The following is a 144,179-nucleotide window of genomic DNA, read 5'->3' on the forward strand; positions in this document are numbered from 1 at the left end:
TCTTGAGGCGCACGCTGTTGAAGCGCTGGATGTACTTATGCAAGGTCTCTCCCGGCTGTTGCTTGATGCAACGCAGGTCACCCACCGCCGGTGGGCGGTCGCGAGTGCCCTAGAAATTGGCGACGAAGCTGTCGCACATCTGATCCCAGGACGAGATCGAGCCCGGGGCAGGTTCAGGAGCCATGAGCGGGCGCCATCCTTGAGCGCCAAGGGAAACCAGTTCACCATGACCTTTTCGTCGTCGTTGGCCGCCTCGATGCTCAGCTCGTAGAGCTGCAAGAACTCCATAGGGTCGGGGGTGCCATAGTAGCGAGGAGGCAGATCCGTCTTGAACTTGCCTAGCCAGACAACGTTATGCAACTCAGGAGTGAAGGCGCGGCAGCCTGCCGTGGCCACCGGGGCCCATCATGGAGGCGGAGCTTGATCTTGGTGTCCCTGCGCTGCCACGGCAAGTGGCGCATGGCCCTGCAGTGGCAAGCGATCCTGACATGGCGGTGCTGGGAGCGGTGGAGCATTTTCTTGCAGATGGGGAATCTCTTGGCAGCTTCTTTCTTCGTGCGCGGGCACACGACGCGGTGGATCACGCCGCAGGACCGCACATCTTGGAGCGAGGATGCTGTCTTGACGCGGAGGAGGCGGAGGCGCTCTATGAGCCGCACGTCTCAGCATGAGGGCGCCATCTTGGTGCGGAGGGGGCGGAGGCGCTCCGTGAGCCACATCGCCCGTAGCCGGGGGCGGGCGAGGCAGCGAGAGGGATGGTGTAGGAGAGCCCCCCGCGGCGCTGACGAGCTCGGCAATGTGGTCCAACTAGTCCTTGTAGAGGTCGTCGACCGGGCGGTAAAGCAGGAGCTCGCGTGCCATGAGCAGCACGGCATGCGCATCCGTTTGTGCGCCGCGAGCGTGAGACGATGAGCTGGCCGGAGTCAGCGACGGGGTGGCGGTGCGGCCATCTCGCCGCACAGAGGGGTGCAGTGAGGAAGCTTGCTGCTCGTTTTCCGCCAGGACGGTGGCGGCGTTGGCGGCGGGTGATGGAGAACGGCGGGGAGGTCCGCCAACAGGGGTTTTCTGAGCGATGCGGGTGGCGAGAGCGGCCCGACGCTCAGTGCGGACCCGGCGAGCATCGGCCATGAACTTGGGGAGTGACGAAGTGCGGATTAACGAAGGGGAAAGCTTAAGCGCACCCCTACCTGGCACGCCAAATGTCGGATTTTGGGTTCCGACAAAACCCTTGAGGTTCGAACACTGTGGTGCACACGAAGATCTCTCCCCCTCTCTAGCTCACACACATCATGATCTCACGGCCTAGCTCGACGAACCCAAAGAACAAGAGACACAAGAGTTTATACTAGTTCGGGCCACCGATGTGGTGTAATACCCTACTCCAGTGTTGTGTGGTGGATTGCCTCTTGGGCTGAGGATGAACAGTTACAAGGGAAGAACAGCCTCCTGAGGAGAGGTGTTCTTGTGCTTGGTGAGTTGATGCGGTCGGGAATTCTCTCTAGATGAGCTGCTATCAGATGAGATCGATCTACTCTCTACGGTGGTGGCTAGTCCTATATATAGAGGCGCTGGTCCTCTTCCCAAATATTAGGCGGGAAGGGATCCCACAACGGCCAATTTGAAGGGGGCAGCTAGTACAAGCTATCCTGACAAAAGTAGTCTTCGCCTGCCAAAGGTCCTGGTGGTGACACCGCCTTGGGCTCCATGGTGACCTTCGTCCTACTGTCCGGCTAGTCTTGGTCTTGTTGCACCGATATGGAAACCTTTGCATGATGCCTCAGGACTCCTCGCTTGCGCTTGCCTCTTTAGCACCAAAGAGGAAACGAGGACTGATACGTCTCCGTCGTATCTATAATTTTTGATTGTTCCATGCCAATATTCTACAACTTTCATATACTTTTGGCAACTTTTTATACTATTTTTCGGACTAACATATTGATTCAGTGCCCAATGCCAGTTCCTGTTTGTTGCAAGTTTTTTGTTTCGCAGAATATCCATATCAAACGGAGTCCAAGAAGGATAAAAACAGACGGATATTTTTTTGGAATATATATGATTTTTGGGAACAAAAATCCACGCGAGACGATGCCCGAGGGGGCCACGAGGCAAGGGGGCGCGCCCCTGACCCTCGTGGCCACCCTGTAAGGAGGTTGATGCCCTTCTTTCGCCGCAAGAAAGCTAATATCCGGATAGATATCGTGTTAAAATTTCAGCCCAATCGGAGTTACGGATCTCTAGGAATATAAGAAACTGTGAAAGGGAAGAATCTGAGAACGCAGAAACAGAGAGACAGAGAGACAGATCCAATCTCGGAGGGGCTCTCGCCCCTCCCATGCCATGGAGAACAAGGACCATAGGGGAAACCCTTCTCCCATCTAGGGAGAAGGTCAAGGAAGAAGAAGACGAAGGGCCCCCCTCTCCCCTTCTCTTCCGGCGGTGAGGGAATGCTGCCGTGGCCATCATCATCATCACCGCGATCTACACCAACACATCCGCCATCTTCACCAACATCTCCATCACCTTCCCCCCTCTATCTACAGCGGTCCACTCTCCTACAACCCACTGTACCCTCTACTTGAACATGGTGCTTTATGCTTCATACTATTACTCAATGATGTGTTGCCATCCTATGATGTCTGAGTAGATTTTCGTTGTCCTATCGGTGGTTGATGAATTGCTATGATTGATTTAATTTGCTTGTGGTTATGTTGTTGTCCTTTGGTGCCCATAATATGAGCGCGCGCGTGGACCACACCATAGGGTTAGTTGTATGTTGATAGGACTATGTATTGGAGGGCAAGAGTGACAGAAGCTTCGGCCTAGCATAGAAATTGATGCATACGGGATTGAAGGGGGACCAATATATCTTAATGCTATGGTTTGGTTTTACCTTAATGAACGTTAGTAGTTGTGGAAACTTGCTAATAGTTCCAATCATAAGTGCATAGAATTCCAAGTCAGGGATGACATGCTAGTAGTGGCCTCTCCCACATAATACTTGCTATCGGTCTAGTAAAGTAGTCAATTGCTTAGGGATAATTTCGCAACTCCTACCACCACTTTTCCACACTCTCTATATTTACTTTATTGCTTTTTTACTCACAACAGCCCCTACTTTTTATTTACTTGCTCTTTATTATCTTGCAAACCTATCCAACAACACCTACAAAGTACTTCTAGTTTCATACTTGTTCTAGGTAAAGCGAACATCAAGCGTGCGTAGAGTTGTATCAGTGGTCGATAGAACTTGAGGGAATATTTGTTCTGCCTTTAGCTCCTCGTTGGGTTCGACACTCTTACTTATCAAAAACTGTTGCGATCCCCTATACTTGTGGGTTATCAAGACCTTTTTCTGGCGCCGTTGCCGGGGAGCAATAGCATGGGGTGAATATTCTCGTGTGTGCTTGTTTGCCTTATCACTAAGTAATTTTTATTTGCTGTTGTTAGTTGTTCTTTATCTCTAAGTTATGGATATGGAAGACGAAATACCAAAAAAATTAGGTATACTTTCTGCTCATGGAGATGGGGAACCTCCTAAAACCCTCGATGCTGGTTATGTGAAAGATATTATGTACTACTTTAATAATCCTGAGAAAACCCCATTCAATTATGTAATGGGAGTAATGTTGGATCAACGTGAATACTTTAGGGATTACCGCTTGACACAAAAAGGGAAACTATTATGGGATCAAATTCATATATTGAAGTGGTATGCTAGGAAACTATGCTTGAGATATGATTATACTTGTTGCTCGAGGATGAAGGCTCCACACCTTCCCTTTTTATGCGAATTTAATGATAATAAAACCTTAGCTTCTTATGCTAATGGTATATATGATTACTATGATGTGGAACAAATAGAAGAATTTGTTGCTTTTATGGGTGCTTATGAAATTGAATCTATGTTTAAAGAGTTTGAAGATTTTGACGATTCAGTTTATAGACCTGAAAATTTAGCTATCCTTAAATATTGCTATGAGAATTATGAATACAATTACGATATTAATGCACTTATTGAGAAAGTATCCAGTGTCCAAGAAGAGACTAATATTTTGCAGGAGTCTATGGAAGAAGAAATTGATGAAACTGTGAGCTCATTGGATGAAAAAGATGAAGAGGAGAGCGAAGAACAAAAGGAGGAAGAGCGGATTGATCACCCGTGCCCACCTTCTAATGAGAGTAACTCTTCAACTCATACATTGTTTAATTACCCTTCATGCTTACCGAAGGATGAATTCTATGATAATTGCTATGATCTCGTTGATTCTTTTGAAATATCCCTTTTTGATGATGCTTGCTATGCTTGTGGCCAAGATGCCAATATGAATGATGCTTATGGAGATGAACTTGCTATAGTTCCTTATGTTAAACATGAAATTGTTGCTATTGCACCCACGCATGATAGTCCTATTATATTTTTGAATTCTCCCAACTACACTATATCAGAGAAGTTTGCTTTTATTAAGGATTATATTGATGGGTTGCATTTTACTGTTGCACATGATGATTTAGATGAATATAATATGCATGTGCTTGCTGCTCCTACTTGCAATTATTATGAGAGAGGAACTATATCTCCACCTCTCTATGTTTCCAATATGATAAAATTGCAAGAAACTGCTTATGCTATGCATTGGTCTTTACTATGTGTGCATGAATTGTTCTTTTATGACATGCCGATGCATAGGAAGAGAGTTAGACTTCGTTTTTATATAATATATGTTACTTTGTGCTCACTACTAAATTACAAATCATTGTTAATTAAAATTGGCTTTGATATACCTTGGGATCCGGGTGGATCCATTACTTGAGCACTATATGCCTAGCTTAATGGCTTTAAAGAAAGCGCTGCCAGGGAGACAACCCGGAAGTTTTAGAGAGTCATTTGTTTCTGTTGAGTGCTTTTATATATTTTAAAAACAATAAAAATAAAGAGGGGAACCCAAAACTTTTTTAAAAAGGAAAGTGAAAGTGAGAAAGACAAGCATTGTTGAAGTGGGAGAGCTCCTTGAGCTTTTTTCATGCTCACAGAAACTTTGTGAATCTTGATTACAGAAACTTTTCAACAAAAATAATTATCCCCTTGTACAATTCCATTGTATTATAAAAATAATGTGCCAAGGTTTGCCTTTAGGATGTTTACATTTGCTTGATGGTTTGTACGGTGCAGGACAGAAACTTTGGCTGTAATGCACGATTTTACATTTTTAGCTGGAACACCAAACGGTTCTGATTCATTTTGCACTGTCTTCCTATACAAATTGTTTATTTTTCCTAATTTTTGCAGAATTTTTTCAAGTATCAGAAGTATGGTGAATGTTCAGATTATTACAGACTGTTCTGTTTTAGACAGATTCTGTTTTTGATGCATAGTTTGCTTGTTTTGATGAAACTATCAATTCATATCTGTGGATTAAGCCATGAAAAAGTTATATTACTGTAGAAACAATGCAAAAACAAAATATGAATTGGTTTGCAATAGTACTTAGAGTAGTAATTTGCTTTATTATACTAACAGATATTACCGAGTTTTCTGTTGAAGTTTTGTGTGGATGAAGTGTTCGATGATCGAGAAGGTCTCGATGTGAGAAGAAGAAAGAGAGGCAAGAGCTCAAGCTTGAGGATGCCCGAGTAAACCCAAGTAAATATTCAAGGAGACTCAAGCGTCTAGGCTTGGGGATGCCCCGAAAGGCATCCCTTCTTTCTTCAACAAGTATCAGTATGTTTTTGTATTCGTTTTGTTCATGCGATATGTGCAATCTTGGAGCGTCTTTTGTATTTAGTTTTCATTTTTCTTTTATGCACCATGCTGGTATGAGATAGTCCTTGGTTGATTTATAGAATGCTCTATGCACTTCACTTATATCTATTGAGTATGGCTTTATAGAATGCTTCATGTGCTTCACTTGTATCATTTGAAGCTTGGATTGCCTGTTTCTCTTTACATAGAAAACCGCCATTTGTAGAATGCTCTTTTGCTTCACTTATATTTGTTAGAGCGTGGGAATATCTTTTGTAGAAAGAACGAAACTCTCTTGCTTCACTTATATCTATTTAGAGAGATGACAGGAACTGGTCATTCACATGGCTAGTCATAAAATCCTACATAAAACTTGTAGATCACTGAATATGATATGTTTGATTCCTTGCAATAGTTTTGCGATATAAAGATGGTGATAGTAGAGTCATGCTAGTGGGTAGTTGTGGATTAGTAGAAATACTAGTGTTGAGGTTTGTGATTCCCGTAGCATGCACGATGGTGAACCGTTATGTAACGAAGTCGGAGCATGAGGTATTTATTGATTGTCTTCCTTATGAGTGGCGGTCGAGGATGAGCGATGGTCTTTTCCTACCAATCTATCCCCCTAGGGGCATGCGTAGTAGTACTTTGCTTCGAGGGCTAATAAACTTTTGCAATAAGTATGTGAGTTCTTTATGACTAATGTTGAGTCCATGGATTATACGCACTCTCACCATTCCATCATTGCTAGCCTCTCTAGTATCGCGCAACTTTCGCCGGTACCATAAACCCACCATATACCTTCCTCCAAACAGCCACCATACCTACCTATCATGGCATTTCCATAGCCATTCTGAGATATATTGTCATGCAACTTCCATCATCATCATATACATGACTTGAGCATTCATTGTCATATTGCTTTGCATGATCGTAAGATAGCTAGCATGATGTTTTCATGGCTTGTCCGTTTTTTGATGCCATTGCTACGCTAGATCATTGCACATCCCAGTACACCACCGGAGGCATTCATATAGAGTCATATCTTTGTTCTAGTACCAAGTTGTAATATCGAGTTGTAAGTAAATAAATGTGTGACGATCATCATTATTAGAGCATTGCCCCAGTGAGGAAAGGATGATGGAGACTATGATTCCCCCACAAGTCGGGATGAGACTCCGGACGAAAAAATAAAAAATAAATAAAAAAGAGAAAGGCCAAAAAAAGAGAAGGCCCAAAAATAATAAAAATAAAAATAATGAGAGAAAAAGAGAGAAGGGGCAATGTTATTATCCTTTTACCACACTTGTGCTTCAAAGTAGCACCATGTTCTTCATATAGAGAGTCTCTTGAGTTATCACTTTCATATACTAGTGGGAATTTTCATTATAGAACTTGGCTTGTATATTCCGATGATGGGCTTCCTCAAATGCCCGAGGTCTTCATGAGCAAGCAAGTTGGATGCACACCCACTTAGTTTTCAGTATGAGCTTTCATACACTTATAGCTCTTAATGCATCCGTTGCATGGCAATCCCTACTCCCTCACATTGATATCTATTGATGGGCATCTCCATATCCCGTTGATACGCCTAGTTGATGTGAGACTATCTTCTCCTTTTTGTCTTCTCCACAACCACCATTCTATTCCACCTACAGTGCTATATCCATGGCTCACGCTCATGTATTGCATGAGGGTTGAAAATGTTGAAGCGCGTTAAAAAGTATGAACCAATTGCTCGGCTTGTCATCGAGGTTTTGCATGATGTGAATATTTTGTGTGGTGAAGATGGAGCATAGCCAGACTATATGATTTTGTAGGGATAACTTTCTTTGGCCTTGTTATTTTGAAAAGACATGATTGCTTTATTAGTGGGCTTGAAGTATTATTGTTTTTATGTCAAATGATAGACTATTGCTCTGAATCACTCATATCTTAATATTCATGCCATGATTAGATTACATGATCAAGATTATGCTAGGTAGCATCCCACATCAAAAATATCTTTTTTTATCATTTACCAGCTCGAGGACGAGCAGGAATTAAGTTTGGGGATGCTGATACGTCTCTGTCGTATCTATAATTTTTTATTGTTCCATGCCAATATTCTACAACTTTCATATACTTTTGGCAACTTTTTATACTATTTTTGGGACTAGCATATTGATCCAGTGCCCAGTGCCAGTTCCTATTTGTTGCAGATAGAGATCGTGTTAAAATTTCAGCCCAATCGGAGTTACGGATCTCTGGGAATATAAGAAACGGTGAAAGGGAAGAATCTGAGAACACAGAAACAAAGAGAGATAGAGGGACAGATCCAATCTCGGAGGGGCTCTCGCCCCTCCCATTCCATGGAGGCCAAGGACCAGAGGGGAAACCCTTCTGCCATCTAGGGAGGAGGTCAAGGAAGAAGAAGATGAAGGGCCCCCCTCTCCCCTTCTCTTCTGGCGGCGCCGGAACGCTGCCGTGGCCATCATCATCATCACCGCGATCTACACCAACACCTCCGCCATCTTCACCAACATCTACATCACCTTCACCCCTCCATCTACATCGGTCCACTCTCCCGCAACTCGCTGTACCCTCTACTTGAACATGGTGCTTTATGCTTCATACTATTACTCAATGATGTGTTGCCATCCTATGATGTTTGAGTAGATTTTCGTTGTCCTATTGGTGGTTGATGAATTGCTATGATTGATTTAATTTGCTTGTGGTTATGTTGCTGTCCTTTGGTGCCCATCATATGAGCGCACGCGTGGATCACACCATAGGGTTAGTTGTATGTTGATAGGACTATGTATTGGAGGGCAAGAGTGACAGAAGCTTCAGCCTAGCATAGAAATTGATGCATACGGGATTGAAGGGGAACCAATATATCTTAATGCTATGGTTGGGTTTTACCTTAATGAATGTTAGTAGTTGTGGACGCTTGCTAATAGTTCCAATCATAAGTGCATAGAATTCCAAGTCAGGGATGGCATGCTAGCAGTGGCCTCTCCCACATAATACTTGCTATCGGTCTAGTAAAGTAGTCAATTGCTTAGGGATAATTTCACAACTCCTACCACCACTTTTCCACACTCGCTATATTTACTTTATTGCTTCTTTACTCACAACAGCCCCTACTTTTTATTTACTTGCTCTTTATTATCTTGCAAACCTATCCAACAACACCTACAAAGTACTTCTAGTTTCATACTTGTTCTAGGTAAAGCGAACATCAAGCGTGCGTAGAGTTGTATCGGTGGTCGATAGAACTTGAGGGAATATTTGTTCTGCCTTTAGCTCCTCGTTGGGTTCAACACTCTTACTTATCAAAAACTGTTGCGATCCCCTATACTTGTGGGCTATCAAGGACACTGCATGCTGGCACCCGCCTGGCGCCAATAGTCATGGCTTGCGTCACAGGAACCTCGCAAGGTGCCCCTTGCCTTGATCTCTCTGCCCCTCACGAGCCAACCTGGTGAGGCCGCCCCTGAGGAGGTCTTGCATCATCCGCCTCGCGAGGCTTGGCCCCTCGCAAGGGTCTTGAGTGTTTGCTGGTGAAGATGGCTCGTACGGGGCCGCTGGTGGAGGCACGCTGTGGGCCGCAGGCAGGCAAGTCTGGGGACCCCCGTTCCCAGAACGACGACAATTTGACCTAGAAAAAAATGAGGAGAGGACTTTAGGGATGGAGCACCACCGCCTCGAGGCGGAACTTGGGCAGGAGCACTTTTGCCCTCCGGTGGAGCGATTCCGCCGGGGGAACTTCCTCCCGAAGGGGGAAATCATCGTCATCATCGTCACCAACAACTCTCCCATCTTGGGGAGGGCAATCTCCATCAACATCTTCAACAGAACCATCTCCTCTCAAACCCTAGTTCATCTCTTGTGTTCAATCTTGTTACCGGAACTATAGATTGGTGCTTGTGGGTGACTAGTAGTGTTGATTACATCTTGTAGTTGATTAATGTATGGTTTATTTGGTGGAAGATTATATGTTCAGATCCATTATGCTAATTAATACACCTCTGATCATGACCATGTTTATCATTTGTGAGTAGTTACCTTTGTTCTTGAGGTCGCGGGAGAAATCATGTTGCAAGTAATCATGTGAAGTTGATATGTGTTCGATATTCTGATAGTATGTATGTTGTGATTCCCTTAGTGGTGTCATGTGAACGTCGACTACATGAAACTTCACCATATTTGGGCCTAAGGGAATTCATTGTGGAGTAGAAATTAGATGATGGGTTGCGTGAGTGACAGAAGCTTAAACCCTAGTTTATGCGCTATTCCGTAAGGGACCGACTGGACCCAAAAGTTTAATGCTATGGTTAGAATTTATTCTTAATACTTTTCTTATAGTTGCGGGTGCTTGCGGGAGGGTTAACCATAAGTAGGAGGTTTGTTCAAGTAAGAACAATACCTAAGCACCGGTCCACCCACATATCAAATTATCAAAGTATCGAACACGAATTAAACCAACATGATGAAAGTGACTAGATGAAATTCCCGTGTACCCTCAAGAACGCTTTGCTTATTATAAGAGACCGTTTTGGCCTGTCCTTTGCCTCAAAAGGATTGGGCTACCTTCCTGCACTTTTGTTACTACTATTGTTACTTGCTCGTTACAAATTATCCTGTTATCAAGCTACTCCACTAATTACAATTTCAGCACTTGCAGACACTACCTTACTGAAAACTACTTGTCATTTCCTTCTGCTCCGTGTTGGGTTCGACACTCTTGCTTATCTAAAAGAGCTACAATTTATACCCTATACTTGTGGGTCACCAATCCTCAACTACGAGAAAAGTATTAAGAATAAATTCTAACCATAGGATTAAACTTTTGGATCCAATCGCTCCCTTACGAAATAGGGCATAAACTGGGGTTTAAGCTTCTGTCACTCTCGTAACCCATCATCTAATTGCTACTCCACAATGCATTCCCTTAGGCCCAAATATGGTGAAGTGTCATGTAGTCGACGTTCACATGACACCACTAAGGGAATCGCAACATACATACTATCAAAATACCGAACACATATCAAGTTCACATGAATACTTGCAACATGATTTCTCCCATGACCTCAAGAACAAAAGTAACTACTCACAAATAATAATCATGCTCAAGATAAGAGGGGTATTAAATAGCATATTGGATCTGAACATATAATCTTCCACCAAATAAACCATACAGTAATCAACTACAAGATGTAATTAACACTACTAGTCACCCACAAGCACCAATCTATAGTTTCGGTAACAAGATTGAACACAAGAGATGAACTAGGGTTTGAGATGAGATGGTGATGTTGAAGATGTTGATGGAGACTGCCCTCCCCAAGATGGGAGAGCTGTTGGTCATGATGATGACGATGATTTCCCCCTCCGGGACGGAAATTCGCCCGGCGGAATCACTCCACCGGATGGCAAAAGTGCTCCTGCCCAAGTTCCTCCTCGAGAGGGTGGCGCTCCATCCCGAAAGTCCTCCCTTTATTTTTTTCTAGGTCAAAATGACTTATATACCAGAAGATGGGCACCGGAGGTGGGCCTGGGTGAGCACAACCCACCAGGGCGCGCCTGGGCTCCCTGGCGCGCCCAGGTGGGTTGTGCCCACCTGATGTACCCCCTCTGGTAGTTATTTGCTCCAATATTCTTCAAATATTTGATAAAAAAATTCCATGGAGTTTTAGCTTATTTGGGGTTGTGCAGAATAGGTGGCCTAACATAGCTTTTCGAGGTCCAGATTTCCAGCTGCCGGAATTCTCCCTCTTTGTGTATACCTTGCACATTATGAGAGAAAAGGCATTAGAATTACTCCAAAAGCATTATTATGGATAAAAACATCATAAATAAAAGTAAGAAAACATGATGCAAAATGGACGTGTCAAGTATGAGGGTTGACTGGTATGGCTGCGGTATGAGGCTGCCATCATGCAGAATAACAACGGGTGTGGGTGAGTAGAAGGATGGCATGGCCAGCGGTGGGAGTAGTAGGGGGCAGTGAGGCCTCCGCGGCAGCACAGCCGGCCACGGGAGGCAGGAGCTGGCGGCACGACCGATGCTGGTTTGGGCGGCTAGAGCAAGAAGACCATAGGTTGAAGAAGCACTACGGTCGTTGGATGGACATCGTACGGTCACTGGAGCTAGAATCATTCATATTGACTAAGTTGACAAATCTCTCCATCCGCGTCAGTAGGCCCACAAGTCAGCCTCCAACTATGGTGGGTCCCAGCTAGCAGGGGAGTATTCATTTTTTTGTGCGTAATAAGGAGGCACTTCCTTGTGTGCGAAGATATAGATGGTGGGTCTGAGCTGTCAGCGAGGGGAACTTTTTCACGAAATACAGAGGCCCTTTCGGTGGGTCCCAGCTGTCAGGTGGAGGAATCATTATTTTGCGCGTAATAAGGAGGCATTTCCTTGCGTGTGGCCGTGGACCCAGTTGTTAGCCTCTCCACTCATAGTCCACTTTCGATGGATGTCGTTCGTTGACCATGTTGACCATGCTGCGCCGAGAGCACCTGGGCGGTGGACGACGGCGAGGCTTAGGAAGGGAACGACAGGAGCCAGGGAAGACTCGGCAGTTGTTTCCCATGTGGAGGGGAGTATGAGGGTTTACTGGTTTGCCTGCTGTTGCCGGAGAATAACAGCAGGTGTGGGTGAGTAGAGGGATGGCTAGGCCAGCGACGGGAGTACGATGGGGTGGTGAGGCCTGCGTGGCAGCACAGCCGGCCGCGGGAGGAGAGAGCAGGCAGTCCACCGGCGCTTGTTTGAGCGGTTGTAGCAGGAAGAGCAGAGATTCAAGAAGCACGACGGTTGTTGGATGTACATACAATAGTCACTACTCTCGTGTGTTGACTAAGTTTACACGGCATTGCATGTGCGTCAACCTTTTTTTGGAAAGCGTACGCATCAACCTATAGTAGGCGCACAAGTCAGCCTCAAATGTGTGGAAAATAGCATACAACCCATCTGCCATTATTTCTAATAATTTACAACCATTTGCTAATTCTTAAGGATTTTTTGGAGCCCATCTTCTTTTTGTTAGCATTACACTACAGCCCATATTGTGGCCACGGTTAAAAATTATATGGAATTTTGCATATTTCAGTGCGGTCAACTGTTTTTAATCACGAAATTTCGAGTCCGAATCCCTCCCCTTCCTTCTCTCTTCCCCTCTTTCCTTCCCCTTCTGGTTTGGCCTATATGGGGGGCGCAACAGCCCATGTTGGCTGCTGCGTTTCCCCTCTTGGCCTGTAGGATCGAAAGTATGTCTAGAGGGGGGTGATTGGACTACTTGACCAAATAAAAATCTAGCCTTTTCCCAATTTTAAGTATTGGCAGATTTTAACAACTTAGCACAAGTCAAGCAATCAACATACACAAGCAAGTCTAAGAGTATAGCAGCGGAATGTAAAACATTGCACATGAAGGTAAAGGGAGGAGTTTGGAGGGAGCAAACGCAATGTAGACACGGAGATTTTTGGCGTGGTTCTGATAGGTGGTGCTATCGTACATCCACGTTGATGGAGACTTCAACCCATGAAGGGTAACGCTTGCGTTAGTCCATGGAGGGCTCCACCCATGAAGGGTACACAAAGAAGCAACCTTGTGTATCCCACCATGGCCATCGCCCACGAAGGACTTGCCTCACTAGGGTAGATCTTCACGAAGTAGGCGATCTCCTTGCCCATACAAAATCCTTGGTTCAACTCCACAATCTTGACGGAGGCTCCCAAATGACACCTAACCAATCTAGGAGACACCACTCTCCAAAAGGTAATATACGATGTGTTGATGATGAACTCCTTGCTCTTGTGCTTCAAATGATAGTCTCCCCAATACTCAACTCTCTCTCACAGATTTCGATTTGGTGGAAAGATGATTTGAGTGGAAAGCAACTTGGGGAAGGCTAGAGATCAAGATTCAAATGGTTGGAATGGAATATCTTGGTCTCAACACATGAGTAGGTGGTTCTCTCTTTGAAAATGAATGCTGAAGTGTAGGCACATTCTGATGGCTCTCCTCTTTAATGAAGGAAGGGTGGAGGGGTATATATAGCCTCCACACAAAATCTAACCATTACACACAATTCACCAAACTCGGTGGGACCAAATCAGAAAACTCGGTGGGACTGAAACATTACGAAAGGGAGACAGAGAGTTTGCATTGCGAACTCGGTGGGACCGATCGCTCATCTCGGTTGGACCGAAATGTTACGAAGGGAAATAGAGAGTTTGCAATCCCATCTCGGTGAGACCGAGATCCCTATCGGTGAGACCGATATGACTAGGGTTTCTGGCAGTGGCTATGTCAAGTGAACTCGGTGGCGCCAGATAGAACTTTCCGGTGCGGCCGACTTTGACTTTTTGGTTTGGGACATATGTGGATATGAGAAAGTGGTTGAGGGTTTTTGGAGCATATCACTAAGCATTTGAGAAAGCAAGCCATTAAGAAACACCTCATCCCCTTTTAATAGTATTGGATTTTCCTATGGACTCAATGTGATCTTGGATTACTAAAATTAAAATGTAGAGTCTTGAGCTTGAGCCAATATGTGTCCTTAGCATATTGATGGGTCCACATTCCTAATCCATGCCATGCCAATCATTGAACTATCTGAAATGATCATCTTGAAATAGTATTAGTTTAATGAGCTATATGTTGTTAGTAATTACCAAAACCACCCAGGGATAGTTGCACTTTCAATCTCCCCCTTTTTGGTAATTGATTACAACATATAGATCAAAGCTTCGACAAATGATAATAAGATTGAAATGCATCATCTCTTTGAGAAGTATGTGATAAGCAAGAGCTTCCCCTGAATTTGTGCACTATTTATGATTTGCTTTTGAATGGAAATGCACAATCGATTAGGATCATGGGTCACTCTTCCATGTCACACACATCTTGGTGGAGCTCTCAAAATGATATGAATTAAAACATGCACTCATCACCGAGCAAAGTGAACGATCATATAAGGATATAAAGGATAATGTCATCCAAGAAAACATTAAAGTAGCATATGATCAAACACATGATCACACAAGTATCTCACACATGCATAGAGTATCAACCAAGCACACAATAAAGTTCAACCAAAAACAAGAGAGACAAAGAAGCAAAACACTCTTTCTCGAAGCCTACAATCTATACATTTCTCCCCCTTTGGCAACAAGTTGCCAAAAAGATCAAAAATGCATAGTGCTATGAGTCTCTCAGGCTTGGTCTTCGGGAGGTGGTGTAGAGAGAACTCCAAGGATGAAGGCATCAGTGGATGATGTTGGAGCTGGTGGAGCAGGTGCTGGAGGTGGTACTGAAGCTGTCGCTGGTGCAGATGAAGTAGCTCTTGTGTCTGTTACTGGCACTGCAGTTGACCTCTAGCTCCTTGGCACATGCTGAAAAGCATCCGTAGTTGCCCTTCCTCTCCTCTCCTCGGCTTCCTCCTAGAGCTGCTCAACTGCAGTCTGTATCTCAGTCACCTTGAGCTCAAGATCATAGAACTTGGTCACTACGATCCTCTCCAAGCTCTCCTGATTCTGAGTCAGGGTGGCCAAGCCCTTCTCAATCCTCAATGTAGCTTGAATCAGATAACCCAATTGATCTTGTTTGCTCTTTAGGAACACCTGAGATGCTTCCTCAGCAGTTGGCATCCTAGCAGCCTTTTCTGCCTTTGCCTTGGCTCTCTTCTCTTGTTCTTGTGCTTGTGCTGATGAAGGTTCATTCTCATTCATTACAACTTCATTGTCTTCAAAATCTGGTACAAGGGTAAATGCTCCTTATCCAACAAGTAAGTACATGTGCCCATCTTTGAGTTGATGAGCACCTGAATGTGTGGAGCATACCCACAAGATCTCTTCTGGTCAGCAGCTGTCCTCTTGACTGTCTCAACAATCAGACTCATGACCTTGAATTTTTGTGGTACATCAAAGATGTGCAGCAAGTTGATGGAATGTCCCCTTATCATCTTGTGATCTCCAGATTTGGGTAACAGAGTATGCCTTAAGATGGTGTTGATAGTAGGCAGACCAAACAGCAAATAGTGCACAGATCCAAGCTTGTGTGTCTCCAAAGCTTTATCGTGGATCTCCTTGTACATATTTGCCATTGATTTTTGGTCCTTTTTCTTCTTGGCATACACATCCAAATCGTCCTCATGTTCCTCTAGGGCATTGATCAACTTGGCCCATTCATCAACAGTTGATTGGTACCTTGTACCTTTAGACATCCACACTATCCTCCTATCTAGATAGAAATGAGCAGTGGAGTAAAATTGCTTGATTAGCTCATCATTCCATTTTGTGAGCTTCTATTCAACAAATTTGTCAACTCCACAAGCTTTTAAGCTTTCATGTACACCTGGGAAGTGATCTTCATTCTCATCGATAAATTCCCTATCGACCCATCTCATATCAGTGACAATTGGCTTCTTGTCAAGCAAAATGGTCTCATAGAAGTCTTATTGTTATTTGGTGTGGAACCTATATAGTCCACTGCAGTTCTCCTTCTTATAGCATATGGATCAGACTGCCTCCAAAGTCTCAATCCTGCATCCTTTCTGATGTTCATGTCCTCAGCCACTGGATGAGCGTCATTATGATCTGGAATCTTGGGTCTCAGTTTTCTCACCACTTGGTCTTCATCATCTTCTTCTTCAACTTCAGGCACTGGGGCCTTGTTCTTCTCTTCAGCAGGAATGTTTCTGGTGCTTCTCTTGGGCTTAGAAGGCTTCTGAGCTTGAGCTTGTTCTTTGGGAGCAGTTTTGGGCTTTGATGTTGCAGCCCCTGACTTGATTGCATCTCCCATGAGCTTCTGAGACTTGGGAGCTGGAGCAGCATCCTCTTCCTCTTCATCTTCTTCTGGCTCTCTCATGATGGAGGATCTACCAAGCACTCTGGCAGTGGTCTTCTTGACCCTCTCCTTCCTCTTCTTTCCCTCTCCAGCAGCCTCTCCAGTTGGCTTAGAGGTTTCAGCAGTTGAGGCTCTGACTTTTAAGGTTGGCACCCTCTTGGCAGGGGCCTTCTTGTGCAAACTAGACTTTGTACTTGCAGCAGTACCATGCTCTTTCTTCAACACCTTCTTCTTGGAGCTAACTTCCTCTTCAGTGGCCACATAGTCCTCATCTTCAGAATCTGAGGTTTTATTCTTCCTTGACCTGGTGGTTGCTTTGGCAAATTACTGGGAGTGCTCCTGCTGCCATCATCTGAGGTACTTGAGGGACTAGTGCCCTCACTCAATTACACTGGCTCTTCAGATCTGTTTTGGCTGTCACTTTGGTCAGACATCTTGGCAATCACACTGACAGCAAACCTTGTGAATAGATGTAGATGAGGTAGAATGGATGAGCATCACAAAGTGCAGAGTTTTTGCAAAACAAATGAGTCAAAAACTTAGTTTTAGTTCTCCACAGAAAGTATTTCGAAGCTACCGATTTGTTAAACTCGATGATACCGAAGCAACTTTTGGAACCTAAACTAGTGAACTTGGTCAAACCGAGTCACAGTTTGGTGGCACCGAGATTGCTAGGGTTTCACAGAGAGTCAAACTCGGTCGCACCGATTTGCAATTTTCGATCAGACCGAAAACACATGTGCAATGGCCTAAGCCAAATCGGTGAGACCTATTTCTACAACTCGGTCGCTCTGAGATGAGTTCGGCGGAGATCTTACCCTAAATTTTTGAATCAAATCTAACCTAAAGGATGTTTTCTCTGGATAGATTGTTTTCATACATGGAAAAGATCATGGCAAAGCAATGTGCTAGGAATCGGAGTAAGGAAATAGCAGAAAGTATCAAACCTATACCCTATTTCGGCGGGAGTTCGCTACGGCGACAACGGTGGAGAAAAATTCCGTTGACGGCAGTGGAAACCAGCGGTGGGGGGTCGCTGGTGGCGAGGAGATGATCCTGAGACCCGAGGCGGTAGAGCAGGACACACGTGGGATGAAGGGTTTTGGAGGAATTTCCAAAATTCAACCCGTCGGTATATATATCCCGACCCTGTCGGTGTGACTGAGTGGAACAACTCGGTGGCACTGAGATGCAGAATCGCGAGCGGTTACTGCAACTCGGTGTGACCGAAAATTTCAAATCGGTTGAACCGAGATGGAAAACCTAGATCAACTTGATGAACTCGGTGTGACCGAAGTGGACGACTCGGTCATACCGAAATGCACGAAGAGGTTTTGGAAATTTAAGCCTATGATGAATCAGGAACTCCGAGTGCTCCTCAAACAGAGTGGTTCGAATCTGACTTGATCAAACTTTGTGATGTAGCATGAATAGAGTTTGAGACGAGAAAAGCATAAATAGCTAGAGGAGGTTCTTAGGCATTCTCGTCCATCCATTTGGCAAAAGGGAAATAGCCAAACAATCAAAGCAACAAATGGATGTCCTTGAATGAGTAAAATATGCAATCAACATGCTCACTCAATAAAATGGCAAATGAAATATGTGACAAAGCATGTACAAACATTCTAGCATCTATCAAGTAATTGTCTCTGACTAGGTCATCAATTTATGAGTATATTGACTCAGGAGTCAAATGAGAACATTTGATCATAGGTCATACTCATCGTTTAAGCAAAAGTGGGGTTACCACTTTTACATAAAGCATTGTTGTGTTCACACTATTAGAGTTGCTTTAGCTCGATTGATTAGAGTAAAGCTCCCCTAGATGTGATGTCCCCCCTAAGAGGGACGAACTAACCTTGGGTATTGTCGATGATGACTTCATGTAGATGTTGAAGATGTGGATGCTCAATGTTGATGTAGATCATTTGAAGCAATCCATTGGAGTGAGTTGCACTTTCTATACCTACATGAGTTAGTCATGTTGGAAATATGACCTAGAGGCGATAATAAAATGGTTATTATTATATTTCTTTGTTCCCGGCCATGAGCTTGGAAAACCATTTTCAGCTCTTCGAACATCTCATATGCTCCGTGTCTCTCAAAACGGTTTTGGAGCCACAGATTGATTGAATCGTCGACATCGTGGTTCATCCGATGAGATCATCAAGGAGCATGTGGGAGCCAACACGTGTATCTAGATCCGCTGTTGGTTATTGACCGGAGAGTACGTGTAAGGTCGGTCCGGGCCGCTTCATCCCATGATGCCGCCGAATCAAGATAAGACTAGTAACGGCAAGCAAATTGACAATATCCACGCCCACAACTGCTTTGTGTTCTACTCGTGCATAGAAACTACGCATAGGCCTAGCTCCGTTCTCAGGAACAATGGAGCGAGCAACCAACTTATTGGAAATCATACATACTGATGTGTGCGGTCCAATAAGTGTGGAGGCTCGCGGTGGCTATCGTTATGTTCTCACCCTCACTGATGACTTGAGTAGATATGGGTATGTCTACTTAATGAAACACAAGTCTGAGACCTTTGAAAAGTTCAAGGAATTTCAGAGCGAGGTTGAGAATTAACATGACAGGAAAATCAAGTTCTTGCGATCAGATCGTGGGGGAGAATACTTGAGTCACGAATTTGGCACACACTTAAGAAAATGTGGAATAGTTTCACAACTCACGCCGCCTGGAACACCTCAGCGTAATGGTGTGTCCGAACATCGTAATCGCACTCTATTGGATATGGTGCGATCTATGATGTCTCTTACCGATCTACCACTGTCATTTTGGGGCTATGCTTTAGAGACTGCCGCATTCACTTTAAATAGGGCTCCGTCGAAATCCGTTGAGACGACACCGTATGAATTATGGTTTGAGAAGAAACCTAAGCTATCGTTTCTAAAAGTTTGGGGATGCGATGCTTATGTCAAGAAACTTCAACCTGAAAAGCTCGAACCCAAATCGGAAAAATGCGTCTTCATAGGATACCCTAAAGAAACTATTAGGTATACCTTCTACCTCAGATCCGAAGGCAAGATCTTTGTTGCCAAGAATGGGTCCTTTCTAGAGAAAGAGTTTCTCTCGAAAGAAATAAGTGGGAGGAAAGTAGAACTTGATGAAGTATTACCTATTGAACCGGTAAGTGGCGCAGCTCAAGAAAATGTTCCTGAGGTGCCTGCACCGACTAGAGCGGAAGTTGATGATGATGATCATGAAACTTCATATCAAGTTGCTACTGAACTTCGTAGGTCCATGAGGACACGTTCCGCACCAGAGTGGTACGGCAATCCTGTCTTGGAAATCATGTTGTTAGACAACGGTGAACCTTCGAACTATGAAGAAGCGATGGCGGGCCCGGATTCCGACAAATGGCTGGAAGCCATGAAATCCGAGATAGGATCCATGTATGAAAACGAAGTATGGACTTTGACTAACTTGCCCGATGATCGGCAAGCCATAGAAAATAAATGGATCTTTAAGAAGAAGACAGACGCGGATGGTAACGTAACCATCTATAAAGCTCGGCTTGTCGCTAAGGGTTATCGACAAGTTCAAGGGGTTGACTACAATGAGACTTTCTCACCCGTAGCGAAGCTGAAGTCCGTCCGAATCATGTTAGCAATTGCCGCATTCTATGATTATGAGATATGGCAAATGGACGTCAAAACGGCATTCCTTAATGGTTTCCTTAAGGAAGAATTGTATATGATGCAGCTGGAAGGTTTTGTCGATCCTAAGAATGCTGACAAGGTGTGCAAGCTCCAACGCTCGATTTATGGGCTGGTGCAAGCATCTCGGAGTTGGAACATTCATTTTGATGAGATGATCAAAACATTTGGGTTTATGCAGACTTATGGAGAAGCCTCCATTTACAAGAAAGTGAGTGGGAGCTCTGTAGCATTTCTCATATTGTATGTGAATGACATACTGTTGACGGGAAATGATATAGAATTCTTGGAAAGCATAAAGGCCTACTTGAACAAGTGTTTTTCAATGAAGGATCTTGGAGAAGCTGCTTATATATTAGGCATCAAGATCTATAGAGATAGATCGAGACGCCTCATTGGTCTTTCACAGAGTACGTACCTTGACAAGATATTGAAGAAGTTCAAAATGGATCAATCAAAGAAGGGGTTTTTGCCTATATTGCAAGGTACGAGATTGAGCACGGCTCAATGCCCGACCACGGCAGAAGATAGAGAAAAGATGAGTGTCGTCCCCTATGCCTCGACCATATAGTCTATCATGTATGCTATGCTGTGTACCAGACCTGATGTAAACCTTGCCGTAAGTTTGGTAGGAAGGTACCAAAGTAATCCCGGCATGGAACACTGGACAACGGTCAAGAATATCCTGAAGTACCTGAAAAGGACTAAGGATATGTTTCTCGTTTATGGAGGTGACGAAGAGCTCGTCGTAAAGGGTTACGTCGATGCTAGCTTCGACACAGATCTGGATGACTCTAAGTCACAAACCGGATACGTGTATATTTTGAATGGTGGGGCAGTAAGCTGGTGCAGTTGCAAGCAAAGCGTTGTCACGGGATCTACATGTGAAGCGGAGTACATGGCAGCCTCGGAGGCAGCACAAGAGGCAATCTGGGTGAAGGAGTTCATTACCGACCTAGGAGTCATACCCAATGCGTCGGGCCCGATGACTCTCTTCTGTGACAACACTGGATCTATTGCCCTTGCCAAGGAGCCCAGGTTTCACAGGAAGGCCAGGCATATCAAGCGTCACTTCAACTCCATTCGTGAAAGTGTTCAAAATGGAGACATAGATATTTGTAAAGTACATATGGACCTGAATGTGGCAGATCCGTTGACTAAACCTCTCCCTAGAGCAAAACATGATCAACACCAGAACTGCATGGGTGTTCGATTCATCACAATGTAACTAGACTATTGACTCTAGTGCAAGTGGGAGACTGTTGGAAATATGCCCTAGAGGCAATAATAAAATGGTTATTATTATATTTCTTTGTTCATGATAATTGTCTATTGTTCATGCTATAATTGTGTTATCCGAAAATCGTAATACATGTGTGAATACATAGACCACAACACGTCCCTAGTGAGCCTCTAGTTGACTAGCTCGTTGATCAAAAGATAGTCATGGTTTCCTGACTATGGACATTGGATGTCATTGATAACGGGATCACATCATTAGGAGAATGATGTGATGGACAAGACCCAATCCTAAGCATAGCTCAAAGATCATGTAGTTCGTTTGCTATAGCTTTTCCGAATGTCAAGTATCATTTCCTTAGACCATGAGATTGTGCAACTCCCGGATACCGTAGGAGTGCCTTGGGTGTGCCAAACGTCACAACGTAACTTGGTGACTATAAAGGTACACTACAGCTATCTCCGAAAGTGTCTGTTGGGTTGGCACGAATCGAGACTGGGATTTGTCACTCCGTATGATGGAGAGGTATCTCTGGGCCCAATCGGTAACGCATCATCATAATGAGCTCAATGTGACCAAGTGGTTGATCACGGGATCATGCATTACGGTACGAGTAAAGTGACTTGCCGGTAACGAGATTGAACGAGGTATTGGGATACCGACGATCGAGTCTCGGACAAGTAACATACTGATTGACAAAGGGAATTATATACGGATTGATTGAATCCTCGACATCGTGGTTCATCCGATGAGATCATTGAGGAGCATGTGGGAGCCAACATGGGTATCCAGATCCCGCTGTTGGTTATTGACCGGAGAGTCATCTCGGTCATGTCTGCGTGTCTCCCGAACCCGTAGGGTCTACACACTTAAGGTTCGGTGACGCTAGGGTTGTTGAGATATTAGTATACGGTAACCCGAAAGTTTTTCGGAGTCCCGGATGAGATCCCGGACGTCACGAGGAGTTCCGGAATGGTCCGGAGGTGAAGATTTATATATAGGAAGTCAAGTTTCGGCCATCGGGAAAGTTCCGGGGGTAATCGGTATTGTACCGGGACCACCAGAAGGGTCCCGGGGGTCCACCGGGTGGGGCCACCTATCCCGGAGGGCCCCATGGGCTGAAGTGGGAAGGGAACCAGCCCCTAGTGGGCTGGTGCGCCCCCCTTGGGCCTCCCCCTGCGCCTAGGGTTGGAAACCCTAGGGGTGGGGGCGTCCCACTTGGCTTGGAGGGCAAGCCACCCCCTTGGCCGCCGCCCCCCCTTGGAGATTGGATCTCCTAGGGCCGGCGCCCCCCTAGGGACCCTATATATAGTGGGGGGAGGGAGGGCAGCCGTACCCTAGCCCCTGGCCTCTCCCTCTCCCTCCCGTGACACTCCTCCCTCTCCCTGTGCTTGGCGAAGCCCTGCCGAGATCAACGTTGCTTCCACCACCACGCCGTCATGCTGCTGGATCTTCATCAACCTCTCCTTCCCCCTTGCTGGATCAAGTTGGAGGAGACGTCTTCCCAACCGTACGTGTGTTGAATGCAGAGGTGCCGTCCGTTTGGTGCTAGGTCATCGGTGATTTGGATCATGACGAGTACGACTCCATCAACCCCGTTCTCTTGAACACTTCCGCACGCGATCTACAAGGGTATGTAGATGCACTCCTCTCTCCCTCGTTGCTAGATGACTCCATAGATTGATCTTGGTGATGCGTAGAAAATTTTAAAATTCTGCTACGTTCCCCAACAAGTCCCACAAGGAACAAACAAGGATATCCATAGACATAGAGTGAAGTACACACAAGATGATGTCCATGAAAGCATTAGGTTACCTTGTCCCTTGTCTTACCAACAAGAGGGTTTGTGACTCCTTGAACTAGTGCAAGATGTGGAAGTTGTTTGCACTTGTTATCGCCAAAGTGATATGAGTGAAGTATGTTGGCAGAGTCACCCTCAAGAACTTTCTAGTTCTTCTTCTTCGGGATCCACATCATCTTGATGGGAATCCTTGGAGTTGTAGTCGTACTTGATGCAGTATAACTTGATGTAGTCTTGGGAACCCACTTGACCAAGGCCTTATGAGCTTCTTTAAATGCATCAATCTCCTCTTGGAGTTTGTCCTTGCCTTTTTGCTTGTGGTTTTGTGGTGGAAGATCATCTTGAGCTTGTGTCCCTTGGAAAGAAGTAGGATCATACTTCTCTTGTTGAGGAACAAACTTCGTCTTGGGGTATTGATCTTCTTCCAACTCAACTCCATTGGCATTGAACTTTTGTTCAAAACCAATACCTTGATTCTTCAGGTGCCTTCCTTGCTTGCGTACAGTTTCCTCAAATTGCTTACTTCCGACAAGACTCTTGTAGACACATTTCTCTATAATTCCCTTCAATAGGCTATTTTCTTGCTCAAGTGTAACTTGGCTAAGAGAATCATTAGTGGAATCAAGAGAACTACTAGAAGCAACAATATTGGATTTGACATAATTGTTGTTACTACTAGAAGAAGAATCTTTCTTACTCTTGTTACTAGATTTAACTTGTGACATGTAAGAACACAAGAGTAAACACTTGGCAATGTAAGAAGAACTTTTCTTGCGAAGATCATCACTGATTGCCTTTAAGAACCCATGCTCTTGCTCAAGGTTGAGCTTTTCAAAACGTAACTTCTCATGAGTCTTTAAAAGTTCTCGATGATCTTCCAAGGTAGTTTCATGAGCTAACTTAAGAGGTTTAGTTCTTTAGTTAGACACTCAGTCTCCTACTTATCATCGTCATTCGTTTTATCTTGATTAGCATGATTAATAGCAAGTTCATCATAGTTTTCATCACTAGAGTTGTCAACAAGTAAATCATCATCACCTAGCAAATCATCTTCATCAGTATTGAAATCAACATACTCGGGGTGTGATACCTTTGGTCCTTTAGCCATGAAGCATCTTCCAATTCCTTCATTATTTGAGTCAAATATATTGTAGGAGTTGGTTGATACAAGTGCTATACCGGCAATACCTTCATCTTGAGTATATTCGGAGTCGGAGTGATAACTTCTCTCGGAGTGATTGTCGGAGTCGGAGCCGGATACCCATTCACCAACATGAGCTTGATGTCTTCGTTTTGTGTAGCTCCTTGATGATTTGTCCTTCCTTTCCGAATCCTTGCTTCTCCATGATGTGCTTCGTTCATAACGGTCATCTCTACTCCTTCTCTCTCTAGGTGGTGATTCTTCTCTTCTACTTCTCCTTTTGGGTGTATCTTCTCTTCTTTTGTACGGAGCCGTACACTCATTGGAGTAGTGTCCGGGTCTTCCACAATTGTAGCAATTACGTTCACGACTCGAAGATCTTTTATCATTGTAGGACCTTGACTTGGAACTCCTTTCCTTGCTTCTACTCTTGTAGAACTTGTTGAAGTTCTTCACCATTAGGATCAATTCTTCATTGAAGGCTTGTTTCTCACTCGATGATCTAGGAGTATCACATGAGGCTTTGTAAGCACCACTTGACTTGTTGTGAAGCTCTTCCTTATCCTTCACTGACATCTCATGAGCAACAATTCTTCAAGTGACTTCCGTTGGCTTGAGATCTTTGTAGTTGGGCATCATTTGGATCAATGTGCACATGGTATCATATTTTCCATCCAATTCTCTTAGGATCTTCTTGGTGATGAATCTATCGGTCATCTCTTCACTTCCTAAGCCGACAATCTCATTTGTGATGAGAGCGAGCCTAGAGTACATTTCAGCGACACCTTCACCATCCTTCATTTTGAACTTGTCAAGTTGACTTGGAGGCACATCCAATTTGGATTCCTTGACGGAGTCGATACCCTCGTGCATATCAACCAAAGTATCCCAAATTTCCTTTGCATTCTCAAGACGGTTGACTTTGTTGAATTATTCGGGGCACAATCCATTGAAGAGTATATCGCAAGCTTGAGCGTTGTATTGCAGCATCTTCAACTCTTCCACGGTAGCTTCATGGTTTGGTTCTCTCCCATCAAAGAATTCATCATGCAAGCCAATACACACAACAGCCCAAATGGTAGGGTTATGTCCAAGAATACACATTTTCATCTTATGCTTCGAACTAGCAAAATTAGTACCATAAAAGTAAGGACCTCTACGGTGGTAATTTCCCTCGTTAGACGCCATACTATCGTAGGTTGTGAAACCAAGGCTATGATCACCAAAAGCTATGGAAATCAAGGCAAATGGAGACCAAAGCTCTGATACCACTTGTAGGATCGAAAGTATGTATAGAGGGGGGTGATTAGACTACTTGACCAAATAAAAATCTAGCCTTTTCCCAAATTTAAGTATTGGCAGATTTTAACAACTTAGCACAAGTCAAGCAATCAACCTACACATGCAAGTCTAAGAGTATAGTAGCGGAATGTAAAACATTGCACATGAAGGTAAAGGAAGGAGTTTGGAGGGAGCAAACACAATGTAGACACGGAGATATTTGGCGTGGTTTCGATATGTGGTGCTATCGTACATCCACGTTGATGGAGACTTCAACCCACGAAGGGTAATGGTTGCGCGAGTCCACAAAGGGCTCCATCCATGAAGGGTCCATGAAGAAGCAACCTTGTATATCCCACCATGGCCATCACCCATGAAGTACTTGCCTCACTAGGGTAGATCTTCACGAAGTAGGTGATCTCCTTGCCCGTACAAACTCCTTGGTTCAACTCCACAATCTTGACGGTGGCTCTCAAGTGAATCCTAACCAATCTAGGAGACACCACTCTCCAAAAGGTAATGGATGGTGTGTTGATGATGAACTCCTTGCTCTTGTGCTTCAAATGATAGTCTCCCCAACACTCAACTCTCTCTCATAGATTTGGATTTGGTGGAAAGATGGTTTGAGTGGAAAGCAACTTGGTGAAGGCTAGAGATCAAGATTCAAATGGTTGGAATGGAATATCTTGGTCTCAACACATGAGTAGGTGGTTCTCTCTCAGAAAATGAATGCTGAAGTGTAGGCACGTTCTAATGGCTCTCCTCTTTAATAGAGGAAGGGTGGAGGGGTATATATAGCCTCCACACAAAATCTAACCATTACACACAATTCACCAAACTCGGTGGGAACGAATCAGAAAACTCGGTGGGACCGATTCAGTTCAAAATGTGAACGTTGGGCTTTTCGGTGGGACTGACATGTCAACTTGATGGGACCAATTTCATTAGGGTTAGGGCATAACGTAATCTCAGTGAGACCGATTACACAAACTCGATGGGACCGATTTTGGTAATAAGCTAACCAGAGAGTTGGTTAGGCAAACTCGGTGGGACCGAATCGCTCATTTTGGTGAGACCGAAACATTATGAAAGGGAAACAGAGAGTTTGCATTGTGAACTCGATGGGACCGATCGCTCATCTCGGTTGGACCGAAACGTTAGGAAGGGAAACCGAGAGTTCGCAATCCCATCTCGATGAGACCGAGATCCCTATCGGCGAGACCGATATGACTAGGGTTTCTAGAAGTGGCTATGTCAAGTGAACTCGGTGGCGCTGGATAGAACTTTTCGGTGGGGCCAAGTTTGACTTTTTGGTTTGGGACATATGTGGATATGAGAAAGTGGTTGAGGGTTTTTGGAGCATATCACTAAGCATTTTGAGCAAGCAAGCCATTAAGAAAGATATCATCCCCTTTTAATAGTATTGGCTTTTCCTATGGACTCAATGTGATCTTGGATCACTAAAAATAAAATGTAGAGTCTTGAGCTTGAGCCAATATGTGTCCTTAGCATTTTGAGGGGTCCACATTCCTAATCCATGCCATGCCAATCATTGAACTTTTTTAAATGATCATCTTGAAATAGTAGTAGTTCAATGAGCTATATGTTGTTAGTAATTACCCAAGCCACCCAGGGATAGTTGCACTTTCAGCCCATTAGGCCCATATCTTTCCAGGGTTGCCCAGAACCCCTTCCGATGACCCGATATCTACCCGATACTCTCTGGAACACTTCCGGTGTCCGAATACTATCGTCCTATATATCAATCTTTACGTCTCGACCATTTCGATACTCCTCGTCATGTCCATGATCTCATCTAAGACTACGAACAACATTCGTTCACCAAATCACATAACTCATATAATACAAAATCGTCATCGAGCGTTAAGCTTGTGGAACCTACGGGTTCGAGAACTATGTAGACATGACCGAGATACCTCTCTGGTCAATAACCAATAGCGGAACCAGGATGCTCATATTGGCTCCTAAATATTCTACGAAGATCTTTATCGATTGAACCGTAATGACAACATACGTTATTCCCTTTGTCATGAGTATGTTACTTGCCCGAGATTCGATCGTCGGTATCTTCATACCTAGTTCAATCTCGTTACAGACAAGTCTCTTTACTCGTTCCGTAATACATCATCCCACAACTAACTCATTAGTCACATTGCTTGCAAGGCTTCTTATGATGTGCATTACCAAGAGCGTGCAGAGATACCTCTCCGATACTTAGAGTGACAAATCCTAATCTTGATCTATGCTAACCCAACAAACACCTTCGGAGATACCTGTAGGGCATCTTTATAATCACCCAATTATGTTCTGACATTTGATAGCACACAAGGTATTCCTCCAGTATCCGGGAGTTGCATAATCTCATAGTCGAAGGAATATGTATTTGACATGAAGAAAGCAATAGCAATAAAACCGAACAATCAATATGCTAAGGTAACAGATGGGTCTTACCCGTCACTTCATTCTCCTAATGATGTGATCCCGTTCATCAAATGACAACACATGTCTATGGTTAGGAAACTTAACCATCTTTGATTAACGAGCTAGTCTAGTAGAGGCTTACTAGGGACACGGTGTTTTGTCTATGTATCTACACATGTATCAAGTTTCCGGTTAATACAATTCTAGCATGAATAATAAACATTTATCATGATATAAGGAAATATAAAATAATAACTTTATTATTGCCTCTAGGGAATATTCCCTTCAGTGTGTAGCTTGCAGTGCTTCTAATTTGTTGAAGTTCCTTCTGCTTCGTTACCACATCATAGGTGTGAATATGTCAAGCCGTCCAGTTTTTCATACATATTCCATCCTCGTATCATGACTTTGTGTTTCATCAGAGAGTGTCCGTCAGTATAATGCATGAATGAGTTCTGAAGAGCGAATTTTATTCCTTTTTCTTGTCGGTTTGACCTCACAATGCAAAATCAATAAAGCGTAAGCAAATTGGTAAGGCATTGGATGATGGTGGTCCTTCCGAGCAACTGAAATGGAGGGTCTCTATAGATTCTACTCTGCCATCCCCCCAACAAGATTCGCAAGACAACGCCAGGCTAGACAGTCAACATAGATGTGTAGATGATGAGCACATTTCCCCAAGTCCACCATCATAGGTGTTTCTCTAACTTCGCACTATTATATGTGGTTGCATGTTGCGTATGATGTCTAGTCTGTATTGCTTCTAACTTTGTTGAATTGCATATGCTTACTTTACAGATAATGCCTGTGAATATGACACATGTTCCTGTTTCTAGAACATACTATATCTGATCACACCATGTTCATATCCCACATAAGTCACTTATGATAAGGCACCTTTAAGTCGCCAGTGGTTGTGTCTTGCATATGATTTCTAGCATGTACGACTTCTAATTTGTTGAAATGCCAGACAGTTTGAACTTGGCAGAGTGATATTGGTTGCATCTTTCATATTGGTTGCATAATTCATATTGACTACTACTGCTAAGCCAGTTGAAGTCCCAAATCTACATAATGAGTTCATCTCCCATACTCCACCATAGCAGGTGCTTGCTCTAAGTTGACAGTGTGATAATTGGTTCCATGTTGCATATGTTGTCTAGCCTGTATTTCTTCTATTTTGATTAAATTGCATCTGTTGAGTTTATACGTTATACGTGTGCATATGACATGCCTTTCTATGTCTAGAATACACTGCATCTATCTATCATACCATGTTCTTACATCAAAGTGCCGCTGTTGTGTATCCCACATCAGTCACTCATGATTGGACGCTCTTAACATGGCAGTTTGATAGTGGTTGCATCTTGCATTGATTTCTATGTTGTACTGCTTCTAATTTTTTGAAATGCCACTTATGACAAGACACTTTTAACTTGGCGGAGTGATATTGGTTGCATCTTTCATATGGTGTCTACCTTGCATTACTTCTATTTTCTTGAAAATCCTTCTACTTAGTTTACACATCGTAGCTGTGAATATGTCACGTCGTCCTGTTTTTCTTACATATTCCATCCTCATACGGTTGTCTTACATCAAAGTATTGCTTGTCTGTATCATGCATCGATGAGTTCTGAAGAGCGATTTTATTCTTTTGTGTTGTGGGTACGGCTTGACATGGCAAAGTCAAAAAAGAGCAAGGAAAAGAATATAGTAGGGAATGGTGTTACTCGTCGGGTGAAACGAAAAAGGATCTGCCCTCGAGATTTTGCTGGTACTTATAGTGCAGTATAAGGTCCATATCTACCGGCTAAATCTACAAACATAGTATCACCTGCCCCACCAGCTGCAGGATCCGCTTCAACTGTACTGGCATCTCAATGAGTTACTCGTTCGTTTGCTCCGGAACTGGCCAGTTCCCAAGCTGCCTTCACACCTAACACTACTTCCTAAGCACTACTGACACAACAGGACTTGGCAAGATCAGATGAACCTCATGAGCATCAACACCAAGACGGTACCTGACCGAGTCAAGTTGTAGTTGCATGCTCCTTTATATGCACTCTCATAGTTTGATGTGCACTAACACTTTCCATATTCGTTGTTGAACTAGCACCACGGCGCAAGTGGAAACAGACATTAGGGATAATGCTTGACAGATTAACAAAATCTAAAGGAGGAAGAATGGAGATCCATTTTAAGGCAGGTTTAAAAAGGCCACGTGATGCTACATAGTCAGCCAAGTTAGTATCAGAGGAAGCCGTTGCCGTTAGGTGTCATGCACATATCCTCCCAACGTGGATCTAGTACAGGAATGAGAAAGACAATCCCAGTTTAACACCTTCCTTGACCATTTATTCGTAAGTAATGTTATTCGTTGCAATTTGTAATATTGTCTTGCTCTGTCCCATACTTTCTAGCTTCCTCCTAATAAGACTCACATTCTTTTTTCAACAGGTGAGGTTCAAGTTGGATCCGGAAGATGATGCAACTAAACAAGCATGCACTCATGTTTTCCAGTCTGCTCTGCGACAGTATCGGTACCACCTTAGAAAAGCTCACTTTGAAGGCAAGGCTAACAATGAAATCGCCCAAACATCTCCAGTGGAATATATTACACATGAAGACTAGACAACCCTTGTTAAACACTGGTCTGATCCAAAGTATCAAGTAGGGTATATGTATTTGATCAGACCACATATTGAACTTGTATTTATGTATGTGCCTTACAAGTGTATCTTCTTCTAGGCTAACTGTTTGAAGAACAAGACCAACTGTTCTAAGTGAAATTCCAACAGACAACGGGATCTTGTAGCTATATTGCACAATGCGAGGCTCTTGTAAATAGCTGCTAGTTCCTTCTTTTTTCTGTGCCATACTATCGTATCTATATTGACTTGTTCCAAATACAGAGGAAAGCCCATGGACCAAAAAGAACCTGAACCGAATGTAGTGCAAATCTTCAAGGATTGCCACACAAGTGTGATGAAGGGCATGAGCACACTAGTTCAAGCCGCTGTCGTAAGTCCTTACTCCTCCTGCCTTTGAACTGATTGGTACTATAAAATGATGTGTTCATTTAACTGCTTGGTTTGAAGCCAATGCCAGTTACTATGTTCACTTTTATACACAGTTGTCTTAATGTATCATTTCACCTTACATGGTTTAAAGAGATGAATGATATTCTTTTGGTCTTGATATGTAATCTAGTTGTGATATTCACGTGGCCACACAATGATACAATAGCCTGTTTGTTTTATATCTGTTTGCCCATGATATGAATGATGTCATACTATGTTCATCCTACTTTAAACCATGTCTCTTTATCCTTAGATGTCCACGAATGTGAGGAAATAGACAATACAGTAGGCATGCTACATGGACATATGTTCCGAAAGTGATTTTATTGTGTAGTTGGCACTACAATATATGTTAATGTATTACAGTAGTTCACCAAAATAAGTTATGTATAAACGTGAAACCTACTTTGTTTGTTTTGTCTCATTAGTAACTTATCTGGTACACTAATCTACAAGTTCAAACTTTCAGCAAGTTATGGAACAAATGATTCAACAACCACAACCACCTGAAGGTGACGAGGCTACCACAGGCACAATGTGACCTCTTGCTGCAGTGCATCAGTATCTCTCCAGTAACAGTGAAAAAAGCACCTTCCTGCGTAATTCTGGGTTGGTTGTCAAGGTAACCTCGTCCAAATCGCCTACTGAACAAAATCTTCCGGTTAGACAGAGTGATATATCTGTGCTTCAGACACAAGTCCAATCCCTAATGGACGCCATTTCGGAGACAAGAATAGTGGTTGACAAATGTCGTCAAGATATGAATGGTTTTGAAACCAGACTATCAGACATTTGCTTCATTGTTCAAGAGCAATGGCGGAAAAAGGGGAAGATCATGCTACTCCATCAGATTCTACAGCCTGAAACATTAGCACTCAGGTCAAATGATCTGTGCTTCTATACATTTGATGGTGCTTTTATCTGCAAGGACTGTAAACTTTATGCCAACAGGCCTTTTGTTGTATGGTTGGAATTTATTTTGTTGTGATACAACATTTATGGTGCTGCCAAAGGCTGTAGAAATAACGACGCTATTTTTGTATAGTGTAGGTTTATCTTAGTAATGTATTCGGACAAAAGCTGCATAGGAGCCCAATGTGCCAACATTCATCGGGCCCATTCCAATTGGGCTAAAAACAATTATGGGCCGACATTTGCATGTAGCCCACAAAAAATATCTAGGCCTAAATCAGTATAGGCTTTCATATTTTTTGGTAGGCCTGTGCCCACAGTGGGCCTTTAACAGGCCTAATCATAATTTGGGCCCCCGGTAACAATAGGCCGTTTACATGTGTAAATATCTCGAGCCCATAAAAGCAAGGGCCTTTGATAGGCCGAAAGTGAGATTGGGCCCTGATTGTGCCAAATAACCCACTGGTCATTAACAGGCCGAAATGAATCTTAGCTCGTGGTGGCCCATTTACAATGCGGATCATTTAGGGCCGAAATTCAGACGGGTCGTAAATGCACCGACCTACTACACGGACCTTTAACAGGCCGGAAGTTCAGTCGGGCTTGATTAGTGTCAGTTTTATATGGGCCGTTAATAGGACCGATGTGACATTGGGCCACATATGGCCCATGGAGTTCATCCGACGTTAACAGGCCAAAATCACAACATGATGAAAGTGGCCCAAATCCACAGTGGGCCTCTAACAGGCCGAATGTCAGACATGACCGAATATGACCCAAATCCTTCACAGTCGTTTATGGGCCGAAAGTTCCAATGGCCGATAAATGGTCCCAAATGAAGCAGGACCTTTAACAAGCCAGAAACACGTCGGGCCGTAATTCGGCCAAAATACTTAGCGGACTGTTAACGGGCCAGAAGTGACCATGGGCCGCGATGATGACAAGTTTAGGACAGGCCGTTGATGGGCTGATTTGACACTAGACATACGGGCCTTAACTACGAATGGGTCGTCTGCAAGCAGGCCGTTAATGGGACGGCCCGCTAATTTTGACTGGAACAACCTTTTTAACCAAAATGGGCCGCTATTGGGCCTTGCCACATATCGACGTACCATAGGCGCCTCCTGTCCATTGGGAGATTGACATCTGTCCTTTCGTGGTGCTGACACGTGGTTGCTATAGCCAATGATAATTTCACACGTGGAAAATCCTCATTGGTCCCATCTATTAACGGGTTATCGAATCCAAACCGGAACCCGATAGCTTAACAGTGACCCATTACGGTGGATGCCATGTGTCGGTTACCCTTAACGAAAGCACTTCTATGACGCATGATTTATCGTCATGGAAGTGGACACTTCCGTGATGATAATTTTGGTAATGTCATGGAACACGTCTACGACAGCACAGGTATGACTATCTTGATTCTATCATAAAATCGTCATGGGTGTACATGCATGACAAAAAACGTGACCTACTGCGACAAACACGTTTCATCACGGAAGTGTATTTTTGTAGTGTACCAAGAGAAAATAGGATACCAAATGGAGAAATCGTCACTTGAAAGATATCATTAAAAGATACATCAAGGAATGAGATATCCATTGATACACACTATGAAAACATATCAAACTCCCAAAAGAGAGGAAGGTTCCAAACAAACCAAATTCTCTACAAAGTTTCATGATGGCACAAAGTATCAAAAAGAAATGGCTTGCCTTCCACCGATGAACACTTGATAAGGATCACAAGATGAGTGTTCTAAAGAAACTAGGATAGCTCCCCCAAGAGATGTGCAACAAAGAGAATTTGCATTAGAAAACAAAATGCACAAGATGGGATCACCACTTTCACTATAACTAGAACACCACTAGACAAGATCAAGAAATAAACAAGATCCACAAGTGGCATGGAAGACATCGGGAGTTGACACATTCCTTGGCAAGATATAAGGGCAAATAAAAATAAGAGCCAAGGTAAAGATGATCAATAAATACCACCGCACATAAGTGAGTACCAATTGTCAAGAGACAAGAAGTATTTGGAAATAATTCCCGGTGGTAGATAGAAACGATATCCGGCATCATATTCACACCAAACACATGAGTAAATTGCAACTTGTAGAGCTAACATGCCACCTAGGAACAAGATAATCTACAATATCAACTCTAGTTGACAATATCTCAAATTTACACATTTTCTAGGCTTGTAATATACACATAACATATTACTCCCCCATAATGTGATACCAATGAAAACTTACAAGATGGAAATAAAAAGCAACCAAGAGATAATTAATGGACCATTTTGAATTTGAATTTTGTCGGATCTCGGGTTCCGGCAAAACCCTCAAGGTTCGAACACTTGGGTGCGCGCGAAGATCTTCCCCTACCAGTCCACGTCCTAGCTTCGCTAAGATCTCAAGGGAAAACTCAATGAACTCGCAACACAAAGGACACAAGATTTATACTGGTTCGGGCCACCATTGTGGTGTAATACCCTACTCCAATGTGGTGGTGGTGGATTGCCTCTTGGGCTAGGGATGAACAGTACAAGGGGGAAGAACAGCCTCCTGAGCCGAGGTGTTCTTGTGCTTGGTGGGTGTGAGGATGAACTGAATGAGTTCAGCCCCCTCCTACTGTGGTGGCTAATCCTATCTATAGAGGCCCCGATCCTCTCCCTAAATATTGAGCACGAAGGGAGCCAACAACGGCCAATTTGAAAGGGGATAGCTAGTACAACTTATCCTAACAAAAGCAGTCTTCGCCTGCAAAAGGCTCTGGTGGTGACGCCGCCTTGGGCTCCATGGTGACCTCCGTCTTGCCGTCTTGCTGGTCATGGTCTTGTTGCACTGATATGGAAACCTTTGCTTGACGCCTTGGTACTCCGTGCCTGCGCTTGCTTCCTTAGCACCAAAGAGGAAACAAGGACACTATGCGCGCTGGCGCCCGCCTGATCTTGATCATCATGGCTCACGTCATTGGAACCTCATGAGGTTTGCCTTGCCTTGAACTCTCCGCCCCTTGCGAGCCAGCCTGGTGAGGGTTCTCCCGAGGAGGTCTTGTGTCATCCACCTCGCGAGGCTTGGCCCCTCGCAAGGGTCTTGAGTGCTTGTTGGTGAAGATGGGCCGTACGGGCCCGCTCGCAAAGCCACGCCGTGGGCCGCAGGCAGGAAAGTCTGGGGACCCCCATTCCCAAAACACCCACAGTAGCCCCCGGGCCCAAGGCGTGCTCGGGCTTAGCTTCGAGGCGAAGCCAAAGGTCAAGTGCGGACCCACGGGCCCCAATAGCCTGCAGCCTTGGTCGACGCGTGGCGGTTGATTGGACGTGGGTGCCTCCTCTTCCTCATGCTGCCTCGGCAACTGCCCGACTTGACAAGTCCATGTGACATGCAAGGAAAAACCATCATTACCTGTGATCGTGGGGGGCGCTGGTTGGCCTTCTCCTACTATAAATGGGAGGGGGGCAGAGCCCCCATCGCCCATCTCTTCTTGTTTCGCTTGCTTCTCCCTCCTCGCGTCGTTGCCCATCTGAAGGTTTTCCACGGCGGAGGAAGGAAAGACTCCCCTCGACGGGCGGGTACCACTCCCGCCGAAGAAGAGGCTGACCCACCGCCGCGACAAGGCGACGATGCAGGTGGTGACAAGGCCTTGGTGCGAGCGGCCGCCTCCCGGGTATCCGTTACCCCTGTACGCCCAAGCCGGGGGCTCAGGAGGGAGAGTCGACGAGCGTCAGCGCGCGCGCCGTGGCCATGGTCGCCGTGCCGCGGTGGCACGCGTCGCCGCCCCTGGAGTCCACACCACAAACTCCTCGCGCGAGTTCGTGCTGTGGGCGGCGATGCCCTCGAGCACTTGGATCCGCTTCGCTTCCTTCTTCTTAGCCGAGATGCCACCGAGGGGGCCCCTCGAGCTTTGGCTACAGCACGCCGACTGCGACACGCCGGCGACTGGAGCGGAGGTTGAGGCCGTCTCCTCGGGGAAGATCTTCATGACCTCAGGCTTGGGTGAGGTCGCCCAAGTGTGTCGTGCGAAAGGCGCTCTTGCGATCCGCTTCGTGTACGATGGTGCCTCCATGCTGTTCTTCAAGGTCTTCGACACAGAAGGCCACCGTCTGGAGTGTTCCCCAGGTGGGGTCATCAGGCTGGCGCCACAGTTGGGGCAGGGTCTGCTACCCGCGTCGCTAGCGGCTCCTCTGGTAGCAGCGGCAACACTTGGGAGTCCGGTGATTCTCCCGAGCTCTATGAGACTCCGGAGATGAGCGACGATAGCTACGTGCCCCCAACCTCCCGCCGAGCCCGGAGCAGGGCTGCAGCGTTAGGCCGCCGCCGCTGATCTGGATGAGGTTGGCGCCGGCCTCTGGTGGCCCACTGTTGATGATGGCGTCATCCACAGGGGCACGTGTAGTTAGGATTCCCTAAGTTCTTGCCTTTTGTTCCCTGCGAGGAATCAAGTAATGCCCCATGGGGGTGTGTAAAGGTTTTGTAATGCCTCTTGTCAATATTGTCCTCAGTATGAACTTGCGCGAGTCCTACTTCAGCTCGGTCTCCCTTTCCGACCTCGCGACGACTTGGCGCTCTATGCTGACAGGTCCTGGTCCCCAGGCAGGCTGCAGCCGTCGCTAGTATGCCAGGTCGCGTGCCGTGGTCAAGGCCAGGAGGTGAGCGGCCTGAGGTTTAGTAAGAGTTCCTGAGGCGCGATGCTCAGGAGGCCCCCTTTAGTGCTCAAGCAGCCGCCGAGAGGTAAGAAATGGGGGTGACGTTGCTGCAGCAGGGCTGCAGTTAGTATGGTTCTTAGTCCTTAGCGGTTTAGCCAACCCAGGCTCGGGACTTATCTTGACGGTCCAGAGTTGATTCCTCATGATGCGCCAGATTCGTGCATAGGCGTCTGGAGCATAGCTAAGCCAGGCCCATGCGAGCCTCCCCCTTCTCCACGCTCTCCTTCGTGCTCTGTGTCCTCAGGTCCCGGCCCTCGAGCGAGCTCAGCCGCCGCTGGTATGCCAGATCATGTGTCATGGTCAAGGCCAGGGGGTGAGGGCTGGAGAGCCAGTAACAGCTCCTAAGTCGCGATGCTCAGGAACCCCCCTTTTAACGCGCAAGCAGATTGCATGGGAGAAGAAGGAGCTCGCGGTCCCGCCTGCCATCGCCTTTAGGAGATTCCTGCAAGCCAGCACAAGGAGAGACACAGTTTTCCATTACAGTTGCTGGCCCGCCGCTGGTCGCTCCGCGAGGAGATGAAGGCACTGAGGGCCTGGTGAGGTGACATGCGTGGGGCATGCCGTGAGCCAGAGCTCAACCGCTCAGGTTTGTCGACGTTGCAAGGACGGACCCGAGCAGAAGCATCGTGCCAGCGTGAGTAGCCCCTGTGGCGGGTGAGAATCAAGCAGGTGATGGTCATAGGTAGATTAAGCATGGAAAGCAAACTGGCTTAGGTAAATGCATGAATGATACGCGCCACTGGGTCCGGCCCGAGCGGCTTGGGGATGATGCAGCCCGAGGGGCGCCCCCAGCAAGGTAAGCTAAAGACATAAAAAAGAAGGGATACATGCCACATGGACGGACCCATGCAGCCTGGGAATAATGCAGCCCCCTGGGCTCTCCCAGCTAAATGACCTTGGAAAATGTCACCCGGTTCCATTAATGAAGGGGTGTTGAGGCAGCTGAAGGTACGCGGCGAAGGGGTTGCCCCTCATGAGCCACCAGGGCCCTGATCCTCAGGAGGCCCTAGGGATCCAAGCGGTTCCTTGAGGACCGTCTCCATCTCCATTAGGACGGCGTGGTGCCTGGCCTCCTGACCCACCATGACGCTCCACAGGTTGCGCTGGAAGGCAGCAGCCACACTCGGCAGGCCGAACGGCAAACGAACATAGCTGTGAGGTGGACCTTCGTAGAGCCCAACACACGAAGGCCAGAAGCGCTCATGAGATGCGACTCGGTTGAGCCCTGGTATGTCGATGCAGACGTGCAGCTCACCACCCTCGCTTGGGTGGGGAGCAACGCCAGGTGGGCGGCGGTCGCCGCGTATTGATCTTGCTTCCTGAAGCTCCTGAGATACCTTGGTGATGAACTCCTGAGCGCCGGGTGCTCCTTGCCCATTGTCCTCCTGAGGGAGACGTCCCGCGAAACACGCCTCCAAGTGGTGCCCGAGCACCTCCCACGTGACGTTGGCAAGGTCTGAGGTCGTCTAGAAGAGAGCCCCCGAGCCCTGCCCGGGGAGGGCGCCAGGCGCGCCTTCCTATGCGACAGAGGGAGGCGCCCCAGGTGCGGGCGCTGATCCTAACGAGGTGCCACTTGCGGCGCTACCCTCCTTCGGTCCGACACGGAGTAGCTGCTTCTTCTTCTTGGGGACGACCTCAGGAGGGTACCGAGCTGCATTGTTGCCGGGGTCTTCGATTGACGCTGCTTGGAAGGCGCGCTCGAGGGAGCACACCGCATCTCTTTCTTCGCAGGGGACTGTGATGATCCCGCCGCTTCCTGGCATCTTGAGGACGTTGTAGCCGTGGTGCGTCACGGCCGTGAACTTGGCCAGGGCCGGATAACCCGAGGATGGCATTGTATGGCAGACGGATGTGGGCAATGTCGAAGTCGATGAGCTCGGTGCGGTAGTTGTTGCGCTGTCCGAAGGTAACGGGGAGGCGGACCTGCCCAATCAGGGTGGTGGAGCCATCGGTCACTCCTAAGAAAGGCTTGCTGGGTTGAAGCTTAACATACGACACTTGGAGGTTGTCGAACGTGTCGACGGACAGGACGTTGAGCCCTGCACCGCCATCGATGAGAGTCTAGGTAACTTGCACGTTGCTAATGACTGGTGAACAGAGCATCGGGAGGGCGCCAACGGTAGCCGCACACTTGAGCTGATCTATCAAGATGAACGTGATGGTGCACTTGGACCATCTGAGCGGGCGCGTGGCCTCGAGCTTGGGGAGGACTGCATTCACTTCACGAGCGAACTGTTTGAAGATACGTTGTGAGGCTGGGGCTTGACCTCCGCCCAAGATGCAGGTGATGGCACGTGGCTCCTGGAAGCCCCCAACCCCCTCGTCCTGATGGTGGTCGTCATTCCTTCTTGGTGGTGGCGGTAGTGGAGGGAGGCCGGCGTTGCCCTGGGGACGATCCACACGAGGCTGATCCCTCCAGGCGCCCTCGTGAGACTAATCCTGCCAGCGGTCTTCACGAGGCCGGTCGCGCCACTCCTGGCGCGGGCCACGGTCATCCCAGCATCCGCCACCACGTCCTCCTCCTCGGCCGTAGCCCCGGTCGTTGCGCTCGGGGCGTCGACCGAAGCGTCCTTCTCGAATGGCTATGAGATCTTGACAGTCGCTGGTGTTGTGGCTATGCAAGTTATGGAAGGCGCAGAATGGTCGGCTGCTCTTGGATGACTTGGGCTGGTCCCTGCCGCGCTTTGTGTCCGGCTCCACCGCGAGCACGACTGCTGTCGGTGTCGATTTCGAGTAGGGGGTCCCGAACTGTGCGTCTAAGGCGGATGGTAACAATAGGCAGGGAACATGATGTTTACCCAGGTTCGGGCCCTCTTGATGGAGGTAATACCCTACGTCTTGCTTGATTGTTCTTGATAATCTCTACTCCTAATGGACGAGTTGGTTGAATAGTCCCACCACTTTCGTCTGATTTTTTTTCGCTGGTTTTTTTCGTCCCCCTCCCACCAGCCCACCGGTTGATTTTTTCTCTCCATCATTTCCTTGTAAACAAACACTTTCCTATTGTATAAAAAGTCACAGATCTAGCTTTCCTGACTTACCCAATCAACCTTTTCATCTCACCAATGTAATTTTCTTTAGGAAACAAATAATGGATTTTAAGTAAACAAATAACTAACTTTATTTAATGAAAAAAAATCCAATCTACAAATCATCTTTCTTTTTTTTAGGAAATCTACAAATCATCTTTCAACTCCTTCGTCTCCACCGTCCTTTTCCACCCCGATCGATTCTTCCTTCCACCCATTTATTTCCTTCCAATTATACCTGTTTTCTTCCACGATAATCCGTTCCTGAAAATTCTCCCATGATCTCCCCAGAAATCTCGTGCCCCTCTCCCTCTCGCCATTACTAGATCGGGACCGCGCCTTGGCGCGAGGGTGCCGGTCCCAACGATATGGTCAAGCAGGTAATGATCATTTAGTAAGAAGCAAGATATTATCGAGTTCAACATCATCATGAAATTATAAACACTCAGTTAGTTCATTAGACCACAAAACCTAATAAATACAACATTAAGTTCAAAAATAAGAGCACGAACACGAGAGAGGAAGTACTAATAGCAGGAACATAATAAGAAAGCAAAAGCCAGGCATACTGATGGTAGAGGAGGTCAAACTACAAAGCAACAGCTATTAGGCATACTAATTAGTAGCTCTGTCCAACTGCCTTGTCGGTCAACTTCATAGGTGCGCTTAGATGATCAACCGCGTGGCCTTGGTGTGAAAGCAACTGGCGCAAGCACATCATGCTCTTGTGCCTGAGACTGTCTTTTTATTTGAATAATCTCAGCCCATGTGGGAAACTAAAGCATGATGGCACGAACTTCAGAAGATGTCGTGTACTCAAAGATGACTTGAATTCGATGGTTCTACAAAACAGATAAAAATAAAGATCATTACTCTATTGATAAGTAAGGAAAAGGGAACAAATAACAAACATCTACTTTGGATTAGCTAGTGTTAATAAACCATTAAAGATTACTGAGTGTACAAAAAATGATATGCGGTCAGACTATCGATACTCTTTAGCCTATATAACCTAGGTGTACGTCATCCCTTTCTCTACAAAGTATAATTTAGCCGTACTTTATTGTTATTGTTGAATCAAGAAACCAATGGAATGATAAATGGATACATTGAACTTACATGAAAGGCCACCAGATATCTCAAAGAAAAGATTGCTGATGTAAACATGTCTATGCCAACCTGTGGATATTTATTTGAGTAGATGTCACTAATTTCAATCGTTAATATCTGGTATAGAGGAAATTCATGTAGGTAGTAAAAATTCAGTGGCGGAACTGAATTATACAATAAATGCATATGCATATATGAAACACAATCTCTGTCTGTTGTCCAAATATATGAAATCTGCTTATAATCTTGATCCAGAGCAGCCAGTAGGTCTCTAAGCTGCTTTTTTAAAAAGGAAGATAACCAAAAAAAAACTAATAATGATTGTAGCTACATCTTTAATCTATGAAGTGATACACATAGCCAACGGCCCTTGAAGATCACATGGCTAAGGAGCATGTCAATATCAGCTTTTATGCAAGTAGAAGCGGCACACTTCATTCACACTGCACTATGATAGCAGTATGTATACATTGTGTAGATACCATTACTGAAGTATAGTGATAAGAAAAGAAACATGATTACTGCACATTATTTATTCCTAATTTATTATATTTGAAGCCCCACAGAAAAAAATAAGTTGTAAAGATCACCATGTATGTTGACATGTTCACTAAATCTTGAACTATAGTCAGTTCATAATTTAAAAGCATTATCTCAGGGGCTTGAACTAAGAAAAAAAATGAAGAACGAAATATTAACTACATGGGCGGGTTCACAACATATATTCACCCTGTGCGTTCGGTTTATTCGGTTTACATGGTTCGATTTATACGGTTTTTCAGTTTGTACGGTATTAATACTTCGGTAAATATGGTATGAAATTAAAATATGGCTCGGTTTCGGTATATACCAAATTATTTCGGTATGGTTTCGGTATATACCATAAAAACCAACGTTGACGCGAATTTGGAAATGATGTAATAATAATTAGCAAATTTATGACTCAAAACACATACTATTCTACACAAATAGTATATGACTATATATATAAGTATATATGCATGCATTGATTCATCTGTTGATGGTTATGGACGTGCTTAGCATTTTAAAAATAGAAAAATGACTATGTTACAAGAAAAAAATTATGTTCTTAGTAGTGCATTTGACTCATGTACAAGAAAAATGACAACTTGTATGGTTGTTCATCTCAAGAAAGATAAATTTATTTTTTACTTCGGTTTATTCGGTTAACCGTTCGGTTTTCCGGTATATACCATAAAAACCAAGTTCAAATCGGTATGAAAAGTTCATACCATACCGAAAGCAGAAACCATAAAAACCATAAAATTGGTTCGGTTCGGTTTATTTTTGGTATGGTTTTTTGGTTCGGTTTTAAAATGCACAGAGTGAACATATATATAGCAGCAACTCTTATAGATCCTTCCTAATACAGACAATAGAAATATTTTGGAGAGGGTATTGAAGATAAATTAAATTTATTTGGTTCCTAGCCATTTATGTGGGGTTACATGATGTATTCAACGGCCATGAGAATAGTGCAAGGAATTTAAGATACAGAGCTATACATGGAATTGAAGGATAAAGAGTTACTTGTCTGCTGAGTGGGTTCAGAGCGACGAACGTGAATGGTGTCAAGGAGGTCAACAGTCACACTGCCAGATCACTGCAGTTCTGTTGCTCGACACCATAATCGATGGTGGCGTCCTCTACTGGTTTGATTCAAACTATCAATGGTATGCCTCATTCCCTGTATAAACATCTGGGGATAAATTCATCTACGGGGTCAAAACAGATGCTGGATTAACACGTATTCAGAACCTAGAACCAAGGAAATTTTCGCGCAACTGTGGAGTAAGCAAATCAAATGTATATCATAATGCGTTTTGTCGCTTGCATGATATTTGCAACTGAGTTGAATGTATATCATAATGCACGGCATGCCATCTATAGTTAAATGTATATCATAATGCGTTTCAAGCCGACGCATCAAAAGAATAGTGCATTGAATGCCATCTACAACAAATAGTTAGAAATTAATCACTAGGAAAAGAATAATCAGGAGAGGACAAAGCAACCTCGAAAAGAAAAACTACCAACAGATATATGAAAGAGAGACAGAATACATGCAATTAGCATGATGCGGGTAGTGTATGGATATACGCCCCCTCTCCCTAAATGAAATCATTCATTATTCGAGCGAAAGCACTATTCCAAGAAGAAGAAATCGACTATCTCGTTTTATGATTATACCAAAAGAATATGCACAGACGAAGGCAGTTGAACCCAAAACAAACAAAAAGGGCACCACACTGCAAAATATAAGACCATGATGGTACACAGATATCTCAAAAGGCCCCAGCAGAGGCATACCCCTAAGGGTAAACGTTATTCTGTGTTTCAATAGTGCATTCTACAACTTTATCTTCAGTAAGTATTTTTAGCAATTCTCTTAATGCACATGAGACAGAACATCATATAGTTGTCCATGAGTAGACATGTGAACTGCTAACTTTTTGGATAATAAAAAATCAGCATGCCACAATTCAGAAGAGTGAACTGGGAGGACTATTGCAATTGCTATATCAGAATCGTACATCCAAGAAGAATAGTGGGCACCAAGATTATTGGAAGAACACGTCAGCAATGAAAAAGATACTAAAAGGATTTATAATATCACTTGGTCGCTGTAATCATAGTTCTGGTTACCTTGCTAACATTTAAAATAAAAAGTGTGTAGTAGATAACCCACTAATCATGCATAAGACATAAACTACTCAATAAACAGAGGTATGAAATACTTAGATTAACACCTGAATTGCTTCAGAGTCATAAGGGATGATACATTATGTATGTGCCTGATATATGAATCTTAGAATAGCAGGTAGACTTCCTTTTATCTATTTGGAGTGCCAAAACAGTAGGAATTTGTTAATTGGAAATCATATGAAGTTACATCATGAAATTTATTATAAGCATTCTTTCTTGCAGAAGCGGGTGGCAAAACGTAATGGAATACCAATTTGAAACACAGTAAGGTGCCAAAACAATAGTAAATGAGTAAGAACAGTAGCCCTCTGTTCTAGCCAAATTAGGGAGCTCACTGATGTATGGTGTTGCACTTCTACAACAGTACCCAGATTTGATAAGCTTGCAGAGTACACTTTCTGCAGAAAAAGTGAAGGGATCAATCTTATTATTATTTCTTCTACATATAATAAAGTAATACACAAAACTACATGAAAGTTAAACTGATGCAATAAAAAACTTTGAGATCGGAACTTAAGCCCTGGATCAACTAATCTAGCATGGTAGCTTATTCTTCTTAATGAAAGCACATATATTTTAAGAACTGCTAGTGAATCACAACTCCAACTAATTTTGCAAACCAAACCATGAATGGGAGCAAGCATCACCTTTGTAGAGAGAGTGGCACAAGGGAGCTCTGCTTCTCATGATGAAGTGCAGAATTGAGGAACTGATCGTTTGGTTCAGAACCCTCTCTTACTATTTACGTCAAAGCAAATAGAGAAATGAAATGCAGCTATTATTATTTTCCCCACCAACCACAATGCAACTACAGTTGTCCATCTATATGAACCACACTAAAACATCATGGATCCACAACAAACCAAGGAGTAGCAGATTCTAAACCCTTAATTGTAATGGATACTTTTCATATTGTACATCTCAACCAGGTAATAGGCCATTCTTATTGCATATTAATGCTCGGTTTAAATCAGTGTGTGACTGCCATATGACCCTAAAATATTGCTCTGAGAAATACCATGATATAAATCTAACCATAAACATGAACACACTGACAATATTATTACCTTGTCAACCTGAAACTCTTCAATCTGCAATATGGCTTCTGTGCTAGAATTTACTTCTGTACATAATGGGGTCATGTCAAACATTCAGTGATAAATTATTATTTACCAGGTTTTGAGTATCACAATGGGCACCTGAGCCACGACGGCGAGGCAACCACGGCGACGGCGGCGTCCAGATCAAATCCAAAATTGGAAGGGAGAAGGGGGTGAAGTGAGCACATGGTCGGACTGGCCGCCGTCTTTCGGCCACGCTCCTCCTCCTACATACAATGAGCATATAAAGACCACATCCTAAAAAATATATTTTTAGTCCAACGGCAACATGCTACGATCAACTGCAGATTTTTTGTGGCACTTATAGGAAGATATTAAAATAGTATGTTTGACCATCAATGAACTAACAAAACAGTGGTAACTTATATGTTCTGTAAAATTAACTCCGCTGTCAAATTCACAGATACATGACTATCCTCCAAATATGAACCCGGCATTATTAACTAAACTATGGTTCAAATCTCTACTCCTCAAAAAAATTAGTATCAGTTATCTAGAATTAAGGAATCAAATGGTAAAGCGGTAACAGGATAGGTGATATTGAGGAGGTTGATGGTGAGTTAGGTTTAGCAGGCGACCTTGATGGTGTTAGGTGACAGGCTGAACAACATCGTTGTTCGGCTCCGTGGTAGCCTAGGCATAATGGCATTGCCTTCCTCATGCGCGGAGGCGATGTTGGGGAACGTAGCAGAAATTCAAAATTTTCCTACGTGTCACCAAGATCTATCTATGGAGAGACCAGCAACGAGTAGAAAGAGAATGCATCTACATACCCTTGTAGATCGCTAAGCGGAAGCGTTCAAGAGAACGGGGTTGAAGGAGTCGTACTTTTCGTGATCCAAATCACCGGAGATCCTAGTGCCGAACGGACGACACCTCCGCGTTCAACACACGTACAGCCCGGTGACGTCTCCCATGCCTTGATCCAGCAAGGAGAGAGGGAGAGGTTGAGGAAGACTCCGTCCAGCAGCAGCACAACGGCGTGGTGGTGGTGGAGGAGCGTGGCAATCCTGCAGGGCTTCGCCAAGCACCGCGAGAGAGGAGGAGCACTTGGGAGAGGGAGGGCTGCGCCAGGGGCAAGGGTGAAGCTCCCATGCGCCTCCCCACTATATATAGGGGTGGAGGGGGCTGGTTTCTTGCCCTCCAAGTCCATTGGGGCGTTGGCCAAGGTGGGAGGAAAGAAATCCCATCATTTCCTTCCCCACCGATTGTTATCCCGCCTTTTTAGGGATCTTGATCTTATCCCTTCGGGATATGATCTTATTCCTTCTAAGGGGGGATCTTGGTGCGCCTTGACCAGGGGTGTGGGGCCTTGCCCCCACTACCCACGTCCATGTGGGTCCCCCCATGCAGGTGGGCCCCACTCCGGAACCTTCTAGAACCTTCCCGGTACAATACCGAAAAATCCCGAACATTTTCCGGTGGCCAAAATAGGACTTCCCATATATAAATCTTTACCTTCGGACCATTCCGGAACTCCTCGTGACGTCCGGGATCTCATCCGGGACTCCGAACAACATTCGGTAACCACATACAAACTTCCTTTATAACCCTAGCGTCATCGAACCTTAAGTGTGTAGACCCTACGGGTTCGGGAGACATGTAGACATAACCGAGACGTTCTCCGGTCAATAACCAACAGCGGGATCTGGATACCCATGATGGCTCCCACATGTTCCACAATGATCTCATCGGATGAACCACGATGTCAAGGACTTAATCAATCCTGTATTCAATTCCCTTTGTCTATCGGTATGTTACTTGCCCGAGATTCGATCGTCGGTATCCAATACCTTGTTCAATCTCGTTACCGGCAAGTCACTTTACTTGTTCTGTAACACATCATCCCGTGATCAACTCCTTGGTCACATTGCGCATATGATGATGTCCTACCGAGTGGGCCCAGAGATACCTCTCCGTTTACACGGAGTGACAAATCCCAGTCTCGATCCGCATAAAACAATAGATACTTTCAGAGATACCTGTAGTGCACCTTTATAGTCACCCAGTTACGTTGTGACGTTTGATACACCCAAAGCACTCCTACGGTATCCAGGAGTTACACGCTCTCATGGTCGAAGGAAGAGATACTTGACATTGGCAAAGCTCTAGCAAATGAACTACACGATCTTTTGTGCTAGTCTTAGGATTGGGTCTTGTCCATCACATCATTCTCCTAATGATGTGATCCCGTTATCAACGACATCCAATGTCCATAGCCAGGAAACCATGACTATCTGTTGATCACAACGAGCTAGTCAACTAGAGGCTCACTAGGGACATATTGTGGTCTATGTATTCACACGTGTATTATGATTTCCGGATAATACAGTTATAGCATGAATAAAAGACAATTATCGTGAACAAGGAAATATAATAATAATACTTTTATTATTGCCTCTAGGGCATATTTCCAACAGTCTCCCACTTGCACTAGAGTCAATAATCTAGTTCACATCGCCATGTGATTAACACTCACAGGTCACATCGCCATGTGACTAATACCCAAGAGTTTACTAGAGTCAGTAGTCTAGTTCACATCACTATGTGATTAACACTCAATGAGTTTTATGTTTGATCATGTTGCTTGTGAGAGAGGTTTTAGTCAACGGGTCTGAACCTTTCAGATCCGTGTGTGCTTTACAAATCTCTATGTCATCTCCTAGATGCAGCTACCACACTCTATTTGGAGCTATTCCAAACAACTGTTCTACTTGGAGCTATTCTAAATTATTGCTCCATTATATGTATCCGGTCTCTCTACTCAGAGCTATCCGGATAGGTGTCAAGCTTGCATCGTCGTAACCTTTACGACGAACTCTTTTACCACCTCCATAATCGAGAAAATTCCTTAGTCCACTAGTTACTAAGGATAACTTTGACCGCTGTCCTGTGAGCCATTCTTGGATCACTCTTGTACCCCTTGACTGACTCATGGCAAGGCACACTTCAGGTGCGGTACACAGCATAGCATACTGAAGAGCCTACGTCTTAAGCATAGGGGACGACCTTCGTCCTTTCTCTCTATTCTGCCGTGGTCGAGCTTTAAGTCTTAACTTCGTACCTTACAACTCAGGCAAGAACTCCTTCTTTGACTGGTCCATCTTGAACACCTTCAAGATCATGTCAAGGTATGTGCTCATTTGAAAGTATCATTAAGCATTTTGATCTATCCTTATAGATCTTGATGCTCAATGTTCAAGTAGCTTAATCCAGGCTTTCCATTGAAAAACACTTTCAAAATAACCCTATATGCTTTCCAGAAATTCTACGTCATTTCTGATCAACAATATGTCAACAACATATACTCATCAGAAATTCTATAGTGCTCCCACTCACTTCTTTGGAAATACAAGTTTCTCATAAACTTTGTACAAACTCAAAATTTTTGATCATCATCAAAGCATACATTCCAACTCCGAGATGCCCACTCCAGTCCTTAGAAGGATTGCTGGAGCTCTGCATACTTATTAGCATCTTTCGGGATTGACAAAACCTTCCGGTTGTATCACATACAACCTTTCCTCATTAAAATCGTCGAGGAAACAATGTTTTGACATCCTATCTGCAAGATTTCATAAATAATGCAGTAATCGCTAATATAATTCCAACAGACTCTTAGCATCACTACGAGTGAGAAAATCTCATCGTAGTCAACTCCTTGAACTTGTCGGAAAACATCTTAACGACAAGTCGAGCTTTCTTAATGGTGACATTTACCATCATTGTCCGTCTTCCTTTTGAAATCCATCTGTACTCATTAGCCTTACGACCATCGAGCCGTTCTGCCAAAGTCTACACTTTGTTTTCATACATGGATCCTCTCTCGGATTTTATGGCCTCAAGCCATTTATCGGAATCCGGGCCCACCATCGCTTCTCCATAGCTCGTAGGTTCATTGTTGTCTAGCAACATGACCTTCAAGACAGGATTACGTACCACTCTGAAGTAGTACGCATCCTTGTCATCCTACAAGGTTTGGGAGTGACTTGATACGAAGTTTCATGATCAATATCATAAGCTTCCACTTCAATTGGTGTAGGTGCCACAGGAACAACTCCCTGTGCCCTGTCACACACTAGTTGAAGAGACGGTTCAATAACCTCATCAAGTCTCCACCATCCTCCCACTCAATTCTTTCGAGAGAAACTTTTCCTCGAGAAAGGACCCGATTCTAGAAACAATCCATATTGCTTTCAGATCTGAATTAGGAGGTATACCCAACTGTTTTGGGTTTCCTATGAAGATGCATTTTATCCGCTTTGGGTTCGAGCTTATCAACCTGAAACTTTTTCATATAAGCGTCGCAGCCCCAAACTTTTAAGAAACGACAACTTAGGTTTCTCTAAACCATAATTCATACGGTGTCATCTCATCGGAATTACGTGGTGCCCTATTTAAAGTGAATGTGGTTGTCTCTAATGCCTAACCCATGAACGATAGTGGTAATACGATAAGAGACATCATGGTATGCATCATATCCAATAGGGTGCAGTTATGATGTTCGGACACACCATCACACTATGGTGTTCCAGGCGGTATTAATTGCGAAACAATTTCCACAATGTCTTAATTGTGTGCCAAAACTCGTAACTCAGATACTCATCTCTATGATCTTATCATAGACATTTTATCCTCTTGTCACGATGATCTTCAACTTTACTCTGAAATTACTTGAACCATTCAATAATTCAGACTTGTGTTTCATCAAGTAAATATATTCAACATCTACTCGAATCATCTGTGAAGTAAGAACATAATGATATTCACTGCATGCCTCAGCACTCATTGGACTACACACATCAAAATGTGTTACTTCCAACAAGTTGCTATCTTGTTCCATCTTACTGAAACCGAGGCTTTTCAGTCATCTTGCCCATGTGGTATGATTTGCATATCTCAAGTGATTCAAAATCAAGTGAGTTCAAACGGTCCATTTGCATGGAGTTTCTTCATGCATATATACCAATAGACATGGTTCACATGTCTCAAACTTTTCAAAAATGAGTGAGTCCAAAGATCCATCAACATGGAGCTTCTTCATGCATTTTATACCGATATGACTTACGTGGCAGTGCCACAAATAGGTGGTACTATCATTACTATCTTTTGGCATGAACATGTGTATCACTACGATCGAGATTTCAATGAACCATTCATTTTAGGTGCAAGACCATTGAAGGTATTATTCAAATAAATAGAGTAACCATTATTCTCTTTAAATGAATAACCGTATTGCGATAGACATAATCCAATCATGTCTATGCTCAATGCAAACACCAAATCTCGATGGTAGAGGGAGCGTGCGATGCTTGATCATATCAACATTGGAAACACTTCCAACACATATCGTCAGCTCACCTTTAGCTAGTCTCCGTTTATGCCGTAGCTTTTATTTCGAGTTACTAACACTTAGCAACCGAACCGGTATCTTATACCCTGGTGCTACTAGGAGTAAAGTACACATTAACATAATGTATATCCAATATACTTCTATCGACCTTGCCAGCCTTCTCATCTACCAAGTATGTAGGGTAATTCTGCTCTAGTGACTGTTCCCCTTATTACAGAAGCACTTAGTCTCAGGTTTGGGTTCAACCTTGGGTTTCTTCACTGGAGCAGCAGCTGATTTGCCGTTTCATGAAGTATCCCTTCTTGCCCTTGCCCTTCTTGAAACTAGTGGTTTCACCAACCATCAACAATTGATGCTCCTTCTTGATTTCTACTTTCGCGGTGTCAAACATCGTGAATACCTCAAGGATCATCTTATTTATCCCTGATATGTTATAGTTCATCACGAAGCTCTAGCAGCTCGGTGGCAATGACTTTGGAGAAACATCACTATCTCATTTGGAAGATCAACTCCCACTCAATTCAAGTGATTGTTGCACTCAGACAATCTGAGCACAAGCTCAACGATTGAGATTTTCTCCCTTAGTTTGCAGGCTAAGAGAATCGTCGGAGGTCTTATACCTCTTGACGTGAGCACGAGCCTGAAATCCCAATCTCAGCCCTCGAAACATCTCATATGTTCCGCGATGTTTCGAAAACGCCTTTGATGCCTCTACTTAAACCATTTAACTGAACTATCACGTAGTTATCAAAACGTGTATGTTCGATGTTCGAAACATCCACAAACGACATTTGGGGTTCAGCACACTGAGCAGTGCATTAAGGACATAAGCTTTCTACTGTTCGCATAATCGCTACTATCAACTTTCAACTATATTTTCTCTAGGAACATATCTAAAACAGTAGAACTAAAGCGCGAGCTACGACATAATTTGCAAAAGGTCTTTTGACTATGTTCAGGATAATTAAGTTCATCTTATGAACTCCCACTCAGATAGACATCCCTCTGGTCATCTAAGTGATTACATGATCCGAGTCAACTAGGCCGTGTCCGATCATCACGTGAGACGGACTAGTCATCATCGGTGAACATCTTCATGTTGATCGTATCTACTATACGACTCATGCTCGACCTTTCGGTCTCTGTGTTCCGAGGCCATGTCTGTACATGCTAGGCTCGTCAAGTTAACCCTAAGTGTTTTCGCTGTGTAAAACTGTCTTACACCCGTTGTATGTGAACGTAAGAATCCATCACACCCGATCATCACGTGGTGCTTAGAAGCGACGAACTGTAGCAACGGTGCACAGTTAGGGGAGAACACTTCTTGAAATTGTTGTAAGGGATCATCTTATTTACTACCGTCGTTCTAAGCAAACAAGATGCATAAACATGATAAACATCACATGCAATCAAATAGTGTAGTGACATGATATGGCCAATATCATATAGCTCCTTTGATCTTCATCTTCGGGGCTCCATGATCATCTTGTCACCGGCATGACACCATGATCTCCATCATCATGATCTCCATCATCGTGTCTTCATGAAGTTGTCACGCCAACGACTACTTCTACTTCTATGACTAACGCGTTTAGCAATAAAGTAAAGTAGTTTACATGGCGTTCTTCAATGACACGCAGGTCATACAATAAATAAAGACAACTCCTATGGCTCCTGCCGGTTGTCATACTCATTGACATGCAAGTCGTGAATCCTATTACAAGAACATGATCAATCTCATACATCACATATCATTCATCACATTCTTCTTGGCCATATCACATCACATAGCATACCCTGCAAAAACAAGTTAGACGTCCTCTAATTGTTGTTGCATGTTTTACGTGGCTGCTATGGGTTTCTAGCAAGAACGTTTCTTACCTACGCAAGACCACAACGTGATATGCCAATTGCTATTTACCCTTCATAAGGACCCTTTTCATCGAATCCGTTCCGACTAAAGTGGGAGAGACTGGCACCCGCTAGCCACCTTATGCACCAAGTGCATGTCAATCGGTGGAACCTGTCTCACGTAAGAGTACGTGTAAGGTCGGTCCGGGCCGCTTCATCCCACAATACCGTCGAAACAAGATTGGACTAGTAACGGTAAGCATATTGAACAACATCAACGCCCACAACTACTTTGTGTTCTACTCGTGCAAAGAATCTACGCAATAGACCTAGTTCTGATACCACTGTTGGGGAACGTAGCAGAAATTCAAAATTTTCCTACGTGTCACCAAGATCTATCTATGGAGAGACCAGCAACGAGTAGAAAGAGAATGCATCTACATACCCTTGTAGATCGCTAAGCGGAAGCGTTCAAGAGAACGGGGTTGAAGGAGTCGTACTTGTCGTGATCCAAATCACCGGAGATCCTAGTGCCGAACGGACGGCACCTCCGCGTTCAACACACGTACAGCCCGGTGACGTCTCCCATGCCTTGATCCAGCAAGGAGAGAGGGAGAGGTTGAGGAAGACTCCGTCCAGCAGCAGCACAACGGCGTGGTGGTGGTGGAGGAGCGTGGCAATCCTGCAGGGCTTCGCCAAGCACCGCAAGAGAGGAGGAGCACTTGGGAGAGGGAGGGCTGCGCCAGGGGCAAGGGTGAAGCTCCCATGCGCCTCCCCACTATATATAGGGGTGGAGGGGGCTGGTTTCTTGCCCTCCAAGTCCATTGGGGCGTTGGCCAAGGTGGGAGGAAAGAAATCCCATCATTTCCTTCCCCACCGATTGTTATCCCCCCTTTTTAGGGATCTTGATCTTATCCCTTCGGGATATGATCTTATTCCTTCTAAGGGGGGATCTTGGTGCGCCTTGACCAGGGGTGTGGGGCCTTGCCCCCACTACCCACGTCCATGTGGGTCCCCCCATGCAGGTGGGCCCCACTCCGGAACCTTCTAGAACCTTCCCGGTACAATACCGAAAAATCCCGAACATTTTCCGGTGGCCAAAATAGGACTTCCCATATATAAATCTTTACCTACGGACCATTCCGGAACTCCTCGTGACATCCGGGATCTCATCCGGGACTCTGAACAACATTCGGTAACCACATACAAACTTCCTTTATAACCCTAGCGTCATCGAACCTTAAGTGTGTAGACCCTACGGGTTCGGGAGACATGTAGACATAACCGAGACGTTCTCCGGTCAATAACCAACAGCGGGATCTGGATACCCATGATGGCTCCCACATGTTCCACGATGATCTCATCGGATGAACCACGATGTCAAGGACTTAATCAATCCCGTATTCAATTCCCTTTGTCTATCGGTATGTTACTTGCCCGAGATTCGATCGTCGGTATCCAATACCTTGTTCAATCTCGTTACCGGCAAGTCACTTTACTCGTTCCGTAACACATCATCCCGTGATCAACTCCTTGGTCACATTGCACATATGATGATGTCCTACCGAGTGGGCCCAGAGATACCTCTCCGTTTACACGGAGTGACAAATCCCAGTCTCGATCCGCATAAAACAATAGATACTTTCGGAGATACCTGTAGTGCACCTTTATAGTCACCCAGTTACGTTGTGACGTTTGATACACCCAAAGCACTCCTACGGTATCCAGGAGTTACACGCTCTCATGGTCGAAGGAAGAGATACTTGACATTGGCAAAGCTCTAGCAAATGAACTACACGATCTTTTGTGCTAGTCTTAGGATTGGGTCTTGTCCATCACATCATTCTCCTAATGATGTGATCCCGTTATCAACGACATCCAATGTCCATAGCCAGGAAACCATGACTATCTGTTGATCACAACGAGCTAGTCAACTAGAGGCTCACTAGGGACATATTGTGGTCTATGTATTCACACGTGTATTACGATTTCCGGATAATACAGTTATAGCATGAATAAAAGACAATTATCATGAACAAGGAAATATAATAATAATACTTTTATTATTGCCTCTAGGGCATATTTCCAACAGGCGAGCTATATATTGGTAAGTCAACCAACAGTCTCAATCCTTAAAATACCAAAAAGAGTTTGATTTCTAAATATACTTCATTCATGACACATTGCTAACCATTTGTACAACATCCTACAGACATAGTTATGCTAATCCACCATCCAAGATTACGCCACAACGCAAAACAAATTACCTTTATTTTAGGATCCAGCAGCTCTGGAGGACAACACCTCTCCCCTTGAGATCCACCCCCCTACAAGTGCAAAAAACAACTCATTGCCACAAGATCATAAAGAAAGTGAACTCCGTTGTCTGAAAGATAAAAGAAAGTGATATGCTTCTGAAAACACGCATGCCATTATTCTCCAGCAGAAATGAAGTACACATCTTAATCATGAAATAAACAAATATTTATCTTGACGCACTAACATAATAACCACTTGTTATTCTGATCCAATATAGGCAGAACAATTGTTTCGTACTTGGTGTCAATTGCCAGGTTTATTCTATCATCAGTATTTGCAAAGTTGGAAAGTGATTTTAACAGACTAATAGTCAATAAGAGATGCAGAAACTAACCAATGTTGGTTTGGTTGTACGGTTCCAGAAGGAGTGATAGAAGGGTAACTTGTTTAATTGGTCAGTTGCAGCTTTGACTAATCGAGGCTCACTACCACCTGAAGAAATCATGAATAGTTCATGCAAGAGGAATGAAATTAGACTGTATACATTATTCTTATCACAAAACTAAAATGGTGATGCAGGATATTATCCCAAAGAATGCACAACTCCCTGGTACATAATCACAAAAATCACACTCAAAAGAATGTATTTGTACATACCTAAATTTGTACTCCACAGTCCTGCTAGAGAATCTAGATACTTATTCTGTTGATGTCATAAACATAAGAACCCTGCATATTCAGGTTAACACTGTATAAGGCAAACATACATAGTTCACAAGCATATCATAAATAAATTAGCTTCCATTCCAAAATGGAATGCTACATTGCAAGAGAAGTAAACATATATAATGCTATAACTGGAGAGCCGCAACCTCAGATCTCCCAATAACCAGCAGATGCACATCATTGCTCTGACATCCAGCTGTGAATGGTGCCAACATGCCATGCCCCTTAAACCTGGAAAGGCCATGCTTTCAAAGTCAGTTGTGGCTTCTAAATATATCGAATGAAAACCTGCATATGCCCGAGTGCATAACAGAGCAAAATTATGTGATAAATCCACAAATATAATATAATAATAAATTATAATAGTAAAAGAAGATCATGTATACCCATTTTCGTCAGTTGAGTTAGTCTGAGAAGACGATGCTGAACTGAAATATCTGACTGATGCATCTGATAAACTCTCTGCATGCCCTTGTAAGCTCCCTGCGCTGGTTAAATATTTCACTAATTTGCTTGCCTGTGAAAGTGCAAATTAAGGAAAATGGAATAAATGAACACACACAAGCTGCTAGTCTTCGACAATGGCAAAACTTGGCAGGTAAGATGTGAAATCTAAACGGCAGAAAGAGAATCTCACTATTGGATGTCTTTTGTCATGTTTTTCGACATGCTTAAGATCACCAAGTCACCATGGATGCATGTCTGTTAGGTCATTAGGAGTGCGACCAGCAGTAAACTAACGTCAAAGGAAGAAGCCTAAACAATACAAAACAGAAATTGAAATGTACTACATCTTCCGAAAGGATGACTAACACCAAAGCACATATTCAATCTGTATCCGCTCTTAAATATAAAATAACAACTAAAAGACACAAGAACTTAATAGAACAATCAACAATTAAATATCTGGTTGTCGTATAATTACAAACTGGAAGCTGGGAATGACAGGAAAATAAATCTAATACCTAAGAACAACACTTTGATTTCACTGAACTGCAACCACGATATGCACAGATCCTCCCTTTATTTTATATAAACAGTTGTGTGATCTGTTTAACCCTTAAGTCAAATGGCCAAAGTAGGGATTAATAAAAATAGACTAACAAATAGATCATTTAATTACTCTAACCAGATCCGAGCACCTAATGGACCCATCCATAACAACCTATCTAGATCTATGCACTCCAGTAGAGAGAGAAAATGCAACGAATAGGTAAAGAAGAAGCTCACCAACCAGAAGCATGAACGATGCAGTCTCTTGAAGCAGCAACACACGACAGGACGACCAAAACGGTGAAGGAACAGAAGAAACGATGACAGCAACAAACCTACATCAAAAAAAGATTCAGAAACCAGGAGAACCAAACAAAACAGTTGACAATAAAACACGAATTCCTCATATATAATTAGAAACTAGAAGCTAGGAAGCTGACAGGATAACCAAATTAATCTGGTACCCAAGAATAACATCTTGATCCATAAGACTACAACCGCAACAAGCATAGACCTTCTGTGCTCTTTTTCTAATCAACCATGTGACCTATCCATTCCTGTGATTACATTGCTAAGCAAGGACCAAATTAATCTAGCACTTGAGGTCAACACTCTAATACAAACAACTGCAACCACAACAGACATAGACCACCCATGTTCTTAACCAACCATGCAACCTCCCTGACCGCCAAGGCAAACAACTAAGAAAGGACCAATGAAAACAAATCAACAATGACACCATCTAAGAATCCAACAGAAGCCCACGAATAACCTGTTCCCCCACATCTCTTTTGCAAGGCCGAATCGATTACAAACAAATCCAGCCCCTGAAAATAGTACATTGATTCCAATAACGTCAGAACCACACCCACAACAACATAGATTGTCTTCTATTTCCCCAACCAACTTGTCAGATGTCCAACCCCGAAGATAAACGGACCAGGAAGAGCTTGGGCTAACCAATCCATTTAGGCAGACAATTTCCAAGAATAGATCCCATGCACAATCCATCTCATCACCTTCACCTAACAAGCTCCAATCAAGCACCTAAGAATGGCTCCTAAACCCACTGAACAGCAACCACGAAAGTCACAATCCGTAAAATTAACCAGGCATGTGATTCATGCAACTAATCCTTAAGACAAAGAACTAAAGCAGGGACTAACCCGAATGGCAACAAATCTGCGTCATATTCTAACCTAATGTAATCCAACAATTAATCCTCAAGAGAAACACCTAAATCTGGGACTAACCCAAACCAATAGTCAGAGTGAAATATCTTAAACCAACAGAATCCAACTACAGCAGTCCACGCCAAACCCATAAGCACCAGACAAATACAGAAAGGCAACAAAAACTGACACGAATCTATGCGTGCGGCCGAGCCTCCGGCAAAGCAACAAAAAACCGAGGGACCCAAGCAGATCCCCTAATTTCACCAAAGGAAACCGACCACATCCAGGCTCGAGTAGCTAATGCATCCAAAAAAATTGCCGCATCCGACCAGCCAACACGTCCAAAAAACTACTGGAGCCCCACATAAGCATCAGACAAGAGGACTGGAAAGGAGGAGGAGAAAAGGGGTTGACCTGCAGAACCAATTCACCCCCTGTCGCTGCCGTCATTGGTGATGGTCGCTGCTGCCGTCCGAGGCTAAGGGTCGTTGTTGGACACGTGCGTGCACCTGTGTACCAAAAGTAGCAGCAACATGAGGGGAGGGGAGGGGAGGGGCCAAAAACAACAGCAGCATGAGGGGAGGGGAGGGGCCAAGAGCACCTTGACCAGCAGCAGCAATGCTATGGTTAGGGTTGGAGCAGGGGGGAAGGGCGGCGTCTCGAGGAGGCCATGGCGGGAGCACACTCAGAGGACGAGGTCGGACGATGGCGCCCACGGATCTGCGAGCCCTTGGCCGTCGCCAAACCTGCTCGCTGTACTTCTTCTCTTCCCTTCCCTTCTGATGACAGGTGGGGGGGGGGGGAGGTTGCGGGCGATGTGGCACGAGGGAAACGAGGAGAGAGGTCACCGCGACGTGGTCTGAGGGGCGTCGGTGGCAGCGATGTGAGCGGGGCGGCGGCGATGCGGGCGGGGCGGCGAGGACTGAGGGAGGGAGAGGGAGGGGAGAGGGCGGGGCGAGCGGTGGCTGGGACACGGGAGGACGAGGGAGGGGGCACGAGTGCAGGGTGGGGAGCGGCTAGGTCATCTCCACGCAAGTGGTCAACTTTTATACACCTGTAGGCGAAATGACGAAAATGCCCTCAGCGGGGCAACAAATTTACACGCGGTGGCAGGAACGAGAGGTAACTATTCATTGCAATAGTGTCATCGGTTTGATCCAGGGGCTGAGATCAATCCGGGGCGAGATCGGACGGTCCAAATCGCATGAAGCCACCCGATCCAACGGCCAAGAATCCAAATCACTGAGAGCGCCCGAGAGTTACTCGATCTCTTATTTCTCGATGTCATCCCAAAAATTGATCGGCCCTTACCAAAAAGAAAAATTGATCGGTCAAACCCACGCGCACGTCTCGTCCTCTTCCCTCCCTCTCCCTAAAGAGTGCCCCTCGCACGACCTCCTCCTTGGATGCCCGAGGTCATGGTGCCACCCCACGAACGCCTTGCCAGCCAGCAACACCTTCACCGATCCTTCTCTCAGCTTGCCGCCTGGCTCCCTTGCGCCGCTGCCGCCCCAAGCTCTCCACTGGCGCCGCGACCTCCCACAGGCCGCCTTCAGATCTAGGCCGCCTCAACTACTCCCCTGCATCATTCAAGGTCAGCTGGAGGTCGTGGCACCATCCATCTGCCTGCGTAAGTGCCTCCTCGCCCTGGTGGTGCGACTGTTGGCGTCGAAGGACAGTTGCCGGACCGCATCCCCTCACGACTCCACCCGGCTGATCCGGCGGTGGCGACCGGCATCTTCCACTTGGCGTGACGTGGTATGGACTTGAATCCCGGACGAGCTCCTCTAGATAAGATGGCCAGGAAGTTCGCAAAATCCAGCGACCGTAGAACACAGCCAGTTGCATACATCTGTGAAGAACCTGCTTGGATGGATATGGCCTGGGTGCCTAGGTGTACTTCACCTAACTCCATCCACACGTCGTATTCCAAATCTGAGGAACTCAGGTACCCAATTTTCCTTCATGCCATGAATGTTAAATGCCTATAATGCTTTGGGAGCTGGGCGGATATGTGTTTCATGATTTGTTTCTTTTTTCTGAAAGGCAGACCTTGTAAGTTATTCTGTCTTTCAACCTGTGCGTAGCATTTTGATGTAAGTGGTCTGGTTCTCTCAATCTATGTATAGTGCGTTGTGTTTGTACTTCAGGCTGGCAGAGTACAGATCACTTCCATAGTCCAAATTACTCTGGCATCAATCGAATCATGGTTAGTCATTCCAGTTTTAGCTTTTCGGTGCCTAATTACTCTCTAATATTATTTATATATTATCATATATGACGAGTGATATTTCCTTACTTCTTTTGTAGGACACAAGATTTCATTACCCCTGTAATAATCTCTTAGGTGACTTTCGGACAAGTACACGCCCAGAATTTTGGGATTAATAACACCGGTGAGTTAATATGATAGTATTGACATTTTTGGTACCTGTCTAAGTTTGTGCAAGATTAGTATGCTTTTAGAAATATATGATATCGCATACAAAATTGTTTACTCTTGTTCAGGGAATCAGGGATCATATTTAAGATCGAACTATGCTTTGCTCAGGTCTCTTGATATTTTCTAAACACAAAAATTAATTGCTCGGCACCGAGTACGACTGTATATAATAAGGTAGGCAAGTTTCTTATCAGTCTATCAGTCATTTACAAATCTGGACAATTTCGGCATTCAGTTCAGTTATGGGCAATAGTTACCATTTAGTTCCGTTCTGGGTTCCATTAGTTCAATTATGGGCAATAGTGGCCATTTAGTTCAGTTCAGGTTCAGTTCTGGGTGCCAGCAATAGTTGTTATCTATTTTAGTTCAAGTTTAGTTTTTGATGCCATTTAGTTCAGTTCAGTTAGGAGCAACAATTGACATTCAGTTCAATTAACAATTCTGCATATGTACTTCTGTCCAATTCTGCATTTGCACAAAGCGTACTGGAACACTCATTTGGTCATAACATTCAAGCAAACAAAACATTTTCCATTACATCTCTTTCCACACATGTACAAGTAGTAACTGCAATTCCTTTTCAGTCATAAGATCCAGTCATAACAACAATATTTAGTGATCTCAATTTTTCATGACATACTAAATTCAACTAACATCAGTGACTTAGTTGGACGCTTTCTGCACTTTCAACATTTTAGAATGGTTGTTTACGATCAGCAACTCATTAGATGGCGGCGGCATAGGCGCCATTGGCCCACTTGAACACAAACCACAAGAAGTCGACAATCGCGTCGACGTAACCTCGTCCTCCGGTGCTACCATTGCTTCTCCTCGTGACACCAGTGTTTTACGGTGGCGGAGCCTTGGCTGGTGGCTATGGCCACGAGGCCTTGGAGCCGGACTTGTGCTCCTCCTCTTGGAGGACGTGGCCAGTGCGGCGGCCCTGAAGCTGGTAGTAGGACACGTCTGGCGTGCGCTAGGGCAGTGGCATTGCAGAGGGCTAGACCAACTTTGGCTGAGACGAGCCTTGATGGTGTGGTAAGATGTAGCAGACCACAACCATGGGGATGGGCGTGCCAGACGCGTGAATGGAAACGGCGAGTCCACGCTGAGCCCTCCTTTGGTGAGCGAACAACGACGGCGACTATAGAGGAATTCTAGAAAGGAGACTTTTTCTTTTCAGAGCTGGAGTGCCACTTTCCCTCTCCTTTCCATTGGGCCAATCCTTCTCTGTGTTTCCATGGAATCCACCTGCTGTTATCGGATGCGCAAGGAATGGGCTAGACACATCAATGCCCCTCTATAGTACTTCCTTGTACGTTGGACTATCTTGTTCCAATTTATTTTATGCTAAATAATGTCAAATAAATGCAGTAAATGGTTGGGTGTTGATGGGTCCTTTATGTATTTTTATCCCAGCCGGTCCACAGGTGATAATTGTCATGTTCTCTATCCTAATTCGATGCAAGTAACATGAGTCTTGTTTTCAATTTCTTCCCTGCCTTGATGCTGATTGTCACTTAATATATGTAGTTGACAGGCGCTTGGTACAACATCTGTCCAGAAGAATTTTTTTGCTGTGTTGGCATGTTTGTCCCAATTTTATTGTAGGGAACATAAGCACACTGAACCAAATGTGAGCACTATCTTATTTTCGTATGTATATTTCTAATTGTTCTTTCGTTGTTCCCAATTCTCCTCTTGCTGGGATGGAAGTTCATGTAATCTTTACTACTTTTAGCAATATTACGAGTGGGAGTTCGTGGTCGGCAATGGAGGTGGTGACACCCCTTCTTATTTAAAAACTGGATATTGTAACCGTACAGAATCAAGGAGCATGTCAGAGTACATAAAAAAGTAGCATATCAGAGTTATTTGCGAATATCCAATTCGGTTCCTGAGCTCATATACACCCAGTAAATTCGAAAAAAAATACTAGCAAAATTCAAAAAATTACAAAAAAATTGTTGATAGATGCATGAGTGCGTGATGTCGACCCCAAATTTGTTATTTTGCTGAGAGCTTGTCAAATGTTTAAATGTGCTGAATTTTTGCACGGACATCAGAAACTCAAGAATCTTTCACAACAAAATTATTTGGATTTTTCTTTTATCTTCTAACATTTTTTTGACAAATTTACTATTTACTCCCCGGCTCATTATGAGCTTGGGAGCCAAAACGCCCTTATTTGCCGCTATTATGTTACAATGTTCAAAAGTATCTTTGTGGAAATATATTCTTGGGATTTATATCCATACCAAATATTCCTTTGCAAAAAAGGCCTTAATTTCTTTTGTTATGCGGCTGAAGAGATAAATCGTTTAAAAGAATAATTTGGGTGTCATCAAATCAAGGATAAACACTTTTGTAAGAGAAAAGTCTATTGCGTGACTTTGTAAATAAAGCCACAAATGGTTCACAACATCGTCACGCCCATAATATTAATCGCCAGGCAACACACCACAACAGACCAAGTTTGAGTTCAGTATTGGCATGCAGGCCAGGTACCAAAATTAGAAGCTAGCTAAAGACGCCCTGACGGTCGCTAAGCAGTATGTTGCACCGATGGAGTTGGAGAGATCGTTGTAGCCCTGACGCGTGAGATAAGCATATTCATGGCGTCCACATCACAGTTCTTAACCAGAGGCTAACACAGCTGCAAAAGAGTAAGAGATTTAAAAGTAATGTCAGCTGGTTTCGAAGGGTCGTCCAGAGAGCCCAGTTGACAACATCAAAGCAAAACCATAAAACACGCCGCACCAACCAGACCAAGAACTGACGAGAGGTAATAATGGGGACCAGTTAACCCCCAACTGAGTACAGCTCCACAACAGGACCGCAAAATCACAAGAAAATAAAATATGGTCAGAATGTTCTTGCCAAAAACAAAGAGAACATGTAGCCACAGGCCAAGCATTATGTTTCCTAATTTGATCCGAACACGTAGCAGCAGGGAGCTTTCCCCGAATAGCTTGCCAAAAAAAGATCTTGATTTTAATCAGAACAAAAGCCCTCCAAACACCCTTGCACTTCGGAGTAATAGAACCCATAATGAGATTGAAGTAAAGCGAGTTCACCAAAAAAACACCTGAGGAGGAACAAGGCCAGACCATCAACTTTGATTATTATTTTTTAGTGTGAGACCATCGAATTTGATGCCACTGCAGGGCCAGCCCCACAGTGGTGCCAAAGGTGCGGCCCGCATAGGGCCCAAAATTCTGGGGGCCCATATTTTTTATATAGGTGTAGTAACAGTCAAGCGCAACTGGGCCGAGCGGCGAGCGACTAGGCCCATCGAGCGGACGGAGCGCCGGGACTCCTCCCGATCGCTATGAGAGGGTCAGGCGACGAGGTAGCACTCAGAGAAAAAAAATGGCGACGAGGACATCGCTAATTCGCTACGTTATCTAAAAGATACTGCCAATTGCTATGTAAGACATCTATACCTACTAATAAAGCAAGGTGTGTTTTTCTAATTTTTTCATCCGTTCACCGTCGAAATTTATTTTTCTGGTCGAGATGGTATTAAATTTTTGTACGTTCGTCTGTTTTTTTATTTAACAACTCAAGATTTTCGTACTTGGGCCGGACACGCTGTGGCCCAGCCAAGCTTGCCTACTTATTTGCCTGCTGATGAAGCTGCAAAAACTCTATTTGACGCCCAATGCGGCAGATAGTCGGAGTTTCGCACAGGCCGCCCAAAATTGTGCCGGCCCGTTTCACTTTTCCTTCCAAATTAATTTGTTTACCTTATTTCGTAATTAAAACTTTTCAAACAAAGTTCAGATTTTTTTCAAATTTACAAAAAATGTTCAGAATTAAAATATTGTGTTCTCGTTTTTATAAATGTTTGGAAAAAATATTTTTTTTCTCGTTCCGATTTTTTTTCGAAATTCAGGACATATTAAAAAAATCCAAAAATTATTTGTGTTTTCCAAAATTGTTTGGATTTAAAAAAAACTCATTTAAGAAAAAATTCCAAATTCGGAAAATAATCATATGTTAGTAAATTGTTCACAAATCCAAAATAATGTCCGGTTTAAAACACATTTTATGAAATTGTTCTGAATGCTCAAAACATGTTCCATTTTCAGAAGTCGGTCACTAATTCAATTTTTTTATTTTCGTAAAAGGTTAATGTCTTCAGAAAATGATGCGTTATCAAATTATGTTAATGTTTTTTTTCAAAATTGATGGAATATTAAAATCATTATTCATAATTTTAAAAAAATGTTCATTTTTCCAAGAATATTCGGCAATTCATATTTAAAAAATATTTTTTTATAAATTTGACGTTGCAGTATGTTCCTAAATATTCATGCTGGCCATTGGTTAGCAGTAGGTGTTTGTTGCCATGGCTAGCAGAACGTGCTCGAGTCTTTAAGGTCATGTGCTCAATCGTTCAACCCGTCCTTTTTTCTAGATTATTACCATGCCTTGCAAACAATGATTATTTCGGTGTCTGCCAGTAACTGGCCCAGACATGATCGGTTGTGCGTTCCACACGCTATTTAACGCAACTAGCGTCATATAGTAGTGCCCACGCAGCTGCCCCCCCAAAAGCAAAAATATACATATAGATTTTGTTTCGTCCATTCCATACGTAGTTCCCCATTTTTTTGTTTATCCCCAATTGGGCTTACCACACATTTCTTTTTCTGTCACAATGACAAGTAGCAAAAAATCAAGGGCGCGAGGGGATTGAACTATGCCCTTCCCTATTGTGTCGACGGACAAAGCCAACTCAGCTAGCTTGCAATTATGGAATAGTCCCACCTTGGAATTTTATACTAAATCACACCAGTTTTTATATGTCCCTAAGTTATCTGAAAATAAGAAGGTTGTGTGAGAATAAGGAAGTTGTCCCGAGAATCATGTGCAGAACGAGGTACTCCACAAATTATTGCCGGAGTAACTTGCACGTGTCAATAAAATACAATATGCTAGTTGGCTATAGCCTATAATTGAAAAAAAATGTGGGCACATGCTAATAAAAGAGAATATGTTGATTTTGCTCTAATTAATAAAAATTATGGGCACATGAGCGAAAAAATAGTTGAAGAGAATAAACCCTGATAATGAAGGGACATTCATGCCTGGTTATGAGCTAATTATGACAATCAAACAAAATTTATGCCCTATAATTAGTAATTCATCCGGTTACATCGTCGTAGGAGTGGTCGAAGCAACCGTGCCTCGAAGATCACCGTGTAGCAACAAAATGAGGATGCAACCACAACTCTGACTAGGTCAGAAACAATGTATATGACTATTTTAGAGTCATGCCTAGGTCTATAATTTTTGTAGCAAACTTACTTGCAAATTATATTTGCAACACTGACAACAGATCGGTTGATGGAGGAGGTGACTATAGGCGAGGCGCTAACCAACGACACCCCGACGCGGCCGAGCACTACTGCCAACTATCTCCTCTCATTATTGACGGCCGCCGCCCACATTGTTCCACTGACACAAGGTTGAACTACCACCGTCGACGATGACAGGAAGGAGGATAAGCGACAATATAGATCGGGCGTTGTGTTCACATAGAGGACATGAAAGAGTGTGTGTTCGGATGTGGGGAATGCTGAGATGTTATTTTTATCCCGTTGTAACGCACGGGCATATTTCCTATTATATTATATATATTATGAAAAAATTCTGCTTGATATATATATTAATATATACATTATAATTGCTCGTTAGGTCATTTTTTAGTGAGACAGGGCCCCATTTTTTAGTTTGGCACAGGGCCCCGGGTTTTGTCCGCCCGGCCCTGTGCCACTGTTCCAATTCTGCAGGAGAAAGAGAGCGATGGAAGGCCAAATCCCTTTAGTTTGGCACAGGGCCCCGGGTTTTGTCCGCCCGGCCCTGTGCCACTGTTCCAATTCTGCAGGAGAAAGAGAGCGATGGAAGGCCAAATCCCGACGAGAGTTGGCACTCTCAGAAATAGTTATCTGGGACTGCCACAGAAAGAAAAAAGAAGAGGAAAGGAAGAACATAAAGTGGTTTCCCCATGCCACCAATCAAGCGAGTGGATTTCCTATCATTAACAAAAAAAATATTGTATGTTCTAAAATACAGTAATTACTATTTATTTGTTTACTAAGTTGCAACTTAACCACCGTGATTGTAGCGTCTGGATGCGGATATGGTGTTTTTTTGGATGAAAGGAAATTTTATTTCATCAATCAGGACATAAGTCATGCTTACAAATATTAGGGATGTCTCCTGGTCCTGAACCCAACCACACCATAGTGCGACCTTATGCCCGTCCAAAGGAGTCCAGATAATGACTTGCACCATTATGTTCCCTACGAACATGAGATAGCTTGAACATCCTCCCTTCCTCAAAAGTCTTTGAATTTGATCAACCAACATGGTATAGCGAGACCGGTCCCTATCCAGGTCATTAATCATCTTAAGAGCGACAAGACAGTCCGTCTCTACTTCTATCGGCAACTCCATCCATTGCAGGGCGAGGTTGATGCCCTCCATGCAAGTTGAGAGCTCAACCTCCAATGGTTCTATACATGTGCACAACTCTCTACAGGATGAGAAAATGATGTCGCTAGTGGAGCCGCGTAGAATCATGCCCGCCCCCCGCAGTTCTCGATATGGTGCACACTACTAGGAAAAGGGCTATAGATGGAATTGACACTAATGGCGCACCAGACATGTGGTGCGCCATTACTATATACTAATGGCGCACCATCTGTTGGTGCGCCATTACTATATACTAATGGCGCACCATCTGTTGGTGCGCCATTAGTGTGGAAGACACTAATGGTGCACCAGGCACACGGTACGTCACTAGTAACAAAATGTTTTTTTTTCAAACATACTAATGGCGCATCTGGGCAGAGTGCGGCATTAGTAGTTAGAACTACTAATGGCGCACCAGCCATAGAGTGCGCCACTACTGTATTTTTTTTTACTTTTTTACAAAACTACTAATGGCGCACCGTTGCATAGTGCGCCATTACTAGTTTAAACTAGTAATGGCGCACTGTGCCACGGTGCGCCATTAGTATAATTTTTTTTACTTTTTTTGCAAATTTACTAATGGCGCATGTCTGTGTGGTGCGCCATTAGTATGTTGGGTTACTAATGGCGCATGTCTCTGTGGTGCGCTATTAGTAACCTGGGACCAGCTAGATATTTTTGGACAGCCACACCTACACACTCACTTTCCCCACTTCATTCCCCCCACCTCCTTCTCTAAGCTTGTTGGCTGCCTCCTCCTCCTCACCTCATTTGCACCATAGATTCATCAAAATTAAGTGTTAAAATTACCTTTTTTGATAGGTAAGTAAGGGGAAAGCTATCTTCATGTTGTAGATCTACTTTTTTTTCTCCCTAGCTCGCTCCAACAACGTGCACATGCACTTTTTGTGGCCTAGCTAGATCTATGTATGTTTGTGGTGTTGCATATGTTTGTGGTGTTGCATATATGTTTGTGTTTGCAGGTATCGGTATTTGAAATGCGATAGTTGCCAATATTTTGCCGGAATGTTGATTCATTTCCGTTTCGGCGAGAATTTTGGCACTATGCATTCTTTCTGGTCCTATTTTTAGGAAAAGTCATGCCAAATTTTTTCTTGGTTCTAAAATATCATTTTGCTCTACCCCACAGGCGACCATGGTCCGCACGATGACCGAAGGCATCGTGAATAGGTTTTTGAGCTCCGCGAAGGCCGAGATGCTTCAAAAGAACGAGACGGAGATAAGATGTTCGTGTCGAAGATGCAAGCTGAAGAGCCTTATTGCGGACCCGGATTCCGGGCAGGTGCGGGACCACCTGCTCTTGCGTGGTTTCATGGATGGCTATCGGTGGCAAGGTGATGAAGATGACTATGGAGTCGTCCATGGGGGCCGGGCAAGAAATGAGGAAGGGCAGCAAGACAACCACCGCGGCTCGGGCGGGCAAGAAGACGAAGAATCTCCAGGACATGATCACGACGGTGATGCTGTACACAGTCATCATGTAGAAGATGCCGGACATGATGATGAGGAAGATGCCGGAGCAGACGAAGGGCATGATCATGAAGATCTAGATGCCGGAGGAGCAGACGACGATGGACCATCGATGGGCTGGGTGCAGGACCCTCATATTCAAGAGATGCTTCTCAAGCAGACGGATAACGCAAGAGCTGCCGCCCGAGAGAAAGCAAACCTGGATCAACTGGAGATAGAGGCGGTTACTCCATTGTATGAAAGATGCAGACCCAAGGATACCCGCCTGAAAGTAACGCTCATGGCTTTGGAGATGAAGGTAAAACATAAAATGACCGACGCATGCTTCGACGAGAACATGTCATTCTGGCACGAACGTCTTCCCAAGGGGAACAAGTGCCCGACTAGTTTTGAGGAGGCGAAGAAAGTCGTGTGTCCTCTGGATTTACCGCACGTGAAATACCATGTGTGCATGAACAATTGCATCATTTATCGGGGCAAGCACGCGGAGTCTACCATATGTCCGGTGTGCGGCGTCACTCGATACAAGAAGAGGAAGAAAGCTCCTCGAAAAGTGGTGTGGTACTTTCCGATCACTCCTCGTCTGCAGCGATATTTCACGGACCCTAAGGTAGCAAAGCTCCTGCGTTGGCACGCGGATAGGGAGGAGAAGAAGCGAGAAGATGACGCAAATGATCCGGAGATAAATAAAAAAGACAAGATGCTGAGTCACCCTAAGGATGGGAGCCAGTGGCAAGCGTTGAACTTCGAACACCCAGAATTTGGGAAGGATCCAAGGAACATCGTGCTGGGCGCGAGCACCGATGGAGTCAATCCGTTTGGCAGCCAGAGAAGCACACATAGCACCTGGCCTGTATTTGTGTGGATGTACAACCTTCCCCCCTAGTTGTGCATGAAGAGGAAGTACATTCACATGAGTGTGCTAATTGAAGGGCTGAAACAACCAGGGAACGACATCAATCTGTATCTGGGGCTGCTGAAAGAGGAGCTAGACACGCTGTGGAAAATGCCAGCCAATACGTAGGACGCCGCAGAGAAAGAATATTTTCCTATGAGAGCCGCACTGCTCACGACGGTGCACGACTATCTCGGTTACGAATATCTCGCGGGGCAGGTGGTCCACGGATTTTTTGAATGCGTCAGGTGCATGGATGACACAACGTATCGCCAGCTAGATTGAGATCCTGGGTTTTCAAAAACCGTGTTCATGGGACATCGAAGGTGGCTTCGCGACGATGACCCGTGGAGGAAATGCAAGGATCTGTTCGATGGTGAAACCGAACTCCGAAGACGCCCGCGTACGAGGAGCGGCGAGGAAATAGACGGGCTGTTGAAAAATTGGAAAGATTGCCCACTGCCGGGAAAGAAGCAAAAGGCGCCAGAGCCAGGAAAGAAGCGAAAGGCGCCAGAGCCGCTACTGAAGGTATGGAAAAAGAGGTCTGTTTTCTGGGACTTGCCGTACTGGAAGATCCACCGTGTGCCTCACAGCCTTGATGCCATGCATATCACAAAGAACGTGTGCAAGAGTCTGCTTGGTACCCTACTCAACATGCCAGAGAGGACCAAAGATGGGCCGAAAGCAAGGGCAGACTTGAAATCAATGGGCATCAGGCAGGAGCTTCACGCTAATGATGATGATGATGATGATGATGATGAGGCCAAGCAGGACACAGAAAGTCGTCGCAAAGGCAAAAAGGCCAAGAAGACCGGAAATGACTACCCTCCCGCGTGCTTCACTCTAAGTCAGGAGGAGATCGAGCAGTTTTTCACCTGCCTCGTAGGAGTAAAACTTCCTTACGGTTACGTGGGGAAGATAAGCAGATACCTAGACCCAGCAAAGCAGAAGTTCAGCGGGATGAAGTCTCACGACTGTCACGTGCTGATGACGCAGATACTTCCAGTTGCAATCCGTGGGATCATGGACGCGCACGTCCGTGAAACGCTATTTGGCCTATGCAACTTTTTCGACATCATCTCTCGGAAGTCGGTTGGCGTGAGGCAACTCAGAAGGCTACAGGAAGAGATCGTGGTGATACTATGTGAGCTTGAGATGTACTTCCCGCCCGCATTCTTCGACGTTATGGTGCATCTGCTGGTCCATATCGTGGAGGATATCATCCAACTCGGGCCGACATTCCTGCACAGCATGATGCCGTTCAAAAGGATGAATGGTGTCATCAAAGGATACGTTCGCAACATGTCACGTCCAGAGGGAAGTATAGCCAGGGGCTTTCTGACCGAAGAGTGCATCTCCTACTGCACGAATTATCTAGGCATCGAGAACCCCGTTGGTCTGCCCGTCAACTGGCACCTCGGCAAGCTCGCTGGATGGGGTCACCGTGAGGGTCGCCACGAAATGCATGCCGACTTCGAGGGTCGACTCGCCGACTTTGAAAGATCAAACCTAGTCACGCTACAACACATAGACGTGGTCGATCCTTGGGTGGTAGAGCACAAAACCTTTATTGAGAAGACGTACAATGACCGAGGCCAACAGAGGATGGACAAAGATATAATCAAAGAGCACAACTCATGTTTCACGCGTTGGTTCAAGCAGAAGCTTCTGTCATACCCTTTACATGAGGATTCTTCCGCAGAAGAAAAACTCATATTCGCCTTGTCACAGGGCGCCGAGCACAACCTGATGACCTATGAGGCATACGATATCAACGGCTACACATTCTACACTGAGGACAAGGACATGAAGAGCGATGGTTATCAGAACACCAGGGTAACGATGGAATCCTACACCGGTAACGACAAGGATAGATACTACGGAAGGATCGAGGAGATCTGGGAGTTGAGCTACGCTGGAGAGAAGGTCCCGATCTTTCGTGTCAGATGGGCCAAGAGCATCCTAAAAGAAGACCGGTATTTCACCACCATGGTTATACCCGAAGCCAAATCCAAGACCGCGGGCGCAAACATCACCGCGAAAAATGAGCCATGGGTACTGGCTTCCCAAGTGGACCAATGCTTCTTCATTACCGACCCGTCAAATCCCAGTCGTGTTGTCGTGAGGAGAGGCAAAAGGAAGATCATCGGAATGGATGGAGTAGCCAATGAGCAAGACTTCGACAAGTACGACGACCCGAAGATCGAACATGATGACGACGATGAAGTAGCAGCATACACCACAAGAAGAAGCAGGACCACCCTACCTAAAGGACGTCTGTTCCACAGAAGAACTCCATTTGCGAAAAAGAAGGGCAAGAAGATTATGAACAGATAGCTAGCTAAGATCGACTGTATTTAAATCGTAGTCTTCATTTCTCGGTTGTATTTCATGGGCACTTTTTGATATCATGAATATTTTTAAATTTCGTGGGCACTTTTTGAATTCATGAATATTTTTTCAAATTTGATGATATTTTTTCATATTCAATATGATAAAATATTGAATATTCATGAGGACACTCGATCTCGATCCCCCTCGATCTCGATCTCGATTCCCCCTCCATCTCGATCTCGATCCCACCCGCACCCTCCCCCGCTAACTCCACCACCGCCGACGACCCACCGCGCCCTCTCCCGCTCCACCACCGCTGCCGACGACCCCCCGCACCCTCCCCCGCTCCACCACCACCGACGAGCACCCCCCGCACCCTCCCCCGCTCCACCACCACCGACGAGCACCCCCCGCACCGTCCCCCGCTCCACCACCGCCGACGAGCACCCCCCGCACCCTCCCCCGCTCCACCACCGCCGACGAGCACCCCCCGCACCCTCCCCCGCTCCTTGGTGAGCTCCGCCTCCTCTCCCCTCTTCATTTTTTAAGAAATAATATAAAAAAAGTGTAGACTACAATTGTTGTTAAACAACAATATTACTGTTTTTATAAAAAAATATTACTGTTCATATTCATATTCATTTTCTAAAAAATTATTACATGCAACAAAAAAAATTACTTATGGCGCACCTCTGGCTGGTGCGCCATTGCTATATATAAAAAAAAGATTACTAATGGCGCACCTCTGCCTGGTGCGCCATTGCTATGTAAAAAAAAGATTACTAATGGCGCACTTCTGCCTGGTGCGCCATTGCTATGTAAAAAAAAGATTACTAATGGCGCACCGACCGCGGGTGCGCCATTAGTAAGATTCCCCCCTAGCTAATTCCCTCCCTCTCGCCAGATCCCCTTCGTCCCTCTCCCTCGCCCCCCTAGCTAATTCCCCCCGCTGCCCCGACTCACGCCGCCGCCGCCCCCGCGCCTCCGTCTCCGTCGTCGCCCCCGCGCCTCCTCGAGCCGAGCGCCGCCTCCCTCGCCGTCCCCCCTCTGCCCGCGCCCGCGCCCTCGACGTCCTCCCGCCCAAGCGCCCCCTCCCCCTGCGGCCCCGCCTACGTCAACCTCGTGCTCGCCGTCCAATACCGCGTGGCCTGCCCAGGAGGACCGCCGTTGTCTTCCTCTGCATCTGGACATTCTACAATTTGATTTTTCTTAGTCAGGAATTGTGTGCAGAATTGTCTGGCCGATTCCCCTGGCTGCTGGGTTATGTGGCTCAAGTCGTCAGCATCCGGTGGCCGCACATAAGTGCCCTGGAAGTTGTCAAGAAATGCGTCTTCCAGATCCTCCCAACTGCCGACGGAATCTGCTGGCAAGCTATTCAGCCAATGCCGAGCTGGTCCTTTGAGTTTTAGTGGGAGATACTTGATGGCATGTAGATCATCACTGCGAGCCATGTGGATGTGAAGGAGGAAATCCTCAATCCATACAGCTGGATCTGTTGTGCCATCGTATGATTCGATGTTTACGGGTTTGAAACCCTCCGGGAATTCATGATTCATAACTTCATCAGTGAAGCATAGGGGGTGTGCGGAACCTTTGTGTCGGGCTATATCCCGACGCAGTTCGTATGAGTCTTGTCTGCTGTATTCGGCCCGGCCGGATATACTCTTGGTGTATCCGACGCGACGATCATCATCTCGTGTTGGCGCGCATGCCCGTGTCCCGTATATTGACCTTGCGATTTTTGCCTTACTGTCCAAGATGTCTCGCAGGTCCTCTATGTTGCCCTGGGCCTTAGTATTTTTGACTGAGTGGCGACGGGGTGCGGTCTGAACTTTAGGTTGAAACGCCTCTCTGGCTCGGCCGCGTAATGGCCGGTCAGCCGCATTGTACACTAGTGAATGAGGTTTCAATGCTTCCTCCTCGAGGTGAGGTAGCAACCTACGTTTTGGGTAACTCTTGGACGGGCGCTCGAGTTCATGCTCCTCGGCCGCAAGGACTTCGGTCCACCTATTTGCTAGCAAGTCTTGATCAGCTTGAAGCTGTTGCTGCTTTTTCTTCAGGCTATTTGTCGTGGCCATAAGCCAGCTCTTGAAGCGCTCTTGCTCGACGGGGTCCTCAGGCACGATAAACTCGTCATCGCCGAGGCTCGCCTCGTCTTCGGAGAGAGGCATGTAATTGTCCTCCTCCGGTTCTCCATCAGCTGCCCGCTTTGGAGGGCTAGCTTGTTCGTCCTCCGGCTCTACATCATGCTGGAGGGGATTGTTGTTGTCTTCGGCACTATCCGGAGTGTTATTATCTCCTGCGCCGGTATCACTGCTCTTGCTGTGGCAGGACTTAGAGCGGCGCCGCTAATGTCGGCGCTTGGGTTGCTTCCTGGAGGGGTCATCCTCCGCTGTCTCGTCGCCATTGCCTTCTTTGGGGGTGTCCACCATGTATATATCATATGATGAAGTGGCGGTCCAGCGCCTTGAGGGCGGTAGTTCCTGTTTGTCTCCGGCTTCGTCGTCCATACCGTCGAAGTCTTTGGAGTCGAAGTCGAGCATGTCGGTTAAGTCGTCGACAGTGGCTATTAAGTGGGTGGTGGGTGGGCAGCGAATTTCTTCGTCGTTCGCATCCCATTCTAGCCGGACATAGTTCGGCCAAGGTTCTCCTGACAGGGAGAGAGACCTTAATGAATTTAGTACATCTCCGAAACATGAGTGCTGAAAGATATCCATGGAGGTGAACTCCATGATCGATGCCCAGTCGGATTCGACGGGCACTCATGTGAGCGGCTCGGAGCCCGTGGTCGGAGATGAATCCAGTGGTTCGGTGACACGGCTCTCATAAGGGGTGAAGTTATTATCCGGCTCTATCGCCACTGAGAGTGCGGCCTCCATGGCGGGGTCCATCCCCCCGCTCTCGGATGGCACGACTTGCTCCGGATTAAAGGTCGGAGTAGTTGCGGATGTGATCTCCCGAACATTGTGCGACGACAGAGTTACATCATGCTTGTCGCGATTGTGCAGCGCGTCCGGCATGGGCTCGAATCCGTCGAAGATCAAGTCTCCGTGGATGTCGGCCGTGTAGTTCAAGTTTTGAAATCTGACCTGATGGCCAGGGGCGTAGCTCTCGATCTACTCTAGATGGCCAAGCGAATTGGCCCGCAGTGTGAAGCCGCCGAATACGAAGATCTGTCCGGGGAGGAAAACCTCACCCTGGACCGCATCGCTAGTGATGATCGAAGGTACCATCAAGCCTTATGGTGACAACACAGTGGAACTCTCAATGAAAGCACCAATGTCGGTGTCAAAACCGGCGGATCTCAGGTAGGGGGTCCCGAACTGTGCGTCTAAGGCGGATGGTAACAGGAGGTAGGGGACACGATGTTTACCCAGGTTCGGGCCCTCTTGATGGAGGTAATACCCTACATCCTGCTTGATTGTTCTTGATAATATGAGTAGTACAAGAGTTGATCTACCACGAGATCAGAGAGGCTAAACCCTAGAAGCTAGCCTAAGGTATGATTGTATGTTATCCTACGAACTAAAACTCTCCAGTTTATATAGACACCGGAAGGGGCTAGGGTTACACAAGGTCGGTTACAAAGGAGGAGATATACATATCCGTATTGCCTAGCTTGACTTCCACGCCAAGTAGAGTCCCATCCATACACGGAACGAAGTCTTCAATCTTGTATCTTCATAGTCCAACAGTCCGGCCAAAGGATATAGTCCGCCTGTCCGGAGACCCCCTAATCTAGGACTCCCTCAGCTGCTCCCTTGCGCTTCATGTCTTTGGCCTTGGATTTCTTCTCCTCCGGGTCCGCAGCCGGGAGCTCGAGGAGGGAGAGGCGCCCCTCCTTAGCTCTTGCGCACTTGGTCGCCAGGTTGAACAGCTCCAGAGACGTGCACAACTCCTTGTGGATGGCGAGCTCCTCCTTCATCTTGACGTCGCTGACACCATCGGAGAACGCGGAGATTATGGCCTCACCAGTCACCTTGAGGATCTTGAGGCGAACGTTATTGAAGAGCTTGATGTACTTCTGGAGGGTCTCTCCTGGTTGTTGCTTGATGCAGCGTAGGTCACCCACAGCCGGTGGGCGGTCGTGAGTGCCCTGGAAGTTGGCAACGAAATGGTCGTGCATCTCGTTCCAGGAGGAGATCGAGCCTGGAGGCAGGTTCAGGAGCCAGGAGCGGGCACCATCCTTGAGAGCCATGGGGAACCAGTTCACCATGACTTTCTCGTCGCCGTTGGCCGCCTCGATGCTCAGCTCGTAGAGCTGTAGGAACTCCGCAGGGTCGAGGGTGCCGTCATAGCGAGGAGGCAGATCCGGCTTGAACTTGCCCAGCCAAGCGACGCTACGCAACTCAGGGGTGAAGGCGCGGCAGCCTGCCATGGTCACCGGGACTCTTCACTGGTGGATGATAACCCACAAGTATAGGGGATCGCCACCGTTTTCGAGGGTAGAGTATTCAACCCAAATTTATTGATTCGACACAAGGGGAGCCAAAGAATATTCTCAAGTATTAGCAGCTGAGTTGTCAATTCAACCACACCTGGAAACTTAGTATCTGCAGCAAAGTGTTTAGTAGCAAAGTAATATGATAGTAGTGGTAACGGTAGAAAAAGGTAACAATAGTAAAAGTAGTGTTTTTGGTATTTTGTAGTGATGATGGCAATATCAACGGAAAAGTAAATAGGCGAAGAACAATATACGGAAAGCTCGTAGGTAATGGATCAGTGATGGAGAATTATGCCGGATGCGGTTCATCATGTAACAGTCATAACCTAGGGTGACACAGAACTAGCTCCAGTTCATCAATGTAATGTAGGCATGTATTCCGAATATACTCATACGTGCTTATGGAAAAGAACTTGCATGACATCTTTTGTCCTACCCTCCCGTGGCAGCGGGGTCCTTACGGAAACTAAGGGATATTAATGCATCCTTTTAATAGAGTACGGAACAAAGCATTAACACATAGTGAATACATGAACTCCTCAAACTACGGTCATCACCGGTAAGTACCCCGATTATTGTCACTTCGGGGTTAACGGGTCATAACACATAATAGGTGACTATACACTTGCAAGATAGGATCAAGAACTCTCATATATTGACGAAAACATAATAGGTTCAGATCTGAAATCATGGCACTCGGGCCCTAGTGACAAGCATTAAGCATAGCAAAGTCATAGCAACATCAATCTCAGAACATAGTGGATACTAGGGATCAAACCCTAACAAAACTAACTCGATTACATGATAGATCCCATCGAACCCATCACCGTCCAGCAAGCCTACGATGGAATTACTCACGCACGACGGTGAGCATCATGAAATTGGTGATGGAGGATGGTTGATGATGACGATGGCGATGGATTCCCCTCTTCGGAGCCCCGAACGGACTCCAGATCAGCCCTCCCGAGAGGTTTTAGGGCTTGGTGGCGGCTCCGTATTGTAAAACACGATGAAATCTTCTCTCTGATTTTTCTCTCCCCTAGACACAATATATATGGTTGGAGTTGGAGCCAGAGGAGCTCCAGGGGGCCCACGAGGTAGGGGGCGCCCCTAGGGGGGCAGGCGCGCCCCCACCCTCGTGGACAGGTGGTGGGCCCCCTGGCCTTCATCTTTTGCAGGTATTTTTTATATTTTCCAAAAAGTTGCTCCATGAAGTTTCAGGTCATTCCGAGAACGATAACACCATGGTAATTCTGCTGAAAATAGCGTCAGTCCGGGTTAGTTCCATTCAAATCATGCAAGTTAGAGTCCAAAACAAGGGCAAAAGTGTTTGGAAAAGTAGATACGACGGAGACGTATCAACTCCCCCAGGCTTAAGCCTTTTCTTGTCCTCAAGCAATTCAGTTGATAAACTGAAAGTGATAAAGAAAAACTTTTACAAACTCTGTTTGCTCTTGTTGTTGCAAATATGTAAAGCCAACATTCAAGTTTTCAGCAAAGATTATAACTAACCACATTCGCAATAATGCTTAGGTCTCAAGTTTACTCATATCAATAGCATAATCAACTAGTGAGCAATAATAATAAATCTCGGATGACAACACTTTCTCAAAACAATCATAATATGATATAACAAGATGGTATCTCGCTAGCCCTTTCTGAGACCGCAAAACATAAATGCACGGCACCTTTAAAGACCAAGGACTGACTAGACATTGTAATTCATGGTAAAAGAGATCCAGTCAAGTCATACTCAATGTAAACTAACAATAATGAATGCAAATGACAACGGTGCTCTCCAACTGGTGCTTTTTAATAAGAGGGCGATGACTCAACATAAAAGTAAATAGATAGGCCCTTCGCTGAGGGAAGCAGGGATTTATAGAGGTGCCAGAGCTTAGTTTTGAAATAGAGATGAATAATATTTTGAGCGGTATACTTTCATTGTCAATATAACAACCAAGAGATGGCAATATCTCCCATGCTACACACATTATAGGCGGTTCCCAAACAGAATGGTGAAGTTTATACTCCCCCTTCCACCAACAAGCATCAATCCATGGCTTGCTCGAAAAAACGAGTGCCTCCAACTAACAAGAGTCCCAGGGGGAGTTTTGTTTGCAATTATTTTGATTTAGTTTGCATAAAGCATGGGACTGGGCATCCCGGTGACCAGCCATTTATCTTGTGAGTGAGGAGCGGAGTCCACTCCTCTTGAGAATAACCCGCCTAACATGGAAGATACGGACAGCCCTAGTTGATACATGAGCTATTCGAGCATACAAAACATGATATTTATTTGAAGGTTTAGAGTTTGGCACATACAAATTTACTTGGAATGGCAGGTGGATACCGTATATAGGTAGGTATAGTGGACTCATGTGGAATAACTTTGGGGTTTAAGGGATTGGATGCACACGCAGTATTCCCGCTTAGTACAGGTGAAGGCTAGCAAAAGACTAGGAAGCGACCAGCTAGAGAGCGATAACAGTCATGAACATGCATTAAAATTAATCAACAAGATATAATCCACCATGAACATAAATATCGCGAAGGCTATGTTGATTTTGTTTCAACTACATGCGTGAACATGCGCCAAGTCAAGTCACTTAAATCATTCAGAGGAGGATACCACCCTATCATACCACATCATAACCATTTTAATAGCATGTTGGCACGCAAGGTAAACCATTATAACTCATAGCTAATCAAGCATGGCACAAGAAACTATGATCTCTAGTTGTCATTGCAAACATGTTTATTCATAATAGGCTGAATCAAGAACGATGAGCTAATCATATTTACAAAAACAAAAGAGGTCGAGTTCATACCAACTTTTCTCATCTCAGTCAGTCCATCACATATCGTCATAATTGCCTTTCACTTGCATGACCGAACGATGTGAATAATAATAATAGTGCACGTGCATTGGACTAAGCTGGAATCTGCAAGCATTCAATAAATAGGAGAAGACAAGGCAATATGGGCTCTTTTGTTAGGTCAACAAGTATGCATACAAGAGCCACTTCAACAATTTAATTATGGTCTTCTCCTATCGACCCCCAAAGAAAAGAAAAGAAAAGAAACTATTTACACGGGAGAGCTCCCAACAAGTAAAAAGAAGAACATGAAATCTTTTGGGGTTTTCCTTTTAATTACTACTACAAGCATGGAAAGTAAACTAATTAAAAGCTACAACTAATTTTTTTGGTTTTTCTTAAGGTTTATCAAACACACAAGAAGAAAGCATAAAAAGGAAATTAAACTAGCATGGATGATACAATGAAAAAGTATGAGCACCGACATCTAGCAATGAGTGTGTGAACATAGATGTAATGTCGGTGAGAAATACGTACTCCCCCAAGCTTAGGCTTTTGGCCTAAGTTGGTCTGTGGCCACGGCTGGCATGGCGGATATTCATAATATTAGTTGGGGTCGTACTGCGATGAAGAAGAAGACTCCGATTGCCACTGGCTGGCAATCATCTCCGGATCCCACTGGTAATTAGACTGTCGTGAAGGATCAACTTGTGGTTCCAGCTCTGGCTCCATGGCTGGTGCAGGGTTCCGGTAGGCGTGAATAGCCTCTAACGGAACAAGGTACTGGCCTGAAGATAAATCAAACAAAGAAGGAGCAGGCAGGGTAATAGTCTCAGGATGATGTTTATCAAAGAACAATTTGTATTTAAGCTCTCCTTCCCTATTCTTAACAATAAAATCATGTGCCACCATACTTTTATAATCTAAATAAACACGATGCAGCACCTTTTCTTCCTTCTCATAATGCCTAATAGGTATGTTAAAATGTGCAGCTAGGCGTGAAGCATAGATGCCTCCAAAGATGGGGCCCTTGGTACGGTTCAGACTTAACCGTTTAGCAATAATGCCGCCCATACTAACAGAGTTATCACCGTATAAACCGTGGAGCAAAATAATAATATTAGGGACACTAAGGTTTCCACAATTTCCTCGACCAATTAAACAACGACTAGCAAATAATGCAAAATAGCTTAAAACAGGAAAATTATGCTAGTGATTCATGCATCGGAAACCTTCCTTGTTTCCCCTACAGTGATAGTATCAATAAACCCATCCACATCCTCGCGGTGTGGTTCCTTCGTCTTGCCCTCAAAAGGGACTAAACAAACCCGACAAAAATCATAAAGTGACATCTCCTTATGCTCATCATATAAATGAAACTCCACCATAGGTGGTGAGCTCCTAGAATGGAAATGAAAGTTTTGCACAAAAATATTTGTGAGTAAGAGATACTGATCGCGTTGGTCGTGGAGGAAAGCGGTGAGGCCTGCATTCTTAGCCAATTCATGAAAATTTTCATAAACCCGGCTGCTCTCAAGAAATCGTCGGAAGGCCATTCACACGACCAAACCTCCATGGTGCGAGGCAGATTATACTTAGGCTTTGGTACCTTTTCCTTCGAGCTTCGGCTCGATGAGCCCCTCAAAAGTCTCTTCATCATTTTCTGAAAAATTCTGAAATTTTTAGTAACTTCAAAATAAAAGTAAACCAAACTCAATAATATTGATAGCAACTACTCCTACAAGTGCCTAGGGCCTATATCATGCATCAAAACTACTTTTGACCATATAAATGTGACATGCAAGCTAAAGAACAGGGTCACCTAAGCAGCAAAAATTTGCAATGAATAAAGCACTAGAACAAAAACTAATTGGACCAATGGAGGAGTCACATACCAAGGAACAATCTCCCCAAGCAGTTTTGTGAGAGGTGCTTTGAGCAAGGAGATCGAAAATGGCAGCAAAACGAGCTTGGACTCGGGTTTGAGCTGGTTATTCATGTTTGTGGGAGGAAGAAGAAGTGTGTGGGTGCAGGAATAAGGGAGGAGGTCCACCGTGGGCCCACGAGGCAGGGGGCGCGCCCAGGGGGTAGGGCGCGCCCTCCACCCTCGTGGGCAGGTGGTTGACTCCCCCGCTGTGTTCTCAGTGCCAAATATTCTAAAATATTCCAATAAAAATCATATTTAAATTTCAGGGCATTTGGAGAACTTTTATTTTCGGGGTATTTTTATATTGCACGGATAATCAGATAACAGACAAAAAAATACTATTTTTATTTTATTTAATATAAATAACAGAAAGTAAAAGGAGGGTACAGAGAGTTGTGCCTTCTAGTTTCATCCATCTCATGATCATCAAAAGGAATCCACTAACAAGGTTGATCAAGTCTTGTTAACGAACTCATTCCGAATAACATGGAACCGGAGAAATTTCGAATAACACTATGTTACCTCAACGGGGATATGCACATCCCCAATAATAAGAATATCATATTTCTTCTTGATAGTAGGAAGAGGAAATTCAAAACCTCCAAATATAATCGATGGAATTTTTCCAATGGAGTTGATACTATGAACTTGAGGTTGTTTCCTCGGAAAGTGTACCGTATGCTCATTACCATTAACATGAAAAGTGACATTGCCTTTAGTGCAATCAATAACAGCCCCTGCGGTATTCAAAAAGGGTCTTCCAAGAATAATATACATACTATCGTCCTCGGGAATATCAAGAATAACAAAGTCCGTTAAAATAGTAACGTTTGCAACTACAACAGGCACATCCTCACAAATACCAACAGGTATAGCAGTTGATTTATCAGCCATTTGCAAAGATATTTCAGTAGGTGTCAACTTATTCAAATCAAGTCTACTATATAAAGAGAGAGGCATGACACTAACACCGGCTCCAAGATCACATAAAGTAGTTTTAACATAGTTTCTTTTAATGGAGCATGGTCTAGTTTGTACTCCAGGATCTCCAAGTTTCTTTGGTATTCCACCCTTAAAGGTATAATTAGCAAGCATGGTGGAAATTTCAGCTTTCGGTATCTTTCTTTTATTTGTAACAATATCTTTCATATACTTAGCATAAGGATTCATTTTGAGCATATCAGTTAATTGCATACGCAAAAAGATAGGTCTAATCATCTCAGCAAAGCGCTCAAAATCCTCATCATCCTTTTTCTTGGATGGTTTGGGAGGAAAAGGCATGGGTTTCTGAACCCATGGTTCTCTTTCTTTACCGTGTTTCCTAGCAACAAAGTCTTTCTTATCATAACGTTGATTCTTTGATTATGGGTTATCAAGATCAACATCAGGTTCAATTTCTATATCATTATCATCACTAGGTTGAGCATCATCATGAATATTATCATTAACATTATTACTAGTTTCAGGTTCATTACCAGATTGTGTTTTAGCATCAGAAATAGAAATATCATTTGGATTCTCAGGTGTTTCAATAACATGTTCACTAGAAGCATGCAAAGTCCTATCAATTTTCTTTTTCTTCCTTTTAGAAGGACTAGGTGCATCTATATTATTCCTCTGAGAGTCTTGCTCAATTCTCTTAGGATGGCCTTCAGGATACAAAGGTTCCTGAGTCATTCTACCACCTCTAGTCATAACTCTAACAACATTATCATTATCTTTACTATTCAATTCATTGAGCAAATCATTTTGAGCTTTAAGTACTTGTTCTACTTGAGTGGTAACCACAGAAGCATGTTTACTAATAAGTTTAAGTTCACCTTTGACATTAGCCATATAATCACCCAAGTGTTCAAGCATATTTGAATTGTATTTCAATTGTCTACCAAAATAAGCATTAAAATCTTCTTGCTTAACCATAAATTTATCAAACTCATCTAAGCATGGGCTAGCAAACTTAGTAAATGGGGTTTCAACTTTATCATATCTATAGAGAGAATTTACCTTTACTACCTGTGTTGGGTTATCAAGACCATGCGTTTCTTCAATAGGTAAGGGATTAAGATCATATGTTTCTTCAATAGGAGGTAAATTAAGACCATGTATTTCTTCCATAGGAGGTAAATTCTTAACATCTTCAGCTTTAATACCTTTTTCTTTCATAGATTTCTTTGCCTCTTGCATATCTTCAGGTCTGAGAAATAGAATACCCCTCTTCTTCTGAGTTGGTTTAGGAATAGGCTCAGGAATTGGCTCCGGAGGTGTCCGATTATTTTCATTTGTCAACATATTATTCAATAGAATTTCAGATTCATCCGGTGTTCTTTCCCTGAAAGTAGAACCAACACAACTATCCAGGTAATCTCTGGAGGCATCGGTTAGTCCATTATAAAAGATATCAAGTATTTCATTTTTCTTAAGAGGATGATCAGGTAAAGCATTAAGTAATTGGAGAAGCCTCCCCCAAGCTTGTGGGAGACTCTCTTCTTCAATTTGCACAAAATTATATATATCCCTTAAAGCAGCTTGTTTCTTATGAGCAGGGAAATATTTAGCAGAGAAGTAATAAATCATATCCTGGGGACTACGCACACAAACAGGATTAAGAGAATTAAACCATATCTTAGCATCACCCTTTAACGAGTTCTCTCATCAGTAGTGAACGGGGTGGCTATATCATTTAATTTAGTAAGATGTGCCATAATAGTTTCAGATTCATAGCCATGAAAAGGATCAGATTCAACCAAAGTAATTATATCAGGATCAATAGAGAATTCATAATCCTTATCGGTAACACAGATAGGTGAAGTAGCAAAAGCAGGGTCAGGTTTCATCCTAGCATTTAGAGATTGCTTATTGCATTTAGCTAATAACCTCTTAAGTTCGTATCTATCTTTGCAAGCTAAAATAGCTAAAGAAGCTTCTTTGTCAAAAACATAACCCTCGGGAATAATAGGCAAGTCTTCATCATTAATTTCATCAATATTATCATATTCAATATTTTCAATGTCTCTAGCCCTAGCAAGTTGTTCATCAAGAAATTCACCAAGTGGCACAGTAGTATCAAGCATAGAAGTAGTTTCATCATAAGTATCATGTATAGCAGAAGTGGCATCATCAAGAACATGCGACATATCAGAACGAATAGCAGAAGCAGGTTTAGGTGTCGCAAGCTTACTCAAAATAGAAGGTGAATCAAGTGCAGAGCTAGATGGCAGTTCCTTACCTCCCCTCGTATTTGAGGGATAAATCTTGATTCTTGGATCTTTCAAGTTCTTCATAATAATAAGCAGATATAAATCCCAAGTGACTCACATAATAGAGCTATGCTCCTCGGCAACAGTGCCAGAAAATAGTCTTGATAATCGACAAGTATAGGGGATCGCAACAGTTTTCGAGGGTAGAGTATTCAACCCAAATTTATTGATTCAACACAAGGGGAGCCAAAGAATATTCTCAAGTATTAGCAGCTGAGTTGTCAATTCAACCACACCTGGAAACTTAGTATCTGCAGCAAAGTGTTTAGTAGAAAAGTAATATGATAGTAGTGGTAACGGTAGCAAAAGGTAACAGTAGTAAAAGTAGTGTTTTTGGTATTTTGTAGTGATGATGGCAATAGCAACGGAAAAGTAAATAGGTGAAGAACAATATATGGAAAGCTCGTAGGCAATGGATTAGTTATTGAGAATTATGCCGGATGCGGTTCATCATGTAACAATCATAACCTAGGGTGACACAGAACTAGCTCCAGTTCATCAATGTAATGTAGGCATGTATTCCGAATATAGTTATACGTGCTTATGGAAAAGAACTTGCATGACATCTTTTGTCCTACCCTCCCGTGGCAGCGGGGTCCTTATGGAAACTAAGGGATATTAAGGCCTCCTTTTAATAGAGTACCGAAACAAAGCATTAACAAATAGTGAACACATGAACTCCTCAAACTACAGTCATCACCGGTAAGTATCCCGATTATTGTCACTTCGGGGTTAACGAATCATAACACATAATAGGTGACTATAGACTTGCAACATAGGATCAAGAACTCTCATATATTTATGAAAATATAATAGGTTCAGATCTGAAATCATGGCACTCGGGCCCTAGTGACAAGCATTAAGCATAGCAAAGTCATAGCAACATCAATCTCAGAACATAGTGGATACTAGGGATCAAACCCTAACAAAACTAACTCGATGAAATGATAGATCACATCGAACCCATCACCATCCAGCAAGCCTATGATGGAATTACTCACGCACGACGGTGAGCATCATGAAATTGGTGATGGAGGATGGTTGATGATGACGACGGCGACGGATTCCCCTCTCCGGAGCCCCGAACGGACTCCAGATCAGCCCTCCCGAGAGGTTTTAGGGCTTGGCGGTGGCTCTGTATCGTAGAGCGCGATGAAATCTTCTCTCTGATTTTTTTCTCCCCGAAACACAATATATAGAGTTGGAGTGGGAGTCGGAGGAGCTCCAGGGGGCCCACAAGGTAGGGGGCGCGCCCCCACCCTCGTGGACAGGTGGTGGGCCCCCTGGCCTTCATCTTTTGCATGTATTTTTTATATTTTCCAAAATTTGCTCATTGAAGTTTCAGGTCATTCCGAGAATGTTTGTTTCTGCACATAAATAACACCATGGTTATTCTGCTGAAAACAGCGTCAGTCCGGGTTAGTTCCATTCAAATCATGCAAGTTAGAGTCCAAAACAAGGGCAAAAGTGTTTGGAAAAGTAGATACGATGGAGACGTATCAGTGGAGAACTTGTCCTTGATGGGGTCAGCGCACCGCCGCTGCAGGCGGCACGCGGTCTTGCTGTGGTGGCGCAGGGAGCGCGGGGGCGTTTTCTCGCGGCCGAGGGACTTCTAGGCAGCTTCTTTCTTCTAGTGCGGGCGCTGGACGCGGCAGGTCTCGCCGTGGGGCCGCGTGCCTGGGCGCCAAGACTCTGTCTTGGGGCAGAGGTGGTGGAGGCGCTCCATGGGCCACGCCGCCCGCGGCTGGCGGAGGGAAAGGCAGCAAGAGGGACGGCGTAGGGGAGCCCCCTGCGGCGCTGACAAGCTCGGCGATGCGGTCGAGCCAGTCCTCGTAGAGGTCGTCGATGGGGTGGTAGCGCAGGAGCTCGCGCGCCATGCACAGAGCGGCCTGTGCGTCCACGGGAGCGCGACGAGCGTGGGATGATGAACCGGCCGGGGTCAGCGATGGAGTGGCGGTGCGGCCGTCCCAACGCACCGAGGGGTGCAGCGAGGATGCTTGCTGCTCGTCCCCCCCTCCCCCCGGGCCGGTGGTGGCATTGGCGGCAGGCGACAGAGAATGACGGGGTGGCCCGCCGACGGGAGCTGTCTGAGCAATGCGGGTGGCGAGGGCAGCCCGGCGCTCAGCGCGAGCGCGGTGAGCGTCTGCCATGGAGACGATGGAGCAAAGGGACGCAGAGCGACGGAAGGGAAGCTTTGGCGCACCCCTACCTGGTGCGCCAAATGTCGGATCTCGGGTTCCGGCAAAACCCTCAAGGTTCGAACACTGGGGTGCGCGCGAAGATCTCCCCCTACCAGTCTAGGTCCTAGCTTCGCTAAGATCTCAAGGGAAAACTTGACGAACTCGCAACACAAAGGACACCAGATTTATACTGGTTCGGGCCACCGTTGTGGTGTAATACCCGACTCCAGTGTGGTGGTGGTGGATGGCCTCTTGGGCTAGGGATGAACAGTACAAGGGGAAGAACAGCCTCTTGAGGCGAGGTGTTCCTGTGCTTGGTGGGTGTGAGGATGAACTGAATGAGTTCAGCCCCCTCCTATCGTGGTGGCTAATCCTATTTATAGAGGCCCTCGTCCTCTCCCCAAATATTGAGCGGGAAGGGAGCCAACAACTGCTAATTTGAAAGGGGACAACTAGTACAGCTTATCTTGACAAAAGCAGTCTTCACCTGCAAACGGCTCTGGTGGTGACGCTGCCTTGGGCTCCATGGTGAGCTCCGTCTTGCCGTCCTGCTGGTCATGGTCTCGTTGCACTGATATGGAAACTTTTGCTTGACGCCTCGGTACTCCGCACCTGCGCTTGCTTCCTTAGCACCAAAGAGGAAACAAGGACACTGTGCGCGCTGGCGCCCACCTGATCTTGATCATCATGGCTCACGTCATTGGAACCTCGCGAGGTTTTCCTTGCCTTGAACTCTCCGCCCCTCGCGAGCCAGCCTGGTGAGGGTGCTCCTGAGGAGGTCTTGTGTCATCTGCCTCGCGAGGCTTGGCCCTCATGAGGGTCTTGAGTGCTTGTTGGTGAAGATGGGTTGTATGGGCCCGCTTGCAGAGCCACGCCGTGGGCCGCAGGCAGGCAAGTCTGGGGACCCCCGTTCCCAGAACGCCAACAAATTTCTCGTGAGAAGACATACCACATAGAGACTAGATACTCTTTCAATATCAATACTAGGTGGTATTCCTCATGTACACACATTTCTGAGATCATGAGATGCACAAAGCACATCACTCCCCCAAAATGGGATGTTCCATTAATCTGTCACGAGAGCCAACTAAGATACAACCAAGATGCACAAAGGCTCAACGCACGACACACACGTACATGATGTTCAAACCAACATACACATACTTGATTTCTCAACATAAGCAAATTGGAGGCACAACATATACAAACACATGCAAGGAACAAAACCACAACATGCTAAGGGGCAAGTAACTTTCAATGTAAACAATTTAAGTACAAGTTACCGCAAGGAGGCACATTGGATATAAGATAGACACTAATAACCCACATGACTTGGCTTGAGACAATATGAATGATGAAGACCCCTTAATTCTTCATAATGTAGCCAAGTCTCCAATGCCCTCCAACAACACATATTGATCAAATTTTGAGCCTGTTGGTCCCCAACCAAGTTGGGTCCTAAGAGGTTAGTCACAATAGGCTTGGCAACCCAAATGGTTCTTTCCTTGAAACCACTTTGAGTACCAACAAACTTGGCAAACACATTGCCAACCTTATCCTTCCCAAGAGAATAGATATCATCAATAATAATTGGGTTGGATAAGTTACCACTAGTGCATGAAGAAGCGACATGACCTTTCTCACGACATAAGTAGAAACGTCTACTCTTCACTTTCTTTTCACTTGATTTCTCAACACAAGAAGCATTAACTTGAGTATTTTTGGGAAGTGGCCTTTCTTCAACTTGTGGTTGAGCATGAGATTGAACTTGTGGCCTCTTCCCTTGTTGCTTTTCACTAATGGCCTTTGTCGGTGTCAAAACCGGCGGATCTCGGGTAGTGGGTCCCGAACTGTGTGTCTAGGCCGGATGGTAACAGGAGGCAGGGAACACGATGTTTTACCCAGGTTCGGGCCCTCTTGATGGAGGTAAAACCCTACGTCCTGCTTGATTAATATTGATGATATGGGTAGTACAAGAGTAGATCTACCACGAGATCAGAGAGGCTAAACCCTGGAAGCTAGCCTATCGTATGATTGTTGTATATATTGTCTATCTATCGACTAGCCTGGCCTCGGTTTATATAATGCACCGGAGGCCTAGGATAACAAGAGTCCTAGCCGAATACGCCGGTGGGGAGAAGTCCTTGTCTTGATCACCAAGTCTTGTGGAATCTTCCTTGTATGCGGTAGCCGTCCGAACTGGCCCATGAGTATACGGCCACGGGGGTCCTCGGCCCAATCTAATAGATCGGGAGACGACGTGGTGAGTACCCCCTAGTACAGGACACCGTCAGTAGCCCCCTGAACCGGTCTTCAAGTTAGGGACGCTCCTCGATTCTTCCGAACTGTTCTTCATCTTCGGTTGCCGGTCTTGAAAACTGGTTCAACAAATCTTCTTTATCTTCGATCTTGAGGATCGCCGAAATGCATTCGACGAGTTTACACGTCGGGTATCCGAGGATCCCCTTTAAGTTTCCGGCCTTTATCAATGCCTTGTTTATTTTTATGCCACACCTCGGGTTTGAAGTTGTTCCTGGGAGGCAGGGTCCTCTTGCGTCCGAGCTCCAACGCCGGACTGCATTCGAGGTATCTTTTGCAGCCGAGCACCAACGCCGGACCGCTTCCCAGCTCTAGCGCCGGAATGTATCCGAGCTCCAACGCTGGACTGTATATCCGAGCTCCAACGCCGAAATATATCCGAGCTCCAACGCCGGACTGTGTCCAGGCTCCAATGCCGGACTATATCCGAGGTGTCATATCACCTTGGTTCAAAAAAGTTTGAAGGAGTTTAGCCGAGCTTAACGCCGGAAATACCCTCTACGGAGCCAGCCACTAGCGCCCGAGCTTTATGCCGGACTGCTTCCCAGGTGGTGCACCACCCCGAATGTGGGCCGATTTTTGTGAATATTTTTTTGTTGGTGCAATTTATTCTCTGCCGAGATATATAGCCAGTAGCCCTCAAGGTGTGTATCGGTCTAAAACCCGAGATGCACCTGAAGGATGACGTAAGACCGCTGATCCTAGTAGCCGCCGAGACTCAGGTTGATTTGCAAAATCGGCCTGAGGATCAAGTCCAAGCTCGGCAGAATACTTCGGGACACTAAAAGCGGCATGCTCAGTCCTCGAGACTCAGGTTGGGTGCGGCCGACCAACCTGAGGATCAAAATCTCCTCAGAAACTATATTGCACATAAAATTTTCTGCATTGGACAAGCAATGCAGTAGCCCCCAAGACACTGGTCGGGTGGCAACACCAGATCAGGGGATCGATGTGCCCCTTTAATATTTGTAAATAATAAGCCCGAAGCCCAGTAGCCCCCGAGCCTTAATGCGGGCACGGGTGGCCGAATTAAGGATCAATATCCATAGTAAAATCACAAATTATGTGTAATGACTCTATGTATCCAAGTACTTTACGTCATTAATGCTCGGATCCGCATTATACAAAACTTTGTTGACCGACCATCGGCTTCCACCTCCTTGGCCAGTAGCCGAGGAGTGTTTGTCCTACTTTATAAAGCCTTTATGAGGGCAAAGATTTACGACAAACAAGGCAATCTGGCCACACGGTTTTATAAACAAAGGTACGCAGAGAGATATGTTATATTACTGTTTAACAGAAGAAATGTCTTCCAAAGAAAATAGTCCCGCTATCGGTTCCTTTCTTTGGGTTGTCATGCTAAGCATGATCATTAAACCTCAGCTCTAATGTAAGAGCAAAATATCGAGGATTTAGTTTGGGAGGCCAGTTAATAGCCCCCGGTAGTGTTCGGCGACAGTCTTTTAACATATTCATCGGATCGCTGACCAGTTTACGCTTATTGTGACCAGTTTAGCAAACTAAACTCTAGCGGCTTTGAGAGAGAAATTAGGCTCCCCGGCTAGTGACCGCACACTCGCATCGAAAAAAGGAGTGATAAATAATAATAATAGAACTTTGCAACGACTGAGAAGAAGAACACTTATTATAAAACGGCTCAAATAAACTTAAGAGCCCCCAAGTGACTTGGGTAGAAGAACGATTGCATGTACCGAAGTACTTATATCATATCTATGTTCAATTGAACTTTAAACGCGTCTTAACCGACCGTCGGCTTCTCCCTCTTCGGTTAAGGACCGAAAAGTGTTATGTACTTCATCGGTCGAGAATATTGACGGTGTTTCCAATAACCAGGCAATTAGGCCATAAGGCTGTAACAGACAAAGCGCGCTCAGGGAACTTATGCTATATTACTATGAAGAGTAAGAAGCATCTTCGAAGAAAATAGTACCCCCACCGATACCTTTCTTCGGTGCTCATTGTTATTATGAGACTTGTGCAATAGATTTTTTGTACTCATGAGTTCCGTTGTGTGCCGACCATCATTGAATAACTATAAGAGCGCTAGCTTTCGGCTTCACCCAGTCTGAGGTCCGGCTCGGGTGACCCGATCGTGACAATCGCAGAGGTGCTCCCTTTACTCCCTAGCCGAACAATCGGGAACGTAGGGGTAAACACAGGAGCGAGGCAACCCAGTTGCAAATCGCTTAAGTCAATGTGGTGCATATTATGGCGTAATACACGAACAAGGAACAAAGCCATACAAGTATAATCATATGCAACAGGAAAAGCTTCATAAAGGAAGCCCCCAAGTAAATGGGGTATTTGAATTTATGCGTCACAAACAAAGTTTGGACAAGGAAATTTTATAGAAGCAACTTTTTTCCAAAAAAGTATAATGCTTGGTCGAACCGAACGCAAGTTAGAAATTAAAGCTTTGAGCATGAAAGCGACTTAGCTGGTTAATGTGTTCGGTATTGATGACACGGTCCGAGCTTGATGCGGGGCAAGGTTCCATCCCTCAAGCCGGTCCCGAGGTGGCGGAGCAGAGAGCTTGACACGCCGAAGTGGTGACATAGCACGATCAATGCAGACCGGCAGAGTGACGCCGAAGTCCCCGGATCATTTTCCTATGCACAAAAAATAGTGCAAACCGGAGATAATAGTAATAATGATAATTAAAAAAATCGTTGCATAATAAATAATTTATGCAAAGTGAGTAATAAAAGAAATATGGCCTGGCGCCGAAGTCAAGTCGATGCAGGGCGTCGGCGTGATGCGGTAAAGGCGTGGCAAAGCCTGAATTCGCAGGTCGGTCCGAGCTCCGAGTGCGGCGTTCGCCGGACTATGTACGGAAACTGACTGAACCACCATGCAACTATCGTTAATGCAGCCACTATTTGATAGACCTGTGTACATATGACAGACAAACCAGAGTAATAATTCCTTGGGAAAAATGAACCCAAACAAGCAAAAAATACTGGGATTAATAGCACCTGGTTTATTTGTTGTAGCAATCCGAAGGAAGGTGATTCCTAAAATTGGGACCCGCTCTGCACACCCATTGCCTGATGGGCGATAAAACGACGGCATGGCAATGCTGGCAAAGGTTGGCTCGCCGAGGCAAAGCCCTTGGCCCAGCTAACGTGACGGAGCTGGTCAGCTAGTGACGCCGAAGTGTTCGGAGTAGGTTGATGAAGAGATGGTGAAACCCCCGGTCCAGCCGAGATGTCGAAGCCTCGATGTCAGCCGATGAGTCGAAGTAGGTCGGCGTGATGGACACCATCTTGAAGAAGGAATAGTGCGGCCCTGCCGATGCAGGTCGTGACGTGGTCGATGCCGGCTTGATGAAGCGACCGTGCGGTGATGCCGGTATGCCCGCTCCGTGTAACCCGTGGGGCGGCGATGTTGGTGATGATTTATCCTTCGCGATGCCGGACTCTTGTTCGGCTTGCCGAGATGATGATCCAAAGAAGTTGAGCTCGGCTCAACAAAGTGACGACGTGTCTAGCGCAGGTCGGCAGCCGTGGAGCAATATTGCCAGACTGGTTTGACAACAGCATGATGTTGAAAATCATGTTCAAAAGATCTTAAAGTTAGTGGGATGTGTTCGGAAACAAAACACAATACCCCATACAAAACTTCCTTCAAAAGGGATGTCCGAAATCCTGTTCATAAAAAAGATGAACTCGGGTTGGATTTGTTTTCACGCAGAAAACAGATCCGAAAAGTAATGCACTAATCGGAAGGTTCCCGGAGTTTGGACGGTCGGATCGAGCCGAAATTTTGAGAGGTGGTAGATATAGGAATTCTGCAGCCGATCAACGGTTGGATCTTCCAAAGGACATCCGATCTAGAATCTGGACACCACGCCCTAAACTCATCCAAATTCCCATCCAGATTTGACAGGGCTCCGATATATCGTGGATTGCCAGAGATTCCTCCATCAGAACTCGACGAAATTTTCCAGGGTTGTTGTAGACTCAATTCCACACAATTCCACCAAAGCGATACTCGAGGAGGTGGTGGTGGCAGATACGAGTTCGCTGTCCAGAAAAACAGCACGGTCGCTTGAGGGCAATGTTGACGTTGAGCCCCCGAGCTCCATAGATGATTCCTCCGTGATCTTGATAGAGATCGGAGTTGATGTTTGATGAAGGCCCTCGTCCGGACATGGTGATCCGAGCACGGGGCGCAATTCTTGGTCGAACCAAGGTGACCAGTCGAGCTAGTGACGAAGATGCCGAAGTCGCAGTTGATCTGCAGGCGAGCCATCGATCCTTTTGTTGATCACACAACGGAACTCTCAATGAAAGCACCAATGTCGGTGTCAAAACCAGCGGATCTCGGGTAGTGGGTCCCGAACTATGCGTCTAGGCCGGATGGTAATAGGAGGCAGAGAACATGATGTTTTACCCAGGTTCGGGCCCTCTTGATGGAGGTAAAACCCTACATCCTGCTTGATTAATATTGATGATATGGGTAGTACAAGAGTAGATCTACCACGAGATCAGAGAGGCTAAACCCTAGAAGCTAGTCTATCATATGATTGTTGTATATATTGTCTATCTATTGACTAGCCTGGCCTCGGTTTATATAATGCACCGGAGGCCTAGGATAACAAGAGTCCTAGCCGAATATGCCGGTGGGGAGAAGTCCTTGTCTTGATCGCCAAGTCTTGTGGAATCTTCCTTGTATGCGGTAGCCGTCCGAACTGGCCCATGAGTATACGGCCATAGGGGTCCTCGGCTCAATCTAATAGATTGGGAGACGACGTGGTGAGTACCCCCTAGTCCAGGACACCGTCAGCCTTCTTCTTCAATGGGCAAGACCTAACATGATGCCCTTCAATTTTGCACTTGCAGCAAATAATCTTGGCCGAATTCTTGAATTGTTCTTGGCCCTTCTTCTTGTTGATCTTGGACCTCTTCTTCTCATTGGAATTGAATCCGAGTCCACCTTTGTGATTGGGGGATTTTTGCACATTCAAGATATTGTTGAGTGTGGACTTCCCTTCATGACACTTTTGCAAGTCAATCTTCAAAGAAGTGACTTGGGCCTTGAGCTCTTTGATTTCCTCTACATGGTTAGTCTCAACAAAAGTGCTCGAGGAAGTATAAGCTTCAAATGTTAGAGAAACAAGGCAAGGAATGTAATTCATCACAAGATGTAGCAACATTATGAGTGGATGAATTACGAGGACTAGCACATGGCAATATAGCATTTTGACTAAAAGTAGTGCTAACGTCCACACGAGGCTCACTAGATGTTGCCTTAGTAATCATAGCCTCACGAGCTATCTTTAGCACATTATGGGATACTAGACGATCATCATGAGAGCTTGAGAGCTTTTCATGACTTTCTTCCAATTTGCCGTAATTGCTAGATAGCAACTCAAGTTTAGTCCGTAGCTCAACATTCTCCTTCAAAATAGATGCTTCACAAAAAATAGAGTTAGTAGCACAAGCATCATCATTAACAACAAGAGGAGAAGGCAATTTGTCAAGCTCTTGTGAATATGAAGCTTTAAGTTGAGCATGCACTACAAAAAAATACACTTCCATGATGATACGTGTTTGTCACAGTAGGTCACGTTTTCTGTCATGCATGTACATCCATGACGATTTTATGACAGAATCAAGATAGTCATCCCTGTGCTGTCGTAGAAGTGTTCCATGACATTACCAAAATTATCATCACGGAAGTGTCCACTTCCATGACGATAAATGGCGCGTCATGGAAGTGCTTTCATCAAGGGTGAACGAAACGTGGCATCCACCGTAACGGGTCATCGTTAAGCTATCGGGTCCGGTTTTCGATCTGATAACCCGTTAACAGCCCTGACCAATGAGGATTTTCCATGTGTAAAGTTGTCATTGGCCAGAGGAAACACGTGTTGGCTCACCATTGGGACAGATGTCATCCATTCATTGGACAGGAGGCGCCTATGATACGTCGACACATGGCACGACCCAACAAAGGCCCATATGGATTAAAAAGGCTGGCCCAGTCAAAGGCCCGTAGTACTTACTCAGGTACTAGTGGGCCAGCCCAATAACGGCCTGTTTAATAAGGCCCATTTACGGCCCGAAGCCAGATCTGGCCCGTTAATTGTTCGCCGAATACTTGGGCCCAATTACGGCCCAGTGACTTTCGGCCTGTTAGAGGCCCGATGTAGACATGGGCCCATTTCATCCTGGTGTGTCTTTCGGCCTGGGAATGTCCCGTGCTGCCCATGGGCCATATATGGTCCGACGCTACATCCGGCCCACTAACGGCCCATGATAAAGGTGGCAACACTTCAGCCCAATGTAACTTTGGGCTTGTTAAAGGCTTGTCGTATAATTCGGCCCGTTGATGCATGTACTAAGCTTTCGGCCTCTTAAAGGCCCATGATATCAGTGGGCCAACTCAGGACCGAAATATGTTTCGGCCTGGTAACGGCCCGTCATATAACTAGGCCAAAAATGTCTCGGTCTACCTTTTAGCCTGCTGAAGGCCCGTCGACGACTAGTGAAAATTGAGGCCCAACATGAATTTCGGCCTGCTAAAGGCCCATGGTTTCTTCTAGGCCCTAACAGGCCACCAGAATATTCAGCCTGTTAATGGCCCAACGCTACATGGGGCAAACTAAGCGTTGGGTCCACAAAAGGCCCAACTAAAATTTGGGCCGAATATAGGCCGGAGTAAGTTGTGGGCCTAGCGCAAAGTGTGAAGGCCCCAATGGCCATTCGGGCCCAAGAAAGATGCAGGCTGGCCCAATTGTGGCCCGGTAAAAACCAGGACCGTTAGAGGCGAATGTTTCGGCCCGGTCAATTACATCAGATTTTTTTTCAGATAGCGAATGATGGCAGTAACTAGTAGGAATTAAGAACAAACCTACTCTATACAATAAATAAATTACGGCATAGTAACTTAGAATAAACCTATTGTAGGATCAAAAGTATGTGTAGCGACCCGACCCGAATGGATCAAGTCTCTGTGCTCCGATGTCATCCCTGGATCAGTAATGCTGACACCACACAGTACTTCGAAGGATTTATAGCAGAGTAGCAATCACACACTTATTACATCGTTTGTCCAGAAGAGGACTTATTACAGTAATCATGGCTTAAGGCCATCTAATAATGATAACAGCGGAAGACTTGGAAGATAAGTGAGTCCATCAACTCCAACGGCATCACTGAGTATAGAACCACGACCTAAAAGCACCTTATTCGTCGTCTGAAAAGTCTGCAACATGAAAAGTTGCAGCCCGAAAACGGGTCAGCACATGGAATATGCTGGCGTTGTAACACATAGAGAGAGGTAATGAGTATTGGCTATACTACATGCATATTTGGCTAGTGGAAAAGCTCTATGGTTACAGTTTTTGCATAAAGCCAGTTTTTCCCTACTGCAAAGGAATAATTTTAATTAACTATCATGGTAGTTGTTAAACATCGAGAATGGTTGACAACATTCCGATCCCAATTAAGTAATTTAAAACCCAGCAACATTAATTAGAAGTAACATGATGAGATTCACATGATATTCAAGTACTAGATACTCAGGACGTCCATAACCGGGGACACGGCTAATCATGATTAGTTTGTACACTCTGCAGAGGTTTGCGCACTTTTCCCCACAAGACTCGATCGCCTCCGTTTGGTTTCTCGCACTACATGGTATTTAAGTAACAGATGACCGAGACATAGCCTTTCAGAAACGCTAGCACCTTACGATGGGTGGACCGGTACACCTACATCCCCTACATCTGCTAGTCCACCACTATAAGAGTTCGCACGACTTAGTCAACTATGCCAGAGCCCATAATGGCTTGTGGCTGCACACGTAAGTTACTAGTATGAATTATCTTATGATCCCTTTGAGCCTGGGTGGCGGTCCGAAGAAATACAGGCAAGCCCTGCTAGAAAACAGGTGCCTCAATCCACCCAGATGTGTATTTAAGTTGCCACCTTAGATAAACCATTAATAACAATCTCACATCTGTCATGGATATTCACTCACCCAATCCACGTCTACTAGCATAGCATGGCATAATAAGCAAACGTAGAAGTAACTCCCAAAGGTTTCATAAGTAATACAGGTAATATGTACTACCTCATCTACTTCCCATCCCACAATTTAATTAGATCCTAATCATGCAATGTTTGAGGATTGATCTAATGCATAAAAACTGGGTTGTAGAAAAGGTATGATCAAAGTGTTACTTGCCTTGCTGACGATTCGCGAAACCTAAAGACTCGAAGTAACAAGCGGCGCACTCCGGGTGATCTATCGCAGACAAACAACAAGCATACATTAAGCACTCATCTAATGCACAGGTAAATCTCGAATAAAAGATCTAACCAGAAATTTCAACTTAAGAACCCTGGTGGCAAAAGAATCGAATCAAATAAAGCAACGAAAGTCAAACGGCGAGGGAAAACAACTCGGTTCTAGCAAGTTGAAACTAAGTCAAATTTTGCAGTAGCAAAACTTTGTTTAAGTTGATTAGTCGGAACGGCGGTTTCGAGATGAAACTCCAGGTGCTTGAATCACCTGATTCCGATAAACGGGCGAAAAGATAGACTAGAAAGAAAATCGGATCTGAAATCGCTATCAGAAAAAATAGCGGAATAAATCCGATGAGAAAGAAAACGACGAACGATTGAATGGACGTTCATTAACCGAGGCAAATAGGTGATCACGTTCGTTAGGACGAACGGTCCGGCGAACGCTTGCTAAACAAAACCGAAAAGAAAAACCGGCGAGAAAAACCAATCTAGGGTTTCGGAAAGAAAACCGAAACAAAAACCGATCTAGAAAACCAGAACGGTTTACGAGAAAAACTGAACCGAGGGAATAGGTGACGCGGCGTGGGGCTAGTACCTCGAAGAGGCGAGGGGCTCCGGCGGCGGCGGCGTTGGGTGGCGGCAGCGGCACTTGGCGGCGGCGGTGGCAAGCGGCGGCGGCGGTGTAGGGCGGTGGCGCTGGTGAGGGGCGGCGGCGGTGGTGAGGGGCGGCGGTGGTGGTGCTGCGCTGCTGCTGCTGCGGAGGAGAGGTGTTGGTTTGATGTGTTGGAGGGGGGGGGTGCTTGGGTATTTATATTGGGGAGGGGTGGGTTTTGCTTGGAGTAGGGGACAAGAATTAGACTAGGATTAGGAATCCTAGGAACAAAAAACGGAAAACGAAAAGGAAAAAGAGGCAAGGGGGCACCCTAGAATCCTTTTAGGATTCGGTACAGGGGCAAGGGGCGGCTCTCTGGCGCTCGCGCGCATGCGCGGTGGCCTTGGCCTCCTGGCCGGCCGGCGGCTTGGTGGCTTGGGCCTTTGGCCCAAGGCGCTACAGTTTTTTTAAACGGTTTCGCGCGCAGAAAAAAAAACGGAAAAAAAATCTAAACGAACTCCAAAATTAATAAAGTAAACTTTCCCCGACTCCTAAAAATGAGTCGAACAAAATGAACTTTACTCGGGGCCTAAAATGCAATTTTTTTGAAAACACGCATTTTTCCCTAAGGCAATAAACTCCGAGAAAAAAATCCAAAATTTGATTTATTTATTAAATCTTCATTTTTCCTAAATTTTGGGAAAGTCATATTATTCCCTCTCTTATTTTTGATATTGGAAAAATACTTGAAGATAAAATAAATAAATCCAATGATCCTCTTTTCATAGTTTTGAGAGAACTCAAATACAAAAATTTCGAAATCTCCAACTCTCTCCGAGGGTCCTTGAGTTGCATGAAATTTCTAGGATCAACAAATGCAAAGAAAATATGATATGCATGATGATCTAATGTATAACATTCCAAATTGAAAATTTGGGATGTTACAAACCTACCCCCCTTAAGATGAATCTCGCCCTCGAGATTCGGGTTGGCTAGAAAATAGGTGAGGGTGGTCCTTGAGCAAATCTTCTTCTCTCTCCCAGGTGGCTTCATCCTTAGTGTGGTGGCTCCACTGAACCTTGCAAAACTTGATAACCTTGCTGCGAGTAACTCTGCTGGCATATTCGAGAATCTTGACTGGCTTCTCCTTATACGTTAAATCATCCTTCAACTGAATTGCTTCAAGTGGCACTGTATCTCTTAGCGGTACTTCCGCCATCGCGGCGTGACATTTCTTCAGCTGGGAAACATGGAATACGTCATGAACTCCTGACAGTCCTTCTGGTAATTCCAACTTATAAGCAACTTCTCCCATGCGCTGCAAAATCCTATACGGTCCAACGAAACGTGGTGCTAATTTTCCTTTAACTCCAAAACGTTTCACTCCTCGAAGTGGGGACACTCTAAGATAAACTCTGTCTCCAACTTCATATTCTATCGCTTTGCGTTTTGAATCCTCATAGCTTTTCTGTCTGGACTGGGCTACCTTGAGCCTGTCTCGAATCAACTTAACTTTCTGTTCAGACTCCTTAATCAAATCTGGTCCAAACAACTGACGGTCTCCAACTTCGTTCCATGACAACGGTGTCCTGCACCTCCTTCTGTATAAGGCTTCGAAAGGTGCCATCTTCAAGCTGGTTTGGTAACTGTTGTTATAAGAAAACTCTGCATACGGCAAGTTATCGTCCCAACTAGATCCATAATCTAGGGCACAAGCTCTTAACATATCCTCCAAAATCTGATTGACTCTCTCAGTCTGTCCATCTGTCTGTGGGTGAAAAGCTGTACTGAATTCTAGCCTGGTTCCTAACGTTTCATGCAACTGATTCCAAAACTTTGAGGTAAATTGAGTTCCTCTATCTGATACGATACTCCTAGGGACTCCATGCAAACACACAATTCTGGTCATGTATATCTTTGCCAACTTAGCACTGCTATAGGTAGTCTTAACTGGAATGAAATGCGCTACCTTCGTCAAGCGGTCGACTATAACCCAAATCGAATCATAGCCTGAACGAGTCCTTGGCAAACCCGTGATGAAATCCATGCCTAGTTTATCCCGCTTCCATTCGGGTATCGGCAATGGCTGCAACAATCCTGCTGGCTTCTGATGTTCTGCCTTCACTCTCTGACATATATCGCAAACTACTACATACTCCGCGATATCCTTCTTCATTCCGGTCCACCAGAACATTTCCTTCAAATCCAAATACATCTTGGTATTTCCTGGGTGAATCGAATAGGGTGAATCATGTGCCTCTTGCAGAATCAACTTCCTGATCTCGGGTCATTTGGCACATAAATACGGTCCTCAAACCATAGGGTATCGTGCTCATCCTCACGAAATCCCTTTGCTTTTCCTTCGCTCATTTTCTTCTTTATATCCGCAATCTCTTTGTCATTTTTCTGAGCTTCTCTGATTTTATCCATCAAGGTGGACTGAATTTCCAATGCTGCTACGTAGCCTCTCGGATATGTTTGGAAATAGTTCCGAAGGTTTTCTGCTAACTCCTTGGGTATTTTCCCCGTTATTAGGTTATTGACATGGCTCTTATGGCTCAATGCATCAGCTACTACATTAGCCTTTCCGGATGATAATGCAATCTCATATCATAGTCCTTGATGAGTTCCAACCATCTCCTGTGTCTAAGGTTTAACTCCTTCTGCGTGAAGACGTACTTCAAACTCTTGTGATCCGTGTATACCTCACAATGATTTCCAACGAGGAAATGTCTCCATGTCTTCAATGCATGCACTACGGCTGCTAACTCCAAATCATGTGTGGCATAATTTAATTCATGAGGTTTCAGTTGTCGTGAAACATACGAAACAACTCTTCTTTCCTGCATAAGCACTGCTCCAAGTCCTCGACATGAAGCGTCGCAATACACCTCATAATCCTTGGTCTGATCTGGCAAAATTAGCACTGGTGAGGTAACCAATCTTTTCTTCAACTCCTGGAAGCTTGCCTCACAATCCTCAGTCCATACGAACTTAGTATCCTTCTTCAACAACTCCGTCATAGGCTTTGCAATCTTTGAGAAATTCTCAATGAATCTCCGGTAGTATCCTGCGAGTCCAAGAAAACTCCGGATCTCTCCAACTGTCGTTGGTGCTTCCCAATTGGTTACGGTCTCAACCTTTGTGGGGTCAACTGCTATACCTTCTCCGGATATAACGTGTCCAAGAAATCCAACTTCCTTTAGCCAAAACTCACATTTGCTGAACTTGGCATATAACTGATGTTCCCTTAGCTTCTCCAAAACCAATCGCAAATGTTCCTTATGTTCCTCTTCATTCTTTGAGAAAACCAAAATATCATCAATGAACACCACGACGAACTTATCCAAAAACTCCATAAACACTTTGTTCATCAGGTTCATGAAATAGGCCGGTGCGTTAGTCAGTCCAAATGACATAACGGTGTACTCATACAGTCCATATCTTGTGGTGAACGCTGTCTTAGGCATGTCCTGCTCTCGAATCTTCAACTGATGGTACCTTGATCGCAAATCGATCTTGGAAAACACTTTAGCTCCTTGCAAACGATCAAACAGATCATTTATCATTGGTAGTGGGTACTTGTTCTTGATTGTTACTGCATTCAATCCATGATAATCAACAACCATCCTTAATGATCCATCCTTCTTTTCCACTAGAAGTACGGGTGATCCCCAAGGTGAAGAACTTGGGCGAATATAACCTTTCTCCAATAACTCCTTAATCTGCTTCTTGATTTCCGCCAAATCCTGTGCGGGCATCCTATATGGTCGCTTCAATATCGGGCCTGTTCCTGGCAACAGCTCAATCAAAAACTCAATGTCTCTATCCGGTGGCATTCCTGGCAATTCCTCAGGAAATATATCAGGATAATCCTTCACTACTGGCACCTCTTCCTGCACAACTCCTGATAGGCAATTTACATGAGCTCTCCTCGGCTCATGCCGTGATACATACTTAATCCTTCTTCCTTCTGGCGTTGTGAGCAAAATCGTCTTACTTGCGCAATCGATGTTTCCTCCATACATCGACAGCCAATCCATACCTAGAATCACATCCAATCCTTGGGATTCCAGAACGATCAAATCCGTTGGAAACACATGCCTTCCTATACTCAATGGCACTTGAAAACATCCTTGTCTGGCCATATACTCCGCTCCTGGCGAGCTTACTAGTATAGGGGTTTTAAGAATCTGAGTAGACAGACTATACTTCTCTACAAATCCCCTTGATATGTATGAATGCGATGCACCAGTATCGAAAAGAACAAGTGCAGTAAATGACTTAACCAAAAACTTACCGATTACTGCATCGGGCTGAGCTTCAACCTCCTCCACATCAATGTGGTTCACCTATCCTCTGTTGAAAGGGTTTGGCTTCTTTCCAGCGCTTCCATTTCCTCCTTGGCCTTCGGGACACTCACTTGCATAATGTCCAGTCTTGGAACACTTGTAACAGGTGACATGGCTCAAGTCTTTCTTGGCTGGGGTTGTTGGTGGGGTCCGGTTCTGGCCGTTGCTTCCTCCATTCCCATTACCATTCTTGTGGCCATTATGGTTGTGCGAACTACTTCCTCCATGGGTATGCTGAAACTGAACTCCCTGTTTAGGGGTATAACGGGGCTTCTGCTGGGCTCCAGAGTTATACTTCCCCTGTCCATACTTCCTCTTGCGGTTCTCAATCTGCTGCTGCTTTCCTTCAATCATGAGGGTGCGGTCTACCAACTCCTGGTAGTTATTGAATCTTGCTACCATCAACTGCAGGCTTAACTCATCATTCAGTCCTTCCAGAAACTTCTCCTGCTTAGCTGCGTCTGTAGCAACGTCATCTGGGGCATAACGTGCTAACTTACTAAAATCATCCACATACTGGCCAATAGTCCTTCCTCCTTGGCGTAAGTTGCGAAACTCACACTTCTTCATGGCCATAGCTCCTGCTGAAACATGGGCAGTGCAGAAAGCTTGCTGAAACTGATCCCATGTGACAGTGTCTACAGGGTAAGTGGCTGTGAAATTCTCCCACCATGCTGCTGCGGGTCCGTCAAGCTGATGTGCAGCAAACTTCACCTTCTCACCATCTGTGCATCCTGCAGTGGTCAACTCCCTTCCTATCTTGCGGAGCCAATCATCTGCTACAATCGGCTCGGTGCTACTAGAATACACCGGTGGATGCAGCCTAAGGAAACGAGTCAAGTGATCCGCAGGTGGTGGTGGTGGTGGGTTGTTGTTGTTGTTGCCTTGGTTCTGTACCAATGTCTGAATCAAAGTGTTCTGCTGCTGGATCAACTGGGTGATCTCTGGCGGGAAAACAAACCCGGGGTCGCATCTCAGAGGCATCAGAAGGGTTTAGAAAAGACGAGAAGTTAAGAAAAGAGTGGGGTCTAGGGAGAAAACACTACCCGAATGCTCATGAGACAATTGCACACAAAATCACTTCATTCACTCAATCAAAGGGCATACAACGGTCTAACTATCGCAAAGGTGCGTGTACTATAATGTTTACATGGAGGGAATACTACTATTATGTGGGGGTCATCTATTAATTTGAACCAGTGGAAGACTCCCTGATGTCTGCTCCAGCTTCGTCTTCAAAGTCGGGCTCGCTTGGGTCCGAATCGGTGTCGTCGATGATGATGTAGTTGCTCGGACAGTCGACGTACTTGTCTTCATTCTTGAGCTCCAATTTCTTCTTGAGTTCTTCAATCTCATACTTAAGATCGTTATTGTGCCTTACGACAGCTATGATCTCGTCCATGTAGTCCTTGCGTAGAGTCTTCATCTCTCCTTCAAGTTCGATGATCCTTCCCTTTGCATTCTTCAACTCTATCATATCATTGCACATCTGGTTCTCCTGGCGTCAAATGTGCTGGTTTAACTCCTGGATGAAAGCTGCAATGGATCTGTCCTTCTTGGTGCTGACTATCTCCCATTGTTCATTCTGGCGTCCACAAATCTGGTAGATAGTGTCCTTGAGGTCTTCTTGATAAACTTCTCCAATGCGTCCCATGGTGATATGAGCTGCCAGCTCTTTCCCAGACTCCAAGTTGGTGCACTGAAAACACTATCTATGGGCTTGGTGATAGTGGCGAATGTCCTTCCCGGAACATGGGCTTGAATCTTCCAGCGCTCCTCTTCAGGCAGAGTGGCGTTGAAAGTCCCGGTGAAGCTTGGTAGTCCAATGTTCAGGTACTTGGTGACTTCCTTCAAGTGAAATCCAAAAGGTGTGCCTTCATCCGGTTGAGCATACTTAATCTTCGCGTCCTTCATCCTAAAGGAGTAGAAAAGATGAGGAGTTAGAAAATGAGAAGAGAATAGTGATCTATGGCTTTAACTTAGTGGTCATGTCCTACAGTCAGCGTGTGCTTGATACCATCTCTGTAGCGACCCGACCCGAATGGATCAAGTCTCTGTGCTCCGATGTCATCCCTGGATCAGTAATGCTGACACCACACAGTACTTCGAAGGATTTATAGCAAAGTAGCAATCACACACTTATTACATCGTTTGTCCAGAAGAGGACTTATTACAGTAATCATGGCTTAAGGCCATCTAATAACGATAACAGCGGAAGACTTGGAAGATAAGTGAGTCCATCAACTCCAACGGCATCACGGAGTATAGAACCACGACCTAAAAGCACCTTATTCATTGTCTGAAAAGTCTGCAACATGAAAAGTTGCAGCCCGAAAACGGGTCAGCACATGGAATATGCTGGCGTTGTAACACATAGAGAGAGGTAATGAGTATTGGCTATACTACATGCATATTTGGCTGGTGGAAAAGCTCTATGGTTACAGTTTTTGCATAAAGCCAGTTTTTCCCTACTGCAAAGGAATAATTTTCATTAACTATCATGGTAGTTGTTAAACATCGAGAATGGTTGACAACATTCCGATCCCAATTAAGTAATTTAAAACCCAACAACATTAATTAGAAGTAACATGATGAGATTCACATGATATTCAAGTACTAGATACTCAGGACGTCCATAATCGGGGACACGGCTAATCATGATTAGTTTGTACACTCTGCAGAGGTTTGCGCACTTTTCCCCACAAGACTCGATCGCCTCCGTTTGGTTTCTCGCACTACATGGTGTTTAAGAAACGAATGACCGAGACATAGACTTTCAGAAGCGCTAGCACCTTACGATGGGTGGACCGGTACACCTACATCCCCTACATCTGCTAGTCCACCACTATAAAAGTTCGCACGACTTAGTCAACTATGCCAGTGCCCATAATGGCTTGTGGCTGCACACGTAAGTTACTAGTATGAATTATCTTATGATCCCTTTGAGCCTGGGTGGCGGTCCGAAGAAATACAGGCAAGCCCTGCTAGAAAACAGGTGCCTCAATCCACCCAGATGTGTATTTAAGTTGCCACCTTAGATAAACCATTAATAACAATCTCACATCTGTCATGGATATTCACTCACCCAATCCACGTCTACTAGCATAGCATGGCATAATAAGCAAACGTAGAAGTAACTCCCAAAGGTTTCATAAGTAATACAGGTAATAGGTACTACCTCATCTACTTCCCATCCCACAATTTAATTAGATCCTAATCATGCAATGTTTGAGGATTGATCTAATGCATAAAAACTAGGTTGTAGAAAAGGTATGATCAAAGTGTTACTTGCCTTGCTGACGATCTGCGAAACCTAAAGACTCGAAGTAACAAGCGGCGCACTCCGGGTGATCTATCGCAGACAAACAACAAGCATACAATAAGCACTCATCTAATGCACAGGTAAATCTCGAATAAAAGATCTAACCAGAAAGTTCAACTTAAGAACCCTGGTGGCAAAAGAATCGAATCAAATAAAGCAACAAAAGTCAAACGGCGAGGGAAAACAACTCGGTTCTAGCAAGTTGAAACTAAGTCAAATTTTACAGTAGCAAAACTTTGTTTAAGTTGATTAGTCGGAACGGCGGTTTCGAGATGAAACTCCAGGTGCTTGAATCACCTGATTCCGATAAACGGGCGAAAAGATAGACTAGAAAGAAAATCGGATCTGAAATCGCTATCAAAAAAAATAGCGGAATAAATCCGATGAGAAAGAAAACGACGAACGATTGAACGGACGTTCATTAACCGAGGCAAACTAGTGATCACGTTCGTTAGGACGAACGGTCCGGCGAACGCTTGCTAAACAAAACCGGAAAGAAAAACCGGCGAGAAAAACCAATCTAGGGTTTCGGGAAGAAAACCGAAACGAAACGGTTTACGAGAACCGGAACGGTTTACGAGAAAAACTGAAACGAGGGAATAGGTGACGCGGCGCGGGGCTAGTACCTCGAAGAGGCGAGGGGCTCCGGCGGCGGCGGCCTTGGGTGGCGGCAGCACTTGGCGGCGGCGGTGGCAAGCGGCGGCGGCGGTGTAGGGCGGCGGCGGCGGTGTAGGGCGGCGGCGCTGGTGAGGGGCGGTGGCGGTGGTGAGGGGCGGCGGTGGTGGTGCTGAGCTGCTGCTGCTGCGGAGGAGAGGAGAGGTGTTGGTTTGATGTGTTGGAGGGGGGGGGTGCTTGGGTATTTATATTGGGGAGGGGTGGGTTTTGCTTGGAGTAGGGGACAAGAATTAGACTAGGATTAGGAATCCTAGGAACAAAAAACGGAAAACGAAAAGGAAAAAGAGGCAAGGGGGCACCCTAGAATCCTTTTAGGATTCGGTACAGGGGCAAGGGGCGGCTCCCTGGCGCTCGCGCGCGTGCGCGGTGGCCTTGGCCTCCTGGCTGGCCGGCGGCTTGGTGGCTTGGGCCTTTGGCCCAAGGCGCTACAGTTTTTTTTAAAACGGTTTCGCGCGCAGAAAAAAAACGGAAAAAAATCTAAACGAACTCCAAAATTAATAAAGTAAACTTTCCCCGACTCCTAAAAATGAGTCGAACAAAATGAACTTTACTCGGGGCCTAAAATGCAATTTTTTTGAAAACACGCATTTTTCCTTAAGGCAATAAACTCCGAGAAAAAAATCCAAAATTTGATTTATTTATTAAATCTTCATTTTTCCTAAATTTTGGGAAAGTCATATTATTCCCTCTCTTATTTTTGATATTGGAAAAATACTTGAAGATAAAATAAATAAATCCAATGATCCTCTTTTCATAGTTTTGAGAGAACTCAAATACGAAAATTTTGAAATCTCCAACTCTCTCTGAGGGTCCTTGCGTTGCGTGAAATTTCTAGGATCAACAAATGCAAAGAAAATATGATATGCATGATGATCTAATGTATAACATTCCAAATTGAAAATTTGGGATGTTACAGTATGTCTAGAGGGGGTGATTAGACTACTTGACCAAATAAAAATCTAGCCTTTTCCCAATTTTAGTTGTTGGTAGATTTTAGCTATCTTAGTACGAGTCAAGCAATCTCCACACAATTCAAGCAAGCATGCAAAAGAGTATATGAGCAGTGGAAAGTAAAGCATGCAACTTGCAAGAATGTAACGGGAAGGGTTTGGACGATTCAAACGCAATTGGAGACACGGATGTTTTTGTCGTGGTTCCGATAGGTGGTGCTATCGTACATCCACCTTGATGGAGACTTCAACCCATGGAGGGTAACGGTTGCGCGAGTCCACGGAGGGCTCCACCCACGAAGGGTCCACGAAGAAGCAACATTGTCTATTCCATCACGGTCGTTGCCCACGAAGGACTTGCCTCACTAGCGGTAGATCTTCACGAAGTAGGCGATCTCCTTGCCCTTACAAACTCCTTGGTTCAAATCCACAATCCTGTCGGAGGCTCCCAAGTGACACCTAGCCAATCTAGGAGACACCACTCTCCAAGAAGTAACAAATGGTGTGTTGATGATGAACTCCTTGCTCTTGTGCTTCAAATGATATTCTCCCCAACACTCATCTCTCTCTCTCTCACAGGATTTGGATTTGGTGGAAAGAAGATTTGAGTGGAAAGCAACTTGGGGAAGGCTAGAGATCAAGATTCATATGGTTGGAATGGAATATCTTGACCTCACCACAAGTGTAGGTGGTTCTCTCTCAGAAAATGTGTATTGGAAGTGTAGGTATGTTCTGATGGCTCTCTCCACGAATGAAGAGTGGGTGGAGGGGTATATATAGCCTCCACATAAAATCTAACCGTCACACACAATTTGCCAAACTCGGTGGGACCAAATGGTTAAACTCGATTGGACCGATTCAACAAACCTAGTGACCGTTAGGATTTTCGGTGGGACTAAGATGCAACTCGGTAGGACCGATATGGTTAGGGTTAGGGCATAACGTAATCTCGGTGTGACCGATTACACAAACTCGGTGGGACCAATTTTGGTAATAAGCTAACCAGAGAGTTGGTCAGGTAAACTCGGTGGGACCGATTCACTCATCTTGGTGAGACCGAAATGTTACAAAAGGGAAACAGAGAGTTTACATTGCAATCTCGGTGGGACCGATCGCTCATCTCGGTAAAACCAAAACGTTACGAAGGGAAACAGAGAGATTACAATCCCATCTCGGTGAGGCCGAGATCCCTATCGGTGAGACCGATTTGCTAGGGTTTGTGGCAGTGGCTACGACATTTGAAACTCGGTGGCGCTGGATAGAAAGAATCGGTGGGGCCGAGTTTGACTTTTGGTTTAGGTCATATGTGGACGTGGGAAGGTAGTTGAGGGTTTTGGAGCATATCACTAAGCATTTTGAGCAAGCAAGCCATTAAGCAACACCTCATCCCTCCTTGATAGTATTGGCTTTTCCTATAGACTCAATGTGATCTTGGATCACTAAAATATAAAATGTAGAGTCTTGAGCTTCAAGCTTGAGCCAAACTTTTTGTCCTTAGAATTTTGAGGGATCCACTTTCCTCATCCATGCCATGCCATTCATTGAGCTTTTCCTGAAATATTAATCTTGGAATAATGTTAGCTCAATGAGTTATATGTTGTTAGGAATTACCAAAACCACCCAGGGATAGTTGCACTTTCAATATCCCCTTTTTTGGTAATTGATGACAACATATAGATCTAAGCTTCGACAAATGATAATAAGAGTGAAAGATATTGTCGCTTTGAGAAGTATGTGAAAAGCAAGAGCTCCCCCTAAATTTTTGCATATCTTAAGATTTGCTTTGGACTGCAAATGCACAATGAGTTAGGATCATGGGTTACTCTTCCAAGTCACATACATCTTGGTGGAGTGCTCAAAATAATAAAGATTGAATACATGCACTCATCACCAAGCAAAGTGAATGATCATATAAGGATAAGTAAGATAATATCATCTAACAAGCATAAGTGTAGCTTATGATCAACCACATGATCATCAATGTCTCACAGGTAATAGCATAGTATCTCAAGCAATCAAAAGACAAACAAAGTTCAACCAAGAAGACAAGAGAGAACAAAAGCAAATTCTCTCTCTCTCTCTCAAAGCCTATGATCTATACATTTTTCTCCCCCTTTGGCAACAAGTCACCAAAAAGTTCATAGAAAATGCATAGCACTAAAACGTCTCTCAGGCTTGGTCTTCAGGTGGTGGTGTCCGGAGAACTCCAAGAACGAAGGCTTCAGTTGAAGTAGATGGAGCTGCTAGGGTAGGTGCTCGAGATGGTGGCACTAAAGTTGTAGCTGGTGCAGATGAAGTGGCTCTGGTGTCTGTTACTGGCACTGCAGTTGATCACTGAGCTCGAGGCACTCTGGCAAATGCATCAGTGGTTGTTCTGCCCTTCCTCTCCTGCATATCATCTTGTAGCTGCTCCATAACTGACTGAATCTCAGTTACTTTGACATCTAAATCATAGAATTTTTGCTCCACGGTTCTTTCTAGGCTCTCTTGGTTTTGAGTCAGGGTGGCCAACCCCTTCTCAATCCTCAGAGTTGATTCTATCAAATAACCAAGCTGGTCCTGCTTGCTTTTCAAAAAGTACTCAGATGCCTCCTCTTGAGTTGGCATCTTGGCAGCCTTCTCTTTCTTTGCTTTCTCCTTCTTCTCTTGAGCTTGTACTGATGATGGTTCATTCTCATTCATCACAACTTGATTGTCCTCGAAGTCTGGGTAGATAGGCAAGTGTTCCTTATCCAACAGGTATGTGCCTGTGCCCATCTTTGAGTTTATCAACTCCTGGATTTGTGGGGCATATCCACAACTTCTTTTCTGGTCTGCTGCAGTCCTCTTGATAGTCTCAACTATAAGGCTCATGACCTTGAACTTCTGTGGCACATCAAATATATGTAGCAAGTTAATTGCATGGCCTCTGATCATTCTGTGATCACCAGACTTGGGCAAGAGAGTGTGCCTAAGGATCCAATTGATTGTAGGCAGCCCTGACAGCAAGTGTTTTACTGACCCAAACTGGTGAGTCTTAAGATCATCTTCAGGAATCTCCTTGTACATGTTTGCCATAGAGTTGTGATCCATCTTCTTCTTGGCATAGACATCCAAGTCATCTTCTTATTCCTTAGGAGCATTGATCAGATTTGCCAATTCCTCAATAGTTGAGTGGTACCTTGTACCTTCAGACATCCATACTATCCTGCCATCTGGATAGAAGTGTGCTGTGGAGTAGAATTGCATTATGAGCTCCTCATTCCACTTTGTGAGCTTCTGCCCAACAAAGTCTGCAACTCCACAAGCACTGAAGCTGTCAAACACACCAGGATAGTGTTCCTCATTTTCCTTGATATACTTCCAGTTGACCCACCTCATTTCACACACTATAGGCTTCTTGTCCAGCAGCACTGTCTCATAAAAATCTTGCTGTTCCTTTGTGTGGAACCTGTAATCAACATCAGTTATTATTCTTGTAGCATATGGGTCTGTCTCTCTCCATTTCCTCAGTCCTGAGTCTCTCCTGATCTTCATGTTCTCAGCCACAGGATGAGCATCATTGTGGTCTGGAATCTTGGGTTTGAGCTTCCTCAGGACTTGTCCTTCATCATCTTCATCAGCAGCAACTTCAGGCACTGGGGTCTTGTTCTTCTCAGCAGCTGGTATACTCCTGGTATTCCTCTTAGGTGCACTCTTGGGCTTGGAGGCTGCTTTGGGTGCTTCTTTGGGCTTTGATGTTGCATCCCCTGACTTTATAGCATCACCCATCAGCTTTTGTGCCTTGGGTGCTGGTGCAGCAACCTCTTCTTCCTCTTCCTCTTCAGAATCTCTCATGATTGAGGATCTCCCAAGCACTCTAGCAGTGGTCTTTTTGATCCTCTCCTTCCTCTTCTTCCCTTCTACAGCAGCCTCTTTGGGTTCAGATCCCAAAGGGACTTGAGTAGATGCTCTGACCTTAGACATTGGAATCCTCTTTGCAGGAACCTTTTGCTTCATGCCTGGCTTGGTGGCAGCAGCAGTGCTATATTCCTTCTTAACCACTTTCTTCTTGGAAGTGGCCTCATCCTCAACTGCCACATAGTCTTCATTCTCAGACTCTGAAGTTTTCTTCTTCCTTGTTCTGGTGGCAGCTTTGGAAGTTGCTGGGAGTGCTCCTGCTACCATCATCTGAACTGCTAGAGGGACTAGTGCCCCCACTCAGGTGAACTTGCTCCTCTGACCTGTTCTGGCTGTCACTCTGATCAGACATATTGCAAACACTGACAGCAGACCCTGTGAATAGATATAGATGAGATAGAGTGTATGGGCATCACAAAATGCAGAGGTTTTTGCAAAAGAATGAGTCAAAAACTTAGTTTTAGTTTTCCACAGAAAGCATTTCGGATCAACCGATTTGTAAACTCGGTGATACCGAAGCAGCTGTTGGAACCTAAACTAGTGAACTCGGTCAGACCGAGTCACAGTTCGGTGGCACCGAGACTGCTAGGGTTTCACAAAGTCCTGAACTCGGTCACACCAATTTCCAATTCTCGGTCAGACCGAAAATTACATGTGCAATGGCATGAGCCGAATCGGTGGTACCAGTTCCACAACTCGGATGGTCCGAGATGGTTTCGGCGGAAACTTAACCCTAAATTTTCAATTCAACTCTAATCTTTGGAGTGTTTTGACTAGATAGAAGCGTTTGAATCATGGTAAGAATCATAGTGAACACAATGTGCTAGGAATCGAACGGGGATAGCACTGTGATCGAGTCCATACCCTAGTTCGGCGATGAACTCGCTACGGCGGCAACGGCGGGGAAGAATTCCGTTGACGACGGCAGAGACCAGCGACAGGAGGCGGCTGGCGACGAGGAAGACGATCTGGAGACCCTGGAGGTAGAGAGAGCTATGCGCGGGTGAAGGGGTTTCGGAGAAATTTCCAAAATTTTGCCCGTGAGTATATATAGCCCGACCCTGTCAGTGTGACCGAGTGGAACAACTCGATGGCATCGAGATTCATAACTGCAAGCAGTTACTGAAACTCGGTGTGACCGAAAGGTTCAAATCGGTTGCACCAAGATTGAAAACCTAGATCGACTTAGTGATCTCGGTATGACCGAAATGGAGGAATCGGTCAGACCGAAAAGCACAAAGAAGTTTTGGAAGTTTAAGTCTATCACGAATCGGGGACTTCGAGTGCTCCTCACACAGAGTGGTTCAAATCTGACTTGATCAAATTTTGTGATGTAGCATGAATAGAGTTTGAGACGAGAAAAGCATAGATAGCTAGAGAGGGTTCTTAGGCATTCTTGTCCATCCACTTGGCAAAAGAAAAGAAAACCAATGAATCAAAACAACAAGTGGATGTCCTTGAATGAGTAAAATATGCAATCAACATGCTCACACAATAAAATGGCAATTGAAATATGTGGCAAAGCATGCACAACCAATTCTAGCATCTATCAAACAATTTGCGATGACTAGGTCATCTATATATGAGTATATTGACTTAGGAGTCAAATGAGAACATTTGATCATAGGTCATACTCATCGTTTAAGCACAAGTGGGGTTACCACTTTTACATAAAGCATTGTTGTGTTCACACCATTAGAGTTGCTTTAGCTCAATTCTTAGAGTAAAGCTCCCCCTAGATGTGAGATCCCCCCTAAGAGGGATGAACTAACCTTGGGTTTTGTCGATGATGACTTCATGTAGATGTTGAAGATGTGGATGCTCAATGTTGATGTAGATCATTTGGAGCTATCCATTGGAGTGAGTTGCACTTTCAATATCTACACGGGTTAGTCCCACAAGGAACAAACAAGGATATTCATAGACATAGAGTGATGCACACACAAGATGATGTCTATGAAAGCTTTTAGGTTACCTTGTCCCTTGTCTTACCAACAAGAGGGTTTGTGACTCCTTGAACTAGTGCAAGATGTGGAAGTTGATTGCACTTGTTCTTGCCAAGATGATAAGAGTGAAATATGTTGGCGGAGTCACCCTCAAGAACTCTCTAGTTCTTCTTCGGGATCCACACCATCTTGATGGGAATCCTCGGTGTTGTAGTTGTACTTGATGAAGTGGAACTTGAAGTAGTCTTGGGAACCCACTTGACCAAGGCCTTAGGAGCTTCTTCAAATGCATCAATTTCCTCTTGAAGCTTGTCCTTGCCTTTTTGCTTGTGGTCTTGTGGTGGAAGATCATCTTGAGCTTGTGTCCCTTTGAAAGAAGTATGATCATACTTCTCTTGTTGAGGAACAAACTTCATCTTGGGGTATTGATCTTCTTCCCACTCAACTCCATTGGCATTGAACTTTCGTTCAAACCCAACACCTTGATTCTTCCGGCGCCTTCCTTGCTTGCATACAATTTCCTCGAATTGCTTACTTCCGGCAAGGCTCTTGTAAACACCTTTCTCTATAATTCCCTTCAATAAGCTATTTTCTTGCTCAAGTGTAACTTGGCTAAGAGAATCATTAGTGGAATCAAGAGAACTACTAGAAGCAACAATATTGGATTTAGCATGATTATTGTTACTACTAGAGGAAGAATCTTTCTTGTTCTTGTTACTAGACTTGACTTGAGGCATGTAAGTGGATAAGAGTAAACGCTTGGCAATGTAAGAAGAACTTTTCTTGCGAAGATCATCATTGATTGCTTTTAAGAACTCATACTCTTGCTCAAGGTTGAGCTTTTCAAAGCGTAATTTCTCATGAGTCCTTCAAAGTTCTCGATGATCTCCTAAGTTAGTTTCATGAGCTAAGTTAAGAGTGTTTAGTTCTTTAGTTAGAGACTCAATCTTCTCCTTATCATTGTCATTCGTTTTATCTTGATTAGCATGACTAATTGACGTTTCATCATAGTATTCATCACTAGAGTCGTCAACAAGTAAATCATCATCACCTAACAAGTCATCTTCATCACTATTGAAATCAACATACTCGGGGTGTGATACCTTTGGGCCTTTAGCCATGAAGCATGTTCCAACTCCTTCATTTGGTGAGTCAAATATGTCGTAGGAGTTGGTTGTCACAAGTGCTAGACCGGCAACACCTTCATCTTGAGTATATTCGGAGTCAGAGTGATAGCTTCTCTCGGAGTGGTTGTCGGAGTCGGAGCCGGATACCCATTCACCAACATGAGCTTGATGTCTTCGTTTTGTGTAGCTCCTTGATGACTTGTCCTTTCTTTCCGAATCCTTGCTTCTCCGTGAGGGTCTTCGTTCATAACGATCATCTCTACTCCTTCTTTCTCTAGATGGTGATTCTTCTCTTCTACTTCTTCTCTTGGGAGAATCTTCTCTTCTCTTGTAGGGGGTCGTACACTCATTGGAATAGTGTCCAGGCCTTCCACAATTGTAGCAGTTTCGCTCTCGACTAGAAGATCTTTTGTCATTGTAGGACCTTGACTTGGAGCTTCTCTCTTTGCTTCTACTCTTGTAGAACTTGTTAAAGTTCTTCACCATTAAGCTTAATTCTTTATTGAAGGTTTGTTTCTCACTCGATGATGTGGGGGCTTCACATGAGGCTTTGTAAGCACCACTTGATTTGTTGTGAAGTTCCTCTTTATCCTTGAGTGACATCTCATGAGCAACAATTCTTCCGATGACTTCCGTTGGCTTGAGATCTTTGTAATTTGGCATCATTTGGATCAATGTGCACACGGTATCATATTTTCCATCCAAGGCTCTTAGGATCTTCTTGATGATGAATCTATCGGTCATCTCTTCACTCCCTAAGCCGGCAATCTCATTTGTGATAAGAGCAAGCCTAGAGTACATTTCAGCAACACCTTCAACATCCTTCATTTTGAACTTGTCAAGTTGACTTTGAAGCACATCCAATTTGGATTCCTTGATGGAGTCGGTACCTTTGTGCATATCTATCAAAGTATCCCAAATTTCCTTTGCATTCTCAAGACGGCTGATTTTGTTGAATTCTTCGGGGCACAATCCGTTGAAGAGGATATCACAAGCTTGAGCATTGTATTGCAGCATTTTCAACTCTTCCGCGGTGGCTTCACGGTTCGGTTCTTTCCCGTCAAAGAATTCACCTTGCAAGCCAATACACACAATAGCCCAAACGGCGGGGTTATGTCCAAGAATATGCATTTTCATCTTATGCTTCCAACTAGCAAAATTAGTGCCATCAAAGTAAGGACCTCTACGGTGATAATTTCCCTCGCTAGATGCCATACTCTCCTAGGTTGTGAAACCAAGGCTATGACCGCCAAAAGCTATGGAAACCAAAGCAAATGGAGACCAAAGCTTTGATACCACTTGTACGATCGAAAGTATGTCTAGAGGGGGGGTGATTAGACTACTTGACCAAATAAAAATCTAGCCTTTTCCCAATTTTAGTTCTTGGCAGATTTTAGCTATCTTAGTACAAGTCAAGCAATCTCCACACAATTCAAGCAAGCATGCAAAAGAGTATATGAGCAGCGGAAAGTAAAGCATGCAACTTGCAAGAATGTAACGGGAAGGGTTTGGAGGATTCAAACGCAATTGGAGACACGGATGTTTTTGTCGTGGTTCCGATAGGTGGTGCTATCATGCATCCACGTTGATGGATACTTCAACCCACAGAGGGTAACGGTTGCGTGAGTCCACGGAGGGCTCCACCCACGAAGGGTCCACGAATAAGCAACCTTGTCTATTCCATCACGGCCGTCGCCCACGAAGGACTTGCCTCACTAGCGGTAGATCTTCACGAAGTAGGCGATCTCCTTGCCCTTACAAACTCCTTGGTTCAACTCCACAATCTTGTCGGAGGCTCCCAAGTGACACCTATCCAATCTAGGGGACACCACTCTCCAAGAAGTAACAAATGGTGTGTTGATGATGAACTCCTTGCTCTTGTGCTTCAAATGATAGTCTCCCCAACACTCAACTCTCTCTCTCACATGATTTCGATTTGGTGGAAAGAAGATTTGAGTGGAAAGCAACTTGGGGAAGGCTAGAGATCAAGATTCATATGGTTGGAATGGAATATCTTGACCTCAACACAAGTGTAGGTGGTTCTCTCTCAGAAAATGTGTATTGGAAGTGTAGGTATGTTCTGATGGCTCTCTCCATGAATGAAGAGTGGGTGGAGGGGTATATATAGCCTCCACACAAAATCTAACCGTTACACACAATTTGCCAAACTCGGTGGGACCGAATGGTTAAACTCGATCGGACCGATTCAGCAAACCTAGTGACCGTTAGGATTTTCGATGGGACTAAGATGCAACTCGGTAGGACCGATATGGTTAGGGTTAGGGCATAATGTAATCTCGGTGTGACCGATTACACAAACTCGGTGGGACCGATTTTGGTAATAAGCTAACCAGAGAGTTGGTCAGGTAAACTCGGTGGGACCGATTCGCTCATCTCGGTGAGACAAAATGTTACAAAAGGGAAACAAAGAGTTTACATTGCAATCTCGGTGGGACCGATCGCTCATCTCGGTAAGACCGAAACATTACGAAGGGAAATAGAGAGATTACAATCCCATCTCGGTGAGACCGAGATCCCTATCGGTGAGACCGATTTGCTAGGGTTTATGGCAGTGGCTATGGCATTTGAAACTCGATGGCGCCGGATAGAAAGAATGGGTGGGGCCGAGTTTGACTTTTGGTTTAGGTCATATGTGGATGTCGGAAGGTAGTTGAGGGTTTTGGAGCATATCACTAAGCATTTTGAGCAAGCAAGCCATTAAGCAACTCCTCATCCCTCCTTGATAGTTTTGGCTTTTCCTATAGACTCAATGTGATCTTGGATCACTAAAATATAAAATGTAGAGTCTTGAGCTTCAAGCTTGAGCCAAACTTTTTGTCCTTAGAATTTTGAGGGATCCACTTTCCTCATCCATGCCATGCCATTCATTGAGCTTTTCCTGAAATATTAATCTTGGAATAATGTTAGCTCAATGAGCTATATGTTCGTTAGGAATTACCAAAACCACCCAGGGATAGTTGCACTTTCACCTACACTATACAATAAAGGATTTATGGTATATTATATCCATTGGGCATCAAAGTTCACCACCAGTGATCATAAAGCGCAACGAAGAAGCAGATTGCAAATACTGGGCACCATTGCAGTGTAACAAAATAATACTGAACCAAGACCACTTCCAAGACAATTCAAGAAAGGTTAGCCTTGCGCGGGAACTGCTGCGCAAGCTGTTGAGCAAGGCTGTGAGACCGACCTACCATGTCGGTCATAGCTTCCAGGTGTAGCTGTTTATCAATGAGGTTCTCATTGGTGTTCTCTGCAATCTTTCTTAGAGATAGGACTTCAAGTCGAAGTTGAGTTGCAGAATGCCTTTCTGCTAGAACTTGGGACTGAAGAAGCCGAACTGATTCAGACAGCGAACTCTATGAGCTTGTCTGACTGCTAGTCTCAAGTAACTTGAACACTGCATCAAGACAAGACTTTGGGGTTGTCTCGCTATCTTCAAGATGTTTTGCCTTCTTTGCTGCAATATATGTTGGGTTTGTGTCACAGCCTTCAGCAGACTTGTGCATTCCATCAGGCATATCACCCTGAAACAAGCAGAGACATGACAGGTTTTGCACGTGTATAAGCAAAGATGATAACTATGCAGTCAATTCCATCCAATTTCAAATTAGAAAATAAAGAGTAACTTCAAAATATCAATAGCATAATTTGTCATTGTTCATAATGCGGGGAGCTTCACCACACTACTGGATTACTATGTCAACATAACAAGCATAGATGAAGGGCAAAGACAATCATTGTATCTATTTTGGTTAATGTGCATGGCATGTTGTTCATATCATCAGCCACATTAGTAAGATAAAACAGGAGATGACAAGGTGCAAACGTGGGCTGCTTCACCACACACTAGATTATAGATCCACAAAAACAAGCATACATATAGGGAGTATTGAGTAATGTGCATGGTATGAATAAGGAATTTGGTTTTACAAGTAAAACTTGGAACTTACGGTTGTTGCGAACATGTATTTTGATAGAAACAACAAACTAAACAGCAGTAAACAATAGGGAGAATGAGCAAATTAAACAGCAGTTGAGGATAAAGGCTTTAGAAGGACTGACTTACATTAACAGTTAACACCGGCTTTATAATGCCCTTCTTCATGTCAAGGGAAGGATAACTCAAGAATTTCAGCACAAAATCTTCTTCATAAGCATTGCATGTACTCTACATTTTGTAGAGAGTAATTATAGATATGATAATACTGGAAGGGATAGAGGATAATGAAGATAAGATGCAGATTGATGCTACATAATCAACTACCAACCCCTGGAAGTACAAGCGTTACAGGACAAAATGTACTGACAAGAGCAATGGGCCACACTTCTGCACTGGCATTGTCTGTGTATTCAACTTTTCGGTAAGATTAAATATAGATCTGATATTTTTTAGTAAATGGTGGGTGAGGGAGATAAGATGCAGAATGCTACACAATGAACCAATCCCTCTTACCATAATACAAGAGTGTTTTGAACACTAGTGTACTGTACAAAACGTTCTTATATTGTGGGACGGAGGGAGTAGCTGTTAATGTAAGTACAGTGATAGACGACGTTCAGTCCTTACAAGAGGACAGCAGAGCCAAACCTCTTCAAAAGCATTGGGTTGATTCTAAATTTATGTAAGAGTCCATACGGATCTTATAATGTCCACCAAATGGATGATAACGAGACTAACATGTGCAGTGATGCTACATAATCAAATAGCTATGAAAGTAAGTATGGTCATACAGGGCAAGAGGTACACACAAGAGCAATGCAGTGTGCAGTATAGTTGCGAGATTCTGTGGTCCCTTGAGAATGAATGTTCTTCTTCTAACAGTTTTTGTACAAGTGAGACGTTAAGGCTGTTGGGGATCGTTGCAAAAATTAAAAAAATCTAAGCATCACCAAGATCAATCTATGGAGAAATTAGCAACGAGAGAGAGAGGAGTGCATCTTCATACCCTTGAAGATCGCGACACGGAAGTGTTACAAGAACGCGGATGAGGGAGTCGTACTCGTGGCGATTCAGATCGCGGTTGATTCCGATCCAAGCGCCGAACAACGGCGCCTCCACGTTCAACACACGTGCATCCCGATGACGTCTCCTACACCTTGATCCAGCAAGGAGAGAGGGAGAGGTTGGGGAAGACAACTCCAGTAGCAGCACGATGGTGTGCTGGTGTTGGAGCAGCGTGGTACTCCGGCAGGGCTTTGCCAAGTGTCGTGGGAGGAGGAGGAGGAGGTGTTGGGGAGGGGGAGGGCTGCGCCTTGGATGTGGTGCGGCTGCCTCCCACCTCCCCTCTATTTATAGGGGCAAGGAAGAGGGGGCCGTCCCCCTCGAGATGGATCTAGAGGGGGGCGGCAGCCAAGGGGGGAGGCTTGCCCCCCAAGCCAAGGGGGGCGCCCCCTTTAGGGTTCCCCCAAACCCTAGGCGCATGGGCCCTAGGGGGTTTGGCGCCCAACCCACCTAGGGGCTGGTTACCCTCCATATTCAGCCCATAGGGCCCTCCGGGGCAGGTGGACCATCCCGGTGGACCACCGGAACCCTTCCGGTGGTCCCGCTACAATACCGATAAACCCTCGAACACTTCTGGCGACCGAATAAGGACTTCCCATATATAAATCTTTGTCTCCGGACCATTCCGGAACTCCTCATTACATCTGGGATCTCATTCGGGACTCCGAACAACATTCGGTAACCACGTACAAACTTTCCCTATAACCCTAGCATCATCGAACCTTAAGTGTGTAGACACTACAGGTTCGGGAATCATGCAGACATGACCGAGACATCTCTCCAGCCAATAACCAATAGCAGGATATGGATACCCATGTTGGCTCCCACATGTTCCACGATGATCTCATCGGATGAACCACGATGTCGAGGATTCAATCAATACCGTATACAATTCCGTTTGTCAATCGGTACGTTACTTGCCCGAGATTCGATCGTCGGTTTCCCGATACCTCGTTTAATCTCGTTACCGGCATGTCACTTTACTCGTTCCGTAACACATCATCCCGTGACCAACCCCTTAGTCACATTGAGCTCAGTACGATGATTTCTTACCGAGTGGGCCTAGAGATACCTCTCCGTCATACGGAGTGACAAATCCCAGTCTCGATTCGTGCCAACCCAACAGATACTTTCGGAGATACCCATAGTGCACCTTTATAGCCACCCAGTTACGTTGTGACGTTTGGCACACCTAAAGCATTCCTACGGTATCCCGGAGTTGCACAATCTCATGGTCTAAGGAAAAGATACTTGACATTAGAAAAGCTTTAGCAGACGAACTACACGATCTTGCGCTATGCTTAGGATTGGGTCTTGTCCATCACATCATTCTCCTAATTATGCGATCCCGTTATCAATGACATCCAATGTCCATGGTCAGGAAACCGTAACCATCTATTGATCAACGATCTAGTCAACTAGAGGCTCACTAGGGACATGTTGTGGTCTATGTATTCACACATGTATTACGATTTCCGGATAACACAATTATAGCATGAACAATAGACAATTATCATGAACAAGGAAATATAATAATAACTATTTTATTATTACCTCTAGGGCATATTTCCAACAGTCTCCCACTTGCACTAGAGTCAATAATCTAGTTACATTGTGATGAATCGAACACCCATAGCATTCTGGTGTTGATCATGTTTTGCTCGTGGAAGGGGTTTAGTCAACGGATCTGCGACATTCAAGTCCGTATGCACTTTACAAATATCTATGTCTCCATTTTGAACATTTTCACGAATGGAGTTGAAGCGACGCTTGATATGACTGGTCTTCTTGTGAAACCTGGGCTCCTTGGCAAGGGAAATGGCTCCAGTGTTGTCATAGAAGAGAGTCATCGGGTCCGACGCATTGGGAATAACTCCTAGGTCAGTAATGAACTCCTTCATCCAGATTGCTTCATGTGCTGCCTCCGAGGCTGCCATGTACTCCGCTTCACATGTAGATCCTGCCACGACGCTTTGCTTGCAAATGCACCAGCTGACTGCCCCACCATTCAAAATATACACGTATCTGGTTTGTGACTTGGAGTCATCCAGATCTGTGTCGAAGCTAGCATCGACGTAACCCTTTACGACAAGCTCTTCGTCACCTCCATAAATGAGAAACATATCCTTAGTCCTTTTCAGGTACTTCAGAATATTCTTGACCGCTGTCCAGCGCTCCATGCCGGGATTACTTTGGTACCTTCCTACCAAACTTACGGCAAGGTTTACATCAGGTCTGGTACACAGCATGGCATACATAATAGACCCTATGGCCGAGGCATAGGGGATGACACTCATCTTTTCTCTATCTTCTGCCGTGTCGGGCATTGAGCCGTGCTCAATCTCACACCTTGCAATACAGGCAAGAACCCCTTCTTGGACTGATCCATATTGAACTTTTTCAATATCTTGTCAAGGTACGTGCTTTGTGAAAGACCAATGAGGCGTCTCGATCTATCTCTATAGATCTTGATGCCTAATATATAAGCAGCTTATCCAAGGTCCTTCATTGAAAAACACTTATTCAAGTAGGCATTTATGCTTTCCAAGAGTTCTATATCATTTCCCATCAATAGTATGTCATCCACATATAATATGAGAAATGCCACAGAGCTCCCACTTACTTTCTTGTAAACACAGGCTTCTCCATAAATCTGTGTAAACCCAAACGCTTTGATCATCTCATCAAAGCGAATGTTCCAACTCCGAGATGCTTGCACCAGCCCATAGATTGAGCGCTGGAGCTTGCATACCTTGTCAGCATTCTTAGGATCGACAAAACCATCCGGCTGCATCATATACAATTCTTCCTTAAGGAAACCATTAAGGAATGCCGTTTTGACGTCCATTTGCCATATTTCATAATCATAGAATGCGGCAATTGCTAACATGATTCGGACGGACTTCAGCTTCGCTACGGGTGAGAAAGTCTCATCATAGTCAACACCTTGAACTTGTTGATAACCCTTAGCGACAAGCCGAGCTTTATATATGGTCACATTGCTATCTGCGTCTGTCTTCTTCTTAAAGATCCATTTATTTTCTATGGCTCGCCGATCATCGGAAGTAAGTCAAAGTCCATACTTCATTTTCATACATGGATCCTATATCGGATTTCATGGCTGATGTCTACTACACAACCTTCTTCTTGTAGACGTTGTTGGGCCTCCAAGTGCAGAGGTTTGTAGGACAGTAGCAAATTTCCCTCAAGTGGATGACCTAAGGTTTATCAATCTGTAGGAGGCGTAGGATGAATATGGTCTCTCTCAAGCAACCCTACAACCAAATAACAAAGAGTCTCTTGTGTCCCCAACACACCCAATACAATGGTAAATTGTATAGGTGCACTAGTTCGGCGAAGAGATGGTGATACAAGTGGTATATGGATGGTAGATAAAGGTTTTTGTAATATGAAAATATAAAAACAGCAAGGTAACTAATGATAAAAGTGAGCGTAAACGGTATTGCAATGCTAGGAAACAAGGCCTAGGGTTCATACGTTCACTAGTGCAAGTCCTCTCAACAATAATAACATAATTGGATCATATAACTATCCCTAAACATGCAACAAAGAGTCACTCCAAAGTCACTAATAGCGGAGAACAAACAAAGAGATCATCGTAGGGTACGAAACCACCTCAAAGTTATTCTTTCCAATCAATCCGTTGGGCTATTCCTATAAGTGTCACAAACAGCCCTAGAGTTCGTACTAGAATAACACCTTAAGACACAAATCAACCAAAACCCTAATGTCACCTAGATACTCCAATGTCACCTCAAGTATCTGTGGTTATGATTATACGATATGCATCACACAATCTCTGATTCATCTATTCAACCAACACATAGAACCTTAAAGAGTGCCCCAAAGTTTCTACCGGAGAATCATGACGAAAACGTGTGCCAACCCCTATGCATAGGTTCATGGGCGGAACCCGCAAGTTGATCACCAAAACATACATCAAGTGAATCACGTGATATCCCATTGTCACCACAGATATGCACGACAAGACATACATCAAGTTTTCTCAAATCTTTAAAGACTCAATCCGAAAAGATAACTTCAAAGGGAAAACTCAATCCATTACAAGAGAGTATAGGGGGAAGAAAACATCATAAGATCCAACTATAATAGCAAAGCTCGCGATACATCAAGATCGTATCACCTCAAGAACACGAGAGAGAGAGAGAGGGAGATCAAACACATAGCTACTGGTACATACCCTCAGCCCCGAGGGAGAACTACTCCCTCCTGGTCATGGAGAGCACCGGGATGATGAATATGGCCACCGGAGAGGGATTGCTCCCTACGGTAGGGTGCCGGAACGGGTCTAGATTGGCTTTCGGTGGCTATGGAGGCTTCTGGCGGCGGAAGTTCCGATCTATTGTGCTCCCCGATCGTTTTAGGGTATATGAAGATATAGGCGGAAGAAGTACGTCAGGGGAGCCACGAGGGGCCCACGAGGGTGGAGGGCGCGCCCAGGGGGGTGCACGCGCCCCCTGCCTCGTGGCTTCCTCGTTGCTTCCCTTACGTGGACTCCAAGTCTCCCGGATTGCTTTCCTTCCAAAAATAAGTTCCGTGAAGTTTCAGGTCAATTGGACTCCGTTTGATTTTCCTTTTCTACGATACTCTAAAACAAGAGAAAAAACAGAAACTGGCACTGGGCTCTAGGTTAATATGTTAGTCCCAAAAATCATATAAAATAGCATATAAAGGCATATAAAACATCCAAGGTTGATAATATAATAGCATGGAACAATCAAAAATTATATATACGTTGGAGACGTATCAGCATCCCCAAGCTTAATTCCTGCTCGTCCTCGAGTAGGTAAATGATAAAAACAGAATTTTTGATGTGGAATGCTACCTAACATATTTATCTAAGTAATTCTTCTTTATTGTGGCAAGAATATTCAGATCCATAAGATTCAAGACAAAAGTTTAATATTGACATAGAAACAATAATACTTCAAGCATACTAACTAAGCAATCATGTCTTCTCAAAATAACATGGGAAAAGAAAGTTCATCCCTACAAAATCATATAGTTTGGTCATGCTCCATTTTCGTCACACAAGAATGCTCTCATCATGCACAACCCCGATGACCAGCCAAGCAATTGTCTCATACTTTAGTAATTTCAAACTCATAAACCTTCATGCAATACATGAGTGCGAGCCATGGACATAGCACTATGGGTGGAATAGAATATAATTAGGGGGTTATGTGGAGAAGACAAAAAAGGAGAAAGTCTCACATCGACACGGCTAATCAATGGGCTAGGGAGATGCCCATCAATTTATGTCAATGCAAGGAGTAGGGATTGCCATGCAACGGATGCACTAGAGCTATAAATATATGAAAGCTCAACAAAAGAAACTAAGTGGGTGTGCATCCAACTTGCTTGCTCAAAAAGACCTAGGGCACATGAGGAGGCCCATTGTTGGAATATACAAGCCAAGTTCTATAATGAAAAATTCCCACTAGTATATGAAAGTGACAAAACAAGAGACTTTCTATCATGAAGATCATGGTGCTATTTTGAAGCACAAGTGTGGTAAAGGATAGTAGCATTGTCCCTTCTCTCTTTTTCTCTAATTTTTTTGGGCCTTCTCTTTTTTATGGCCTTTCTCTCTCTTTTGGGGGGGGGCTTCTCTTTTTTTATGGCCTTTCTCCCCCTTTTTTTATTCCTCACTTGGGACAATGCTCTAGAAAATGATGATCATCACACTTCTATTTATTTACAACTCAATGATTACAACTCGATATTAGAACAAAGTATGACTCTATATGAATGCCTCCGGCGGTGTACTGGGATATGCAATGAACCAAGAGTGACATGTATGAAAGAATTATGAACGGTGGCTTTGCCACAAATACTATGTCAACTACATGATCATGCTAAGCAATATGACAATGATGAATGTGTCATGATAAACGGAATGGTGGAAAGTTGCATGGCAATATATCTCGGAATGGCTATGGAAATGCCATAATAGGTAGGTATGGTGGCTGTTTTGAGGAAGATATAAGGAGGTTTATGTGTGAAAGAGCGTACCATATCACGGGGTTTGGATGCACCGGTGAAGTTTGCACCAACTCTCAATGTGAGAAAGGGCAATGCACGGTACCGAAGAGGCTAGCAATGATGGAAGGGTGAGAGTGCGTATAATCCATGGACTCAAGATTAGTCATAAAGAACTCAAATACTTATTGTAAAAATCTACAAGTCATCAAAAACCTCGGCACTACGCGCATGCTCCTAGGGGATAGATTGGTAGGAAAAGACCATCGCCCGTCCCCGACCGCCACTCATAAGGAAGACAATCAAAGAACACCTCATGTTTCAAATTTGTTACATAACGTTTACCATACGTGCATGCTACGGGACTTGCAAACTTCAAAACAAGCACTTCTCAAATTAACAACTACTCAACTAGCACGACTTTGATATTATTACCTCCATATCTCGAAACAATCATCAAGCATCAAACTTCTCTTAGTATTCAAAACTCATAGGAATTTTTTTACTAATCTTGAATACCTAGCATATTAGGATTATTTAAGCAAATTACCATGCTATTTAAGTCTCTCAAAATAATATAAGTGAAGCATGAGAGTTCATCTATTTCTACAAAATAAAACCACCATCGTGCTCTAAAAAGGATATAAGTGAAGTACTAGAGCAAAAAACAAACTACTCCGAAAGATATAAGTGAAGCTCAATGAGTAGTCGAATAATTGTGAAACTATGTTAAGACTCTCTAACATTTAAGAATTTCAGATCTTGGTATTTTATTCAAACAGCAAGCAAAACTAAATAAAATAAAATGATGCTCCAAGCAAAACACATATCATGTGGTAAATAAAATATAGCTCCAAGTAAAGTTACCGATGAACGAAAATGAAAGAGGGGATGCCTTCCGGGGCATCCCCAAGCTTAGGCTCTTGCCACTCCTTATTCCATAGTCCATCAAATCTTTACCCAAAACTTGAAAACTTCACAACACAAAACTTAACAGAAAACTCGTAAGCTCCGTTAGTATAAGAAAATAAATCACCACTTAGGTACTGTTGTGAACTCATTATAAATTCATATTGGTGTAATATCTACTGTATTCCAACTTATCTATGGTTCATACCCTCCGATACTACTCATAGATTCATCAAAATAAGCAAACAACACATCGAAAACAGAATCTGTCAAAAACAGAACTGTCTGTAGTAATCTGGATCAAACGTATACTTCTGGAACTCATAAAATTATCAAATAAATTTATCGACGTGATTAATTTATCTACTAATCATCTGCAAAAAGAATTAACTAAATATCACTCTGCAATAAAAGATGGCAGCAGTTCTCGTGAGCGCTAAAGTTTCTGTTTTTTACAGCATGATCAACAAGACTTTCCCCAAGTCTTCCCAACGGTTCTACTTGGCACAAACACTAATTAAACACAAAAAACTCAATAATAACAGAGGATAGATGAATTATTTATTACTAAAGAGGAAAAAAAATCATGGAATAAAAATAAAGTTGGGTCGCCTCCCAACAAGCGCTATCGTTTAACGCCTCTAGCTAGGCATGATGATTTCAACGATGCTCACATAAAAGATAATAATTGAAACATAAAGAGAGCATCATGAAGAATATGACTAGCACTTTTAAGTCTAACATACTTCCTATTCATAGGGATTTTTTGAGCAAATAACTTATGGGAACAAGAATCAACTTGCATAGGAAGGTAAAACAAGCATAACTTCAAAACTTTAAGCACATAGAGAGGAAACTTGATATTATTGCAATTCCTACAAGCATATATTCCTCCCTCATAATAATTTTCAGTAGAATCATGAATGAATTCAACAATATCACCAGCACCTAAAGCATTCTTTTCATGATCTACAAGCATAGAAATTTTATTACTCTCCACATAAGCAAAATTCTTCTCATTTGGGATAGTGGAAGTGTCATAAGAAACTCGAATACTATAAATTTTTTCCACATTAAAAGAGTAATGTTCAGAGAAGGGGTAACCATAATCATGACAAGTTTTATAAATATAATCACTACTTTTATAGCATAAGTATCAGCACAATAATCATCATAGGTAGGAGGCATGCTATCATCATTATAAATTTGCATATCAAAACTTGGGAGACTAAAAATATTGTCATTAAACATAGCTTCCCCAAGCTTGGGATAAACATTAATTGCAGCAAATATATTCTCAAGAACATCATCTTCATCAAACATAGCATCCCCAAGCTTGGGCCTTTTCATATCAAAAGAATAATCACTCTCATCATTAATAGTATGGATAGCACCAATAGTATAGCAACTATCATATTCTTCCAAGCAAGTGCCAAAAAGATTTTCAAGATCATAAGAAGTATCATTATCTTCCACAATTATATTTTCATGAGGCAAAATAGTAATAGGAGCAGCATTATTTGGGAGAGATACCTTTTTACCTCTCTTCCTTTTTCTTCTTCTTCACCACATCATGTGTGGGTTCAATCCTCTTTTTGGAGCTCCTTATTAATGAGATTGGTTGAATAGGAGGCTCCTCCTCGTTACCTGATCCATCATAAGAAATAATTGGAGGGTATTGGGAAGTCTCTTCCCTTTCATTAGTATTCTCTTCATCTTCTATTCCTTTTCTTTTCTTTATGTAGTTGGCAATATAAGGATTTTCAATACAATTCACCGCATAATACATATAAATTTCCTCTAGATCAAAATGAAGAACTCTATCAAGGGCAAATTCTGGAATATCCATAGTTATATGTTTCATTTCTTCATAACCCAAGAGCAAACTAAGTTCATTATGATGTGCAAGGGAAATCAAGTCATCACAATTTTTGGATACGATACGATCATGAAACAATTTGCATTGGGTACTGAAATGATCATGTTCATTGCAAAGTTCACAAGTACGGCTAAGAAAATTTAAATTTTCAGCACAAACTTCTAGCCTTTCTTGCAACCATTTAGTTTCTAAATGCTTATGCCTCTTGCAATATCTATCTTCCCTATTTGGTGTGTACTTACAAACCCAATGCACTCGACAAAAATTAACATATTTATAGGAGACATTTTCATCATAACTAGTGCAATCATCATTAGTACCATGGATATTCAAGGAGTTCATACTAACAACATTGCAATAATGCTCATCATTCAAATATTTAGTGCCAAACATTTTAATGCATTCTTCTTCTAACACTTTGGCACAATTTTCCTTTCCATCATACTCACGAAAGATATTAAAAAGATGAAGCGTATGAGGTAGACTCAATTCCATTTTTTATAGTTTTCTTTTATAGACTAAACTAGTGATAAAACAAGAAATTAAAAGACTCGATTGCAAGATCTAAAGATATACCTTCAAGCACTCACCTCCCCGGAAACGGCGCCAGAAAAGAGCTTGATGTCTACTACACAACCTTCTTCTTGTAGACGTTGTTGGGCCTCCAAGTGCAGAGGTTTGTAGGACAGTAGCAAATTTCCCTCAAGTGGATGACCTAAGGTTTATCAATCCGTAGGAGGCATAGGATGAAGATGGTCTCTCTCAAGCAACCCTGCAACCAAATAACGAAGAGTCTCTTGTGTCCCCAACACACCCAATACAATGGTAAATTGTATAGGTGCACTAGTTCGGCGAAGAGATGGTGATACAAGTGGTATATGGATGGTAGATAAAGGTTTTTGTAATATGAAAATATAAAAACAGCAAGGTAACTAATGATAAAAGTGAGCGTAAACGGTATTGCAATGCTAGGAAACAAGGCCTAGGGTTCATACGTTCACTAGTGCAAGTCCTCTCAACAATAATAACATAATTGGATCATATAACTATCCCTAAACATGCAACAAAGAGTCACTCCAAAGTCACTAATAGCGGAGAACAAACAAAGAGATCATCGTAGGGTACGAAACCACCTCAAAGTTATTCTTTCCAATCAATCCGTTGGGCTATTCCTATAAGTGTCACAAACAGCCCTAGAGTTCGTACTAGAATAACACCTTAAGACACAAATCAACCAAAACCCTAATGTCACCTAGATACTCCAATGTCACCTCAAGTATCCGTGGATATGATTATACGATATGCATCACACAATCTCAGATTCATATATTCAACCAACACATAGAACCTCAAAGAGTGCCCCAAAGTTTCTACCGGAGAATCACGACGAAAACGTGTGCCAACCCCTATGCATAGGTTCATGCGGAACCCGCAAGTTGATCACCAAAACATACATCAAGTGAATCACGTGATATCCCATTGTCACCACAGATACGCACGACAAGACATACATCAAGTGTTCTCAAATCTTTAAAGACTCAATCCAAAAATATAACTTCAAAGGGAAAACTCAATCCATTACAAGAGAGTAGAGGGGGAAGAAAACATCATAAGATCCAACTATAATAGCAAAGCTCACGATACATCAAGATCGTATCACCTCAAGAACACGAGAGAGAGAGAGAGAGAGATAAAACACATAGCTACTGGTACATACCCTCAGCCCCGAGGGAGAACTACTCCCTCCTCGTCATGGAGAGCACCGGGATGATGAAGATGGCCACCGGAGAGGGATTTCCCCCTCCGGCAGGGTGCCGGAACGGGTCTAGATTGGCTTTTGGTGGCTACAGAGGCTTCTTGCGGCGGAACTCCCGATCTATTGTGCTCCCCGATCGTTTTAGGGTATATGAAGATATATAGGCGGAAGAAGTACGTCAGGGGAGCCACGACGGGCCCACGAGGGTGGAGGGCGCGCCCAGGGGGTGGGCGCCCCCTGCCTCGTGGCTTCCTCGTTGCTTCCCTTACGTGGACTCCAAGTCTCCCGGGTTCTTTCCTTCCAAAAATAAGTTCCGTGAAGTTTCAGGTCAATTGGACTCCATTTGATTTTCCTTTTCTGCGATACTCTAAAACAAGAAAAAAATAGAAACTGGCACTGGGCTCTAGGTTAATAGGTTAGTCCCAAAAATCATATAAAATAGCATATAAAGTCATATAAAACATCCAAGGTTGATAATATAATAGCTTGGAACAATCAAAAATTATAGATACGTTGAAGACGTATCAATGGCTTCAAGCCATTTGTTGGAATCCGAGCCCACCATCGCTTCTTCATAGTTCGAAGGTTCATTGTTGTCTAACAACATGATTTCTAGGACAGCGCTGCCGTACCACTTTGGTGCGGAACGTGTCCTTCTGGACCTATGAAGTTCAGTAGCAACTTGATCCAAAGTTTCATGATCATCATCATTAACTTCCTATCTAGTAGGTGCAGGCACCACAGAAACATTTTCTTGAGTTGTGCTACTTTCCGGTTCAAGAGGCAGTACTTCATCAAGTTCTACTTTCCTCCCACTTACTTCCTTTGAGAGAAACTCTTTCTCTAGAAAGGATCCATTCTTGGCAACAAAGATCTTGCCTTCAGATCTAAGGTAGAAGGTATACCCAATAGTTTCCTTACGGTATCCTAGGAAGACGCATTTTTCCGACTTGGGTTCGAGCTTTTCAGGTTGAAGTTTCTTGACATAAGCATCGCATCCCCAAACTTTCAGAAACGACAACTTAGGTTTCTTCCCAAACCATGATTCATACGGTGTCGTCTCAACGGATTTCGATGGAGCCCTATTTAAATTGAATGCGGCAGTCTCTAAACCATAACCCCAAAATGATAGTGGCAGATCGGTAAGAGACATCATAGATCGCACCATATCCAATAGAGTGCGATTACGATGTTCAGACACACCATTACGCTGAGGTGTTCCAGGCGGCGTGAGTTGTGAAACAATTCCACATTTCCTTAAGTGCATGCCAAATTCGTGACTCAAATATTCTCCCCCACGATCTGATCGCAAGAACTTTATTTTCCTGTCACGTTGATTCTCTACCTCATTCTGAAATTCCTTGAACTTTTCAAAGGTCTCAGACTTGTGTTTCATTAAGTAGACATATCCATATCTACTCAAGTCATCTGTGAGGGTGAGAACATAACGATAGCCACCGCGAGCCTCAACGCTCATTGGACCGCACACATTAGTATGTGTGATTTCCAATAAGTTGGTTGCTCGCTCCATTGTTCCGGAGAACGGAGTCTTGGTCATTTTGCCCATGAGGCATGGTTCGCACGTGTCAAATGATTCATAATCAAGAGACTCCAAAAGTCCATCCGCATGGAGTTTCTTCATGTGTTTGACACCAATGTGACCAAGGCGGCAGTGCCACAAAGTATGTGGGACTATCATTATCAACCTTACACTTCTTGGCATTCACACTATGAACATGTGTAACATCACGTTCAAGATTAAACAAGAATAAACCATTGACCAGCATGGCATGACCATAAAACATATCTCTCAAATAAATGGAATAACCATTATTCTCGGATTTAAATGATTAGCCATCTCGCATTAAACGAGATCCAGATACAATGTTCATGCTCAAAGCTAGTACTAAATAACAATTATTGAGGTTTAAAACTAACCCCGTAGGTAAATGTAGAGGAAGCATGCCGACGGCGATCACATCGACCTTGGAACCATTCCCGACGCGCATCGTCACCTCGTCCTTCGCCAGTCTCCGCTTATTCCGCAGCTCCTGTTTTGAGTTACAAATATGAGCAACCGCACCGGTATCAAATACCCAGGAGCTACTACGAGCGCTGGTTAGGTACGCATCAATAACATGTATATCACATATACCTTTGGTATTGTCGGCCTTCTTATCCGCTAAGTACTTGGGGCAGTTCCGCTTCCAATGACTGTTTCCCTTGCAATAAAAGCACTCAGTCTCAGGCTTGGGTCCATTCCTTGGCTTCTTCCCGGCAGCTTGCTTACCAGGAGCGGCAACTCCCTTGCCGTCCTTCTTGAAGTTCTTTTTACCCTTGCCTTTCTTGAACTTGGTGGTTTTATTCACCATCAACACTTGATGTTCCTTTTTGATCTCCACCTCCGCTGATTTCAGCATTGAATATACCTCAGGAATGGTCTTTTCCATCCCCTGCATATTGAAGTTCATCACAAAGCTCTTGTAGCTAGGTGGAAGTGACTGAAGGATTCTGTCAACGACCGCGTCATCCGGGAGATTGACTCCCAGCTGAGACAAGCGGTTGTGCAACCCACACATTTTGAGTATGTGCTCGTTGACAGAACTGTTCTCCTCCATCTTACAACTGTAGAACTTGTCGGAGACTTCATATCTCTCGACTCAGGCATGAGCTTGGAAAACCATTTTCAGCTCTTGGAACATCTCATATGCTCTGTGCTGCTCAAAACGCTTTTGGAGCCCCGGTACTAAGCTGTAAAGCATGCCACACTGAACTAGGGAGTAATCATCACTACGCGACTGCCAGGCGTTCATAACATCTTGAGTTTCTGGGAAAATGGGCGCTTCACCTAGCGGTGCTTCAAGGACATATGCTTTCTTGGCAGCTATGAGGAAAATCCTCAGGTTACGGACCTAGTCCGTGTAGTTGCTACCATCGTCTTTCAGCTTGGTTTTCTCTAGGAATGCATTGAAGTTGAGGGCAACATTAGCATGGGCCATTTGATCTACAAGACATATTGCAAAGTTTTGGACTATGTTCATGATAATTAAGTTCATCTAATCAAATTATTTAATGAACTCCCACTCAAATAGACATCCCTCTAGTCATCTAAGTGACACATGATCCGAGTCAACTAGGTCGTGTCCGATCATCACGTGAGACGGACTAGTCATCATCGGTGAACATCTTCATGTTGATCATATCTTCTATATGACTCATGTTCGACCTTTCGGTCTTCCGTGTTCCGAGGCCATGTTTGTACATGCTAGGCTCATCAAGTAAACCTAAGTGTATTGCGTGTGTAGATCTGGCTTACACCCGTTGTATGCGAGCGTTAGAACCTATCACACCCGATCATCGTGTGGTGCTTCGGAACAACGGACCTTAGCAACGGTGCACAGTTAGGGGGGAACACTTTCTTGAAATTATTGCGAGGGATCATCTTATTTAAGCTACCGTCATTTTAAGCAAATAAGATGTAAACACATGATAAACATATCATGCAATCAAATAGTGACATGATATGGCCAATATCATTTTGCTCCTTTTGATCTCCATCTTCGGGGCGCCATGATCATCATCGTCACCGGCATGACACCATGACCTCCATCATCACGATCTCCATCATCGTGTCTTCATGAAGTTGTCTCGCCAACTATTACTTCTACTACTATGGCTAACGGTTAGCGATAAAGTAAAGTAATTATATGACGTTTATGTTGACACGCAGGTCATAAATAAATTAAGACAACTCCTATGGCTCCTGCCGGTTGTCATACTCATCGACATGCAAGTCGTGATTCCTATTACAAGAACATGATCAATCTCATACATCACATATATCATTCATCACATCCTTTTGGCCATATCACATCACACGGCATATGCTGCAAGAACAAGTTAGACGTCCTATAATTGTTGTTGCAAGTTTTTACATGGCTGCTATAGGTTTCTAGCAAGAACGTTTCTTACCTACGCCAAAACCACAACGTGATATGCCAATTTCTATTTACCCTTCATAAGGAGCCTTTTCATCGAATCCGATCCGACTAAAGTGGGAGAGACAGACACCCGCTAGCCACCTTATGCAACTACTGCATGTCAGTCAGTGGAACCAGTCTCACGTAAGAGTACATTTAAGGTCGGTCCGGGCCGCTTCATCCCATGATGCCGCCGAATCAAGATAAGACTAGTAACGGCAAGTAAATTGACAAAATCGACGCCCACAACAACTTGTGTTCTACTCGTGCATAGAAACTACGCATAGACCTAGCTCTGATACCACTATTGGGGATCGTTGCAGAAATTAATTAATTTCTACGCATCACCAAGATCAATCTATGGAGAAATTAGCAACGAGAGAGAGAGAGGAGTGCATCTTCATGCCCTTGAAGATCACGACACGCAAGTGTTACAAGAACACGGATGAGGGAGTCGTACTCGTGGCGATTCAGATCGCAGTTGATTCCGATCCAAGCGCCGAACAACGGCGCCTCCGCGTTCAACACACGTGCAGCCCGATGACGTCTCCCACACCTTGATTTAGCAAGGAGAGAGGGAGAGGTTGGGGAAGACAACTCCAGCAGCAGCACGACGGCGTGGTGGTGTTGGAGCAGCGTGGTACTCTGGCAGGGCTTCACCCAGCGTCGCGGGAGGAGGAGGAGGTGTTGGGGAGGGGGAGGGTTGCGCCTTGGATGTGGTGCGGCTGCCCTCCCACCTCCCCTCTATTTAAAAGGGGCAAGGGAGAGGGGGGCCGGCCCCCTCCAGATGGATCTAGAGGGGGGCGGCGGCCAAGGGGGAGGCTTGCCCCCCAAGCCGAGGGGGGCACCCCCTTTAGGGTTCCCCCAAACCGTAGGCGCATGGGCCCTAGGGGGTTTGGCGCCCAGCCCACCTAGGGGCTGGTTCTCCCTCCATATTCAGCCCATAGGGCCCTCCGGGGCAGGTGGACCCTCCCAGTGGACCCCCGGAACCCTTTCGATGGTCTCGGTACAATACCGATAAACCCCCGAACACTTCCGGCGACCGAATAAGGACTTCCCATATATAAATCTTTGTCTCCGGACCATTCTAGAACTCCTCATTACATCCGGGATCTCATCCGGGACTCCGAACAACATTCGGTAACCACCTACAAACTTTCCCTATAACCCTAGCGTCATCGAACCTTAAGGGTGTAGACCCTACGGGTTCGGGAATCATGCAGACATGACTGAGACATCTCTCAACCAATAACTAACAGCGGGATCTGGATACCCATGTTGGCTCCCACATGTTCCAAGATGATCTCATCGGATGAACCACGATGTCGAGGATTCAATCAATCCCGTATACAATTCCCTTTGTGAATCGGTACGTTACTTGCCCGAGATTCGATTGTAGGTATCCCGATACCTCGTTCAATCTCATTACCGGCACGTCACTTTACTCATTCCGTAACACATCATCTCGTGACCAACCCCTTAGTCACATTGAGCTCATTACGATGATGTCTTACTGAGTGGGCCCAGAGATACCTCTCCGTCATACGGAGTGACAAATCCCAGTCTCGATTCGTGCCAACCCAACAGATAGTTTCGGTGATACCCGTAGTGCACCTTTATAGCCACACAATTACATTGTAAGGTTTGGCACACCCAAAACATTCCTACGGTATCCGGGAGTTGCACAATCTCATGGTCTAAGGAAAAGATACTTGACATTAGAAAAGCTTTAGCAGACGAACTACACGATCTTGTGCTATGCTTAGGATTAGGTCTTGTCCATCACATCATTCTCCCAATGATGTGATCCTGTTATCAATGACATCCAATGTCCATGGTCAGGAAACCGTAACCATCTATTGATCAACGAGCTAGTCAACTAGAGGCTCACTAGGGACATGTTGTGGTCTATGTATTCACACATGTATTACGATTTTCGGATAACACAATTATAGCATGAACAATAGGCAATTATCATGAACAAGGAAATATAATAATAACTATTTTATTATTGCCTCTAGGGCATATTTCCAACAAAGGCAAATGCAGAAATGTAGTTCAAATTGTGATGTGATATCATAGACGGTACCTTACACTGCAGACGAGACCAATGTGTAACAAGATTATTCCAGTCACTCTCTGATAAATGTAGCACCAGAGACTTTACAGAAATTTGGTTTAGAGGCTTGCCATCGAAGTGCGCTTGCCTCAGGTAGAACGATACTTCATCAATGAGTGCTTGAAAAGTGCAACCAACCATTGCTCGTCTTGACAATCCATTTTGGCCCTCGCCTATTTGAAAGAATGAAATCTTGTGTCTTCTGTCAGCAGAAACATATGCAGTAATTACCATGAATAACATTAGTACATTAGTTACGCGTAAGTTGCGGAGGAAGACTGGAAATTGTTTTGTGTCTACAGTATAATCTTTCCATGAAGGAAAGATGCGCATGAAGTTCCTGACAACAATATAAGCTTCGTCTTCTAAACTGGGAAGAACTAGAACAGGGGTCCTATTTGCTGCAATTGGGGCTCTCTCTGGTTCAAAAAGGGATTTGGCAACTGGATTTGGTGTACTCTTTGCTGGAATGGGGGTTTTGCGTCGTAGAGCTGGTGCTATGTCAAATGGCATCATCATACTGTTTGCTGCAGTTGGGGTCAGCTGAGTTGGGGCATCAGAAATGAGTAGTGTATTAGGGCTAGAGTCTGCTAGAGTTGGGGTGTTTTGTGGGTCAGGTGATATTGCAACTACACCTAATGGGCTATTTGATTTATCAGGTGTCACTACCTTTTCCAAATACTTTCCTCGTGCTCCTCCGCGATCAGCAATCGCCCTCTTCCTTTTGAACGTCTGATACACAAGAACAACATTTGAATGGATAAATATGGTATGATGATAGATGGAATATGTGTTGAAAATGGATAGGCATGGCGTATTCACATACACGATGTGTAAACTAAGCTAATGGCAGTCCAACAAAGTAGAAGCAATGCAAAGCATCAGTTGCAAGATATGTGCAACCAATATAACCTTGGTAAGTTAGAGCAAGCACCTTGATGGGTGAATAAGATAGGGCATCTGCCTCTGACTCCTCCACTAGGGAGCTACATTGACTTAGGTCTCCTTCTAGCTCAGAATCACTGTTAGGATCATATTATGAGCATGAATCTGTAGGTGGAGAGCGTTTGAATTGCATTGCATCCAGACTTGATTTCAGTCCCTTAATGCCAAGTTTGACAACCATGACATTGTTCTGCTTTATTTTTTTCATGCGTGCAAGCTCATAATCATTATGATGCTGTTTAGAATCTGAGATTCATGAAAACATAAAAATTATTTAGATTATCTATGGAATACATTGCGGATTCAACTCGAAGAGTGTCTCCCTATAAACCCCTGCATATGCAAAGTTCACCCCCAACCGTGCTAACCAAACCACACACAGAAATACAAACCTTTTATGTCTCTATAATAGGCAGACACGCATTTCAAAACTGAAGTAGGAACATTAGAATCATATCAAATTCGTATTTGAACAAATAAACTAAGGAATTATCAGTGGCATAATGTTAGCTTCAAGGGTGGAGTGCTGGTAGTGCGACACAAAGCAAGTAGGCAAATTGTATCCCATGTAAAAGATTGTAGTTTATGTAAAAGCTAGAAATGACACTTTCTCTCCATACAATGCAGTGCTCGTTGACCACACATGATGGAAGAGATCACATAGAGAAATACTATTCACTCATGTCTATGGTTCCAGTATTTTGAAACAGGGTGGTCCACCCTAAAAGAATATTGACAACAAATATGACAAGGCAAGCATAGATGTAGTGAATCATCATTTACTCGTGAGCTTACTAGGACATGTATGCAGAATTGTAACTGCAGTAAGAGACCGTCCAAAATATGAATCAAGAAGTTTCTCTAGCACTTATTGTTTGTAACTAATCGACATGAATAATTGGATATCATATTGAATGAGTAATAAAGACAAGTAAAATTGTCAACAAACCTAGCCTGCAGTAGTAATCTGGGTCAATGTCACTACGACCAACAATCCAAAATGACTAGTGTCTGTTCCTAGGGCCGGAATTTTGAAACCCTGTGAACTTTACAAGTACTAAAGATTATTGGAATACATCTGAACCATTAAGTGTAGGTAGCACTCAGCACACAACAAACCCTAATGACAGTCCTACCTAATGAGTAATGAATCAATTAGAAAATGGGTGATGAGGAGTGGCTAATGAGTGTTGAGGACGTATCTCAGGATAAATCGGGTTGGCTTAGTGGGTGCTGCACGCCTGAGCCCTGAACGGGCTGGGTAGGTAGGCACGGCGGTGCGCCCGGGCAGCGGTGATGCTGTTTGGCGAGCGTCTCTTGACCTTCTATTAGTCTGGCATCTCCTCCTAGAGTTATGCCGTCTGGGGACGGCAAGTCATCAGCGAGGCAGGCGGCTGGGGGCGAGTAGAGATCAGAAGCGCGCAACAGAACAGAGGGGAATCGGGGCCTGGGCCGACCCAAAATCCTAGGGTGGGCCGCGGCCCACCGTGGGCACCCTGTAGAGATACACACCCGAGCGGCGAACATGCATTTTCGAAACTAAATTAGGAACATTTAGCTGACCAATTAAACGACTCTGTTTTAATAATATCATATTCGTATTTGAACAACTAAGCTTGTTTAGCTTGATGGGTGGAGCAGTGCTATTATGACATGAAGAACGTATACTGATCGTATAGTGACCATAAAAGGGGGAAACCCTAAGCATTTTTGAGCAAAAGAGGGTTTCCCCACTGATTTCTATTAAATAAACCACCACAGAACCGACATGATCAATTAAACCCTAAGCATGATCAATTAAACCCTATTATGATTGTGCCATGGCAGATTTAAAGCTGCAAACCGAGGAAATGCTATTTAGCATCCATTGTTTGCTTCGAACTAAGAACTAAATTCTAAGAGCTGAAAAGAAAGTACAGTAACCAAGTTACAATCTATTTTCTGGTTGGGATCAAAAAGTTGTGGAGATATGAAGTACCACCTCTCTTGCGGCGCCGTGTAGGCGTCGAGGGTGTGATGGCTGTTGTGGCATTGAAGTAGATCTGCGATGGTAGACGGGTGCATCAGGGGATAAGTCCCGTTGCGGTGGAAGAGAAGGTTGTGTGAGCGGCCCCTGCAAAGAGGACGACGGCGCCGATGAAGCGAGAGGACGCGATGCAAGGCTCTTGGTCCGTCGCCGTGGATGAGAAACATCCATCTCTAGCAGTGGACGAACGGTCTTGGTAGGCGCTTCGGCATGGTGGAGGACGGTGGCGATGGATGGGGTGGAGGACGGCGCCGATGGATGGGATGGAGGACGGCGGCGATGGATGGGGTGGCGTACGGAGGAGGCTGGTGTGGGGATGGCGTTCTAGCGCGGACAGTGTATGAATGGGAAAATGGAGGGAGAGGTACGGGGAACCATGTTTTTGGGACGCGCCTGTCTAAAATATGGGAAAGTTACGAACTTAGCCCCCGTTTAAAATGTGGACGTCTCGTCGGTTGGGGATAGGACGGTAATCTCGTAAATATTTGCCTAGTGCGATTTCGGACGAGAAGAGGGTGTTTTGGTGCCCATGGTTGGCGCCCATGGTGTATGAATGGGGCTGACGGGTAGGGTGGTTGTATCACGTCTGAGTGAAGTTACAAACCTGCCCCTATTGAAAATATTTGCCTACATCGATTTCGGCCGAGTCGAGTTTGTTTTGCCGCCCACTGTGTATGAATGGGGAAATGGAGGGAGAAACAGAGGTCTTTCGGAAGAGCTTGAATCAAATGTGTTTTGCGGTTGATGTTTGGCGCCCATCATGTCGGAATGGGCTTAGAGGCGGTCGTGTCATGCCTAATTGAAGTTACTAACCTACCCCTATTGAGAGCAGTGGAAATCGGGCCGATGGATTATCCGTGTAAGGGGTAGACAATAATTTCCATCTCCCAAACACTTGGCTTCGGGCAGCCGACGTGGGAGTGGACATTTTGCTGCTTTTTTTAAATTTTGGGACAATAAGCATCCACATTTACCTTGCCAACTAAATTTGAATCCATTTTGTATTCCTATACGAATCTTTATAAATCATTCTATGTGTTTTTATATATCTTCAAAAGCACGACAATGATGTATTCCACTGTCATATATGAATATGATTTACAAATGCCGATAGTCGAATTCAGAAGCTAGAATCCAGTTTAAGGTGAATTCGAATATTTGGAACACTTTATGTCCAACTCAAATGTCACACGCAGCATAATGTGTACTCCCATTTAGATATGTACACAAGCGATGTATCAAGATTCAAATACCAAGTCAATCAACCAATAATGTACAAAACTAATAGACATATGAACACTTATAGAGTATATGGATCAATAATATCAACTAACATACATAAGCCAGGCCGATGTACTTTTTTTTGCTAGAAGAGCATCCTTTTTTAGCGAAGCTAGTACATCATCTTGGCCCTTTCCGATGTGTGCCACTTATGGTCCATCTATACTACTATTATTGTTGAATGCACATTCAGCCCGATTGGCATATTTGTAGGTCTGGCACAACAATCAAAATGAAACATCTCCGAGTCTTATCAATTAATACAGACTTGTGCTCAAATAAAATTACAAACCAAAAAAAACAAAAAAAATAATTATTGCATGATCTCTAAAACAAATGGTTTGATCGATTACATGAACAAACAACACAAAGATTATTCAACGATGGAAAGAAAAATTCACCTATGATTTACCAAGTGGGAATTTAATTTCCTTTTTTCCTTCAGGACCTTAACAATGCGGTCAGTCTCAGTTTGCTTCGTTTTGAAATCCACCAAATGTTTAATGGTTCTCTTGAGTACTACTCATGATTGTGTTGTTTGCTTCCTCAACATGTCAACTTCATCTCTAAGTGCAGAAGCAGAATCTCTTTCTACCACTAGTTTAGCCTATAGAGCATCAGCAGTTGGCAATTCATGATGCACGATTGGGCCGGTGCCACTGCTGTGGGATGATACAACGTCCATGGGGACCTCGCTCTTTGATATTGGGCTAACCTGTTTTGCCATTAAAGTTTTGATTGGATTCCGAAAAGTTGAAGTTAGCAAAACATCTCAACTGGGAGTTATAACAGCAAACCAGTTAAACAAACAAGGAAATAAAGAGTTTCAATTGGATGTTGAAAAGTAGTTAGTAACATCATTGTAACCGGTTGTTGCAGCAGCAAAACAGTTAAACAAACAAATTTTGCAAAAGATACCTTTTGTGGCATTGGAGTTTCTCTTGGATCCTGAAAAGTTGAGTAGCCAGTAACATGATTAGAGCAACCGGTTGCAGCAGCAAAGCAGTTAAACAAACAAGTTTTGCAAAAGGAACCTGTTGTGGCATTGGAGTTTCTCTTGGATCCTGAAAAGTTAAATAGTCAGTAACTTGATTAGAGCAACAAGTTACAGCAGCAAACTTGTTACACAGATATATTTTTTTAAATGTACCTACTATGCAATTGGACTTCCAATTGGATCCTGAAAACTTGAAGTTGGTAAGATGATTATAGCAACAAGTTACAACAGCAAACCAGATAAACAAGGAAGTTTCTTAAAACATACATGTTGTGCCAACGGAGTTTCAGTTGGATCCTGCAAACTTGAATGTTAGCAATCAATAAATAAAGTTTTGCAAGAGCCATAAGCAACTAACATCAAACTAGTAAAACTAACCAGTTTTGGCAACATACTTAATTACACATGAATTAGTAAAACTAACAAGTTCTTGACAACGTATTAAAGTAACAAGTCGGTACCATTTACCAGCAACACAGACATCTGTAAATTTCTTTGATGTAAGTAAAATGATTACAACACAGATATAAGTTAAAAAGACGGTGTCCCTCATATAAACCTGATAGTTGTCTATCTATGAACATGCAAATATTACTAGTGCTACAAGTGATAACAGCAAACCATTTAAACAAACAGGGTATCCGAACGTAAATTACATGCGAATTCTGCTGCATCCTAGAAGTATATATGACCAGCTATCTACGTGTTTAAGTAGCTATTTAAGTTCAAGAAAATAGGTAGTTCTTAACAGTAAGTATCAAACAAATAGATAGGCGCAGTCTATAATAGGATTAACAGGCTATGGCATTATGTAATCAGTAGGAAACTAAATTAAGCCAAGCAACGTAATTGAACAATTTTGCAATAAGTGGCTAATTAAAATTCTACTTACGCTAGCTCTTTGTACAGGCACACTGCAACTTCTTTTTTGCTTACAAGGTTCTACGAAGGAGTCCATGGCATCAATTTCTTGAATACGCGGTCCCAATACTTCTTTCTTTCCACACTGCATTGGTAAGTCGAATGGTTAATCCAGTAAGATGGTGCATCCTTGATATGTTATATGAGAACGTGTAGTCAGACTAGTTGTAGCCACACACATCGCACTAGCTTTTAGTGTATATTCCATGCGATTACATTTGGCATATCGAGATCTAAGCAATCTACAATAGGATGAAAGACTGTCATCCTTCACATTATTGGGGAACTTAGTTCATAGAAACAAGCAATTCAACCATTCTGTGGGTAAATCAAAAGTGCCACTCGAATATTTTTCACTACCCTAATCATACATGCAAAAAGGGGGCGACGCCACCGTAGGGGCTGGTATGGGCAGCCGCCTCGGGTGGCTGGAAAGTGTGCACCTAGTTTGAGTCGTCTAGGTTGGCCCAGGCTATTTATGTTCGTCCCAACGCACGAGCAGGCAATGTAAAAAATGAAGAAAAACGTTTCAATTTGGATAGGCCAATAACGTAAGTGCAAGGCAGGCCCTATAGCAGGCTCGCGGCCCAAACGAGCGCCTCCCATATCGATCGACAGCAGAAAAAATCCCAATTTGTTCCCTCCAGCCTCCAGTCTGGTTCGCTCCTAACATAGCCGCCGCTGGACAGACCAACGCAACACTTCCTCGCGCCCTCATTGGAGGGCGGTCGCCGGGCTTCAAGCGAATGGAAGGACAAGAAGATGAAAATCCAGCCCTGGATGTAGCCTGCGTGGGAGGCAGCGACGGCAGCACGGGCATGGCATCGAGCTTGCGCAAACGGACAGTCGCAGCTTGCAAGAGCAGCATGCGCAACGAGCAGGTACATCACATCCCTGATTATATATAATTCACCTGTTCAATTTCTGTACAATAGTTAAAGCTGACGGTGTTGTGAAACTGCTTCTACGTAGGGAATCTATGAGAAAATAAAACCAATTTCTGCTTATTTTATAACTCCCCCAATCAATACTGAACTGACTGAATCTAATGTATCTAATCAAGTTTCCGGTGCAAACATACAAGCTCATGTTATTCTTGAGCCTAGAGTGTCTAATGAACATACTACTAATGAAGGATTTGATGCAAACATTTTACATGCTCCTGGTCATGAACATATCTATATCTATCTATCTATCTATCTATCTATCTATACATCTATACATCTATCTATCTATATCTATCTATCTATCTATCTATCTATCTATCTATACATACATACATACATACATACATACATCTACTAATTAGGCACTCCCAAGAAATTCCCATGTTAATTAGTAATTACGAGCCGTTCATCTGATGGGACCGAATTATTACGATGCAGATTAATGCTATGGATTTTTGTTTTAGATAACGCTAGAGATTGTTTCAACATGGACAACAAGTCCAATAGGCTCACGTAAGACAAGTCCAACAGGCTCACGTAGCCTAATGAAAAGGATCAAGTAGGCCAATTAAAACAAATCCATCTCCATTGTAGAAAAAACATTTCCCCCAAAAATAAAAGAACAACCGACCCGTGCAGGCGTGCCTGATCGGTCGCTTCTCCTCTACAGCGGCATCGGCATGACCACTCGCTTCTTCTCTCCCTCATCGGCAGATCGGACAGAGCCAAAGCACCACTTCTCATCCTCGAATCCATCTAATATTTTTCTCTCCCCGGTCCTGTCTGTCCCCAAACTTTCAATTTTCATGGATTTCAGGTTATAACTACAGTATATTACAATCCTAAAACCGTTCAGCCCAATAAATAAATCAATCTCATGGTTTTTGATGCAGCAGAGGTGGTGCACGGATAGCAGTTCGAAGCAGCCTCGGCGATTGTCGTCGTTGGCAAGGTTTCAGAGTGCACGTTCGTCAGCAGTCGCTGCTGGCCGCAATCCGCACGAAAGTAACATGTAGCCTTTATTCTCCTGTTATACTACCAAACTCTTCTTTCCCATTGGCGTTTTTTTGAGCTGAGCCCTAGCGCCAGTGTTCATCTTTCTTTCCATCTACGTGTGCCATCTTTTAGCTGTCCTTGACATCAAGATTCATCAGTGCTCGCTACAATTATCAATGAAAAAGTACGACCCACAATCCAAATCTTACACATGACATCGTTGACTGCAGGCTGGGAGGCACATATCCAGGCAAGCAGCCAGCAACGGACCTAGGTCACGGCAGATTCCAGGAACTATAATGGATTGGCAGCATGCAAGATTCACACCCCAAACTCGGTTTGAGTTCACGTGCTGCGCCGGCGCCGGAGAGCCGATCACATCGTGTGTCCTGTCCGTACTTCGTATAGTGTGCTTGGGATGATGTCTACAAGCAGATCAAGCAGATTACCATATACTATATGTAAGTATTAAATACTTAGATTAGTTCATATATTAATGATCTGAAACAAAACATTAGTATATAGTGTGCTTGGGATGATGTCTATAAGTATAAATGTTTTGTTTCAGATCAATGTTTCAGATCAAGCAGAGATCTATGAACTAATCTAATTATACCAAAATCTATGCAGTTACACAGTTAAGGTTATCAGATCAATGTTAAAGTTTTAAATGTCTATGGGGTTCATAGATAATTGTTTCAGCTTTCACTAAGTGTGCTACCACACTATATTTTGTATCTGAAGGAAACAAGTTATCTAGCAATAAAATCAATTATTTACTTTCATGTGGATATCATTTTAATTTTGTAGGTACATGCAGTTTTGTAGATGCCTCATGTTAGATTTTGTTCGTAGCTACCTTGATGAAAAAAGGTGGTAGTGAGCAAACTAAAAGTAATTCTGTTGCAAAAAAAATGACGTCAGCAAAGAATACCAATGTAGAATTGTTAAATCTTCATATTAAGCTTTGGAGAGGAAAATGTTTCTCAGTTGGTGATGTGGGAATTTCGTCTCCTGTTTACATTTCCCATTAGTGAAATCCTGAAATATGACTTCTGGACTTGCGTGGAAAGAGTTTCTGGATTATGAAATCATGACTACTTCCTATAAATTTTACAAATATATCCATATATTTTCCTTCTTATTGGTCATGACAAAGTTGTCAAATGTCCGGACACACAAGTAGATTATGTTGAAACTTCACCGCCACCTCAAGACAAGAGGACTAGGTAATTATTAGTCCTATTAATGTTTCTTTCCCACTACCACGAGTTACTCCCTACGTTCCTAAATATAAGTCTTTCTAGAGATTCCAATATAAACTACATACGGATATATATAGACGTATTTTAGAGTGTAGATTCACTCATTTTGCTCCATATATAGTCCATATTGGAATCTCTAAAAAGACTTATATTTAGGAACGGCGGGAGTAGTTTTCAT

The 144,179-nt window shown here is 44.2% G+C and overlaps 2 protein-coding genes and 1 long non-coding RNA gene across 14 annotated transcripts in view; 1 reads left to right on the top strand and 2 right to left on the bottom strand.

Annotated features, from left to right (window-relative positions):
- Nucleotides 1–40,304: 40,304 nt before the first annotated feature.
- On the bottom strand, nucleotides 40,305–57,721 carry LOC123127935 (uncharacterized). 8 transcript variants are annotated; one of them, XR_006462918.1, is made up of 13 exons: nucleotides 57,625–57,721; nucleotides 56,277–56,370; nucleotides 55,680–55,798; nucleotides 55,429–55,559; nucleotides 55,189–55,330; nucleotides 54,974–55,045; nucleotides 54,711–54,808; nucleotides 54,325–54,384; nucleotides 44,932–45,059; nucleotides 44,800–44,855; nucleotides 42,557–42,741; nucleotides 41,015–41,074; nucleotides 40,305–40,737 (listed from the first exon to the last, which is right to left on the bottom strand). XR_006462918.1 is itself a non-coding variant. In XM_044547835.1 (4 exons), exons 1-4 carry the CDS (start codon nucleotides 45,512–45,514, stop codon nucleotides 42,627–42,629), a joined length of 366 nt encoding a protein of 121 aa, XP_044403770.1. In that variant the 5' UTR covers nucleotides 45,515–45,520; the 3' UTR covers nucleotides 42,266–42,626. The 8 variants fall into 8 exon arrangements, 1 of the variants encoding a protein (XP_044403770.1); XR_006462947.1 differs by having other exon boundaries at nucleotides 55,189–55,273; nucleotides 56,273–56,370; XR_006462923.1 differs by having other exon boundaries at nucleotides 42,557–42,713; nucleotides 56,273–56,370.
- Nucleotides 57,722–58,533: 812 nt separating this feature from the next.
- LOC123050718 (uncharacterized) lies at nucleotides 58,534–61,343 on the top strand. Its single transcript, XR_006423825.1, has 2 exons — nucleotides 58,534–59,419; nucleotides 59,521–61,343. It is a non-coding gene; the product is annotated as an uncharacterized lncRNA (long non-coding RNA).
- An 81,399-nt stretch (nucleotides 61,344–142,742) lies between these two features.
- Nucleotides 142,743–144,179, bottom strand: part of LOC123050725 (uncharacterized) — a 3,283-nt gene continuing 1,846 nt past the window's right edge. For 4 of the 5 annotated variants that reach the window (XR_006423832.1, XR_006423827.1, XR_006423829.1 and 1 more), the window contains exon 3: nucleotides 142,743–143,161. Coding sequence is in view for 1 of the 5 variants with exons in the window: in XM_044473476.1 (XP_044329411.1) it covers nucleotides 143,112–143,161 (50 nt within the window). In the remaining 4 variants the exon portion in view is untranslated. The remainder of the gene's footprint in view (nucleotides 143,162–144,179) is intronic. The other variant, XR_006423831.1, reaches the window with a different exon arrangement.

The sequence above is a fragment of the Triticum aestivum genome, chromosome 1A (genome assembly GCF_018294505.1).
Source record: "Triticum aestivum cultivar Chinese Spring chromosome 1A, IWGSC CS RefSeq v2.1, whole genome shotgun sequence".
Taxonomy (NCBI): Eukaryota; Viridiplantae; Streptophyta; class Magnoliopsida; order Poales; family Poaceae; genus Triticum; species Triticum aestivum.

Excerpts from the sequence above, each read along its gene's own strand:
- LOC123127935 (XM_044547835.1), bottom strand. The coding sequence starts at position 45,514 with ATGAGGAAGGCAATGCCATTATGCCTAGGCTACCACGGAGCCGAACAA. Across the intron at positions 45,060-45,431 it reads TGTCACCTAACACCATCAAG|GAGGAGGAGCGTGGCCGAAA; the intron begins GTCGCCTGCTAA and ends CATTGTATGTAG. Across the intron at positions 42,726-44,799 it reads AAGAGTTTCAGGTTGACAAG|ATGTTTATACAGGGAATGAG; the intron begins GTAATAATATTG and ends ATTTATCCCCAG.